At 37.5% G+C, this 122,091-nt stretch overlaps 3 protein-coding genes and 3 pseudogenes across 10 annotated transcripts; 2 read left to right on the forward strand and 4 right to left on the reverse strand.

Annotated features, from left to right (window-relative positions):
• Positions 1 to 684: 684 nt before the first annotated feature.
• LOC118703139 lies at positions 685 to 1,593 on the forward strand (annotated as a pseudogene).
• A 6,686-nt stretch (positions 1,594 to 8,279) lies between these two features.
• On the reverse strand, positions 8,280 to 34,747 carry CDO1 (cysteine dioxygenase type 1). The gene is given in 9 exon segments (XM_045571854.1): positions 8,280 to 9,210; positions 10,088 to 10,257; positions 15,821 to 15,975; positions 17,445 to 17,522; positions 20,610 to 20,689; positions 20,691 to 20,794; positions 20,797 to 20,816; positions 21,067 to 21,346; positions 34,729 to 34,747. Coding segments are annotated over 8 exon segments (807 nt in total). The 5' UTR covers positions 21,237 to 21,346; positions 34,729 to 34,747; the 3' UTR covers positions 8,280 to 9,180.
• On the reverse strand, positions 28,496 to 38,810 carry ATG12 (autophagy related 12). 3 transcript variants are annotated; one of them, XM_036411212.2, is made up of 5 exons: positions 38,646 to 38,802; positions 38,349 to 38,513; positions 33,686 to 33,822; positions 29,994 to 30,056; positions 28,496 to 28,838 (listed from the first exon to the last, which is right to left on the reverse strand). In XM_036411212.2, exons 2-5 carry the CDS (start codon positions 38,509 to 38,511, stop codon positions 28,779 to 28,781), a joined length of 423 nt encoding a protein of 140 aa, XP_036267105.1. In that variant the 5' UTR covers positions 38,512 to 38,513; positions 38,646 to 38,802; the 3' UTR covers positions 28,496 to 28,778. The 3 variants fall into 3 exon arrangements, with proteins under 3 accessions (XP_036267105.1, XP_036267104.1, XP_036267106.1); XM_036411211.2 differs by having other exon boundaries at positions 38,349 to 38,806; XM_036411213.2 differs by lacking the exon at positions 29,994 to 30,056 and having other exon boundaries at positions 38,349 to 38,810.
• A 68-nt stretch (positions 38,811 to 38,878) lies between these two features.
• AP3S1 (adaptor related protein complex 3 subunit sigma 1) lies at positions 38,879 to 89,099 on the forward strand. 6 transcript variants are annotated; one of them, XR_004983176.2, is made up of 8 exons: positions 38,882 to 39,077; positions 58,601 to 58,692; positions 61,944 to 62,055; positions 77,200 to 77,271; positions 78,957 to 79,064; positions 82,677 to 82,717; positions 87,104 to 87,151; positions 88,472 to 88,597. XR_004983176.2 is itself a non-coding variant. In XM_036411205.2 (7 exons), the coding sequence occupies exons 1-7, from the start codon at positions 39,009 to 39,011 to the stop codon at positions 88,598 to 88,600; spliced, it is 630 nt and encodes a 209-aa protein (XP_036267098.1). In that variant the 5' UTR covers positions 38,881 to 39,008; the 3' UTR covers positions 88,601 to 89,099. The 6 variants fall into 6 exon arrangements, 5 of the variants coding, with proteins under 5 accessions (XP_036267102.1, XP_036267098.1, XP_036267101.1 ...); XM_036411205.2 differs by lacking the exon at positions 82,677 to 82,717 and having other exon boundaries at positions 38,881 to 39,077; positions 88,472 to 89,099; XM_036411208.2 differs by lacking the exon at positions 87,104 to 87,151 and having other exon boundaries at positions 88,472 to 88,651.
• Positions 65,202 to 65,490, reverse strand: LOC118703889 (annotated as a pseudogene).
• A 17,326-nt stretch (positions 89,100 to 106,425) lies between the features above and the next one.
• Positions 106,426 to 106,545, reverse strand: LOC118704009 (annotated as a pseudogene).
• Positions 106,546 to 122,091: the final 15,546 nt, after the last annotated feature.

Consider the following 122,091-nt stretch of genomic DNA (forward strand, 5'->3'; position numbering starts at 1 on the left):
TCTTTGATTCATTTCTTTAAAAAATATTTTATTGATTATTCACAGAGAGAAAGGGAGAGGGATAGAGAGTTAGAAACATCGATGAGAGAGAAACATCAACCAGCTGCCTCCTGCACACCTCCTACTGGGGATGTGCCCACAACCAAGGTACATGCCCTTGACCAGAATCAAACCTGGGACCCTTCAGACCACAGGCCAATGCTCTCTCCACTGAGCCAAACCAGTCAGGGCTGATTCATTTCTTTACTCATTAATTTAACAAATATCTATTGAACTATTAAGTTTCTATGTAGTAGAAATCTATTGATTTTGTCTGCCTGGCATCTAGTCTGCCTCTCCCCATTTCTTCTCATAAGAGAATTGTGATTTTCCTTGGTGACCCTACCCCTCACACCAACCCATCTGACGTGGTAGGCTGTTTTCACTCCTGACTCCAGAGACAAACACGTGACTTGGGTCAGGGCAAAGATCATACCCTGTTGGCCATAGTGAATGCATCAGGGATGGGAATGTGATACAACCAGAGCCCTTATTGCCAAATTCCTAACTTCTATGAAAATACTGTGAAGATATAGCCCCTAATTGTACCGAAATTGAAATTAAAGTTGTAAGCCTGAAGATATTGGGAGTCATCTTAACACCACAAGGGTAGACTTTAGAGTCAAGAAAGGTAGAGATAGCTGCCTCTAGGTTCTGAGAAGATGGCGAAGGTGTCAGAGCTTTACGATGTCATTTGGGAAGAAATGCAAGATAAAATGAGAAGATGGAGAGATGAAAACTCAAAAAATAGTGGGCAAATTGTGGAGGTTGGAGAGGGATTAATTAATGAAAATGCTTCTAAGGTTGGAGATGATATTTGGATCATATATGAACAGGTCACGATTGCAGCTCTAGACTATGGTCAGATGACTTGGCATTTTGTCTTCAGGAATTGAGAAGACAGTTCCCTAGCAGTCACAGAGTCAAGCAACTAACTGGCATGAGATCTGAAGCCATGGAAAGATATGATGCAATATAGCTAGATGATCAAATTCTACATGAAGATCCAACTAACACTGCTTCAAGAAAGCGTAAGATTGCCATTCGAAAAGCCCAGGGAAAAAATGTGGAGGCCATTTGGGAACTGAATGAATATCTGAAACTATTTGTTGGAGACCAAGAAGCCTGGCATGAACTTGCAGAACTTTACATCAATGAACATGACATGACTTTTGTTTAGCAGCTTTTTGTATAGAGGAGCTTATGATGATTAATCCACACAACCACTTATACTGCCAGCAATATGCTGAAGTTAAATATATCCAAGGTGGACTTGAAAACCTTGAACTTTCAAGAAAGTATTTTGTAGAGGCATTGAAACTGAACAACAGAAATATGAGAGCTTTGTTTGGACTTTACATATCAGCAAGTCATATTGCTTCTAATCCAAAAGCAAGTGCAAAAACAAAAAAGGACAACATGAAACATGCTAGTTGGACAGCTAGTCAAATAAACAGAGCTTATCAGTTTGCAGGTAGAAGTAAGAAGGAAACCAAGTGCTCTCTTAAGGCAGTTGAAGACATGTCAGAAACACTGCAAATTACCCAGACTTAATGTTTCAAAAACTCTCTCACGTTACATTTCACAACTGCACAATTAAACCTATTGGCTTGTGATTTTTGTATTAAATGCCCAGTGCTATTTATATGCTAATTTTCTATTGAAGCAATTGTAAAAGATATGTTTATATAAACCTAAAAATGCCTTTCGTTGCTAAGCAGAAGGATCAGAAAGGTCCATAGAATAAGGACTTTCTTATTGATTGGACATCATTCTGTTAATATCACACTGCTTTTAAGCCATAATCTGATGTAGAAATAACCTCATTAAATACACCATGATGATTTATTAAAAAAAAAAAAGAAGAAGAAAAGAAAGAAAGAAAGAAAGAAAGAAAGAAAGAAAGAAAGAAAGAAAGAAAGAAAAAGAAAAGGTGGAGAGCAAGACAGAATCCTAAAAAAAATGTTTGAACTCCTCAAGCCACCCTTGCCTAAGAATCTCTTGAACTTTATAGTTCTATGAACTTGTTTTGGTCAAGTTAGTTTGAGTCACACTTTGTACTTGCAATTGAGTGAATCCTAATCAAAATAATAGGGAACTGGTGCCATGGGGTATAACTATGAACATAGTCCCTAAGTTTATAACCTGTGCGCTGTCAAATAAAAGCACAGGCCAGACCCAAGCTCTGCTATGACATAATAATTAATTGGATTCACTAAGGAAAAAGACTCTTCACTATTCCATTCAGCCTAAGTACTTCTTGAGGATTTTTTAAACTATGAAGTCAGGAACCAAATGACGTATTTCAAATAGAAAAGCCATAGAGGTACCATTGCATTAGTAACATTGCTGACATTCTGTTCCTGCTTAATAAATTTTTTTTTTCCTCTTTTGCCTAAGGTACAATGTGTCCTGGGCAACATCTATTTGGGTTTTTCCATTACCTACTTGTGTGTTCTAGGGTAAAATATTTCATCCACATGTGCCTAAATGTTCTCATCTCTGAAATGAGGCAGGGAGAAATAATATCCCTATCTTACCTCAAAGGATTTCTCTGAGGTGACAATAATATATATCGATATATACAAAAGTGACTTAAAAATTCAGGAGTCCAATAAGAATTTAAAAAATAAAAAATGTAAATTTAAATAGACCAGGCAAATCTTGTCTTTATTTTGAATTGGTTGAATAGCCTTAGATAAAATGGCATGCTGGCAAATGTTTGACAACAGACTCCCCGGGGAAAGAGAATTACCCTGATCTATAGCAATGACGGATTTCCACAGTGTAAGCCCTCGCAATAGAGCCAATTTTAACCTGCCAACCAGCTTGCAAAATTCCTGAACATCACCTCCCATGGGGTTGTATGAGCCTGCACTAACACAACGTTGCTCAGGTATGTTGGTTTACCTTAATCTTACCTGCCTCCGTTTCTTCACTTATCGAAAGGCTTGTTTGACTAAAGGCTCCCTCAAGTACATTTCATCTTCATGATTCCAAAATAGATTACTTTATATTTATTAGGTAGATGAATCCTGCATAAACTCATGATTATTCTACAGTTTTCGTACTTACTGAAAAGCACATCACAGTGATCTATTTTTGTAATGGCACTTCTTGCTATGATATGCCTACGAGGGCTCTTAGCATTGAAGGCTAATCAATCTTCAGTTTCATTAGATTATACTGGTAATACAGGTTCTATAATATTTCTACCCGTTATGTGCAAGGAATTTTTCTGATTGTGCTTCTAGGTAACATTATGCATATCACTCTAGTATGTAGATATAAGTATTTTAAGTAGACGAGCATTTCCTTGAGCTTATATATGGATATCTCTCAGACTGATCCAGGTTTAAATCAGTGCTCAGAACCATATCCAGTAGATCTCTATGTCTCAAAGCTTCTTTATGTCTCTGTGAGTTATTAAGAAAAATAAACAAGATTTTAAAAAAGCAACCTTTGAGGCATGTTTTAAACCTTTAAGCAACATTTTGTTGTCTATCACATCTTCAGCCACTAGCTCAGTGATGAAAACAAAAACAGGAACGCATAACTTTTCTACTGAGCACGGGCAGAACTGCAAAGTGACCACGACTACATCAATAGTTTCCTCACAAACACATTGGCTTTCCCTAGGCTTTCTTGCTAGCAATAACTAATCTCCGTGAGCACTAAGCTTCTGACAGCGCTGGAGTGGGGCTCACACGAACACACTTAGCTGATGAACAGAGTGGAAATGGTTGAATTTGAATAGTGATGACATCAGGTGATAGATTCTGCACACAGGGTTATTCTTCAGCCAGGGTGGCTTGCCATGACCTTCTCCCATTACCTCATTTCCTGGGGCTTAGTTATCTTGGTTTCATAATAAAGAAATGATCAACTGACATTTGTGAAATGACATTATGTATGTGGTTATTCATTGCAGAATTGTTTGCTGTTGGGAAAGGTTGGAAATCACATCAAAGTCCATCAGTAGAGGACTGACGAACTAAACTATGGTACGTTCATACTGTGCAGCCAGCGGTACAAAAGAATGCAAAAACTGTATTCTGCTATGGAAAGGTCTCCGTATAAGCATGGAGTTTAGGATGCTACACTTTGTAGAAACAATGGGAAAGATAAACGAGGAAACACAAGAAACTGGTAATACAGGTTTCCTCTAGAGAGGGGAACTGAGAGCCGGAGGAGAGGAAACTTTTCACCAGATGCCTTCTTACCTATTCCATTTTCTATGCTAGGTCTTACCTATTCCAACACACTCCACCCACATGTCATAGGTACACTTTCTCCCACATGTACCTTTTTTAAGGAAATAACCTTTTTATGGTGGGAAAAATATATATAACATATTTATCATTTTAACCATTCATAAATGTACAATCTGGTGTATCAAATACATTCACAATGCTGTGGGCCCATTATAACTATCTATACCCAAATTATTTTAATCATCTCCAAAAGAAACTCTGCAGCCATTAAACAAAAACTCCTGCCCCTGCCCCAGTCAGTAATCACTTTCTGTCTACTTTTTGTCTCTGTGAATCGGACTATTCTAGGTACCTCGTATAAGTGGAATCATATAATATTTGTCCTCTGTATCTGCCTTATTTCGCTATTCCACATAACACTTTTTTAAAAAGCATCTACCAAGTGGATAAATAATATTATGAAACATTTTTTCCCCCTGAAATGCTTTTAGAAAGACAGAAAACAGATCTTGTGCAATGTGTGGACGTGCCTTGGACAAAGTAGCAATGGTCTCTGGCTTTTCCTAGAAACCCTGTTGTAACATTTAAAAGATTAACTAGTTGCCCAGCTTGTTAATGTCATTTCCTATTTCAGAAAATGAAGTGAAGCCGAAACCAGTTTGGCTCAGTGGTAGAGAGTCAGTCTGCAGACTGAAAGGTCCCAGGTTCGATTCCGGTCAAGGGCATGTACATTGGTTGCGGGCACATCCCCGGTTGGGGGTGTGCAGGAGGCAGCTGGTCGATGTTTCTCTCTCATCGACGTTTCTAACTCTCTATCTCTCTCCCTTCCTCTCTGAAAAAAATGAATAAAATATATATTTTTTTAAAAAAAGGAAGAAAAGAAAATGAAGTGAAATCCTTAAATGAGGCCCCTAAAGGATTTCAGAGGGTCCAGAAATCTCTTCTGAAACTGTATGCATATTTGTTGTATGCTAGTCTTTTGGAGAGACGTTCTTTAGCATTCAGAGATTGTTAGTCAGGAAAAAAATGGCCAAATACCATTGCTAAATGGAATAATTAATGCTGCACCTCCCTATGAAATACACATAAAAGCCCAAATCATCAACTAGTTTGTCTACGTATATGATTAATGGACCCACACCAAACAATAAGCCTCTGACGTAGGCCACAGAAGAAATGAGTCTTTGACTGAAAAATCTAAGTATAGAATTCCTATACTTAATAAAAATAACATGGCACACAATTTGGTAGTATGTAGAAGAGAACATATCATCAAGGATTTGTTAATACAACTGTTATATAAGGATACTGAGGGTTTTTTCATTCATTTCATAAATATCCATTGAATACCCACTTTGTGTCAAATATGGTCTCAGTGCTCAGAATATAGCAGTAAATGAAACACTTGCATTCTACTAGCAGAATGTGAAAAACGAAATGATAAGTTTTCAGGTAACTATCAGTGTGTCAGTGAAATTGGATGAAGATAGCCTGGAGGTTTTATGTTCAGGTAGAGTGGTTGGGAAATCCCTTTCTGGGGAGATGGCATCTGAGCTGACATCTAAAGAGCAAGCAGAACCAGCCATGGAAAGAGCTTGGAGAAGGGCATGCCAGGCAGAGGGAACAGAAGTGTTGAAGCTTGAGCTATAAGTAAAATGTGAGGTCCTGAGTGCTAACGGCTCACCACCACCCTTCACTGTTTCCTCACACGGGGATCATTCCTACTAGCCTAGACTCAACTCTTTATCCTCCTCTTTTACATCCAATAACCTCCTACAACAAGTGTGATTCTAGCCCTCAATGCTCCTTCTCCCTCCCTTTGAGCCCTTGATGGCTCCACTGCCTTGCCCTACATGTGCCTACATTTCATCAACCCAAACATGTGCTGAGCTCCTCAAGGAGAAGGATGCCTGCTTCTCTGTGAACACTGTTGTGGGCAGCAAAGAACAGGGCCAGTTGTGAGGTCAAGGCGGGCAGGACAGCCAGGACCACCAGTGCAGCCATTGAGGTTGAGCTCACAGGCACAAGGATCCTCAAGTCAGATTTGGCCATTACTTGTCACACATAAGGTGCAATATATGAAACATTTAAATATACCTCACATACAAAACATATACATATACCATAATATCCTTGTTTAAAAATAGGAAACAAAAATTGGAAGTGGCCTAGGTTACTCTTATTGTACTTTGAAAGGTTTGAGTATAAAGAGAATGAGTTTTAAAGGAAGGTGGCTTGGAATCAAATTCTAGGTCTGTGATTTCTTGGCTGGATAACTTTGGGCAGGCTTTTAAACTATGTTGAACAGGTGTAAGTATGGGGAATAATTGTGTTCAGGAAGGATTATGTAATTAAGCCTTACCCACACTGAATTTAAATGATGAGATATAATTTAGATATTTGGAATTTCAGTTGATGTTGTGATGGGATGAGACTTTGGGGACTTAGGGATGGGTGAGCCTACTTTGCATGTGGGACAGGCATGGCTCATTTGGAGCAAGCGGGCAAATAGTGGTAGGCAGGGTGACCTCTCAGAGGTCCTCATCTGAATCCCCAGAACCTAGGGCTACATGACAAAAGAGACTTTACAGATAGATTATGTCCTAAGGATATAACCTAGAGATGGAGATGTTACTAATCACTTGAGTCCTTCAACGTACAAGAGAAAGAGAATAGGTCAGAGTGCTAAGAGAGAGGAAAACTAAGGCTGCCATGGCTGGCTTTGAAGATGGAGGAAAAGGTTACCAAGCCACAGCAATATCTAGAAGGAAAATACAGTAAAATAGATCCTATCTATTGAGAACTTACAGAAATAAACAGCCCTACTGATGTCTTGATTTTAGTGCAGTAAAGCTGCTTGACTTCTGAGATATGAACTGTAGGAAAATAAAATTTGGATTCCTTTAAGCCACTAAGTTTACGATGATGCTATAACAGCAGTAGAAAATCATTATAGTACCTAATTTATAAGGAGGTTTGTTTTATTAGAAAAAAATATGTAAAGAGGTAAACAATTCCGAGATGTTATAAATGCAACCAATGACCTATGTAGAACTATCTTCAAAGGACGTTTTCCAGTTTCTAGAGATAATAAAATTCCAAGTTTATGATAGATAGTCCTAAGAAAATTGCCTAAAGTAGGGGTAGCAGACTCAAATACATATGTGGGCTTTGCTGGTAGCATACATAAGGGAAATAGGCAAGTTGGATGCTGCTGCAGATTGGAATAGTGGCCCCACTTAAGGGACATACCTTAGCCTAGCTGACTGATGGCAAAGCAAATGCAATGCAGGTCATTTGATGATTCTGAGATACATCAAATTTTCAAGGAGCAGAAATCCATATGTTCTTCTGCTATGAAATCCCCAGTGTTTGCATATTGGAAAACAATTCACATTTAATCAGACAAGCATATCTTATTACAGGTTTGGTCCCAGACTACCAATATAAAGCAAATTGTAATCTTTTTGCCAGTGGAGGGCCTTGCATTCAATTTGTAAAAGATGCAACATCTGTGTGGTGCAATAAAGCAAAGTACAATAAAACGAGGTATGCCTTTATAGACCCTGCACACAATTTTTAGGCAAAATTCTGGTTAGGTCTACGTTTAGTCCCGCAGGTTAGTATCGCTAGCCAATTAGTGAACACGTGTAAAGCCCAAAAAAGAAAGCTACTTTTTGTTTGTTTATTATCACCCAGGAGAGAGACAGAGAGACACACATCAATGTGAGAGAGACATGTCCATTGGTTGCCTTCCACATGCACATTGACAAAGTCAGGGATCCAGCCTACAACCAAAGTTCACGCCCTTGACCAGTAATTGCACTTGAGACCCTTCAGTTTGAGGGCTGGCGCTCTATCCACTAAGCCAAACAGGCTAGGGCAAGGTAAGCTATTTTTTAATGCATATTTGTGGGCCCTCTCATAGTTTTACATCATAAAATCATACTTTGCACTGCTTTTGGTAGTTTACCCAAATCTAAGAAACTATAAATTTTATGAAATTAAACAGAAGATAACTTCAAATGTATTCAAATCCAGTTTTATTAGAATTTGAGACTGGTACAAAGTCTTTCACTATGGCCACTGGACATACCAGACATGAGTTTATGTTTTTGGTTTGTTGTGGGTTTGAATACATCTACTTTTCTAAATCCTTTGCCCTTCATTTCATTACCAAATGTCAAAGTACTTTAAGTTTCTCTATCTACAAAACCCCATTGTTTATAGAACAGGAATTTGTAAAATATGATTGTAAAAATAAAATCCACAGATTCCAAAAATTCTCTTCAAATATTAAGAACATACAAAGTATACTAAAGACATCTACATTTAGTTATCCAAGTCACAAGGCAGGCATTTGATGTCTATAGTTTTTATATATTGCTAATTATAGTTCAGAGACCAGAGTGCTCCCAAAAGCTATAAAACCCTTCACTGACGTTCCCAGTCTGGTTCCAATAGATTTAGAACAGGGGTGGGAAACGTTGGTCAGCAGGCCGTGTAAAGCCTGCAAAATCATTTGGTCTAGCCCTGCCAAGGCAGTAGAGCTGAATTAATTAAATGTTTGACCAAATATAAAGGTCTAATTTTTAAATTGATATTTGTATGGCCAGAGAATGATGTTATAAATATCCAAATGGCCCTTGGCAGAAAAAAGGTTCCCACCCCTGATTTAAAGAATAAGACCAGGAGAGTACTTGATTTGGCCTTTAAAAATCACAAGCCTTTTTTTTTTTTTTTTTTTCTTTAGTGAGATTTTTCTTCTATAGTTGCTTAGGGCACTATTTGCTTCCTTCATGCCTTATAATTAGCATCTGCCTTACAGGAGACCTAAGTATTGGCTTTGTAAAGTGAACAGCAAATGGTGAGAAGCCTTCCCATTGAAGGCAAAACTTTGCACAGCTCGTAGAGGGCTGGGTGCTCTTTAGTTGTTCTCCAGTGATCCTGTAGTTGCCTGTAAGAAGGAGGAAAAAAAAGAAAGCTGTGTAAGAATCTTCATTCCAGACATTTCAGCTTGTTCTAAGTAGTCCTGCTTTCTTATCAGTGTATGGAAACTCAGCTATGCAATGGAGCCCTATTGTTTTGTTCCTGTCTTAAGAGTAGCTCTTGGGAATCAGAATGCTGAAAACAAAGCAGGGCGATCACTTGAGGAAATTATGCTCTGGCTTTTCTCAAAGGCTGCACTTCTGTAAGATTCATGAGAATTATTTTCAATCTTTACATTCCTCTAAATAGCCCACTTATTTCACCAGAGGTAAAAGACTGCCACAACATATTACCATTGGTTGCCTTACTATTTTTAGGTGGAAGCACCTGTTCCTCAAGGGGAACATGCTAGTCTACAGTCGTTTATTTGTGGTCTGAATAGCAGCACTACTGAAAGAAAAAGTAATTTGGCAATCAAAATAGGCATGTTTCTTTATTTGCGTAATTGAATAAGGTCTCAAACTTTGGAAAGGTTAACTCTGCAAATTATTTGTGTTGTCCTAGCAAATTAGACAGATTAATAATAAGTCACAGCTGAAGTTATATCAAATATATTGCACTCTTATTTCTCTAATAAATGAAAAAATTTTCTTTGGAAATGAGCATACTCTGGAACTTAGTAAATCTTTGCATCTAATTTAGATTTATTTATAAATTGAAAACATAGTCTCCAAAGTTAATGAATTAGTTTATAAGGAGCATTTCCCCTAAGTTAAAGTTCATTTAATCTTTGAGAATACTTAAAATATTTAAGAAATATCTAGAACAAAAAAAGAAAAGCAATTAATACAGTGTAATCTTACCAACCCACGAAACACTAAATTAAGGAGAGAAATTATACTTACAAATGGGGTCCTGATTCCAAATTTGCTATAGAATGTCATGGTGACTTTGTTTTTGTATCCTGTTCTTTGATCAAAGGCGTGGCATGTATCAAAAGGTGGGCTGTACAAGTGAAGGCTCACGGCAGGTTCCGTATGGCTAATATTTTCTACTCGATGTAAGCCAATGGAATCTAAACAACAACCAAGAAGAACAGATGAAGAGTTTTAGAGGATTGCTGTAAGTAAAAATTTTGTCAATCACCTAAGATTATAAATCAATTGGGTACATTAGGAATGGAATTTCTTGTTAAAGATAATAAGACACATGCACTCTCTTATTTCCTGTAAACATCCTACAATGTCAGTAAAAGACTAAAAAAGGCATAAAAAAACATAGAAAAAGAGAAAACATTGCCGAAACCGGTTTGGCTCAGTGGATAGAGAGAGCGTCAGCCTGCGGACTGAAGGGTCCAGATTTGATTCCGGTCAAGGGCAGGTACCTTGGTTGCGGGCACATCCCCAGTAAGGGGCGTGCAAGAGGCAGCTGATCGATGACTCTCCTCATCTATGTTTCTAACTCTCTATTTATCTCCCTTCTTCTCTGTAAAAAATCAATAAAATATATTTTTTTTTTAAAAAGAAAGAGAAAACATTAACAAAAATTTAAAAGCTTGAATGTTGACTCTTGAACAACATGGGCATTAGGAGTGCCAACTCCCACATCCTATAGTCAAAAATCCACATTTAACTTTTGACTCTCTCAAAACTTAAGTTGTCCCCAAGTATCAAGGGGGAATTGGTTCCAGGCCCCCGTATGATTATGAAAATCTGAGGATGCTCTAGTCCCCCACTCCCTTTTATAAAATAGCATTCATCAAAGCATACAATCAGCCCTCCACATCCGTGGACCCCCAACCTCGAATTGAAAACATTACAGGTATTTATTTATTTTTTTTAAATCTGGGTATACATGGACCCGTTCAGTTAAAACCTGAGTTGTTTGTCATTAACTATAGATGAAAAAGCTTTGCAGGAGAAAGAAAGCTAAATATTCATTCATACATGGAGATAGCCAAGAAATAAAGTGATTTATATTGTGAAACTCCCTCTCCCCGCCCAAACAGCTCAGGAATTGGGAGCATGGGTATTTCTGAATATGGGGAAGTAGATGGGACTAAAAATACAAGAACTGGTTAAAAGGCTATTTCAGTTTAGAGACTCAATCCCTTTTACCACTTCTCCCTCTCCTTCCTTTTGGTAGAAGTCTGAGATCTGGTCTCTAGAAAGAATATAATAGATCAGGACCGGTGAAAAAGAGGTGACCAAAGTGAAAGTTTACATATTGAATGAGAAGAGTCCCCCTTTCTTCACCACATAGCTGCCCGAACGCTTCCAGATAGGAGTTTTCTTCTTCAGGAAGGAGATGGGAAGCAGTTTCCAGGGAATCTGATTGGCTCAAGAACAAAGAACAACTGCCACTGGTTGTTCATCCAGAAAAAAAGCTCTGCCAGATTATCCTAGAATGAAGTCCAGTGTTTAGAACTACCAGCTGGTATTTTTTGCCCCTGTTTTTAAATATTAGCACACAGCCAAGGTCGCTAGACATTTGAGCAAGTTCTCTAGTATGAAACACAGAGGCAAGAGCAACCTAAAAAGAGCAGCTAGAGACAAACACAATTCAAGAGAAGGCTTAAAAAACAAATGTATCATTAATATCCTTAGAGAGATAAGACAAAATACTATTTTAAAAAAAATACAACAACAGAGACTAAAAGGAGCTTTTAGAAATAAAAACCTGAATAGGAAGATTGGAAGAAAAACTAAGGAAGCGGAGGAAGACTAAAGAACAAAATAACACAGATAGAAAATAGGAAAGAAAGTAAATCAAGAGGAAGTTTAAGAGCTGAGTAATGAGAATTTCATAAATAGAGAAAAAGAAATGAAGTCAAAGAAATAACTAGACAATATTTACTTGAATAGAGGGACATGAATTTCCAGATTGAAAGAACCCACTGAGTACTCAGCACAATAAATGAAAATCATGCAACTTGGTATAAATCACTATAAATTGGAGACAGAGAAAATATAACAAAAGACATCTCAGAAGTTTCTAAAAAGGAAAATTAGGTTTCGTAGAAAGATTCAATAATCAGAATGTCAGTAGATTTTTCAACAAGAAGACTGAAAGCGTTAGCTAAGTATCACAGTTGGTTGGAGTGCTGTTCTGATATGCCAATGTTGCAGGTTCAATCCCTAGGTCAGGGTACAGACAAGAATCAACCAATGAATGCATAAAAAAGTAGAACAACAAATCAATGTTTTTCTCATTCTCTCAAATCAATAATAATTCTTTTAAGACAAAAAACTAAACAATAAGGCTTTACCTCCATTGTTCTGAGAAAATGTGATCGTCAGGTCAGAATTCCATATCCAGATAAATTAGCAATCACATTGCAAGGGTTGAATATAGAGATTTTAGATATATAAGGTCTCAAAAAATTCCTTTCCAGAACCCTTTCTCATAGAGCAACTGGAGGACATGCTCCACTAAAACAAAGGCCTGGAACTGGGCAAAAGTGAGATCAGAAAACAAGGGGATTAGCCAAAGAAGGTGGCAAAGGAAAAGCCTGGATGATGTGAGGGAACCCTAGGATGACAGTGAAGCTCTGGCCTTGAGATCAACCAATCCACATTGAAGCTGGTCAAAAGGCCCTGGAGGAGATGTCTCAAAGAAGATTAAAATAAAGAAATAATGAAACAATATGTGATTGAAAAAAATATGCTGAGTAAAAATTTATAGTTAGGAGGGGATTTGAGGATTAGTCAAGGAAGGAATTCAGTGTAAATTAGTGTAGCTACTGTAGGCGCCCAATTTGGCCTTATGCTTTATGATCTAGCTCCATGAAGTTGCATGATAAAGAACAAAGACTAGAAGCAAAAGACTTAGGTTCTACTCCCTGAAACAACTCACAACTTCTAGAACCCCCGGTTTTCCTCATTTCTAAAAATGGGGCCTGATTCTCAGATCCGTAAACTCTTTAATTCTAAAGCTTACTTCGTTCATAAGATACTGGCTGAAGCACAATCTTGAACAAAAGTTCAATATTCTTAAGAACGGACTGTCCCTACACAAATTATTTGTTTCTCCAATTGCAAATACATACACCATTCGATGCATGCTGGACAATCTGTAAGCAAAGGCCCTACAAAAACTAGTTGCCTGTCCGTTAAGAGAAGTTCCTGAGAATCATGTCTGATCCCAATTGTTAAGAATTCCAGCATTATTATTTTTGTCTTTGCCTCCCTTTCTTTGCCCCCATAGTGTACCCTCTGTCACAGTAATTCTGCACTTGGGGATACTTATGGATGCCACTTTGATCCTGGCCATGTCCATCTTTTTTCTATGACAATAGGTAACTTGGTCTGCTTGCCCCAATTCTCCCTTTCCTCCCCACTGTGTTGCACACTGCTACCATATTGATCAAGATATTCCCAAGTAAAATTCTGCACACCAAATCAAGCTCTTATTTGAAGCTGGCCTTGTAGGCCTGGGACCTGATCTCACTCCACTCTTCCACTACTCCCATCCAAGCCCATTCTTCCTTCTTCCCTCCAGGCAGACCATTCCTGACAAGTTTTTTTTGTTTGTTTGTTTGGTTTTTTTGCAGTGACTATGCCTTCACTCATGCTCTTCCCTGTACTTAAAACATCCTTCCCACTGATCAGTATCCATCTGTACTCTTCCTGCACTGGTAAAAATAAAAGGTTGTAAATATGTGATTTTTAATCATATGAGTCATTAGTCTACAGAAATATTTAGCTTATTCCACCCAATATTTTACCAACTGGCAAATTTTGTCCCATAAACATCTATGGAAAAAGAAGTCAGGATGATCTCGCTGGAGCTGGGTGCCTGTTGCTCCCCTGTGGCTTGTACACACCAGTCCCCAAGCCTGATTCCCAGCCTGTAGCATGCACTTACCATATCTGTTTGGCTCCTATGCTCTTTGCATTGTAGACTCTTTACCTATTCTTCAAGACCTTTCTAGGTTCACACAGAGTCTGTGACTTGCTAAAAGTAAGTCTCCTGAAAGGCTTTTTGCTTTTCTGTGAGTTATATAGGCAACAAACTTGTTCTTGAAAATCTGGTGTGCCTCATATATTATATAGCAACCCTCAAGAGTTTCCTGCTATCTAAGAAACTAACACCTTGTGTTCTGTGAATGAGAAGAAAAACTTCCCATACAGTAGTCCCCTTTATCTGTAATTTCACTTTCTGCAGTTTCAGTTACTTGCAGTCAACCATGGTCTGAATATATTAAATGGAAAATTCTAAAAATAAACAATTCATAAGTTTTAAATTATATGTTGTTCTGAGTAGTGTGGTAAAAATATCCTGCTCCATCCCACCCAGATGTGAATTATCCCTTTGTCCAACCAGCTGTACAGGCTCCAGAGTACAGAGTCACTTAGTAGCTATCTTAGTTATCAGATACACACACACACATGCCACATTTACATAACTTTTACTACAGTATATTGCTGTAATTGTTCTACTTTATCATTAATCATTGCTTTTACTCTTACTGTGCCTTATTTATAAATTAAACTTAATCCCAGGTATGCATGTACAGGGAAAAAACATAGTATATATAGGGTTCAGTACTAACTACAGTTTCAGGTATCCACTGGGGGTGGGGGAGGGGTGTCTTAGAAAGTTCACCCCTCAGATAACGGGGACCCACTTTGTAATCTGATCTTTCTAAGTGTACTCTGAAAAGAATGATCAGATTTAAGTCAGTACCAAGGCCAATGTCTGTCTTTAAACAAGATCCTGGTTTGCCAGAAAAATCTCTACAATACCTTATTATATGTAAGTGAAATAGCATCCAATAAGAGTATGGCCTTGGGAATCAAATTGCTTAGGTTAGAATCCTGGCTGCCACTTAAAAGTTGAGTAATGTGGACAAGTTATTTAACCTTCCTGTGTGTTGGAACTTCATCTGTAAATGGGAATAAATGATCTCATATAAGCATAACAAAGCTTTCTGGAAAGTTATTATCCCCTTTAAGAATACAGATGTTAATCACCACCTCCCCTAAAAAGCATTTGGTTTTCCATATCACAGTTAGGGGAAAGAATGAATTCTTAGTGAGAGATCTATAAATCACTGCTGAATAATGAGCTTTGCAAAGTTTCCCTTGAGAATATGCTTTTAAGTATATGCATTTTATAAAAATAAGGACTAGCTAGCATTCATAACTACTTCTAGAACATTGCTTTACATTTTCTTTTTTTAAATGTTTTTTATTCATTGATTTTAGAGAGACAGAGGAAGGGGAGGGGACGGAGAAGAAGAGAAAGACAGACAGAGAGAGAGAGAGAGAGAGAGAGAAAGAGAGAGAGAGAGAGAGAGAGAGAGACATCAATTTGTTGTTATATTTATTTATTCCCACCTTCATTAGAAGACTCTACATACATAAATTCATATCAGTTCTAACTGTCCTAAGATTTGGCATGCAAATGACATTTCAGTCAGCACTAGTCTACAAGCATGTGTTTCCAATAAGTGATTCTAGTCCACATGCAAACCTTTAAAAAGCAAAACCCACTGCTCTCGGGTCATTTTCCAAGCATTTTAAATTAGTGACTTCAAGATCCAAGTTCTACTGCACATGTGTAAGTAACCAATATTTCCGATGGGAGTTAAAGGTTTTTCCCACTTGCCCTTAGAAAAAGCTATTGGATGTTACCGTTGATGTAGGCACACTGGTTTTCCCTCAAGATTCTTTCAGACTTCTTGATCATCTCATTGGATTTTTTGTCAGGCCAGTCAAATAATGTCTCCTTTAGATTTCCCTGCAGCATCTTCAGAAAGCAGTGGGAGTTGGTGTGGTCATGGATACTGCTATATAGACACAAAAGGACAAGTGAACTCAGTAGAGGCTCCAGTACCCAGACGTGCAGTAACAGTCAGCCCAGAGCTGAAAGCTGCACATTCCCAAGACAAAATCCATTTCAGCTGAATTTTGAAATGTCATCAATTTATAATTCAATATTGTACACTATAGAGAAAAATGTCTTCAATATCAATGTATATAAAAGCAACAGTTTTCATCCATATCCCCTATTTAAGAACAGTTAATTTTTTCAAACCCTGTTAGAATACTACTTTTGTAAGAGAAACACAAAACCAGCAATCTTTTATCTTCTTCAAGATACAGCTTTTAATAACTCAGTTAAGCTGCACTAAAACTTGGTTAAAAAACTGCACTGGAGAACTTTTAGGAAGGACAAAAAATAATCATCTATAATCATTGCATCACACTGAGAAGATCACTTGACATTTAATAATTTTTCCCAGGTTTTCTCTTTTTTATCCTTCCTTTGGGGGACAAAAGGTATACGTATCTATTGCCACCATCCTAAACCTATACTGTAATATACACATAATGTTAACATTCTGTAGATTTAGACTGCCCTACCTGTGATTACATCCCAATATTTGTGGAGGAAATGAAGCAGATTTGATTTGGGAAAATGATATATTCATACAAGCTTATAGTAAATAGTATTTAAGTTTATTAAGTAAGATGAGCTTTAGGGTTGATTAAAATATATATATATATATATATATCTGTACCATAGGAAGAACTTGTTTCCTAAAATTCACAGAGCCTAGTCTTATTCTTTATATGTAATCTACTTTGAAAAAATATTGAATAAGGGAAAATTGCTCCATTCTACATGAGTGAATAAATGTATTCTATAAACCTAATTTTCCAAAACTTTATAAATTCCTGTTTCCTTTCTCCCATCAAAAATGGGTCTGGATTATTGTCTCACCATTCTCAAAAGACTGAGAAGGATCTGTTTAAAGAGATACTAATACTCAATTGGTAATAATGCTGGCAAATATTTAAACGAAGAACAATTAAGGAACCAAATTTCAAAGAATTGGTATTAGTTTAATTGCCTTACTCACTATATAAAGAAAAACTTGAAGTGAAAAGAAATTGTCCCAATTTGTGTATTGCTTTTCTAGCTCCAAATCTGGACATTTAGGTCTTTAGTCCCAAAATTATTTACACACTTCAAACTACAAAAGTCAAGTTTTAGCACAATCACATAAAAGTTTGGAGAGAGAATAAGTTAAACTGGTTACCACCTACTCATTTTGGGGGCTGGTTTTGATATTCATGGTGTATGCCTAAACCCTTTAGGCTAATTCCCATGAGATTTGTTATTAGGCTTAGGGGACAAATAATTATAAAATGAGATTTGTTAGTTCTCTCAAGACTTGTGGCCAGCCTGGCACTGTACGCTGCATATTCTGGAATAGACACGGTAATAAAAATCTGTGAATAGTTGTATTACCTGCCATGTCCTTCACCCCAACATAGAATCATCAGATTAAATTTTCCATTTCCTTGATCCACAAGATTTCGGGTGTACCTGAAAGGAATATATTCAGAAGTTTGAATTTGGTTGATGAAACAAGCACTGGTAAAAATAAGTGTGTCACAAAGTATCATTCATTTACAGATGCTACTATTTTTACCTCTAAGCAAGTATATATGTGGTTTTCTTTCTTTTTTTAAAAATGTATTTTTATTGATTTCAGAGAGGAAGGGAGAGGGAGAGAGAGAGACAGAAACATCAATGAGAGATTGGCTGCTGCCTGCATGTCCCCAACTGGGGACAGAGCCCGAAACCCGGGCATGTGCCCTGATTGGGAATGGAACCATAACCTCCAGGTTCATAGGTAAACACTCAACCATGAGCAACGCCAGACAGGCTGAATGTGGTTTTTTTTAATCCAGCACAGATCAAAAATATTTTTCCCAGTTCATTTTGGACATTTTTATATTTTGAATCACTGTATTTACAGCTGCTCAGTTTTAATTAATGTCATGGAAAAGTTAACAGGAAATGAAGTAAATTTCTTTATTCTCCATGTGACTGCCTGAGATTGAAAAAAAGTTTCTCACAGAAGGTAATTGCAAAGTTCGTTAGTGACCTAGGCAAGAATGTTGCTATTGTATTGTCATGTGTTTTCTTTGGGGTAGATAAACCTGAATTTGAGAAACAAGGTTTTATTAAATAGCTGTTCTAGAATTCTCCTTAAGTTTTACTGTAGCCCAGATACAAACCACATTCAAAAGTACCCTTAATGAAAAGTCTTCCACAAACGGTGTGTGTGTGTGGGGGGGGGGGGGGGGGGAAGGGGCTGGGAAGCGGGGAGTTGTTCTAAGCATTAGAATGTAGGACACTATATTAAGAAGGTAACACTCTAAACCTTTTACAATGATGAAAAGACAGTAATAAGCAAAATAATAGTAATAATAATAATAAATAAATAAATCCTGATCCAAAAACAACCCACAACCACACCATCAGAAAATAAAACTCAACTTTAAAGTTTCTATTGGTCCAAGAGGTACTGAGGATGTCATCTAATTAGCAAAGCTTTATGACATTCATTTAGACCATCACTTTTAAGGAAAGCAATCTCTACCCCATTTCTGGGGCAGGGTTTGTTCATACAGTTGGTCATCTGTTCACTTAAGTCCTACCTGGCCCATCCTCCCCCAACAGAAGGCCAGCTACTGGCAGAGCAGGATTAGTAAAGGGAGGTGATTAGTAGATGCTCTTTAGATTTCAGCCATCATCATTTATGACCTGGCAAGGGGCTGTGCCTTTAGTTCACAGTAAACCTGGTTCCTGTACCAGGATCCTACTTCTCCCTCCACGGGTCTCAGGGTCATCACTCTGGTTTCTCCGGGGCTTCCAACAGAGAATACACTGTCTGGTGTGCACTGGAACACTCTCTGTCTTGGTTCTTCTGCTTTGGCTTTCCCAAGGTCAGAGATCAGAATTCCTCAGTGTTTGGACATGCACAGGCAGAAAATACTATCGAATTGATGATTTCTGCTCTCCCTTCTCCCTTCCTCTCTCCTCCCCCGAACACCTACCCACCCACCTACTATCTAAGTGAGCTGTATCTCAGATACCTGTGGAATAATCAATCCAAGCAGATGCATTTCAAATGGTTTGGAGCTTATCAATCGCTATAAATCAAGGCCCCTGGAAATATCCTTGTTCTAAAGTAGGGGTGTCGAACTCAATCAGAGAAGGAGCCAAAATCTAAAATCCAGCCTAAATCGCGGGCCGAATGGTTTACTGAACAGTCATAAACTGTCATTGTGATGGAAACGCAGCGGAGTGCAGTGATGACAGCGCGGTGTGGGCCACATTGCAAGGCCTGGTGGGACGGATTTGGCCCGCGGGCCTTGTGTTTGACACATGTGTTCTAAAGATTAAGCGCACTTACAGCCTGGTTAATTAATTTCATTTGACCAAGAATATCTCTAGGCAGAACAAGAAAACCACTATTGTACACCATATGTCTGCAAAAGTTTAATAGTGGTTTAGAGAGTGGGCTCTGGAACAATAATGCTCATTTGGATCCTGGTACCACTTCTTGACATAAGTATGACCTTGCACAGGTAATCCAAACTTTTTATTGCTTATCATTTCTCACCTGTAAAATAGGGATAAGAATGGTACCAATCTCGTAGGGCTGTCGAGGTAAATGAGTTAACACACATGTAAAGTGACTGCAATAGCATCTGGCCCATAATAACCCCTCAATTACTTGGAGCTAATGGCAAAATTAAAAAAACTAGACTCTGCCCTGGCCAGTTTGGTTCAGTGGATAGGGCATCCGCCCTCAAACTGAAGTGTCCTGGGTTCAATTATGGTCAAGGACACAATGTTTCTGTCTCTCCCCTATCTTCCACTCTCTCTGAAAATAAATATATAAGTAAAAATATTGTAAATGGAAAAAATATCCTCAGGTGAGGATTAACAACAAAAACAAAACAACAAAACACACTAGACTCTGGTAACTTTATTGGCAGCCACAGAAGAACTGAGTTGATAGGAACAAAAGAATTTCCTAGAGACATTGACGACAAAACTTTACTAAAAGCCATAAGTATGTTCTGTGAATCGACTAATAGAATCTGCTCCCAAGGAAAGCTTAGTCTTTCCTTATTCTTTTCTTTCAACTCTCCGCTTCAACCCAGCTAATCACAATGACTCAAGCGCTAGCTACCTCTCAGAAAAGAACCTCTCACTCTTCGGAGTGACTAAATTTCATTCGTGGCCTCAGAGGACCGACCGGTCGAGATTCATTTTTACTTCATCACCAAGCCACCTCTGCAGAGGACCGGGCCTCCCAGGGCATCTCACTCTAGCACAGCTGGGAAGCAGCGGTCTTCCATTTACATTCCAGATCCTCAGAACTGAGCATAAGAGAAAGCATACTGCTGGGGGAGGGGGCGTGGGGAGAAGCGAGAGTCAGTCCTTTAATTCGCGAATCAATAGTGTGTTTAAATAAAACCATAGTCTAGGAGCTTAAACTGGTTTGGGAGAGGGGTCACCACAAACTGAAAACGAGCAGTTGACAACTCCAAGGCGCGCGCGCGCACACACACACACACACACACACACACACACACACACACACACACACGCCTGTTGGCAGGTGCTTGCTTGCAGGCCACAGAGGGCGAAGTGATGGAGAGCCAGCGGCGGGGAATTGTGCCCCCACCGTTAGTTACCCTTTCCTCCTGGATGGCTGATGCAGGTCTCCCCGGGAGCATCAGCCTCCGTCAGTCCGGCCAGTCGGCTCCCCAGGGCTCTGCACCCGAGGCCGGGGCGGAAGGAGAGGCGGCTGGGAAGCTGAGAGGTGGACACGGGAGAAAAGGACGGAAACCTGGAGACAGGCGGCTGCCTCCCCTACGCAGAAGGGCGAGCCGGGCCGGCGGAGGAGGCCCGGGGGCGCTGGGCGCGATGGGGCCTGCACTCTCCCGAGGCAAAACCCTCCCACCCCCTCACCCTCCCCACCACGCCCGCCTCTCCGCAGACCCCGGCGGCGCACGGCCGGGCTCGGAGGCCCGCGATCCTCGGCGGGCAGGGCTGGAGCGCTCACCTGTACTGGTCGTACTTGGCGTACACGGACCACTCGGCGGGGTCGCTCTCGTAGGCTTCCATGACGGCCTGCACCTCCTCCACATTGACCTCCTCGCCGTCGAAGAGCTGGTGCAGGATGCGGATCAGGTCGTTTAGCGACCGGGGCTTCAGCACCTCGGTCTGCTCCATCCTTTGCAGAATCGGCGGCGCGCACGCCTTTCTCACGGCCGGGCTTCAGCGCAGGAGCTGAGCGAGCCTAGGAGCCGGGGACGAGGGACCCCAGCTGCCAGCCAGACAGCCACACACACACACACACAAACCCCAGACACTTGAAAGCCACAGCCCAAAGAATCCCTGGCCAAGATTATCAAGAGACACCCCCACGGGGTCGGTGTGGATCTGCGATCTCGTAGAACGTGCGGAGTACACAAATCGGGACCGAACCCGTACGCTGTAGCCTCCCGGGCCCTTTTTAAGCTCTCGGAGCCCGCGGGAATGTACCAATGGCCCTCGGAGGGCGGGGAGAGGCGGGGTGCGACCTGAGGAAGGTGGTGGCCACGGCGAGAGCGTCCGCCCTCCGAGCAATGCAGCCCTCCGGAGCCCTTCCCTCGCGGGCTGCGCGCAATCCCTCCCCCACGGTGACAGGCTCCTTTTGGCCTCCCATCCCCACCGCTTTCCACACGCGCCGCCGCTGCCGGCGTTCCCAGCGGCTCCTTTCGGCCACCGGGGTTTCACACCCTGGGATGCAGACCGCGGGTTCGGGCGAGAACGCCTGGGGGCAGATGCTGAAGAAGGCAGGGGGCCCTACCTGTCAGAGAGAGCCCAGGAACTATGAAGAGCTTGGGAAGGCTGAGGATGGATTCCACTTCCAAGATGGAGATCTGTTTTGAGCGATTGAAACTCTAGATAATAAGCTTCAGGCTAGGTGAAAATGAGTCTTCCTTTAACCATTAAAAAACACACCACCTTTTATTGAATTTACTGGCATGACATTGGATTTAGGTGTACAATTCTATAGTACATCATTTGTACTATTGCATTGTGTACTCAAAGTACATTTTGACAAAGGAGACTCGGCTGTCCAGCTAGATTAGCAAATAAATCGGTACTAGGCCAGATACCGTTTTAAAATCAAACATTACCTAAAAATTATTCAGTGTAAAGACCTGACGTTTCAATTCACGTGAAAGGAAATGCTGTGTGTGCGTGGTATTTTTCTTCTTCTCCCAAAGCAATAAAGGGTTATTCTAGACTATTTAAATACATTATTTCTAGAAGCAGTGCTTTGAGAACAAGGCAAATTAAGTATGAATGAAAATAAGAAAAACGTGAGGGACAGAAGAAATGCAAGTGTAGATTCCTTTTTTCTCATTAATGGACTCAGGAAATAATTTGGATTCAAGATTATTAATGGTCTAAACTTCTGGAAGACTAGTCTTTTTTCTTCTTTTAGACTTTTGCTTTAACGTATGTATATACAGGAGTGGGTAAAAGTAGGTTTACAGTTGTGAGTACACAGAAACTTATTATTATATTCATTGGCATTATTATTATAGAATGATTATTACTTATCTTTTAAGTAGTGATGGCTGGTAATTTAACCTATTTTTGCCCACCCCTGTATGTATGAGTGTATATATTATGTACAAATTGTGCTAACAATGTTCTTCGGAAGTACAAATGACAGCTCAATCACCATTGTTCAGAAAGGACTTTGGGTAGAAAGCCAACCTTTTGTGATGTGTTGCAACTAGAGGATCTAATAACTTAATACTTAGATCCAGAGGTAGTTCTACTGTACTCTGCATTGCTCAGGGCAATGATTTACACATTTTAAGACAGTCATTGACATGGGGTGGGTATCCAAAGGAGGGAACAGAAGAGAGGTCTGTACTGTGAATATACAGCTATCTATCTATTTTTAAAATCATGCACTACATGCCAAGCTCTGCTCACAAAACTAAGTCTCTGCTCTCAGAGGGTTTATGTTCTAATGGGGGTGGGGGGAGAGGGGACGGGTAGATACACCAAGAAATATTACATACAGTATACATGAAGTGGACACAAATACTGTAAACAGTTTACAATGGAGGAAAACTAAAGCAGGGGGAGGACAGTTGAGGGTGGTGTTATTTTAGAGAGGGCCTAGGGGAACACTCTGGATGATGATATTTGATCAAGGACTGAAAGATGTGAGACCCAGTTTTCTGAGGGAAGTTTCCAAGTAGAGGAAACAGTAAGTGCAAAAGCCCTAAGATGGGAGCAAGCGTAGTTTTTGAATAACACAGATGAACATGGATATGCATGGCAGTTTTTGCAGGTGGGGACTGATCACAAACGACCTTGCTAGGATTTCAGCTTTTGCTGATATGGGAGTGCATCTCAACATGCAGACATTGTACCATTTCACATCATCACAAGAAGGGTGAAAACTGTATTTTGAGACACCATTCACATATTTTATTACATCGTATTGTTATAATTGTTCTATTATTATTAAATCCTACTGTATCTAATTTATATGTATGCATAGGTACCTATGTATGGGAAACTTTTATCCTAAGTATGTATGTATAGGAAAAAACAATATCCATAGGGTTCAGTTCTATCCAGGGTTTTAGGAATCTAATGGAGGTCAGGAGTAAGGTGGAGACCATTCTACACAAATTAGCTTTATTATTGCTTTTCAAAGTTAAATTAAACTTTGAAAGTCACACTTAATTTCATTCAGTTTATAATGAATTACTAATTAGGTATGTGTAAGGCAAATCACAAAGTATTACATGTGTTGTTACCAAATAAAAAACCCCAAATCCCATTTTTAGGGACATTACAATCATGAAAGGGTGTGGGACACAATATTTATAAGGAAGTATACAGCAGTGCTGCAATAGTGTGTAGTGCACTGTAACTGTTCTAACAATAATTGCATGCTCTCTGTATGTTGTAGACCAGAGAGTACCTTCCCCTTGACTGATTCAGACAAGCTTTAAGGAAGCATTACAATATTAGGCAGAGGCAGGATATGACAGGGAAAGTCAGTGCACTTCCATAACTGAATTTTATGAGCAGATTAAACCAGTTAAGTGCTACGGCATCAAAATGGAAACCATCCCCCTACACCACAGTATTTTTAATTAAAAAAATAAATTTGCAATGAATATTATAAAAATAAATTGCAATTCAGGTAATATTTAGTATTTTCCACTGAAAATTCTCATTAAAAATGATTTTAAAGTTGGGCAGGGCTGCCACTTAGGAAAAAAAATTTTTTTTTTTTTTTATAGATCCAAGTGACTTGTGGGGAATGTCCAACATTTGTGTCTACAGATGTTTATGGCATACAATGGGTTAAGAAACAGAAAAGACAAGGCACATTCAGAGAATAGTGAATAATCCGAGTGTGGGTTGAATAATGATTAGGGAAATAGTACTTGTAAGACTAAACGTGCTGTACTGCTTTTTGAAGACTTTTCCTCCCATTATGTGGTCTGTAGCTGACTTACTTGGTGCCAGAAGCTTACCCAGTATAATTCTTGAAAAATGAAGCTGTCTGAAAGGTGATTGTCATACCCCTTCCCTTGAACAATGCACTTTTCCACTTTGGAAAAAAAAACTAATGCAACTAAACTGCCATACAATCGAAGGCATAGTCTGCTCTTTTCCGTTTGTTTTTTTTTTTTAATCTGCTTGGAGCAGATAATATTTAAGGTTCCTTCTAGAAATTCAGATTCAAAGAAGTATCCACTCTTAAAAAAAAAATATTTTTAGTCATTTCAGAGAGGGAGAGGGAGTGAAACACTGATGAGAGAGAATTATTGATCAGCTACTCCCTGCACATACCACGCTGGGGAAAGAGCCTGCAACCCATGTGGGTGCCCTGAGCAGGAATCGAACTGAGACCTCCTGGTTCAACCACTAAGCTACACCAGTTGGTCAGGTATCCAATCTTATTTTGATTACAGATATTCTTAGCTTACCTTATACCCTAAATATGAGGAACTCATGAAGTTCTTGGTGTAGATACCTTCAAAGACAGAAGCACAATATCCTAATAATTACATGCCCTCTGTATGTTGTAGACCATCTTTGCAGAGTAAGATAAAGCATGAAATTACTGACAGTGATTTTCTCATGAACATCAAAAACAAAATATAACCTGAGTATTCAGTCTCTCCTTCCCCCACCCCAAATTCAATTACAGTTAACAGTTTAAACCAGACATCTGCAAAATTATTTGTGAATTCCATCACCCAGTAACTTAGGGGATCCAGGCTTTCAAGCAAGCATTGAAAAGTTAGCACAGAATAATTAATTCTTTGGCTAAGGATTAAGAGATTATAGTGTAGCCGAGACAGGTTTGGCTCAGTGGATAGAGCTTCGGCCTGTGGACTGAAGGGTTCTGGGTTTGATTCCCGTCAAGGGCATGTACCTTGGTTGCGGGCACATCCCTGGTAGAGGGTGTGCAGGAGACAGCTGATCGATGATTCTCTCTCATCAATGTTTCTAACTCTCTATTCCTCTCTCTTCCTCTCTGTAAAAAATTAATAAAATATATTTAAAAAAAGAGATTATAGTGTAAATACGGTTTGTAATAGTGTAAAGCCCTGTACTATATTCTTTAAGGTTATTAGGGGGGAAAAACCAATGTGTATACATATTTAGCTAAACTTAGATTTAATTAATAAGTTCTTTAGATCAAAAAGGAACAATTAAATTGATGTCACAAATTCAAACTCAAATAGCTTTGATTATTGCAGTAACTATCCCATCACTTAAAACCTTAGTGGTAAATATTAAGTTAAACACATTTTTGCTATTTGTTATATACACACACACACACACACACACACACACACATATTCACATCCTTCAGTAACTATAAATTGATAAAGCTAGAGAACAGATCTTTCCCACATCCAACCTATTTGACTTAAAAATACACTTTCCAGCTTCCAACATATATATAAATTTCTTACCTAATCTTACAAAATAAATTTGTACAATTCAGCCTGTACTATTCCAGTGCTAACTATTAACTGTATTAATTTATCACATCGGAACACTGGTATCAGGGGACTTAAGAATTTATTCTTGGGCAGAAAATGAGAACTGAACAGCAATTTCATCACTATAAATGGAATTCTTCCTTAGTATAGCAGATCATTAATCATAAAGTACATTACTTTTGAAAACAAACACTTAAGAGAATTCTTGTACATACTTTAGATCCTGTTTGGACATTCCATTCAATTTATTGGAATGCTTTTTTAATGTTGTACTACAAACATAACAGAATTTTTAAAAAGTTAAATCTCATCTCTAATGGCATTTAAAAAAAGGTACTTGAAGTTATGGCATGAAATACATGTAAAACTAAGGCTTTTGTTCAGTTTTTCTTTGAGCATTTTCAAGTTGAAAAATATATTATAAAAACTCAAAGATGTTGCCACGTTCACTTGAGTGCTTTTGACACTGTAAAAGAGACAGAAGACCACCATAGCCATAAGCAGTGGGTCTCCAAAATCATCAAATGTAAGGACTGAAAGAGGTGCATGATTCATTTATCAAAAAATTTTTTTTTCACAATAAAACAATTAAATCTAAACCTTGCATATTCTCTAAAGCAATCTTTCAGTGGGTCAACATACATGCTCTCTTGGCTAGATGTTTGCTACAAACAGTTCTCCATTATCATCTGGCAAATGTGAAACCAAACTGCCTATTTTTGCCATCTGGGTGCCCTCTACTGGACTATGTAAGGTATAAAGCCAGCAAGTCAATGAGATTTTCTTTCATAATACGGGAGAAACAAGTGTATACGAGAAAAAGTATATCCCATACCTCAAACTGAACTTCCCAGAAGCAGCACAAAAATAATCTTTTAGTAAACTAAACTGACTTTTACAGTGCTAATTCTTTTTTTTTTAAAATATATTTTATTGATTTTTTACAGAGAGGGAGAGGGATAGAAAGCCAGAAACATTGATGAGAGTAACATCGATCAGCTGCCTCTTACACACACCCCTACTGGGGACGTGCCCGCAACTCAGGTACATGCCCTTGACTGGAATCAAACCCGGGACCCTGGAGTCCGCAGGCCGACGCTCTATCCATTGAGCCAAACTGGTTTGGGCTTACAGTGCTAATTCTACAAGTAAACAATTTCAGTCATTTTGAGAACTGATAAAAAGGGGTTTTGTTGATTCTGACAGGTGTGAGGTGATCTGTTGTTTTAATTTGCATCTCTCTGATGATTAATGGCATTTTTTCACACGTTTCTTGGCCATCTGTATGTCCACTCAGGAAAAGTGTCTGTTTAGGTGCTTTACCCATATTTTGAATTGGTTTGTCTTCCTTGTTAAGTCGTATGAGTTCATTACATATATTAACCCATCAGATGTATCATTGCCACATTTATTCTCCTATAGTGGGTTCCATTTTCATTTGTTGATGGTTCCTTTTGCTGTGCAGTTTTTTATTTTGATGTAGTCCCATTTGTTTATTTTCTCCTTTGTTTCCCCTGTCCTAGGAGATGTAGCAGCAAACATATTGCTACAAGAGATGTCTGAGATTCTGCTATGGTTTCTTCTAGAATTTTTATGGTTTCAAGACTTACATTTAAGTTTTTTAACCATTATGAGTTTGTTCTTGGGTATGGTGTAAGTTGGTGATCTGAGTTCATGTTTTCGCATATATCTGTCTAATTTTCCGAACACCACTTACTGAATAGACTGTTTTGACTCCACTATATGCTCTTGCCTCCTTTGTCAGCAAATGACAAGTGCTGGTGAGGATGTAGAGAAAAGGGAACACTTGTGCATGCTGGTGGGAATGAAGATGGTGCCGTCATTATGGAAAACAGTATGGAGTTTCCTCAAAAATAAAATATGAAACTGCCATTTGACCCAGTGATCCCATTTTTGGAATATACTCTAAGAAACCTAAAAATCCAATCAGAAAGAATATATGCACCCCTATGTTCACAGCAGCACAAGTTAGAATAGCTAAGATCTGGAAACAGCCCAACTGCCCATCATTAGATGAGAGGATAAAAAAAGATGTGGTACATTTACACCATGGCATACTACATAGCAGTAAAAAAAGAAGGATCTCTTACCCTTTGACACACCACAGAGGGACCTGGAGAGTATTATGCTAAGCAAAATAAATAAGAGAAAGACAAGCATCACATGATCTCATTCATATGTAGAATCTAGAGAACAAAATAAACTGGTGAACAAAATAGAAGCATGGAACAGTCAAATCTCAGAGGGCAGGTGGGGTGGGTATGGGTAGGAAGAGATTAACCAAGAATTTATATGCATAACCCATGGACATAGACAATAGTGTTGTGAAGGCCTGTGCAGCCAAAAAGTGGTCAATGGGGAAAAAGAAGGGACATCTGTAATATTTTTAATGAAGATAAGTTAAACAAACACACAACAAAGAGGCTTTATATACAATCTTAGTCTCCTTTTCAATATCCTGGAGGCGTATCTGGAGCAATAGTTGTAGTACTGAATATAATGTTAATATTTTACAATGATTTCTGTATTGATGCAAATCACATTTTTGTGAGTCAACTCTATGGATTTTTTAAATGCATAAACATGGGTCTTAGCAGATAACATGCTAAGATCATATCCACAAGTTTCTTGCCGTAAGTATCAAGAGCTGTGTCCTTTGTGAAGATTCATTTTTAGTTACCAAGATCTTTTTCTCTGTCGTTCATCCCCATGCCTGAGATTTGCAATAATGCAGGACCAGTTTACCATCACTGCCAAAACACTACAAAAAAGAAGAAAAAAAAAAACTTAATTTTTGCTATTCTTTGATGAAACTAAGAAAAAATGTTACATGTATCATAAATATCCTTATACATGTAGGTATAAATTATTTACAAAGCTATTTCTTTCAAAAGATGCAAGTTGCTATTGTAATACGTCAGTAATCATAATCTATATATGTGAGCCTAAGTGACCTTCCAACTGTTTACCTGGTAGCTATGATCTTCAATGACCACTGGGGGCAGATGCTCCAACCAGTAGAGGAGGGAGCTCAATTCCTCGCAAAATAGACCATGGGTTAGAGGTTGCTGCTGGGACACCGTCAGCCCTGATTCTGCTTCACCTGTATCTCGGACCCAGAGAGAAGGGAGGAGGGAGCCCGATTCCTGGAGGAATCAGCTGCGGGTTAGTTGCTGCTGGGCAATGTGGGCCCGGAATCTGCTTCACCCACACCCTGGACCCAGAGAGGAGGGAGTCTGATTCTGGGGTGTGTCACCCAAGAACTGCCCTCTCGGAATACTGGACCACTGCGGGGATGTTGGAGAGCTGGTTTCAGCTCAATCCTTGCAGGCCAGCCCAAGGGAACCCACTGGTGCAGAATCCATGAACCAGGCCTCTCCTGTTTAGTAAAACCTGTCCTTTAAACATCATAGGCCTGGATGGGCTTACATATTTTTATCTTGCCCTTTAGTCTGTATCTCTTAACTCTAATGGTATATACTGTTTTCTACTTATAGTATACACATTAGCGATAATTTTTGTCATCAAACTGTTAGGATGTTGAATGAAATCATTCTTATGTAGTCTTCTTTTAAATTTCTTGGAAGCAAATCTGGATTAGTAATTATATAAAAAATGTAAAAGAAACACATTAGACAAAAAGAAGGCTTTATTTCTGAACATCTTCTGTTTGTATTATTCATTCAAATACATCTTCTGTGTGATTTATTCATTCCTTAATTCTTTAATCACTGAGTAATTTATTGAGGTAGTAAATGTTCAAGGTGTTAGAGATATAACAGAAAACAAGAAAGTAATCTTTTTTCCTGACAGGCAATTAAGAATAGCATCTCTTAAAATAATGATGTGAATTAAAAATCATACTATTCACAGATGTGCATCTTTCATTAAAAAAAATAAAGCAGTTATATTTTACCTCATAGAGGGTTCCAACTTCCTGGTCAGGGGAAGGGGCAAATGACTGATTCACATAAATAAACTGCAAAAAAAAAAAAAAAAAAAAAAAAAAAAAGGTGATTAATTTTTAATGGTATCCTGATTATTTTGCGGTTCAATCAGCCAGCTCTTTCATATTCTTTGTCTTCAAAATTGAAGGAAGTTTCCTTAAACTCCTTTTCCAACTTCTCATAAAATTAGTCAACTAATGCGATCTTTATGAAGATTACATCCTCCATGAAGGAATAAAACCACATTTTTTGCTCCTAGAGCAGTGGTTCCTACTTATTAAAACGGAAAACTTTTATTTATTTATTTATTTATTTTTTAATATATTTTATTGATTTTGTACAGAGAGGAAGGGAGAGAGATAGTTAGAAACATCGATGAGAGAGAGTCATCGATCAGTTGCCTCTTGCACACCCCCTACTGGGGATATGCCCGCAACCAAGGTACATGCCCTTGACCGGAATGGAACCCGGGTCCCTTCAGTCCCCAAGCCGACGCTCTATCCATTGAGCTAAACCGGTCCCGGCTAAAACGGAAAACTTTTAAATAAAGTTTACAAATAGCTTTTGAAGGTTTACTTAAGCAATTACTAAAAGTATTACTTTTTCCAACTAGTACTCATTTTAATGACAGAATTTTTCCTAACAAAACTTCATACACAGTATAAAATCAGGAAATCTAATATTTGAGATAGTGTGAACATTTTTCTTGGGTAATAACACAGTTGATTTTTTTTTTTTTTTTTTTTTTTTTTACCTTTACCACCACTGAAAGTTGTAAAAGTGCTGAAATCCAGGCTGGGTGCCACTACTGTAAAGTCATTTATAACTAACTAAGATGGTAACATAATGAAACCTAATGCCCTTATAACCTTGTTCTTTAAAGGATTCATTGTTCAATGTTTCAGTTTAGTCTGTTTTCATTAAAACACTCTAATACATGTATCCTCTGCTTTTTGAAAGTTCATGTTATGAATGACCTACATCAGTACCTATTTTAACTGAGAAATCCTAAGAGGATTTTCACTTTTATTAAGAAAGCAAAAATAACGTTCAGCATGTTTTGCAGTGAGCCATTATAGAAATGGTGAGATGAGCATTAGAAACTACACTCTGCATCTTGGCATTAAGCCACCACAGCTTTGGATTGTGTCTGTAAGCATCTGTGTTTTATCTCAATTTTATACATCTGTTAGCAAGATGTGACTTAAAATATCAGAATGTCTAAGAGAGCTCATAAGGGTGTTATGCTTAGCATAAAACTGGATATAATTAAGGGTATTATGGTTTTGTAGGTTGAGGGGATCTTGGTATGCACAAAGTTTTTTTCACATAAATTAATGGTAACTGCTTCTTTGTTTTATGTCATTTTGACTTAGGAAAGGTTTCATAGGAATATAGTGGGGGAAAGCTGTACTTAAAAAATTTCCTGCAGATACAAAAGTTGTTTTTGTAGCTTTTGATAAGTTTCCTTTTAGAAAAAAAACATTTGCAGGTAACATTATCAATTTGCCTTTGTCTATAGTCTAATTCTAAGACTAAAATTTCCTGGACTTAATATAACCTTTGAAACCCAATAATATCAGAATAGTTGGTTGATGGACACTATTTGGGTCATCAACTGTAATAAAAATAAATAATGCCTACATTTCTCTCTTAAGTGATTCATGTGGTAATTAAAAACAGAGTCTCTACTGAAACAGATCCAAGTTTGAATTCTGGCTCTAAATACAAATACTTAAAAAAGCCAAAGCGACTGAACGACCGAACAACTGGTACTATGACATGCACTGACCAGGGGCAGATGCTCGATGCAGGAGCTTCTGAAGTCCCTTCTCTCCCCCAGCCTCCTGGCCCCAATGGATTCCGATTGCAGGCCAGGCTGAGGGACCCCATCCATTCACAAATTCGTGCACTGGGCTTCTAGTACAGATACAAGAATCTGTCTTTAGGTCCTGACAATTTAACTGTGAGTTAACATATATATTTTATTCTCCTGGTACATTTTAAATGAGAAGGCCTCCTGATGACAATTTTTAGTTCAGCAAACATTCACTATTTATTATGTGGTAGGAATTTTCTAAGGTGTGGAACTGTGAAGATTAATATGTCTCCCATTAATGAGTTTTCAATCTACTGGAGAGGCAGACACATGCAGATAAGACTATAGATGAGAAAAGTGCATCTGACAAGGTGTGTAGTACACAAGAGATGTCGCATTAGTTTAACCTAGCAAAAATATCAGGGAAAGACCTAAGAGATAAATGGGATTTAACTAGATGAAAGAATAGTTAGGACTTTGTAAGCAAAAGTAAGATTGTTTTAATGTTAAGGGGACAATAGAGTAAATGTACCAGAACTATAATAACTCATTGCAATTTATAACAGGAGTCAGGAACTAAAATTAAAAAAAAAAAAAAAAAAGGCAATTCAGTTAGCTTAAAATTCCATGGAAGTAACAATTTCAAAATGTAATCTTGCTAAATGCTAGAACTTAGGAAGATAAAGTTATCTTAGTTTTAAAGAATAATGATTTTGTTTTTAATCCTCACCAAGGATATTTTTACCATTGGTTTTTAGAGAGGGGGGGGGGGGGGCGGACATCGATGTGAGAGAGACATTGATTGGTTGCCTCCTGCACTGTCCCAGGGATAGAAACCTGCAGCCTAGGTACATGCCCCTGACTGGAAATCAAACCCAACATCCTTCGGTCCATGGGTGGATGCTCTAACCACTGAGCAACTCTATCTAGGCAAGGTCTTCTGCTCCTGAGGTTTTAGCTTCCATATGCATGTGAATGATGACACTTCTTACCCACCTCTGACATTTAATCAAATTCTATATGGCATTGTAATAACATAGATGCTTTTCTCACTCTGATCACAAAGGGAGATGTTAAGCTACAAAACTCAAATATTCCCATACTTTTTCTAAACACCTTCCTTTGGAGGATTCCCAGGCTCTATGCTATTCTTCCTCAAATTACTTCTAGTGATTCATCTATCTTATACTTACTTACTCTTGCAACTATATTCACTTTGTGAAAGGTAAAGCCAAACTGCTAGATCAGTATAAATACTGGCCAAGATGTGATTTGCCAATAAAGGTGTCTACTATATTAATTAACAGGCAATAATATTCCAAATACAAGTAGACATTTAAATTTCTATAGCTGAATACCAAGTTAAAATCCAGTGGCATTTAAAATATTCATCTTTTCAACTGCTTTAAAGTGTTAACATGTACTAATATGAAATAAGAATATCTCTTAGTTCTTCCATAACATATGTTAAGGACATATTGCTTACCTCAAGAGGAACGCAAAGGAAACAACATTAATATCAAAACAAATTATAAAACCTAAACATCTCTATGTTCTCTGACAGATCTTTCTGCGTGGACATTCAGTGGCTTTTTGAGTAAATCACCTCAGTGGTTAAAAAAAAAAAAAAAAATCAGTTCATATTGTAAACATAACTCTAAATTCATTTCACTCAAGTTCCCCAGAGAATCTTTCAATAAAGTACAGAAATTCCACCAATAAAAGAACATTACTGAAGTAAAAATATATAGCTCCATATGTATTTCTATATACAAGTTATTCATTATTGCCTAGTAACCATTAGAGATAATTGTAGGGAAATAGTCAGCACTGATTTCATACCAATTGTTCTGAAGCCACAAGTTTAAGAAACTTTTTGATGAAGTCAATGAGTCCTTGGATGGTTCGGGTTCGCTCTACAGCCCACTTCTTTGTTTTCATTATAGGGGTGTCTCCCACAGCCTTTAGCAGGATATCAACTGTAAAAGAAAAAAACCAAAAAAACAAAACAGACAATTACACAACATATAAATGAAAAGTTAAACCTTTAATCTGCACATAGTATATATACTGAAAATATTGGAGGTATGTCTAAGATATACAAATGTTAAGTTGTAAGATTCTTTTTTCATCATTCCTCCCCCATCCCCAATTTTACAGTCTCAGAAAGGACTCTCCATGAAATATATCTTTAAATTTCATTTTAATAATTAACAAAAATAGAAATAGTCAATAAATATGTAAAAATATATAAGAAGATGTCGCCGGGCCTGTGTAGCTCAGTGATTGAGCATCAACTCATGCACCAAAAGATCACTGGTTCAATTCCTGGTGAGGGCACATGCTGGGGTTGTGGGCTGATCCCCCAGTGGGGGCCTGTAGGAAGCAGTCAATGGATGTTTGATATTTCTCTTTCATTGATGTTTCTATCTCTCACTCCCTCTCCTCTGTTCTAAAATCAATAAAAATGTACACACACACACACACACACACACACACACACACACACTGTCATAGCTTTTTACAACCAACCAAATTAGCAAAGACTAGAATTATAATACTGTAGATGACACTACTGTTGGGAATTAAAAAATGGCACACCCTTTCTGGAGAACAATATGGTAATAGATTACCTAATACTTAAGATATGCTTTGGCCAAGACCGGTTTGGCTCAATGGATAGAGCGTTGGCCTGCAGACGGAAAGGTCCCAGGTTCGATTCCAGTCAGGGGCATGTACCTTGGTTGCGGATACATCCCCAGTGGGGCGTGTGCAGGAGGCAGCTGATGAATGATTCTCTCGCATGGATGTTTCTAACTCTCTCTTCCTCTCTGTAAAAAAAAAAAAAAAAAAAAAAAAAAAATATATATATATATATATATATATACACACACACACACACACACACACACACACACACACATATATATTAAAAAAAAGATATGCTTTGGTCCAATAATCCCATATAATGAGAGGAATATGCTAATTATCCATTATGCCCTGAGGCATAATGACCAACTGTATAACGACCAGATCACAGATTTGCAGGAGAGTGGGGTACTGCACTACAAGAAGGCAGCAGAGAGAGGGGTGGAGGGGGTGGGGGAGCTATAGGAGGGCGGCAGAGAGTGACGCATGGATTTGTGCACAGGGTTACTAGTACTAATAATAATGGCACTAGGAATCTAGTCTCATAAAATATGAGATGTAAAAAAACTCACTTAGAAGGATTTCACCTTTGTTGAAACATTTATTTTTATAGAAAAAAAAAAAGAAACTGGCAAATCTAAATATCCAACAACAGTATTTAGAGGGGATTGGTTGAATAAATGATATTATAGTCTATGATTGAATTTATATAATTCCGTATAGAATACACTCTGAAGTTCCCTGGGTTCCAAATCCTGGCTCTGCTACTTGCTAAGTATATATATCAGGATAAACTCTTTAATCTCTTTGTGTCACAGTTTTTCCTTTTGTAAAATGAAGACAATATCACCTACCTCATAAGGTTGTTTTGAGGATTAAATAGGTTAATACATGTAAAGCACTTAGAACAGTATTAGCTCTTAACTCATATTTATTGAACCTTAAGATTATAAATTTCCATTAAAGAAAACATTCTATAAAAGCATATTTAGCCAAAACCGGCGGACAAGGGTCCCAGGTTCGATTCTGGTCAAGGGCATGTACCTTGGTTGCAAGCACATCCCCAGTAGGGGGTAAGAGGCAGCTGATCGATGACTCTCATCGATGTTTCTAACTATCTCTCTCCCTTCCTCTCTGTAAAAAAATCAATAAAAAAGAATATATATATATATATATATATATATATTAAAAAAGCATATTTAGCAACGTGAAAAAGTTATCAAAATGTACTAATATAAAACAGCATGTATAATAAGACCTCAATTTCATTAAAACCATCACAAGCATATATTCATGTAAATGTGAAATGTGCCCCAAAATGCTATTTCTCAGTAGTGACATTATAGGTGATTATTATTTGTTTTTTACTGGTACTTTTTGTAACCACCAAGTTTTCTACAATAACATTTCTAATAAAGGAACATAATTATTAGGGAATAAACAGCAACTAGGGGCCAAAAAGTTTCAGTTAGAGAAATTAAAGGTTTCAATAATCCACAATACAAACACAAACTATGAATCTGCCTTCTGAAGTTACTATACTTAAAAAAAGGATGCGTGTGAACACACAATACAATATACAGATGGTGTAGTATAGAACTGTACACATGAAACCTGTATTATTTTATTAACCAATGTCACCCCAATATATTCAATAAAAAGGGGGAAAATTGATGTTTACCTACTAGTTCGTGGTTGGCAAACTGCGGCTAATGACTTTGCTGACCACTGACCTAGACTCTCGATTTTAATAATTACAGGCTGTTGTTCTTTGTGATTAAGCCCCGGGAAAGCAAACTAGTATACTGCTGCCCCCTAAAGTTAATTCTAATATATTACATGTCTCTTGTCCTAGTCTTCGGTGTTAAAAATTGGGATCCAATGGAGTCAGAGATCAATTTATTAAAGTTTACCCTTGGAATGAAGGCACCTGGAAAACAATGCACACTGTATCCTTCCTGAAAAAGTTTATCTTCCTTCCTCCACTTAATAACCTAGCTTTTTATTCAGAAAACAGAGATGAACTGAAAGATAAATGAGGGGATTTTGAGTAACACACCTTCTACGCTCCCCCCAATCTCCAGAGACTATCAATAACTCAGTTGCAACTGAGCATTTCAAAAAAGTGAAGGAGAAAATATTATGAGCTGTGCTACTGCAGGAAAAAAAAAAATTGGAAGGGCTAGGAGCTAGAGGATGCATTTGTTTAAATTATAACTACTTTTTCTTTTAATTTCTAAAGGTGATTTGCTTTACAGTTATCAACCCTAGCTATGCATTAGGAGCAACTGGGGGAACAGATTTAATTTACAAGAATATACAGGAGTCCGCATCAATTAAATCAGAGTTTTTGGAAGTAGGGTCTTGGCACAGGTATGTTCTAAAGCTCCCTGAGGTGGTCCTAATGTGAGGCCAGGACCAACCACCTCGGTTTGCTTTAACAATCTTTCTTCCCCTGTGGATTAAACCAGACGTGAAGCACATGTAATAGCTAAGCTTCTTTCATCAGAAGAGGTCTTCAAAAAAGGATGACAATTTCAGGGTAGAAATTCAATAGCTAGAAACTAAGTTTTATATATACCACCAGAGAGGCAAACTCAAACGCTCACAGCAGCCAGAAACAAAGAAATAATGAAAGACAACCCCAGGCTATCTCCCTGTTGCAGGTCATTAATCTTTAGCCACTGTTTTACAAAGCGATCTTCACGGAGGGAGTAGTACACTTTTGACTAAAACTGTTTGAGCTTCAAACAAGCCCTTTGAAAATCTATTTCTGCTTAAAATAAAATGGAAGAAAAAAGAAATGAAAATCTGTAAAACTCATGGAATTCTTCTCAAGAAAGATTCCAGTGGTTACCTATACAAATAATGAAAGGTTTGTTTCTCTAGTAGTGCATCATGTGGGAACAACAATAGATTTCCCCCAAAGGAAGAAGCAGTCTATCTTTAAAGGGGAACAGTGCTGGAAGAAACAATTATCTTCCAAAGGCAGAAGAAAAATGAAGTTCGATGGAGGCTGTGAGATTCACGGAGCAGAAAACGTGCCAATATATAGACTTAGACTGTCTGGCAAAAGGTGTCTGTGGCCCAGGGTCAACCTTTTTGAATTATAAGGTGCTGATTTGCTGCTTTTGTCATAAGCAACGCTACAGAGAATGCTCCAGGACAAGTAAATTTAGGAATTTCTGTATTTTTACAATGGCAAACGAATTCTCAAGCAACGACAGGGTAGATGACAGTTCAAACAATGGCGTGATTCACAAAGGTTCCAAAAGGGTTTGTGTGTTTTGTTTGTTTTTAGAAAGACGATGCCTGTGCCTTTAGTTTTTTTCCTTTGCCATTTTTCATTTTGGGTAAAATTTCCGTGTGTTTTTTTTGTTTTGTTCAAGAAATAAATTAAAAAAAAACAAAAACAAAGAAAAACCACCCCTGCGAACTAACTAGCTGGAAGGCATGAATTCTCATTCAGACTTGCCACCTACTATCCCTATCATCTTCAATCATTATTCAAGTAATTAGCTGCCAGGTTAAGTACCTGGAAAAATTCAATGAGCCCCCACTCTCGCTCCCGCCTTCAAAAAGTCTGAGGTCAGGCCAGCGGCCCGGCAGGTGCCGCCGGTGCCCTAAGCGCGGGGGCAGCCGAGGACCGCACCCCATGGCCAAGGTGCGTCCAGCTTTCTGGAAAGGCCCTCAACAGTACTGTCTTCAAAGCTGACCAGAACACTTCCCTTCCTAACTGGTCAAAAACCACGCCTGGCACGGGCCCTTCCTTCCTCTCTATTTTGCCATCCTTCGTGGGAAGCGATCTAAACAAACCTCCCCCCGCCTCTGCCCTGAAACCACTCTCAAAAATTACTTTTTTTCTTGGTGTCGCCGGCAGGTTCCTCTGTTCCCGGGGAAACCGCGGCGGAAGAAGGGGGCTCCGGCGTGGCTGTTCCCGGAGAGACGTCCGCAGGCCCTTCGCCGTCCGCCGCACCGGACGCGGGCAGCGGGAGCGCGGCCTCCGGCTCCTCTGCCATCTTGCACCCCGGGAGGCGAGGGAGGAAGTGGGGGGCTCCGCGTGCGGGGGGCGGGCTTTGCGCCAGGAAGTCGCTAGGCCAGCGACGGGCGAAAGGGGACCCAACTCTACAGTGAGCGCTGGGGTCGCCGGCTGCCTTCTATGGTCGAACCCGCCGTCGTAGAGCCCTGACCATTAACACCGCGGCTACTCTTTTTTCCACAGTCCACGCGCCTGGGGCAGGGAACGGGGGGTCAGCGCCGCCCCAGACCTCGGAGCGCGCAGGAGCCCCTCGGGCCAGTGGGCGTGGCCTGGAGTGTTTCCGCTTCCCTTCCGCGCCGGCCCCGCCCCGGCCCCGCCCCTCCCCACCCAGGCCCCGCCCCGCGGCTGGGGGGTGGGGCGCGCGCGTGCGCGGGAGGGGGCGGGTTGGGAAGGATCGCCGGCGAGATCCCGAGGCGAGGCTCGCGCGCCCGCCCCCGCCCCGGCCCCCAGCGCCCACCCGGTCCGCCCGGCTCAGCCATGATCAAGGCGATCCTCATCTTCAACAACCACGGGAAGCCGCGGCTCTCCAAGTTCTACCAGCCTTACGTGAGTCTCCCGCCGCCGATGCGGGCGAGGGGGAGTTGTGGGCTGCAGGCAGCGCCCTCAGGGCGACTCCCTCGGGCACGCGCGGCCCTTCGCGGGCCCTGGCTACCTCCACCTCCTGGGTTGTCAGCCTGCGGGTGGGTGTGAGCCGGCGCCCACCTCCCGCGCGCGCCCTTCCTCCGACGTGGCTCTGCCTAGGTGGCTCCTCCCGCCCGTCTGTTGCCGGAGTGGTTCCCGGCGGCGGGGGCGAGGCCCCGGGAGGCTTCCCGGTGCGGGTGCGGCCCCCCGCGGGTCCGGGCTGCAGCCCACCTGTGCCCGCCAGCCCACCTGCGCCCCTGCCCTCCTGACACCCGTGCCCGGGGCGAGCCTCCGAGGACGCCCGCGGAGCTGGCTGGTCTGCAGCCCCACCTCCCTGACTCCCAGCCCTTCCTGGTGGACCTCTCTCTCCCCGCTGGCAGATGGGCTCGTGTGTTTCTCCGAACCCTCCTCTCATCGCGCAGAACTTCGGCTTCCTGCGCTCTGACAACCGCACGCTTTGTGCAGCCTCTCTCTCTCTCTCTTTCCTGTGTGCTGTGATACGTGGTCCACTGCCTAGTTTCATGTGTCACTTTTATTAAAGAAAAAGATAAGAGGAACTAACACTTTTATCGGGCTTTTCTCCTAGTGGCTGTACATTGTTTGATTATTATTTAAATGAATTGTTATTGACGTTTGTGATTGACCAGCCAGAACTATGATTCTATATTTGAAAGTTAGGATTTCAGCTGCTGGTTTGGTAAGAGAATTTGCCCTAATTTGTAGTTTTTCTTCCACTTATGAAGAAGAGTAATATTTGCAAAACTCTTTTAGAAGTGTAAATATTGTTTTAAAAATGCAGGAGATCTTAAGGTAGGGAGGATAAGTCATTTAGTAACGATTTAAGTGAAGGTTCAGTGCGCCTTGTCTGAAGGCAAAATCCGCTGTTCGGCATTCATCGGTATGGTTTATGTGAAGATATACATATTGTGCAGAATTGGGGCTTTTTGTTTATAGCCAGAAATGAACCTTCAGTTAAATATTTAAATCGGGTCAAGGCTCACACTTGAATGTAGGTTAGTCCCAGATAGAAATCATTCCTGCCTGCCATTAAAAATTAAATGTGAAAATGTCACTTTGCCTAAAATGATAATGCAGTCTGTGGAGGTGTTAGTTGACGTGAGAAATCTTGAGCTTATTCCTTATTTCCTTAAGTAGTTTTGCTATTGCTAGCGATAAAGAATATTTTCTACTACTGTTTGGCTTGAGTAGAATGCAACTTAAATGCTAATGATTTATTTAAGAATTCTACATCATTCCTTAATCCAGGATAAAATTCTAGTTGATCCTTCTGGGTTTAAAAAAACATGCCATTAACTTGACAGTGTTACCCATTTGCCTAAAATATAATAATACTACACTTTATTGAAGAAACTTCTCTCAACCGTTTTGCTTGTGCTGTTCATTCGCAGTATAAAAAAGTATGTTCCAGTGATGAAAGATAACCCAAACATTTGTTTTTCCATGTCTACACTTAGTAACTAAGCAATATTAAAAATAGGTTTCATATCTAATCCACAATATCAGTGTAACCGTTCTTGCAGTTTTTAATTTAACCATCTACAGAAAAATGAATTTCATCTGGAAATGCAGGAATACCTCTTTCTCTTGTCTACCAATGGGAATAGAATATGTTTTACCTTTACCCAAGTTGGTAGCAGTGAAGGTTAATGTGGGAAGAGGAGGTTCTGGCAGCATGGCAGCTCTGGTGTCAGTTTTGGCCATTAGGTAAATGACAGGGTCATTTGTGGTCAGGGGGGTGAGAGGTGTACTAGTAAAAAGAAGAATCTAGTGATCACTGGTTCAATTCCTGGGCAGGGCACAAACCCAGGTTGCTGGCTGAATCCCCAGGAGATGGCGTGCAGGAGGCAGTCAATCGATGTTTCTCTCTTCCTTCTCTCTATAAAAATCAATAAACTGTTTAAAAAGAAAATAAATAGGTTGGGCAGGTAAGTTCTCACTAAGAAGATGACATATGGGGGAAGACTTGAAAGAGATAAGAAAGTCCGCTTACAGAGATATCTTGGGAAAGATCATTCCAAGCTGAAGAAGCAGGCGATGCAATGGCCCTAAGAAGGCAACATCTATTTGAAGAACATGCCCTAAATGTTAAGGAACACCAGGAAACCTGGCATGGCAAAAGCAGAATATGTACCAATAAGAGAAGAGTAGTTGGAAATGGGTGTATTTGTATAGGCAGTGGTTGGCAAACTCAGTCAACAGAGCCAAATATCAACAGTACAACGACTGAAATTTCTTTTGAGAGCCAAATTTTTTAAACCTAAACTTCTAACGCCACTTCTTCAAAATAGACTTTCCCAGGCTGTGGTATTTTGTGGAAGAGCCACACTCAAGGGGCCAAAGAGCCACATGTGGCTCACGAGCCGCATTTGCCAACCACAGGTATAGAGAGTCAGAGTTTATTCTATCCTCACTGCTTGAAATATTCTTTACTTCATTGCCAACTGTCTAGATTCGACCCTTTGTTCCAGGCCTAACTCATATATCACTTAACCATTCCCTGAAGCCTCTTTGTTCTTAGGATTTTACATTATATTTATTACAGTCTAATATTCTGTTTCTCAGCCTAGGATTCCTCTGGGGCATTCTATAGATTCCCTGAGGGAAAGTATCAGGTTTTAGATTTATTGTGTCACCCCCAGCAATCAATAGTAAGTCTTGAATATACTAGTAGAGACTTTCAATAAATCTTTGCTAAATGTTTCCTAGTTTGGGATAGAGTTTGGGTTATAAGTGACATCCTAAATTTCCTTCCAGTTCTTAAAATTTAGTCCTTCATTGATGAGAGGCTCTCAAAATCCATGCCTTTACGACAGCTGTTACGTGAACTGTTTCTGTTTTTAAGGTGAAAGAAATTTCTAAGAAGTGCACATCCAATAAGATTGACAGTTTGTGTTTAATTTATTAAGCAATATTTAGGGTGTGATGGTTTACAGTTTCATATCCTGATTGAATACTGAGATTTGAATTCAGTAATAATGGTTTTAACACCGAGCAATTTGAAAAGTGCTTAACCATTTGCTAATCTACTTCCTCTACTGCATTGGATTTTCATTCCTCACATTTCCTCTCATATAACAATTTATATGTTCATCTTTACCCTTTAATAGTGCAGATTTCCATTCCCAGTGTAGTAAATTTTTAGATTTGATTGTGCCTCCTATTTGATTGTGCTGCTATTATGTGTGAGGCACATGACGTCACATGCATATTTGACTAAACTGAAGTTTTTGATTCATTCTGCAAGAGTCAGACATTAAGAATTCCAGGGTAGACTCAGAATAAATTCTCTTTTGTTTTTGCCTTCTATATCCTTATAAGCTATGACTGTACAAGTTCAAATGTTTTTAGTCTTTTCATATTTGCCTGGCAATAGTTGTGTGTTACTATAAATGACTAATGAGACTAATATTTCTTAAAGCAGATATATTTTTACATAGCTATCAAACAAGAAAAAAAATAATTTGTTTATGATTCCTGTGTTATTAATGAAACATGGTATATCCTTCAGTGAATCACTTTAATAAAGTAAAAAATGTTTTCCTTTTATATGAATTATCTTTTTTTAAATATATTTTATTGATTTTTTTACAAAGAGGAAGGCTGAGGGAAAGAGAGTTAGAAACTTCAATGAGAGAGAAACATCAATCAGCTGTCTCCTGCACACACACACACACACACACACACCCCCCCCCAGGGATGTGCCTGCAACCAAAGTACATGCCCTTGACCAGAATTGAACCTGGGACCCCTGAGTCCGCAGGCCTACGCTCTGTCCACTGAGCCAAACCAGTTAGAGCTATATGAATTATCTTAATTGTTTCCACAGATGTAAATGATTGTATATGTAGCCCTGGCTGGGTGGCTCAGTTGGTTGGAGCGTCATCCAGTACACCAAAAGGTTGTTGGTTCAATTCCTGGTCAGGGCACATACCCAGGTTTCTGGTCTCTCCCTGTCTCCCCTTCCTTTCCCCCCTCCCCCTCCCCCTCTCCCCCTCCTCCCCCTCCTCCTCCTTCTCTCCCTCCCCCTCCCCCTCCCCTTCCCTCCCTTCCTCCCTCTTATTCTCTCTCAAATTAATAAAAACATATCCTTGGGTAAGGATTAAAAAAAAAAGATTGTATATGTTTGCATATGTATACTCATGGTCAAGCTTATATACACATACATAAGTAGAGATAGGAAAGTTTTCAAATGGTTACATATACAAGTTTCCTCAATTTTCATATAAACTGTATCTGATTATTCAGTTGTTCGGCAACCATATGCAGGTCCTAGAAGGAGCTCTAAGATTGTTCTTTTCATTTTTGAATTTTTTACATAACAGATATATAAAGTATTGAAAGTATGTATAACTTTTTTTCTTTTAAAAAGTTAAGAAACATGCATCCATATTTACTGATGTCTTTTTTAGTGACTGTTAAGACAATGTTTCAGATGGGATAGTTAAAATTATTATTATTTTTTTTTCTCTTGATATTTATTTTTTTTAAATATATTTTATTGATTTTGTACAGAAAGGTAGAGAGTCAGAAACATCGATGAGAGAGAGTCATTGATCAGCTGCCTCTTGCACACCCCTTACTGGGGATATGCTCGCAACCAAGGTACATGCCCCTGACCGGAATCGAACCCGGGACCCTTAAGTCCCCAAGCCAACGCTCTATCCATTGAGCCAAACCGGTCTCGGCTAAAATTATTTTTATGATCAAGATAGAATTGTCAGCAGTTCTAAGTATTAATTAAGGTGTTAACACATATTATATATTTTTATTGTAATTTTTAAAAATAGAAACGGATTTACAGATACAGAGGGGAGGGGATCGAGCCCGAAACCTGAGCATGTGCCCTGACCTTGAAACAAACTGGCCATCTTTGTATGGCCCAACCAGCTGAGCCACACTGGCCAAGGCAACACATATAATATTAACACATAGTACTGAGTTGTTTTATTAAGAAGATAATCCCAGCTTTCCGACCGACTGTTGCCGCCATCATGGACACAAGTCGTGTGCAGCCTATCAAGCTAGCCAGGGTTACCAAAGTGCTAGGCAGGACCGGCTCCCAGGGACAGTGCACGCAGGTCTGCGTGGAATTCATGGACGAAACGAGCCGCTCCATCTTCCGCGACGTGAAAGGCCCTGTGCGCTCATCCTATTGGAGTCCGAGCGAGAGGCCCGCCCCGAGGCTGCGCTGAACTTGTCTGGGTCCTGGCTAGCTGGTGAACCACATAGCCCATGGGGAAGATGCTCCACTGATGATAAAGTGTTTATAAATTAATAAATTAATAAATTAATAAAAATGAAAATAAATAAATAAAAAGACAGGGCCAGATCAGGACCGCATGCCAAATCATGCAGCCCCTTCAAATCTTTCAGTCTGATGACATTATCCCCAACACTCTCTACAAGAAAAGATATTTCTTTTTGAATCTTGTATTTTGCGCAATTGAACAGTGCCTCTGGCCTCTGCTCAATTATTTTCTTTCCCACCTAGTTATCTTAGGCTCTGGGAAGATATGAATAAAGGTAAAAGTGAGTGCTCCAATTCTCTGCAGCCTCTGTGCTGAGACCAATGATCAAGCTGGTTCCATTTTCTAAGACACTTGTAAACAATGCAAGTCAAGAGGAAAATAACTTATTTTTCTCAGACATCTCACATTTTTAATTAGAGGGATGCAAAGGTTATGTAAAACCCACTGAACCACTTCTATCAATATTATTAGATAGAAGCATTTCCATCTTTGCTGCCTTGGTTGAAATCTGGTGTAATTACAGGAACCAGTAGCGGTCAGTCATTGTTCTCTTTGCTGCCCGGGGGACAGGGCTTTTTGCCAGTCTGCCAGAACCATTGACCATTTTGATTCCTGTGTGTACTTAAGTGGGAAAAATTGCTAGTTCACCCCATCATATATATGTCTTCCTATTTCTTGTCATTAATGTATGTTAGTATGATGGTTTCAAATAATTTTTTGCAGAGGTAAAATATATATAACACAATTTACCATTTTAAGTGTACAGTCCTGTGGCAATAAGTACTTTTACATTGTGTACAATATCACCATAATCTATCTCCAGAACTTTTTCATCTTCCCCAATTGAAAATTTGAAGAGTATGTAGCTAAAGGAACTGTAGAACATTCCAGAGATTGTTCTCAGCTATTCTTTGTATTTCCTCAGACTGAATTGCCTCTTGTATTTTTATTCTAAAATACTCCAGTGTTTAAATTATCTGAGTCTTATTTAGGAATGAACTTCCTTCCTATTACAAAATGCAATATCCTCCACTATTATTCCTGAAAATATATCTAAAGGGAGACTTTTTTAGGAAAAGAGTGTAGCTATAAAACTTGCCCAGCTTTTTCTTTTTAAAGAATTACCTAATTTTATTGTATTCATCATTGTGCAACCATTACCATAATTTAAGTTTAGGACATTTTCATCAATCCAAATAAAACCTAGCCTGGCCCGTGTTGCTAAGTGGTTGAGCTTCAGCCTGTAAATCAGAAGGTCCCAGTTGGATTCCCATTCAGGGCACATGTCTGGGTTGCAAGTTCAATCCCCAGTAGGGGCCATTTAGGAGGCAGTGGTTCTCGTTATTGATGTTTCTGTCTCTCTCCCTCTCCTTTCTTCTTTGAAACCAATGAAAGTATATTAAAAATAAAAAATAACTAAACATAACACCTATTAACAGTCAATCTCCAACCTCCACTCCCCACAGCCACTGGCAGCCACTAATCTATTTTCTGTGCTTATAGATTTGCCTATTTCATGTAAATGGAATAATGAAATATGTAATCTTTTGTGACTGGCTTCTTAGCATGATACTTTCACGATTCATCCATGTTGTAGCATATACCAATACTTCATTTCTTTTTATGGCCAAATATTTCATTATATAAATATATCACATTTTGTTGTGGTTGTTTGCGTTGTTTCTGCCTTTTGGCTACTATGAATAATTCTGCTATGACATTTATGTGAACTCATATGAAATATTTTTGTGAACATATGTTTTTATTTCTCTTGGGTGTATATCTAGAAGTGCAATTGCTAGGCCATGTGGTTACTCTATGTTTAATTGAAGAACTGCTAGATTATTTTCCAAAGTGACTGTACTGTTTTATATTACCATCTGTCATGTATGAGAATTTCAATTTCCCCATATTCTCATTAATTCTTGCTATTGTCTTTTTTATTTTAGCCACCCTGTTGGATGTCAAGTAACATGTCGTGAATTTGATTTGTATTTTTTTAATGACAGGTGATGTTGAGCATCTTTTCAGTTGATTATTGGCTCTATGCATATCTTCTTTGAAGAAGTCTCTTCAAATCCTTTGTCTATTTTTAAGTTATGTTTTTATTGTTGAGTTGTAAGAGTTCTTTATGTATTTTGGATGCAAATCTCTTATCAGATATATGATTTGCAAATATTTTGTTCCCATTCTGTGGGTTGTTTTCACTCTCCTGTTGATATCTTTTGCAGCACAAAAGATTTTAAATTTTGATGTCATCTAATTTATCTCTTTTTTTTTTCTCTTTGCTTGTGCTTTTGGTGTTATATCTATGAAATCTTTGTCTTATCCAAGGTCATAAAGATTAATACATTTAGGTCTATGATCCATTTTGAGTTTTTGTATGGTAAGAGGTAGGGATCTAACTTCATTCTTTTGTATGTGGATATCCAGTTTTCCCAGCATCATTTGTTGAAAAGACTATTCTTTTCCCCATTGAATTGTCTTGGAACCTTGACTTCAACTTTTGGTATTTAAGGATAGCCCCATCCTGATCACCTGAAGTGAGGCCTACCCACATACACCAAGTCTCGAGCCAGACTTCCTACTTAGGAAAGCCCTGGCAAAAAAATCACATTTGTGGACTTTTCTTGATTCCTCATTGTTGGAGTGCTTTGAAGCTTAATCTTCAGACTTCTCTTCTTTTTAATACACAAAGAACTACCGTATTTTTCGGACCATAAGACGCACTTTTTTTCCCCCAGAAGTGGGGGGAAAAAGTCCCTGCGTCTTATGGTCCAAATATAGCCTACACATATACTTAAAAAAAAAAGTTTTTTTACTTGCCCGGCTCTGTGTGGTCTCTGTGTGCTTGCCTGGCTCTAAAATGGTTCTAAATGCTACTGTTTACTTTACAGGGTTGATTACATGTGTTTATGACTGTGATGTTGGGTTTTAATGCACATAAAATATTTTAGGACACTATTTGTTTCAGAATCTTTTTTTCTTCATTTCCCTTCTCTAAAAACTGGTGCGTCTTATGGTCCGGAGCGTCTTATGGTCCGAAAAATACGGTAATTATTTCCCAGGTGATTTTTGTTTTCCTAGTTTTAATCTTTTGCTCAAATTTTTCTTTAAGCCTCAAATATCATACAACTTTACTCTTGTCTATTCTTTGTATTTCTGAATTCTATCTTTTCTTTATGGACTTTCCTAAATATCTGTCACTTTTAAAGATGATAATCTTGCTGCTGAAAGTCTTTGTACCACTTTAGTTTTTTGTTTTTTTTTTGACTTTTTACAGAGGGGAAGAGAGAGGAGGGATAGAGTGTCAGAAACATCGATGAGAGAGGATCATCGATCAGCTGCCTCTTGCACACCCCCTACTGGGGATGTGCCCGCAACCAAGGTACATGCCCTTGCCCAGAATCAAACCCAGGACCTTTCAGTCCGTAGGCTGATGCTCTCTCCACTGAGCCAAACCGGTTTTGGCTGTACCCCTTTAGTTCTTATAACATTATTTGTACTATTCATATGTCAGGGATTGCCCTCTAATTTTGGAAGGCAGCTATGCTCACCACTATACCACCAACGCTGCCCTCTAATTTTGATAATAAAGACATCTATTTCTTTTTTGGAATATAAAAAAAGCAAAATATAGAACATTAAATAAAAGTTTAAAAAATAATTATATTGCCAAAATTTGGTTGGCTCAGCGGTAGAGCATCAGTCTGTGGACTGAAAGGTTCCAGGTTCGATTCTGGTCAGGGGCACGTACGTTGGTTGTGGGCACATCCCCGGTAGGGGGTGTGCAGGAGGCAGCTGGTCGATGTTTCTCTCTCATCGATGTTTCTAGCTCTCTATTTCTCTCCCTTCCTCTCTGTAAAAAATCAATAAAATATATTTTAAAAAATAGTTATATTCATGTTTTATGTTTTATATTAAGCTTTAAGAAAGGATCTGTTTCTTTTCATCTTGGTAATCCTTTATATTCTAAAAAAAATTATCCTCTGAGTCTACATGGGAGGGAGGGATAAGGATAATGATGTATTTACTGTTGGATTAAAAGGGAAGTTTTGATTCTGACATTGTCTTTTATGACATGCCGTAGAACAGCGTTTGACAATCTTTCAGACCTCACAGATCATCAGTGATCTGGTTGGCAACCACTGCTCCAAAAGTTTCCTTAAACTAGCAGTCGCCAACCTTTCGGACCTCACAGACCACCAGTGATCCGTGGACCACCAGTTGGTGACTGTTACAGTAGAGGTTTTGTGCATGGATTTGTGCACTAGTGGGGTCCTACATTCTGGCCTGTGGGGATTAGACTGAAACTGGCTCTCTGACATCCCCCAAGGGGTCCCAGATTGGGAGAGGGCAGTTCTCGGGTGATGTACCCCCAAATCGGGCTCCTTCCTCTCTGGTTCTGGGTGAGTCACCTGAGAACTGCTGCCGCCAAATCACCGCAGCTCAGCAACTCCTGCATTGAGTGTCTGCCCCCTACTGGTCAGTGTGTATCATAGCTACCGGTTGGAGTATTTGCCCCCTGGTGGTCATTGCTGGTCAGTCAGTCATTTAGGCTTTTATACTGGTCTGTCAGTCGCTTAGGCTTTTAAGGACAGGAAAGAAACATAGGAAAAGATAAAGCTTTATTAGTGGGTTACTGAATTTTTTAAATTTATTTTTCATTAATGCATTAAGAAGTATTTATAATATAGCCTTCTGTAACTCTAGTCTTCAGACTGATGTAATCTAGGAATTGTGACTAACTGAAATATATCTCTTTTGACTTCAGTTATGAAATCATGTTAGGAAATCTGATCACCCTGCCTTTTGATTCCCAGTTTTATAGCATTGCTCCATACCTTTTAGTTTCCAGTATTGCTATAAAAAAGCCTGTAATAATTCTGAGTAGTTATTCTTTGCATGTGATCTGTTTTTACTGTCCAGAATACATGTAAACTCTTGTTTGTAGTTTTTAAAGTTTCACAGACCCTTGCTATCAGTCAATTTTCATCAAATGTGTTGGGAACTTGATGGACCCTTTTGTTCTGAAAACTTCTCCTCCTTGCTTGAAAAATTTATCAGTTTTCAGTGTTCTTTTTTTTGAATCTTTTATTCAGCATTCCTCTGCTCTGTCCTTTTTTAATTCTTTCTCCTCTGTTTTCTATCTTTTTACCATTTGACCCTATTTTCTTAATGTTTTTCTCAACTTTATTTTTCAGTCTTTCTCATGAGTATTAAAATTTCTCCTTATATTTTTACTTTTCCTAAGCTCTTTTTGATCTCTGAATGTTACTGTTTTCTAACATGCCTTTCTTTTCTTGTTTCTTATTCTGATATTATGGTATATATTTTAAAATTTTTCTTCTCCCTACTTGGTTTGTTTCCTTTGAGTTGCTTCACTTCTCCCCCCTATTTTGTCCTTAGTTTTTATGTTAGGTGTCGAATATCCTTTGTTGTCTGCTCTTATCTAAGGCTAGGATAGTAAAAGCAAATTGGAAGCTCTGAATCCATGATTAGAAGTTGTCTATATGAGCTTTACTTGAGTTGATCAGGCAGTTTTAACTAGTGTAAGAATTGTAATTGGTGTAACAACAATCCCCCAAATCTTAGGGGTTTAACACAATAAAAGTTTATTTCTTACATCAAGTCCAGTATCGGTCATCCTGATCAGATAGAACCTTCCATGTGAGCATTTGTTTGTCATTTTTGAGAAAGGATCAAGAGAACTTCTGCATCTAGCCAACATGAAAGATTGTGCAGGAATTTTTGTGAATGAGGCTCATGTTTTTAACTGCATCATATTGTTTTTACTTCATTACCTGTGTGTGTGTGTGTGTGTGTGTATGTATGTAAACTCTTTGTAAGATAGCATAGATATTTGATAAGATAAAGAGATGTGGATCTCATCTTTTATTTTTTTAAAATTTTTCAATAAATCTTTATTGATCAGATTATTGCAATTGTTCCTCTTTTTCCCCTCATAACTCCCCTTCACCCAATTCCCACCCCACCCTCTGCCCTTATCCCTCCCACTGTTCTCATTCATAGGTCTATGATTTTTGTCCATTCTCTTCTCGCATTTCCCACACTCCTTTCCCCCCAAGAATTGTCAGTCCACTCCCTTTCTATGCTTCTGATTCTATTATATTCACCAGTTTATTCTGTTCATCAGATTTTTTATTCACTTGATTTTTAGATTCACTTATTGATAGATATGTATTTATTGTTCATAATTTTTATCTTTACCTTTTTTTCTTCTTCCTCTTCTTAAAGAATACCTTTCAGCATTTCATATAATGCTGGTTTAGCAGTGATGAACTCCTTTAGCTTTTTCTTATCTGTGAAGCTCTTTATCTGATCTTTAATTTTGAATTATAGCTTTGCTGGGTAGAGTAATCCGTGTTGTAGATTCTTGCTATTCATCACTTTGAATATTTCTTGCCAATCCCTCTGACCTGCATAGTTTCTGTTGAGGAATCAGCTGACAATCCTATGGGTACAGCCTTCTAGGTAACTGTTTTTCTCTTGCTGCTTTTAAGATTCTCTTTGTCTTTTGCCCTTGGCATTTTAATTATGATGGGTCTTGGTGTGGTCCTCTTTGGATTCCTTTTGTTCGGAGTTCTTTGCACTTCCTGGACTTGTATTTCTTATACTAAGTGGAAGTTTTCTGACATTATTTCTTCAAATAGTTTTTCAGTATCTTTGTCTCTCTCTTCTTATGGCACTCCCATAATTTGGATGTTGGTACACTTGAAGTTGTCCCAGAGGCTCCTTACACTATCTTCATATTTTTGGATTCTTTTTTCTTTTTCCAGTTGGGTGTTTTTTGCTTCTTTGTATTTCAAATCTTTGACTTGATTCTTGTGATTCTCTAGTCTGCTGTTGGATCTCTGTATATTATTTTTATTTCAGCCAGTGTATGCATAATTTCTAATTGGTCCTTTTTCATATCTTCGAGAGTCTAGCTAAATTTATCGGCAGTTTCTAGGAAATTCTTGAAAAACCTTATAACCGTGGTTTTGAACTTTATATCCAGTCGTTTGCTTTCCTCCATTTCTTTCATTTGTGACCTGTTTCTTTGTCTCTGCATTTTGGCTGCTTCCATGTGTTGATAGAGTGGCTTTGTGTGCTAGGTGTCCTATAGGTCCCAGTGGCTCAGCCTCCCCAGTTACCTGAGGTGGACACTCTTGGTGCACCCCTTTGTGGCCTGTGTGCATACTCTTGTTGTACTTAAGCCTTGATTGTTGTTGGTATTACTGGGAGGAATGGACCTCCAGGTCAATTGGCCATGAGGATCAGCTGTGTCTATGATGGGAGAACTTCTTTGCTCAGACACCCTTATGAGGCAAGACTTGCTTCAATGGGGCTCTGGTGTTTACTAAATCTGCCCCCTGAGTGTGTCCTTATGGATCTGAGGAGTTGCAATCTGGATGGTCCTACTCTGACCCCTGGGTACACTGGCTCTTGGATCTCCAAGGAGGTGCTAATTTAGCCTCTGCCTCTGACCACCCAGCAGGAGCTATGGGAGATCTGCAGATTCCTCTTCTTTGTTTGGGTTTTAAAGGTGCCCAGATGGAGAGCCAGCTGTGAAGCAATGCAAGCTACTGCTGGGCCTTGGGCCTTCTTTTGGATGTTCTGGGTCTCACTGACTCAGCTTGTTATATAAGTTTGTTATGTAAGTTTAGTTTTCAAAGGACCAGGTCATTCATATACAAAAGCATCTGTGAACAGCTCAGATGGGGTTGAGTCGCAGAGCAGAGCAAACAGCAATGGCTTCATGTCAGCCCTGCCCTAACAGGTCCCGGGTCTCAGTGTCCCTTGGTAATTGATGCAGGTACCTCTGAGAGAAAGCTGCCCTCAAGTTCTGCCCACTGCCAGACAGTCCAGTTTCTCCTCATATGAGTCTGGGTCCCCAGAGTCTTGCCCAAAACTGGAGTTCAGAGCAGTCGGAAGCTTTTGTCTCCCTCCTGCTTGAAAAAGACAACCATATACTCAGTTGCCAGCCCTCTCAGCACGCACCTCCGTACCTCTGCCTTTACTTCCACAGCTCCTCTGAGTCTCAGAGTGCTCTTCCTTCTAGTTGTTGAATTTCCACTCAGCCAGCTTCCTGTGGTTTTGGATGATGGCCATTTTGTCTTTTAGTTGTAGTTTTGATATTGTTGTGTGAGGCAGCAGTTCTGGTGTTTATCTATGCCACCATTTTGGTTTCTCACCATGGATTCTATCTTTTAGATTGCATATTAACTTATTCAGTATAATTTTATTGGTTACTCTAAGCCAACTAATTATTGAAAATTTCAGATTCAAAAAATATCTGGAGGAACTCAGAGTCTGGTAGAATTCAGATATGCACAAAGGAAATTTGAGCACTTTGTTATAAGCGTATAACAGAAATAGAAACAGTGAAGAAGGAACTAATTTTTCCTGAGAAAGTAAAAAAGGACTTCATAGAATTATCATGTTTCAGCTAAGTCTTAAAAGAATGTTGTTAGAGAATGGAGTGAGGAAGTAGGAAAATGTGAAGGGAGTAAATAGCGAGAACTTCAATATGGTTGGAGAAGATTGTATAGGGAAGAAGAAATAGATGAATTTCAAAACATAGATCTCAGTTAGATTTTGGAGGGTGTTTTATGGTATGGTAGGGAGTTTGGACTTTATTTTAGATCAAATGGAAACTGAAGAGCTTTAAGAAAGGAGGTAAAAGCCGAAACCCGTTTGACTCAGTGGTGGAGCGTCGGTCTGCAGACTGAAGGGTCCTGGGTTCGATTCCGGTCAAGGGCATGTACATTGGTTGCGGGCACATCCCCGGTGGGGGGTGTGCAAGAGGCAGCTGGTCGATGTTTCTCTCTGATGTTTCTAGCTCTCTATTTCTGTAAAAATATCAATAAAATATATATATATTTTTTTTAAAAAAGGAGGTAAAAATGTTTTTTTAGGAAGTAATTCTGGTGGCTTTTAGGATAGAGTAGAGAGAGGTGATAAAGTGAACATTTTGGTGGTTCTTACAGTATTCTGAGTAAGAATAAGAATCTGAGTTGAGAAATGTCTTTGACTATTTCTGAAATAGAATTAACAGGACTTGGAGACAGAATAGACATGTGAATTGAAAGGAAAGGAACCTTAAATATTTTTGCCTTGAGAGTCTGGTTAATGGTGCTGTTATTAAGTAAGATTAGGATATATTAAGAAAAATCGGTTTTAGAAAAAATGTAATGTTTTTAGTTTTCAAAATGTGGGTTTTAATATGACTTTATAGCTACAAGTGGAGATGTATAGTTGAAAGCTGGAAATACTATCTCAACTCAGAAAAAAATGTTACCTTCTTTTAGGTACTAGAGATATGGAACAATTAACGATTAGGGAGATAATAACATGGTTGAAACCACAGAGTAGAAAAGGTCATCCCAGGGCCACCATTTAGCTCTAGAGATGAAGACTAGAAGGAGGTGACAATGAAGCAAACATGATGAAGGAAAAGGGCAACTGTCTTATACAGTGCTCCCCCCTTTCAACTTTTTAATGAAATATTTAATAGGTATAAAAGAATATTGATATATTAAATATCTGTAAAATATTATAAGTAATGCCCTAATTACTATGCATTCACCACTTTTTTTCAATTACCAATATCTTTGAAATCTTCCTGAATTTCTCTTGTATTTCATCCTGTTTCCTCTCTATAACTACCATTTTGAATTTTAAAAATAATATTATATTTTTATTTTGCTACATATTTTTGTCTTTAAGTAATTTATTGTTTAGTCTTGCATGTTTTTGAACTAAAAATAAAATCATGATGTTTATCATCTTTGACTTAATTTAAAAACAAAATTTCTAAGATCACCATTGGCATCATATCTACTGTAGTCATTAATTTTCATTGCTGTGCAATTCCCTGCACAACTAAACCACAGTTTATACATTCTGGGATTAATATATGTTTATATTATAGCTTTCTTATTGATATAAACAGTGCTGCTATAAGCAGTCTTGCAAACATTTTTTTATAATTTCTCTAGGACATAACTAGGAGTTGAATAACATTGTCCTAGGGTACTTGCATGTTTAGCTTTACTATGCAATTTTGGTCTCTTTTCAGAAGTGGTACCAATTTATAGTTCTTCTAGTACTATATAAGTGCTTTGTTGTTATGCATTCTTGACAATACTTGATATTTTTGCACATATTTACATGTCTTCATCCATAGTATGGTTACTTGATGATGTGATTGTAGTTTAAATTAGCAGGTGATTCCCCTCTCTTCACCCCCTTTCTCTTTTGTTGCTGTGAGAATATGAGCATCTTACATACTTTATTCCTCATTCTGGTTTCCATTTTTCTTTTTAAATTACATTAATTGGGGACAACATTAGTTAATAGTATTATACAAGTTTCAAATGTACATTTTTATGATACATGATTTGTATATTGCACCCTGGCTCGGTAGCTTAGTTGGTCAGAGCATTATATTAATATGCCAAGGTTGCAGATCTGATCCCCAGTCAGGGCACATACAAGAATCCATTTTCTGATAAGATATAAAGTTGAGTAAGATGAATGGCCTCTTACCTCAATTTGCATTTAGTAAAGCTTACTTAATTAGAAGCTCCAGACTTTGTTCCATTAAAAAATAGATTAGCTATATGAATTATTTATAGCATCTCTATTTCAGTTTACTCATTTGTAAAACAGTGGGCTTTAACTATTTAATATCTAGTGTCCCTTTTACTAATATCTATAATTCCCTTGTCTAATTTTTTTTTGTTGGTCTTGAAACTTAGAAATAAGTAGTTACAATATATTGTAGTGGTTAACTATAAAACATTGACTTTTGTTTTGTTTTCCATAAGAAAATGTTGGGTTCTGTTTCTGTAAGATGTGATAATGTTAGTTCTTCAAGGAACTATCAGGTGAATTTCCCATCACTATCTTTCATTTTAAAAATTATATTTTATTGATAATTTTTTTTCAATTACAGTTGACATAAAATATTGTTAGCTTTATCTATATAACTTACAAAGTGATCACCCCAATAAATCTAGTACCCATCTGACATACATAGTTATTAACATCATTTATTATTATTATTACTATTTTAAATCCTCACCCTAGAATATGTTTTTTATTGACTGTTTTGTAACTAGCAATTTGGACTTCTGAATCTCTTCCCCTTTTTTTACCCATTCTTCCAACCTCCCTCCATCTGATAGCCATCAAAATGTTCTCTCTATCTATGATTTTGTTTATGTTTCATGTGTTCATTTATTTATTTTTTTTTCATTTCACATATAAGTAAAATCATATGGTATTTGTCATTCTGTGTATGACTTATTTCATTTAGCAAAAAATGCTTTAGGTCCAGCCATATTGTTGCAAATGTCAAGAATTCACTTTTTATGGCTGAGTAATATTTCATTGTATATATGTACCCTTTTTTTCCATTCATCTATTGGTGGATACTTAAGTTGTTTCCATATCTTGGCTACTGTAAATAATGCTGCAGTGAGTATATGGATTCTTCTGTCCTTTTAAATTAGTGTTTTGAATTTCTTTGGATAAATACCAAGAAGTGAAATTGCTGGGTTTTTCTTTGTCTCTTGTTATAGCCTTTGTTTTAAAGTTTATTTTGTCTGGTATAAGTATTGCTACCTCAGCTGTTCATTTTTTTTTAATTTCCACTTTCAAAACATTTCTTTTTCCATCTCTTTATTTTCAGTCTCTGTGTGTCTTTCCATCTAAAGTGAGTCTCTTTAGACAATGTATGTAAGGGTCTTGGTTACTTATCCGTTCAGCTACCCTATGTCTTTGATTGGAGCATTTAATCCATTTACTTTTAAAGTAATTGTTGGTAGATATGTACTTGACATTTTATTATTCATAATTTTGATCTTTTTTTTCTTTCTTCTTAAAGACATCCCTTTAACATTCTTGTAATACTGGTTTGGTAGTGATGAATTTCTTCAGCTTTTTCTTGTTTGGGAAGCATTTTATCTCTCCTTTGATTCTAAATGATAGATTTGCTGGATAGAGTAATATTGGTTGTAGTCCCTTGCTTTTCATCACTTTGAATACATTATGCTTATCCTTTCTGGCCTGAAATGTTTCTGTTAGGAAATCAGCTGGCAGTTTTATAGGTAGGTAACAATCTGTCTTTCTTTTGTTGCTATTTAGAGTCTCTCTTTGTCTTTAACCTTTGGCATCATAATTTTAATTATGATATCTTGGCATCGGCCTCTTTGGGTTCATCTTCTTTAGGACTCTGTGCTTCCCGGGCTTATATGTTTATTTTCTTTGCCAGGTTATGGAAGTTTCCGGTCATTCGTTCTTCAGATAGGTTTTCAATCCCTGGCTATCTCTTCTCCTCCTGGTACTCCCTTTGATGTGAATGATGGTGTGCTTGAAATTGTCCTTGAGGCCCCTGAAACAATACTTGTTTTTTGTTTTGTTTTGTTTTGTTTTTTGTTTCTTTCTGCTGTACTGATTAGGTGTTTTCTCCTATCTTATTTTCCAAATTGCTGATTCAATTCTTTGATTCATCTAATATATTGTTGATTTTCTCTAATGTATTCTTCATCTCAGTTATTATATTCTTCATTTCTGACTATTCTTTTTTATGTTTTCTTTCTCCATTTTTATGTTTCTTGTCTCTTGGTTGATCTCACTGAGATAATTGAGCATACTTATAACCAGTGGTTTGAACTCTGTATCTGGTAGATTGTTTGTCTCAATTTTGTTTAGTTCTTTTTCTGTAGTTGTGTTCTGTTCTTTCATTTGGGACATGTTTCTTTATTCCCATGTGCTGGTTTCTGTGTATTAGGTAGAGCTGCCATCTTTCTTGGTCTTGATAGAATGGCCTGATGGACTGTCATGAGGGGCCCAGTGAGCCAGTCATGTTGGTTGTGTGTTCCTCTTGTTGTAGTTGAGCCTTGATTACTGTTGACACATCAATAGGAGAGGTTGACCCTCTGGATGATTGGTTGAGAGGACTGGCTCTAACCACCATGGAGGAGCTGTTGTGCAGGGGTTGGCCCTATAGAGCCGGATTTGCTGTAGGGTTCTGACACCTGCAAAGTCTGCACTTTGAGTGTGTCCCAACCTTTGTTGGGAGGGACTCTGGTGCATGTCAAAGTTAGCTGTTGCCTTTGCCCTATCTGGGCTATTTGGTATGTGCTGCAAAGTGATGTACAGATAGTTGCCCCTTGACTGAATTTGGAGGTGCCTTGGAGAGCCTAAGGTGACTGAGGCTGACTACCAGTATTGTCAGGCTTGGGGCTGCTTTGCAAGAGATACGGGGCACAGTAAGGACAGATACTGCTTCTTTGGAGTTTGTGGACCTTTAAGAGATTTTAGGAAAGTCTGAAGCATGAGCCAAGATAGACTGTATAGAAAAGCACTGGAAGTGGCTTGGGTGTACTTGCAAGTTGGGTGAGATGGAGTCTCGGAATCATCAGGGTTGGGTTAACTGTGTTTGCTAGGTGGATGGAGGTTAAGATAACAGCACCCACCTGCAAGTGCAGGACGGGTTGAGGGAGGGATCAACAAAAGAACAGTGTTCTCTGCCAGCACTTCTGTCTGGGCAAAAGCTGCCCCTCTAGCCCTCATCCTGAAGCCAAATAAATCAGTTCTGCTCCATATGTTCCTGGAACCTTTTGAGCTGCCTCCCCAGAGCGAGTGAATCTGTCAGCAAGTAAGTCTGTGTGCCAGCCCTTTAAGACAAATGCTTGGAACTCCAGCAACCCTCCATCTCACTCAGCCACAGTCCCTCTGGTTTTTATTGTCAGAAGATACCGGGATTTCTCTTCCCAACCCTGGAATCCTGGTCTGGGTAGCCTAGTATGGGGCTAGGACTCCTTGCTACTTAGGAGGCACCTAAGCAGCCAAGAGATGCCTCTCAATTTTTAGCCACCACATGTGGGTGTTGGACCAGCCCATTCAGCATCTTCATTGTCCACCCCCCTTTACTGTACGTGACTTCTTCAGTATATCTTAGTATATCTATTCAGCTAGTCTTCAGGAGTTTCTCAATGATAGTTTTCTTATAGTAGTTTCTTTGTAATTTTGATGTCGTCGTGGGAGGAGGTGAGCACAGCATTTTCCACTCCACCATCTTAACCAGAAACCTATTTTTTTAAATTTTAAATGCTGTTAAACCTACAAATCCAATCCTAACATATATAAATTATTCTTTCTCAGAGTGAAGATACACAACAGCAAATCATCAGGGAGACATTCCATTTGGTATCTAAGAGAGATGAAAATGTTTGTAATTTCTTAGAAGGAGGATTGTAAGTAAAGCATTTCATACACAATTCTAATCTTTGTATGTTTAGAGTATATACTGTTTAATCTGTTTATGGTAAAAGTTTTAAAATTTTAATTAATTTGATCAGGTGAATTAATTGCCATCTATTATATGTTAGCTATAAATCTAACTTAAAATTTTTTTTAGCCTGACTGGCATGGCTCAGTGATTGAGTGTCAACCTATGAACCAGGAGATCATGGTTGAATTCCTAGTTTGCGGGCTTAGTCCTTCATGTGGGGTATGCAGGAGGCAGCTGATCAGTGATTTTCTCTCATCATTGATGTTTTTTTCTCTCTGTCTCTGAAATCAACAAAAATATATTTAAAAAAAATAATTTTTTAAAGATATACAATATTTTTTGTTTTTTTTAAGAATTTCATAAAAGTATTTTATATAAGGCAATATATTCATATGGTGAAAATTTGAACATTATAAGAAAGTATAAAATGTAAAATGTAAATCAAAAGCCAGTTTCTCTCTCTCTCTATGAATTTTAGTCCTCCTTCCCAATATCTTGTGTGTCTTTCTAGAAAATTAATTTTGTATTGACTATCGTATAAAAGTGTGATCTTAAGATCAAACAATTATGCTAGTTTGCATATTTCTTGTTTTCACTTAGTAATTTGAAAAGCTTTGCCATATAAACACATCTAGAGCAACTTTATTCTTTGTAATGACTACAAGGCTATTCCTTAGAGTGAATAGATCTGTTCACTAAGTTTTAGATTACATACTTTATTTTATTATTACATACAAGACTGAAGTCTTCTTTTCAAATCTATGTCTATATGTGTGCTGTGTGTATGTACAGGCATTTCTGTATATAAATTAGAATTCAGCTAATATATTTTTCTATTTTAAATGAAAAATAAGAATTACTTATATTTTGTAGTGTTATGAATAATCAGTTAGTCAGAGAAGCCTACACTTTTTTATTTTAAGGTATATAATGCATATTATGAAAAATATATGCATTTTTTTATCTGAACATTTTACCTCATAGAAAGTTTATCTGAAATCACTCTTAACTGAACTTTTTACCTCATTAAAAGTTTACTTTCACTTCATAAAAGATTATATCATGCTCCACTTAAATTTATAAATATTTGTAAGTTTTGCTATTAACTTAAGGCTATCAATTTAATAGTTGAGACAGGTACACCTGGTTTCTGTTTTTACATTTTAATTGTATTTTCTTATTTCTCTAACACCTTTATAATTTAATGTCTTTGCCTTCACTGTTACTTTCTATCATATCAGTCTCTTAAACTCTTATCTCATTAGAAACTTACCACCCACCATAGTACACTGCATGTGGTAGACATGCAAAAACCTAATTAATCTAATCAGGCACTGTTTTAACTATAAATTATGGCTTTACTTTGTGATTATTCTTTTCCTACCTTATAAAAAATAGATATCAAATATTGCATCAGAGATAAGAATACACATCTGGTCTAGTCCTAGTTTTGTCACTAATATGCTGGTTTTTTTGGTCAGGTAACAAAATCTTCTACCTCAGTTTTTATCTGGTATTTGGACTAAGAAGATTTCCTGTGGTTTTATATGGTGTATTGCATTCCATATAAGAATTTGTATCAGTATTGTACTGTAGTTTAAAGATTAAATTATATTTTTAAAGGTAAATATATACTTGCCATATTAATATCTTTGCTTTCTTTTAATAACATAGCTTTTTTAACCACATTAATAGCCATTTAATAATGCCAAAAGTTTGGTCTCCTCTTAATCTGCTGCTTATTCTCTTTTTGTGTCTTTCACGGAACAATTGCAATAATAACCTATAAAAATAATCTTAGAGAATCTTTAAAGTGTACATATTTTCTAACTGAATCTTTTCTATAAACATATCTAGCATAGTTAAAAAATTTTTGTCAAAGAGACATAAGGTAGAGAAATTGTTTCTATAGAACTTATAATTTCAGTATTACTTTTATCTACCGATTTTATTTTATTTTTTTGTTAATCCCCATCCCAAGGATATTTTTCCATTGAATTTTTAGAGAGAGTGGAAGGGAGAGGGAGAAATAAGAGAGAGAAACATCGATGTGGGACAGTCAGGTCTATTGGTTGCCTGACCAGGACCAGGGATCGAGCCTGCAACTGAGGTATCCACCCTTGACCAAAATTGAACCCATGACCCTTCAGTTCACGGGCTGATTTCTCTATCCACTGAGCCTAACCAGCTAGAGCTTCAGTGTTACTTTTACTAAGTAAGTAATCTGTGCCATTTCCCCTTTTTTGAGTGTTAAGTTAGCTTTAATTACATTTAGTCTTGATTTTATGTTAGCATTAGAAGGTCTTTTGAGAAGATGAAAAAACTAATTCATAGTGAACTTTACTATGATAGCTAAACTATATTTAGAAAAATGTAAGATGTTTGAAAAGATTATTTTTTAAATGGTATAATTCTAACAAATATACATAAAGACATTTGATTAAAGAATTGAGTTTTTGTTGTTTTGTATTTATATTTCAAAACAAAATGTGTTTTTGGTGATTCTATTGGGAAATCTGTCCAACTTAAGTAGAAATGTCTTTTTTTTTTTTTTTTTTCCTCCTCTCATTTCTAATCAGTCTTAAGCTTGTGGCTTATGTAATTAAATTTAGTAAGCACTTTCAAATGCTCTGTCATCTGATTTCTGCCCTCTTTCTGACCTCATTGCTAACTAATCTTTCTTTGTCTAAAGACCATCTTTCTCTTCCCTGAACATCCATACTTTGTTCTTGATGAAATGGCCTTTTTATTAGTTGTTACCCCTGCCTGAAATGCTCTTCTCTAAATTCTGTCATTGCTGCCTCAGGATTATTAGATCTTGGCCTAAATATTATCTAATCTGAAGTAATGAATCCATAAATATGGTAGCATCCTATTTTGATTCTCTGTGTGGTGCTTTCTACTCTGATAATGTTTGTTTATTGCTCCTTATCCATTATCAGTGTCTGACACATAGTATATACTCAGTAGATAGTTTAGTGAATGAATGAATTAAAATGACGCAGCAGCATCTTTTACTTGACATTTTTTAAGAAAACAAACACCTTAATTTACTCAGTCTCTGATACAAGTTCACTTGAAAGCTATGCCAGTAAATGTTACCTTTTATTTTTTATAAAATGTTTTTAAGTAAATTATCAGTTTGCTTGATGTAATGAAAATGTTTTTCATTTTGTTCTTATACTTTTCCAATTGTTTTGTTTTGTCATTTAGATTAATTGGAGGATCTGACAACAAACTAATTTATAGACATTATGCAACGTTATATTTTGTCTTCTGTGTGGATTCTTCAGAAAGTGAACTTGGCATTTTAGATCTAATTCAAGTAAGTTAACATTTGCCTCTATCTTAAATAACAATTTTGCCATTTACATTTTTTAAAATGTGTATGTTGCAAATTTTCTAAAATGATGTCTCTTTTGGTAAGAAATGAAGCATTCCACAGTAGTATTGGGTGGATAAAAGAGGGAGGAAGGATATAAAAACACGTAGACTAACTTAATCTAATTAAGACTAATCAAAACTAATTTCATCATGCTCCTTTTTTCTTGTTCATGTAAGTCACCATAAGAAGCCCAAGAGTCATAAGTCTCTTACCATGTGTATCCAGATTTGACCTCAAAATTCACTCCTCTATGTCTCCTGAAAATCTTTTTTAATGTCCCTGGAGCTAAAGGTCAGTCATCAGGAAATTCCTCTTTATTTTTAACATCCTCTGTAACATTGCCTCTCATGCTTTCTGTATAACATTGATCCTGGAGGTCTTCCCTTGCTTCGCTTCTCATTGCTTTTTCCAGATCATTATCTCTTCTAAAACATCTCCACACTTTATCTCATGTTATTAAACTATACCACCTTCTATCCATCCTGTTGCAGTAATCTTTCATTCCCACCTTCCATTCATTGAAGATTCTATGAAAAACTTTCAAGGATTTGAGATTTTACCCTACTTGTAAACTAACAAGTTAACTATCACAGTTTCATGGATGTTGGCAGAAGAGGAGAGGTTTTCTGGGCCAGAAACAAAGGACTTTATTACTAACAGCAAGAGCAGTAGCCAAAGTAAAAGCATTTGCTTACACTGGGTCCTCAAGTCCCAATTTCCAAAGTGTGATTTGAAAAGAGCCATGTGATACTTGCATACACAGTAGATTGAATGATAGCAGAGGAACCACAAGCTTAGGGAACTTGAATCTTTGATAGTGGACACTAAGGATGTCTGCCCTTGAAGTGGAGGAAGATAATATTTTCTAAGGGTAAACCTACCCTTTGCTTTGGAGAAATACTCTCTATTTTCTAAGGCTGTTTGCTACACAAGCTTGCTTGAAAAGATAGTCCACAATAAAGACAGTAACTCTGCTTACATTATATACAGACATGGGAGACTCATGAAGAATTATTCAGTGCCTTCACTTCAATACTGCTTGTGATTTCAATGTTCATGTGGATAATTATTTCAGTACATTAGTGTCTTCAAACATTGGAATTCCTCTTTTCCAATAAATTTTGCCCTCCACCCTACCTTACTACTTACTTCTTGACCTTGTCTTTATTCAAACTTTAATTCCTCCATCATTTCAACTTAACAGTTTGCACTCTCTGCCACCTATTATCTTTCATATCACAATTTCTATTACTCATACAAATCTTTGAGCCTGTTGGAATCTTAAGTCTTTTAAACCTATTTTATTTTCACTGTCTCTGATCCTCCTTACCCAGCTTAAAGTCTATACATTTGAACATACATAGAGAGGAAAAAAACATAACCATACTCACTGGCTTTATTTTAAATTCATAATCCCTAACCTCCAAGAGTCCTTAATGCTATCCAGTCCATTCATTGTTCCATATTTTAGGTAACTACTGATACATTCTCCTTTCTCCTTAAACCTCTAGCACTTCTACCATCTTGCTTTCTAGTTCACTGACAAAATGGAAGCAATCAGAGGAGAACATCTGTGTCCATGTGCTCTATTCTCTCTTCTTTGAGAAGTGAACTCACTATATTCCTAGCTAAGGCTAATTCACCCATTTATATACTAGTTTTCTCCTCATTGCTGTAACAATTCTCCCTCTTCTGTGTCATTTTTCCTCTCTTTTATGTATTTCTTGATCTGTGATTTTTTAAAATTACGAAGCCTTTTGATCACATAATTCACAATTTTGTGTTGCTAATCTATTCTCTACTTTAATCCTTCTAGAAAGTTGTCAAAAGCACCATTACTAGTCACAAATATATACAGTAATTTTATAGTTGTTTTTGAATAACTGTTCAACACAATCTTGAATTATAACTTAGACTTAAAGAATTCACAGGCAATGTTTTCTACTATATATTGTCATGCTGAATTTTTTTTTAATGTTAATCCTCACCTGAGGATATTTTTCCATTGACTTTTTTTTTTTCTTTTTAGAGACAGTGGAAGGGAAGGGGAGAGACAAAGAGAAAGAAACATCTATGTGAAAGAGATATATCAATTGGTTGCCTCCTGCACATGCCCTCCCCAAGAGGAGGATCAAGCCTGGATCTGAGGTACATGCCCTTGACTGGATTTGGACCAGGGACCCTCAGTCTGAGGGTTGACACTCTTTCCATTTAGCCAAACTGGCTAAGGCTCATGCTGAATTTTAAAAGCATCTGACCCTATAGATTAGGGGTGTCGAACTCAATCAGAGAAGGGGCCAAAATCTAAAATCCAGCCTAAATCGCGGGCCAAATGGTTTACTGAACAGTCATAAACTGTCATTGTGATGGAAACGCAGCGGAGTGCAGTGATGACAGCGCGGTGCGGGCCACATTGCAAGGCCTGGCGGGACGGATTTGGCCCGTGGGCCTTGTGTTTGACACATGTGCTATAGATCATCTATAAAATGTGAGAAGTGTTGTGTTCTTTATTTGATATTATACATAAACCACACTGAAATGTCTTTTATTAAATAAAAGGAAACTAGATGAAGACAACAGTTTAGATAGGAAATTTTAATTGAATTGGCATAGTTAGGACCAAAATGATAAAGTGGACACTGCCAGCTCATCTTAAGACCTTGCGAATAAGCACAACTTGAAATACAAGTGAGTCTTGCTGGTCTAAGAAATAGTAAAGGGATTTCCTCAGTATTTAAACATATTAATACACCAGTTATATAAACCGAGGTATAAAACCAATCTATAGGGTTTAGGATGGCATTTACCATCTCTGTGAAAAGTTAAACATTATGAATCAGGCCAATCATTTTTTAGAAGGGGAAAACAATGATAGCACTTGCTGAACTGAAATTACCATTGAAGTTCAAAATGCTGATTACATTAATTTAACCACAAGCCAATCTTATTTAAATCAGAACTGCCCAAAAGAAATGTTTTACTAGCTGTTCATGATCTGAATTCTGGTGTATGAGATCAACTTAAATATGGTACAAATAAAAAATGTCATAAAACATTGTAAAAAGGCAGTGGCCACCTATTACTCGTTAGTAGCATTTTTTAGGATAAGCTACCAAGCCTGCCCTTTCTGCACTCCTCTTAATGCCAGCGAAGATCATTTTTTGTTCCGGGGATATACTTCTATTCTCCAAATATTCCATCTCTCCCCAGGTGATGCCTTTGTTCTTTTGGCAGAAAATCCAGGGATCCGACCTTTCTTTCACCCATATAGACCATGGAGATTTGGCCCCGTCTTGTGCTTGCCTCCCTTTCCCATAGTATGGCACCAGGCACACTTTTGAACAAAATCTTCTTGCCCTTCTCAACATCATTCATTTTTAAATTGCTCTTTGGTCTCATGTTATACAGAGGTTCCCACTCACAAGCCAGACACCCTGCTTTCTAACTCCAAAGACATGCTCCACCTGTGTCTAGGTATCCATATTGGTGCAACTGAACTTGCTCCCATTTTTTTTTCTTTCTATTTTTAGATTATTCCCACTAGCCCCTAATATTTTTTCCCATCTTAAAAAAAAAAAAAAAAGTCCTCTATCTACTTTCTTCTCCAGCCACTGCCTCATTTCTCCCAAACCCCTTATAGCAAAAACACTTTTAAGATGTCTGTATAAAATGTCTATTTTTTTATTTTTATTTTTGTCTGGAACACACTTTAAGCAGGTTTTCAGCTCTATAGTTGCTGATCAGTCTTATCAGACCTTTATTTGATTAAGATTGTTGATCACTCTCTTCTTCATAACATTTTTCTTCTCTTGGCTTGTAGGACACCTTACTTGCCTGGTTTTCATCCTATGTCTGTAGTTGCTTTATTTTGGTTTTATGACCTCTCCCATCTCTTTGGAAAATCCTGTTGGATATACAGAATATAACCACTTACTACACTCTGTATTGCCACTACATTGATCCAAGCCACCACTAGCTCTTCCTGGATTATAACAGTAGTTTCCTGACTGGTCTTCTACTGTCTTTTCCTTTTGGTCTTATCTTAGTAAAACAGCTAAAGTGATACTATTGAAATATGTCACATCTTACACTCTTCCATTCTGAATTCTTCAATGGCTTTTCTTCTTACTCTGAGTAAAGGAAAAGCCAAATTTCTTACAAATGACCCATTAAGCCCCACATAATTAGACTCCCCTCCTCATACCCTGCTACTTATCTTATTTTGTCTTCTTTCCTTTTTCTCTACCCACACTGATCTCCTTGCTCTTCCTCAAACATACTGGAATGCTTCTACATCAGAGCATTTGTGCTTGCTGATCTTTCTACCTAGATTGTTCTTCCTTTTGATATTTCCATTGTTGGCTCCATTCTTTCAGGTCTTGACCCAGATGTTGCCTTCTCTATGTATTCTATAGCTCTTTGCTTTAATATTTTCTAACCCCCTTTCTGATGTATTATTTTCCTTAGTACCTACCACTATTTAGTATACTATATATTTGACTGACTTTATCTTGTTTATTGTCATTTATTTTTATAAGAATATAAGCTCTGTGATGGTCAGAGCTTGTGTGTTTATCCCTAGTGTGTACAGAGGTCCAGGCATATAGTAGACCCTCAATAGGTAATTGTTGAATAAATGCATGTAATATTTAATGCTTAATATATACAATTTTTTGTAAAATAAGTGTCAGCAAAGCCCAAAAGTTAGTTAGGAGAAAAGTTAGTTAGAAAGATAAAATATAGTGGTTGCTATGTAAAATATTAACTAACAGTAAAAAAAAGTAGTTGCTACAAATAATTTTATTGAGTTAAGATTATCATGAAGGAATACTCATGCCTGAGTCACTTTAAAAACATTGAGTGAACAAAGATGGAAAGAAGTAGCTTATTGTTTCTGCTTCTTTCATGAAAACAGCTATTCAGAACTTATTTAAAACTGATTTTCTTGCTTTATCCAACCTCTAGTTTTGAGAAAGGCAAAGTGATATGTAAAAAGTGTGGAAAATTATAAACCAAGTGAGTTTAGGTCAAAATCTCTTGGTTTGCATGTTCTTTAGAAAGCAGATTGAGAAAACTTACTAAACATCAACATATAATTACTAAATATATGTTTAGTTATGGTATTTTTAATATTAAAAATGACCATTCAAATGATCATGGAAGCATATTTTTATGCAAAGATTTCATGCTTCTAAGACATGCATGCTATCCCAGATTTGATTTTATATCTTATATAAAATCTGAGAAAGGCATTGAATTGAATTGAAATTGTATAATCAGCTTCTGTTTTCTCTTATTCCTTTTTTAATTCTTTATAAGTTGGGGGGAAAGGTGATCTTATTTGTATCTGATGTGTACTATTTTAGTGTGATATTGATTGCCAAATAATAAATTCAGAATTGATAGCTAGCTTTTTTTAGAGTCCTTTCTGTTGTGGCATATCTTCATTGGGAATGTTAAAATATTTACAGAGTGAGAATAGAAGCTCGTTAAATATTAATGTTGGTTGTTTGAGTTATTTATAAGCAGTCATATTGTCCTCAATTAATTTGTGATGCCAAGCTGATAATGGAGGCATAAAAATTCACTTGATGATTCCAAATTCTGTCATTGTTTTCTGGACTCCATGTAGCAATTAAATCACCATCAGTCTTGTTCAGTTGTAGTTTAGAAATAATTGATAACTTTTCTATAGATATAGAAAGATACGTTTTGGCTATGTTAGAATAAACAAGCAAACTAGAGCTCCAAGTATAGCATTTGTTACTACTATGGTACCAAGTGTGTTAGACTAGTTTTTGTGAAATTATTTTAGTTATGGCTGCTAATACTAATTTAGTATGAGATTGACATATCATTTAATCTTTATAGACCCTAAGTTTTTTTTTGTTTTGTTTTTTTACCTGTAAACTATGCCTGTTTCAATTTGCTGTCTACAGACCTCATGAGATTGTTTGAAAGATCAGTGAATAAAAGCAAGCTAATAGTGGTTAAAATCATTCAGACTCCACTTTGTACTGGTATATAATTTTGGACAAGTTGTTTAACCTCTTTGACCATATTTTTTTTTAATTTGCAAAATGGGGGTAATGATAATACCAGCTCATAGAATAGGTACAGGTATAAAAAAGATATTGTATCCCTGGCTAGTGTGGTTCATTTGGTAGTAGTGTCATCCTGTACATCGAATCTCAGGTTTGATTCCCAGTCAGGGCACATATCTAGGTTGTGGGTTCAATCCCTGGATCCCATCGGCATGCATGCAGTAGGCAAGTGATCAGTGTTTCTCTCATCGATGTTTCTTTCTCCTTTTCTCTTTCTCTGTCTCTATCTCCTTTCTCTAAAAATTAAAGAACATGTCTTCAGGTGAGGATTTAAAAAATGATATTATACATGAAGCTTGTGGATAAATGACTGACATAATTGTCAGTCATTTTTAGCCAACATCATTAAAGCATATATTTTTAAGGAAGGCATATAAAGTAGAATTATTAATAGTATACAAATTGAATTGGATAAGAATTTTCCTTTTATCTTTTTCACTTTTATAAGAATTTGTGAATCTTTTTATTCTATATGTGTGTGATGGCTTTGGATAAAGTCTACATGATCATAAAATTATATGATAAGAAATAGACTTAGTTTGTAAGCCAAGAATACTGAGGTGAAGAAAGATCACCTAATCTTTCCAGTATAGCATAGGAAATTATGCCCAGGTAGGTGCTACCTAACATAGAATGGTGCCCATGGAGGCCTTGCCCCACCCCACATCATTATTCTGTAGGCTTAAAAGCACTCTTGTCAGTGAGATGACACATATACACTAATTAAGCTTTAGGCTGTATAGGTTTAGTTGCCACCTGTTTTTAAGTGTAAACTGGGAAACTCAGCTGACTAGCATTTGGAGGTTGCATCTTTCTTATTGGGCCATTGTGGTGCAGGGTTGGGCTGAATATAACCCTGATCCCATGGGAAGGTGAGTTCTGGTGCAGTTCCTCCTGCTGGAGAAAGAGGGAGCCCTGGTCTAGTTGGTTTATTTTCCAGGTAAACCAGAATGAGTGCCCAAGATCATTTTAGGAAAATTCTGCCAGAGTTTTAAAACTTTTCATTTTCAGTAAGATTTGTCTCATATATATGTGGGAAATAAAACAATATTTCTGTAAACAATTGAATTAGAGACTGTTAGACTAATTCAGCATTTTGAAGATTTTTTTTCTTATCTTTTTTTTTCTTGTTGAGAAGTCTAATTTTCAATAATTAGAAATGTAAAATTTACATTTTCAATTATCAGTATTTACATTGCTACTTCTTCATGATAAATCCTGGAATCAAATTGATGATACTTCTTGCTATTGTAATTTACATGTTTTGTTGACATCTCAACAGTTCTCTTGGGAGGCATCATAGTGTGAAATTGGTGTTTGGAGTCAGATGGTATGGATTTGACTGTTGGCTCTGTCATCTAACAGTTAAATGACTTTGAGCAAATTACTTAACCTTATCCATTCTGAATATTCTTATCTGGAGGGGCTGATATTCATACCTACCTTTCCAGCATTGTAAGAATTAGAGCTTATATATATATGAAGCTGACGGCATAGAGCCTAGAATGTAGTAGACGTTGTTATAATTCACTTCATAGTGGTGAAGGAAGTATTTTGGAACTCAGGTACTTAACGTCAGAATTTTGGAGCTGGAAGCAACTTAAAATTTAATTGTTCCCCTTCAAAATATGCTTGAGAGAGAGGAAACAACTGAGCTTATAGTGTTTCTCTTTAAGGTGAATTCTTTACTTCCTACTGTAGAATGGTAGGTTTGGGGGAAGGAATTGGACGTAGAGCAGGAGAGTTCCCTTTGAGCTTGGTTCCTCAAGTTTTTTGGTTCCTTAAATATTTTTTTTTAGAAATTAATTCAGACTTACAAAAGAATGGCAAATATAATACAAATAATTCGTACCTATTCTATCTTCATCATGATTCCCCAAATTTAACATTGTCCATATAATCAAAGCACAGTGATCAAAATCAGGAAGTTAACACCGATACAATACTTCTGTCTAACCTGAAGACATTGTACAAAATTTGCCAATTGTTTCATTAATATGATTTTTTTTTTCATTCAGACTTCAATTCAGGTTATATATTGCATTTAATTTTCATGTCTCCTTTACTTTGCAGAAGTTCTTCAATTTTTGTCTTTTATTCATGTTTTTCATGTCTTGATTCTTTGAATGGTACTGGCCAGTTATTTTTAGAATATTCCTCAGTTTGGATTTGTTTGGTATTTCTTTCTTTTTTTTTTTTTTTTTTAAATATATTTTATTGATTTTGTACAGAGAGGAAGGGAGGGAGATAGAGAGTTAGAAACATTGATGAGAGAGAGTCATCGATCAGCTGCCTCTTGCACACCCCTTACTGGGGATATGCCCGCAACCAAGGTACATGCCCTTGACCGGAATTGAACCCGGGACCTTTCAGTCCCCAAGCCGACGTTCTATCCACTGAGCCAAACCGGTTTCGGCTGTTTGGTATCTCTTAATAATTAAATCAGGTTACGTATTTTTGGCAAGAATACTACAGAATCGATGTTACTTCCTTTTTAATGCATCATATCAGGAGGTACACTATATCATTTTTGTCCTATTGTGATATTTATTCTGATTTCTTGCATAAATTAGTACCTGTAGGTTTACTGTAAATTTTCATTTTTTCCTTCATGCTTAAAAGTATTTTTTAGGGAGTAATTTAGAGACCACATAAATACTCTTTTACTAATCATATTTTTTATCATTAATTTTAACATCTATTGATAACTCTTGCCCCCCAAAATTATTATTATATTGATAGTATTTGCCAAATAGTGATTTTCCTATCATGCCTTATGTACTTATTAGTTGTAATTGTATAGTGGAAAACTTTCTAAGATTTTTGTTCACTTTATTTTGTTTGAAATCAGTGCTCAAAACATCAAGTGTACCATGTTTAATTATAGGTAGACTATCTTTCAAGACCATATATCATTTTTAAAGTCAACTTTTGCTTGGAAGTTTAAATATAGTTCTAATAATTTATATTAATATATGTTTTCCTAATGTTTTCATGATTGGCTTTTGTGCAGAAAAAGAAATAATGAGGCTACTTTCATTTTTAAAATTAACATTTGATGTATTAGCCTTACAAACTCAAAACCCCACTTCTTCCTTAAACTTCTGGGAAGTCTTAATGCAGGGGCTACAATGTAATTTCCTGTAGTACGAGCAGTTTTTGTTTTGCACAATTCTAGGTTAATGTGGGTGGTGAAAATATGGGAACTTAAACATTTGCTTTTTACGCTTATGTATTTTCCAAATAATTACTTTTTACTACATTAAAAACAAAGTGCTGTTTTTTATTGTTGTTGAAAGGATTATTCCTAGTAAATAAGAATGTTGGTTCTGCAGTGAGACTTTCTGAATTTAATAAATACTTTACTACATAACTGTGTTAGTAGTTAACTTTTTGCTTTAGATTACTCTTCAGAAATAGTTGTTAATAAAAGTACCTGCCTTATGGGATTACTCTGCAGGGTTAAATAAAATAATCTACTTAAAGCACTTGGAACAGTAACACTGCCATAATAGTATAGACTGAATAAATGCTAGTTTATCATAACTAACCTTTTCTAAGAGAAATAATCATACAAAAAGAATCATTGATATAATCTTTCAGAATTATTATGTCATGAATATAAAATACAGGTAGTCCCTTCATCAACTCTTAATTCTTTCATATTGAAATTGAAAATTTAGCCCTTGCTGGTGTGGCTCAGTTGGTTGGAGCGTTGCCCTATACACCAAAAAGTTGTAGGTTCAGTTCTGGTCAGGACAGATACCTAGGTTGAGGATTTGATCTCTGGTCGGGGTGCATACGAGAAGGCAACTGGTTGAAGTTTCTAACATCAATGTTTCTCTCTCTCTCTCTCTTAGTAAATGCACAATAAATGTCTCTATTTTTACTAGGATTGTAATCACTGGCACATTAGTGTCCAAGTCAGGTTTAGTGAAAATTCAGTCTAGAATCCAGTCATACCTTTAAGGTTATGAATATTATTCAGTGGTATACATTGGAGTGTGTACCTAGGCTATATTCATATTTTTTTTAAAGGTACTTGATCAGATTTTTAAGTTCAGTCTCTCTTCCATAGCATTATTGGTATATTTTTAGTGGTATATTTTATTCTTGGTTTGAGTGAAACCAATTATCTCTCTAGAATGTTTTTCTGCTAAGAAAATAATTTTTTAGACCATTTGCCATTCTATTAGTATTCTTAAGTTTATTCTTATTATTCTTGGGCTTAAGACTTTTTCTATCTTACAACTTGTTAGTTTTACATTTATGTACTTCATTTAATATTATAGCTTAGAAACAGTTGGATAAAGTCCTCCTGAAATTTAGCAGAAGTCCCCAAACTCAAAAAGAAATTGTATATAGTATTATAGTACTAGCTAATGTATATGGAGTCCTTTTTTTGGTGAGACACTGTTCATACTTGTACCCTTACATTTAATCACTAAAACAACTCTGGGATGGGTGCCATGAATATGCCCTAATGAAGAAACTGAGACTTAGAGTTTATTTTTTTAAAATTAGGTATTATTAAAAAGAAGGAAAATTTAAAACATAAGTAAAATATTAAATTTTAAATTTAAATATTAAATTTAAAACATTAGTAAAATAAAAATAATTTTTCTTCCACCAGTCTTTGAATTCCTTGAGGCCATAGATTAATGAATAGCTATTTAGTAGATAATTGTTATATTGAAATTAACTTTAAACTTTATATTACTTAAAAAATGAAACACAAGAGGGTGCTATTTACTATTTACTACTAATGTTTTGCATTTAAAAAAATATTTCTCCTTGTGAAATATAGTGCAGTTGCAACTTTATACTTTATTATTATTTTTTGGTTCTGGCTAAACCCCATTAATTTATTTTCTTTCTTTTTTTTCACTTCAGTTTATAGATTATTAGTTTTATATTAGTTTTGTCCATGTTACAGATTGGCAGTGTGTATCTATTTGGGGGGCACTCAGTTTCTAACTATATTAAGTAATTTTGCTAAATGGGAAGGTTTTTTAAAAATCATTATTGTTGAAAGTATTACATATGTTCCCTTTTTTCTCCTACTGACCCCTTTATTGCTTGCTACCCAATACCTCCACCATTCTACTTGTTATGCATATTGGAAAGTTTTTTAAAGAGGGTCTTTGATTTTTTTTAAAAGCCAAATTTAACATTTAGTACATTAAGTCTTTGGAATTGTTTTCCAAAATTAAGAACATATAATTATGACATTTTACTGACGAGCAGTTATAGCAAGAAACCTGCTGTTTAGAATTTACTCTTTGTCCCATTGGACCACCTATGAATAGGGTAACCATACATTTCACTATGGTTTGAACAGTCCTGCTTATATTTCTTGTTGCTTTATTATGACAACATTGCATCTATTATTATAACACTAGAGGCCCAGTGCATGAAATTCATGCACTCAGGTGGGGTCCCCCCACCCTGGCCTGTGCCCTTTCACAATGTAGGAGCCCCTCAATCAATCACCCAAAAATGTAGGCCCTGCCCACCCATATGGGGCTCCTCGATGTATTGCCCCAAAAAGGTAGTTCAGAGCCGGTGGTCCCACCTCTGCACTTCATGGGTCCGTGGGACCCCCAGGCCTGGCTGCATGGAGTGGCTGCCAGACCCCATCTCCACACCGCACACGCAGCATCAAATCCCCACCTACCCATGTGCGCCTGCTGCGCACACAGCCTCCTGGTGATGGATTGTGGGATTGTGATGGTGTGAGGGCATCATGGCATGAGTGCATGATGACCACCTAGGCTGTTATTAGTATAGATAACTAAAGGCCCTGTGCACGAAACTCGTGAATAGGTGCAGTCCCTATGCCTGCCCAGTGATGGAAGCACAAGCATCTGGAGTGGAAGGGCAAGTTTCAGATGACCTCTGGGCCCTGGGAAGCAACTGAGCCCCACTCACACCTGCCTTAGCCTGGTACCACCCACTCATCTGCTTCACTATCCACTGCAATCCCACTCTGGTTGGGGCCTTTCAGTGCCAGCAGTGCCTCTATTGCCACTCACTGCCAGCACCGCATTGCTGACCGCCGCCATGTCTGCACCATCCCCTGGTAGTCAGACATGTCATAGTCAGTGGTTGAACTCCCGGTCTCCTGGTTGAACTCCCAAATGACCACCCAATTTGTGGGTTCAATTTGCATATTAGGCTTTTATTATATACTAGCGGCCTGATGCATGAAATTCATGCATGGAGGGCAGTTCCTCAGTCCTACCTGCACCCTCTCCAATCTGGGACCCCTTGGGGGATGTCCCACTGACATCCCTTTCACAATCTGGATGACTGGCTCCTAACCACTCTCCTGCCTGCCTGCCTAATTGCCCCTATCCCTTCTGTCTTTGAGCCTGATCGCCCCTACCTTGCCCGTCTCCCAGCCTGATCACTCCTACCTTGCTCCCCGCCGCCGGCCTGATTGCCCCTACCTTGCCCCGCTGCCTACCTGATCACCCCTAACATCTATGCCTGCCTGCCTGATCGCCCCTAACTGCCTCTGCCTGCCTGCCTGATCACCCCCAATTGCCCTCCCTTGCCGGCCTGATTGCCCCTAAGTGCCTCTACTTCAGCCCCCACCACCATGGCTTTGTCTGGAAGGAAGTTAGACATCTGGAAGATGGCCAGTTGACCCAGTCTAATTAGCATATTACCTTTTTATTAGTATAGGTAGAGTATATAGGATAGGATTGCTTAAAAGGGCGGGGGGGACTTTTTTCAATAGAAGGAGATGCTCTTGGCAGACAAAAACATATAATCCCTATATCTGGACTGATAGCCAGCCATATGCACTGTACACCAAACCAATCATTAAAAAATAGAATCACTTTCTTACACCTTACACCAAACAGTTGTTGCCCTGAAAACCCCTCCTCAGCCCCCACCTTATGTTCTGATTTCACAGTTCACGCAGAGTAGGTTTTGATTGGTCGGTTTCTATGCCAGTCAACATCAAAAGCTCTGCCTCCTAGGCAGCCATTGGCTTCTCACAATTCACCCAGATTTAGTTTTGATTGGTTGAGTTATTATGCCTATCAGCGTCAAAAGCCCGCCTTCTAGGCAGCCATTAGCTCCTCACAATTCACCCAGATTTGGTTTTGATTGGTCGAGTTATTATGCCTATCAGCGTCAAAAGCCCGCCTTCTAGGCAGCCATTAGCTCCTCACAATTCACCCAGATTTGGTTCTGATTGGTCGGTTTCTATGCTAGCATCTCCAGGCCTATCTCTGGGTATGATCGTAGAGGTGGGGCTGATCAGCAGCTGCCCCAGGCTGCTGGCCTCTGGGGCAGAGAGAGACAGACAGACAGACAGACAGACTTGGCTGCTGGTGAGGCCAGGCCCGGAGAGAGAAGCAGGATAACCTTTCCTGCTTCTCTCTCCAGGCCTCACCAGCAGCCCTGCCACTGCTGATCAGCCTCTCCTCTCTCCGAGAGGTCAGCAGTTCAGCCCACACTCCTGCTGTGTATGCAGTCTGGCATTTGATGGAGCCTCTGTTCGTTGTAGATATTACTACCCTGGCTCTTTATATAGAGAGAGGAAAATAATTAATGGTTGCTCTTTTTTACTCTTAATACTCCCCGCCCCTCAATGTGGATGATAAATTGAATACTCTGTCTGTGAAAGCTACCATTCAGAAAGGTGGTGGGAATAGAAATACAAATAGGTAGAATTTTAGAGATTGTTTATATCAGAGGTCCCAAGGCCATCTGAATGATTTACTAGGCTTCACGGGACTCAGAAGTTGCTGTGTTCATGGTGACGGTTGTTGTGAAAGGATACAGAATGAAATCATAAAGACACCGGAGGGAAAGTCTGATGGAACAGAGTGCAAGCTTCCAGGTGTCCCTCCCCCTGGAGGCACACAGATGTGCTCAGTTCCCCCAGAAGTGATATGTGATGATATGTGCAAAGTGTTCTGAAGCTCATCTTAGCCTGAGTGTCCAGAATTTTTATTGGGTGTCAGTCATATAGGTAGATAGCACCTCTATGACTGACCTTGATTGCTTAGGTTCCTGAAACCTCAGAGAAAAAGAGATGTTTGCCATAAATCACATTGGTAGCATAAACTGCTCATACTGGTACATTAAATACTCTTGTCAGACAAAACTTTCCAAGCTCTCACTTCCCAGGAGCTAGCTGAGGGCTAGTCTGAAATCGGACCATTTTGCGGAATGTGTAGGGTTTCAGCAAGCCCTGTTGGCTGAGTTAATTCTTTCTCATATAAGATCATAGAAGGTATTCAAGCCAGAGTTTGAACCCAGGAAGTCTGATTCCAGAGACTACTCTTTCCATGAGTAATTTTTAGTGATCTTTATACTGATTTGCTAATTGGAAATTACTGGCTACATTAGATATGATAGCGACTTGGACTGTGCCCATCTATCCTGATAAAATACTTCTTTTTTTTAAAAAAAAAAAAAAGTCTTTATTTATTTTTAGAGAGAGGAAGGGAGGGGGAGAGAGAGAGACTTCAATGTGATGGAGAAGTATCAATTGGTTGCCTCCTGCACACACCCTAAATGGAGATTGAATCCGCAACATGGGCATGTGCCCTGTCTGGGAATCGAAACAGTCGCATGGGACAATGCTCAACCAACTGAGCCACACCAGCCAAGGCCTGATAAAATACTAATACACTTTCTTTTTCCTCACACAAGGATGGGGAGCTTGATTTGAGTATTTTTCAGTGCTTTTGTAGGTAAAAGGCGCTAAGAATTTCTAGTTCTTATTTTCAGCAAGGTTTGTTTTATATATTAATGTATTGAACAGTAGTTTACATGAAGAATAGTTTATAATTACTCCTTTTGCACTTAATATAATTTTTAATTAAAAAAGACACGTAATAACAGATTTATAAAAGTTTTTGTCACAAGATTGTCTGCCTTATAGGTAATAGATTTGAATGAACGCACATAGTTCTCAAAAGCTCTTAACTTTTTCTGTTTTCTGTTTTCTTAGGTATTTGTGGAAACATTAGACAAGTGTTTTGAAAATGTCTGTGAATTGGATTTAATTTTCCATGTAGACAAGGTACTACTCCTATGTTGTCAAATCTTCTAAGCTTTTTACCTGAGGGGGGAAAAATGTTAATTTTTAGTTGCCAAAGTAAAAATGGATTTAGTGAATACTGTTTTTATTCTCTGCTTAGGATTGTATGAATGGAGAAAATTACATTTAAATTGGATTTTTAAGGATTAGTAAATATTTTCACAGATAGAAAAGGAGAGGTGGTTCTATAGGCATAGATATAAAATATAATAGACACTTCTTGTGAGGGGGGATTGTTATTGATCAAGAGGCCTAATTTTTTTTTCTTTTATTCTTACTGATTTCAGAGAGAAAGGGAGAGAGATAGAAACATTAATGATGAGAGAGAAGCATTGATTGGCTGCCTCCTGCACACCCCACACTGGGAATCGAACTAGTGACCTCTTGGTCCCTGGGTCAACGCTCAACCATTGAGCCACACCCAGCTGGACAAGAGGCCTAATTTTGAAGTGCCTTTAGTGCCAGGGATTTTAGACTTTGTTCTGAATCAATTTAACCTTTTTAAAAAAAAAATATATTTTATTAATTTTTTACAGAGAGGAAGAGAGAGGGATAGAGAGTTAGAAACATCAATGAGAGACAATCATCAATCAGCTGCCTCTTGCACACCCCCTACTGGGGATGTGCCCGCAACCAAGGTACATGCCCTTGACCAGAATCAAAGCCAGGACCTTTCAGTCCGCAGGCCGACGCTGTATCCACTGAGCCAAACGGTTTTGGCTCAATTTAATCTTTTAAATAAGCTTTTATTGGTATCATTGTTGCTTTGTACATTTTGGGGGCAAGACTATTTTTTAAGTTGTATTGCTAGGTGAAAGATTAAGGACAGAGGAATCAATTTAGGAATCTGTTGCAGTAGTCCAGAAAGAAATGAAATAAGGCAGTATAGTAAGGATGAAGAAAGTAGAGTAAGACCCTGCTAGCCTGTTAAAAGCTGGAGGTGAGAGAGGGGGAGAATGACTGAGTTTTCTAATCAGTTATTATTGGGTATTGGTAATACAGAATTTAGAAGAGATTCCATTTTTACTATATATAGGTTTTTTTTTTCTGTATTAAGTTCATATAATTTAACATTGCTTTGAATTATTAAGCCATTTAATGAAATAGTCTGAAAATAAGTGGCTTAAAGTTTTAGCAAGAAAAGTGATTTTAAAAAATTACCTGCGGCTTGATCGGTGTGGCTCAGTTGAGCGTTGACTTGTGAACCAAGAGGCCGCAGTTCATTTACTGGTCAGAGAACATGCCCAGGTTGTGAGGTATACAGGAGACAGCTGATCGATGATTCTCTCTCATCATTGATGTTTCTATCTCTTGCTTCCTCACTCTTAAGAATATCATTAGGTAGCTAATATTTATTGATTATTTACTTTGTTTTGGGTACTTCCATGGATGACCTCTTTTAATTTTTCAGCAATCTATGAAGGAGATACTATTATTATCTCTGTTTTATAGCCCATTAAAATAAGACTTAAAGAGGTTATTTATAACTACCTAAAGCTTCACAGTAGTGATGAAAGTGGGTTGTAAGCCTTATTCCAAATTATTTTATTATACAGCTCATACTTATAAAGTAGACTCAGTAGTAATTAAACCAAAAACTGCTGGAATTATGAAATGTTTTTGTAGTGAATTTTATTTATGGGTGTCTATTATCTTTTTCCCTTTAGGTTCACAATATTCTTGCAGAAATGGTGATGGGGGGAATGGTATTGGAGACCAACATGAATGAGATTGTTACACAAATTGATGCACAAAATAAACTGGAGAAATCTGAGGTAAGAACGGAAAGTGCTCTAATTAATGAAGGTGGTAAACACGGTCATAAATTATGCATGATTTGCAGCTTTCACTGTTTGTCCTTTAGTAGCACCTTCTAGGTACAATTGATATGCTTATTCAGTTTTTAAATGGAATATCCATATTTTAGTATGCCAAATGTTCTGTGGCTACTATCCACCAAATAGTTGTGTGTCCTTCTTTTAGCCATAGTCATACTAGCCTTGGGTGATTAACACAATTCCAAATTCTTACTGCTTAAAAAAGAAATTATTTACTTGAAAATGGATTAAATATTTGCTTTATAAAACATTCGTCAGTAATTATCAAAGATATCTTAGAACTTGTATTTTAAAGATATATAAATTTAGCATTATAAAACTATTTCTGGAAGAGGGGAGAAGAGGCAATGGAATTTTCATGAGGAAATAATAAGTTATAATAGGTCACATGTGTCAAACACAAGGCCCGCGGGCCAAATCCGTCCCGCCAGGCCTTGCAATGTGGCCCACACCACGCTGTCATCACTGCACTCCGCTGCGTTTCCATCACAATGACAGTTTATGACTGTTCAGTAAACCATTCGGCCCGCGATTTAGGCTGGATTTTAGATTTTGGCCCCTTCTCTGATTGAGTTCGACACCCCTATAATAGGTGCTTAGCAAGCCTAAGTACATATTGAAAAAGGAAATTCAGTGCCTTAATCTTTTAATTCTGGATCCTTCCCAAAGGTCACTGACCAGTTTGCTAAGTCATATATTTTATTTGTTGATAAATATATTCATGGCTTTTATTGCATTCTCTAAGAGAAAGATTTGGTTAGTTATACAGTGCTAACTTTGTGCTGTTAGATTGGGTGAATGGGGACCAACCAGGACTTTAGCATTGTATAAAACCCTACTTTAGAATTTAGTGACTCCTCCTTCATGTACTAGGCTGAATATTAGTGACAGGTGCTATAGCTGAGCCACATAAGTTCACATTATTTTGGTTATTTATTGTAGCTGAAGTTTAGATACATAACATTTTAGTATCTCATTCAGTGCTATGCTTGTTTAAGGATACTCTTACCTTTGGTATTTATAGTCATAACTCAGATTAGGAAAATATATTTTATAATTATTAGTACAAATTCAGATGTTTGATTGGTATAAAGTACTATAAAAGCAGCAAGATACTAAAATATGTTAGAATTAATTTACAACAGGTGAGTTCTGAAGAATTATTATTTTGCTGGTACTTTAAATGATCAGTTTAATACAAATAAATACTATGCTCATTAGAACTGAATAAAACACAGGATGATGGATAAATACGAAGCTTGAGGGTACGAAGCTAGAAAAAGTTGCAAGTGAAAAAAACATTTTCCAATGTTTATTTAAAATTTCTTCTCATCTCAATTTATCATCCCTATTGGTTTTCCAAAGGAGAGACTTATAATAGTGAAGAACTTAAAATTATGGTTCTTTTAAGTAACTGTGTATTTGGTGTGTTCTATAGCCAATTTTTCAAGTATTGGTTTTTGAAAGGGGAAAATATAAACTGGATTAAACTAGGACAAGGAAAACAATTCAGAATACTATTTAGTGTGGTTGATTTGCAATATATAATATATAGTAAAATATTTACTATAAACTCTAAGCTGTAGTTTTTTTAAAGTCTTAAAATGATAATTTGAAAATTTCTTTTTACACTCAATCTGGTTTATTGGCTCATTATACATGTACACCAAATATATATGGAAACATAAATATTTCAACGTACAAATTTACATGGAACTCACAAATCACCCCCTTGTCTTTCATCCAGCACCCAAACTTGTACCCTATCCCGGCTCACTCTGGGATGAAGTTCACAGGGGGCTGGCACTAGAGGGTAGGAATCTGGAGGAGGGAGAGGTCCTGCTCCCCTCTCTTCACAGGTACCTCCAAAAGGTCCTGCTCTTCTCAGGGCAGAAGGCTAAATACCTCCACTCCCTCTCTGCCGCAACTCAAATCCCAAACGTCTTCTCTAATCCATCTCGCCAATTTATATAATTTATTAAACTTCACTTTACAAAATGATGGTTATATATTTTAAATTCCAAGAGACAGACAGTGACACAATCCATTAATCACTCTAAAATGAATTGATGTGGTAATTTGTCAATTTTGTGTAATCGTCTGTAAAAATATATAGACTTCTTGTCTAGAATTTTCACATTGAAAATTTCCAGGTATTTAAATTCTTTTTTCCATTGGTGGTATCCTTTTTCTTTCTCTTCTCTTTTTCCTTAGTGTGATGTATATAATATTAACAAAAGTCATAAAAGACCTATAACTGCATAATGGACATTTGTTTTTTGATTATTCAGTAATATTTTGTTAAGCAATTTTTTAATTTGTAAAATGCAGAATTTACATTTTTGATAGAAAGTTATAAGAATACTATAAATACTATTTTAAGTTGTTCTGAATATTAGTGAATACTCCCATTTTCATTCACTAATAATCTTTTAATATATAGTTAGTTATCTGCTACCAGATTAGTTTTTCTTTTTCTTCTTTACAAGAAAGTATATTTTAAATCTGATTGGGGATAAACCCCTACATATATTTAGTAAGTGTTTTTCTATATGTGATGTCTGCGTCAAAATAAGGTTATTTAGTCCTGATCATATTTTAAGAAATTGGGTTGAAAAATAATGTTGACTTTTTGTAATTTTTCAGTAATTTTAATATATTTTAAGTATGTTTGGAAGTCTACCAGCTTTATTCTAAACACACTGAAATATCAGAAATTTTCATGTGAGTTCTATTTCCAGGTTACTTAAATTGGTTATATCTATCACATGTGACTGCAGAAAAACCCAAAATTACTAATTTAATTAAGATTTATTATGCAAGCAAAACTTATCATGAAAGGCTTAACTAAAAATCCAGAGTATCATAATTGATGACAAGATCTGGTTATCTTATTTTTAATGTTAATTTAAATGATATTTAGAATAGCATTTATCTTTTAAAAATCAGCCTGGGTTTAATTAGACACAGCTCTTAAAATATAACATAAATCTATCTAGGTCCCTTTACTTTGTTAGATTTTGAAGATTTTATTATTTTGGGTTAATGGTAGTATCAATCAAAAGTGAACCAGTTTAATTCCCAATACCTAGACAGGTAGGAGCAAAGATCACCCAGATCTTTAACTCTTTGTACGCCATAAGCTTTTATAGATGCAAACCGTGGACCTTTTTAATTATATTCAAAATATCATGGCAGTTAACTGTTTAAAGAGAGAAGAAACAAAGATATGCTTTCAGTGTATTTTCAGCTATCCTGCTTTGATAGAAAAATGGTTTGCTTGTAACATTGGGATCCTGTGAAAGGAGGGTTAAGCTGGGAAGTTGGTGGGGTTTGGGGAAAATCTAAAAGGTACCCAGAAAGCTGCCTAGGAATGAGACTCCCTGTGGGTGAGGAGGATGGGTCGGGGAGACTTGTTAGTTTTTATGTATTTCATGTTATTTTTAAGATGAAAAATGACTCTGAATTTAGTTACTACTTTTTTAAAGTTAGTCCTCTTTTTTTCGAACATCCTGATCTTTCTAGCTCTTCCCATTCTTCTCTTTACAGACCTTTATCTTTCAATCTCCCAGACAGGACAGGTAGACAAGGTATTGCCGACTTTGAGAAAAATGTACTTTAACAAAAGGGAAAGCAAAATGATGTCAAAGGCAATTAATTATGTAGGCCAGACTCAAAAATTCTTTGTGTTAATGAACCCATATAGTCCCTGTAGCCTATTTTTCATTCTAGTTTCTCCTTGTAGTTTCTTCATCTTTTATTGGACTTAGTGTATTTTTCTAGTATATCATCAATGTCATCTTTGTTCTGTTTTGTCTGCCTGCATTGTGAAAGGAAAGGTTAAGTTTTTTGTTCTTATTTTTAAACATTGTCATTTAACTGACAAATTATATTTTGTAAAAATTACTATTTTGTCTGTTAAATTTAGAATTTATTTTTAGCATCATGTGGCAGAACCAATCTTACTTTAATACTCACAGATTTTCCCCCCTCATCTTTCTAAATTAGGATTCTAACATAAAATTGCCTACTAGGTTTTGGAAATTGTGAATTTAAAACCCAAAACCTGAGCCTTCAAAGTTTTGCATACAAAGTAGGAAGCAGTGAAGGCTTAGAACAGTGACTGTTAAGTAGTACTGCAGTTCCAAAGTCTTATCAGAATTGCTTTAACTAGTTTTGACAAATAGATGCATATTAAAAGTAGCCAATAAAAAACAAGATCAGAAATTATTAAAATTGAATTAAATTTTTAAAAATTTGTTTTAAAAAATGGAATTAAATATATTTACTAAAATAAAATGGATTTCAATTGTAGGAACCTTCTGACATCCAAACATGTCATAATAGGACAAAAAAAATATTATAAATTTTGAGTATTTTTATGAAGCATATTAGAAAATATTATAAATATTTTTAATAGACTCCTAGTTTTACAAAACTAAATTTTCTCTAGTATTTTTCTGAAAAAAAATTTTTTACACCATAAGTTAACTGTTTGAATTACTTTTTAAACATTTCTCTGTAACAACTTTTTGTACAAAACTATTTCAGGAAAGATGAAAATGTTTATTGGACCCCATTTAAAAACTTCAAAATAAAAATCTTTATTGAGCCCTATGGAGAAAAAAAAATCTATCAACTTAACAAGTTAGATTACCTACCTTGAATTTAGGAAAATGTCATTGAGAATGTGGCATAGCTATTTAGCCGCTAAATTATTGCTTTGAGAAGCAGCATCAGGTAGGTGATTTCCTAAGATCTTATCCCAGGATTATAAAGCTATATCATGAAGCTGGGGGTACCACATTTGGTCCCTAGATCCATATTACTTTATCCTTACAATAGAAAGTAAATAAATCATTCATTGATCCAAATCACTGCCAATTTCTGTGTTCTAGTTTTTAATTTATGTTAAACTGCTATTTTCTAACAAAAAACCATCAACCACTTGGGTCTTTTAACTTCCATACCTAGAACTAGTAATTAGCTTTTTACTTTTTTAAATCAAGTTTCTATTTTTAAAGAGTATAGAATAAAAAAGGGGGATTAAGTAACAGATGTTGGGAAGTCTAACTGTGAGTTGGTTCTGCCCCTCTGTGTTGACATGCAGTTATTCTGTTCTACAAAATTACAGTGGGGACCCCTGAGGTCAAAACTAGTTAATTAAATCCATGAATGGCATTAGTCTACTATATTATTTTCACACAGGCACTTTCTGTGCTAGAAATTAAACTATAAATGAAGATTATATAAAATATTCTAATGTTGATAAAATTTTAAAGAAAATACTATATTCTTACTAGAGGATTGTCATCAGTATTTCTCATCTCTTTGTTTATAATTGCAGTATTAAAGCACTGCCTTTTAAAGCAAAGAGCAAGCCTCTTATAAGTTCCCAGATTAAAAATTATTTTACCAAACATTCAGAAATTAAAATATTGGCATTTTGTATTTCATTCAAAACATGTTTAAAAATCTGCCATTACTTTGTTAATGATTTTTACTCTAAAACCATTTAATATTGTGTTTATTAATGTTGATGTTCTTTCACTTTGCTGTTAGGTCAAAATTTTGAATGTGCATATACCAACTTCCAGCAGGAAGGGTGGGTAAAGGTCTTAGTATGTACAAATTATTCCAACTACCATCTTCTTCTATATTTCAGGCTTAAAAAATATTTTAAGATGGTAGGTCGGTAATTTATGTCTTAGATAAAATAAATATTTAGATTCTTTCCTTTTCCCTTCAAGAAACTTAATTGCTATTACATGAGGAAAAGGGAGCTTTCAGATTTTTTAAAACATATTTTAGTAATGCTGCTTTTTTAGTTTTGCTTGCACATATTTTGTTTATTTTTGGGTCTGGCAATTTAAAAACAAAATTTTAAAAAATCATATCCATCCATTATTATCTTTGTGATTCCAGTGCTTGAAATTTCCAAGAGTATGTCTGTATAAGTCTTCTATCTGTTTGGCCTCATTTTGGTATACTTGCAGACTTCATTTTGTTTTCTTTCTCTTAATTCTGTTAATTTATTTAATCTCATGGGAGAGAAAACATGATCATTCTTTTATATACTGTACTTCATTCCTTCATCTAATTCATATTCCTAACAGCTTTGGGTTCATATATTTGTTTTTGTTAGTGGAGTTGCTGCAGTTTACGTGCCATGGTGGTGCTCAAGTAAAATAACATAGATGGAAACAAGTTATTTCTCCAGTAGGATTTCATTCCTTTTTTTCCTGCTTGTGTCAACTATGTTATCCCAAATCTTTAAGAACTATGTTGTACTGTCATTTTACATTTTAAATTGTATAAATTACTAAGAATTCAGGTAAACTTCATTTCTATAAATTTGAGTGTAAGTTGTCTTGTTTCTTTGAATATATCTTTACTGAGAAGGAAACTAAGATGAAAATAATTACATTTCTGTGTTGGCAAATTGATTTTCTAATGGCAAATTACGATTTATTCTTTAATAAAACGTTTCAGACTTCACTTTCATGGAAGTCTGAAAATGAATTTCATTTTATAGCAGTTCAGTTAGGATGTTGACTACCTGGTAACATGAAGTGTTTTTTTTTTTTAAGCCCTAAGTTTTTGTATATAAACATTAACAGCTCATATAAACATCTACTTAATAATCAACAGTCCATCTTGTATTTTTCTGTAACATTTTATATTCTGTAGAATTTGTTTTCCTAAAATGTTTCTTTAATTAAAACTTAATTGACATATACATTACAATTTAAAAATTTTGTACCATTTAAATTCATGACATTCTACACAAGAGTATTGAACATGCTTGAGAAATAATTTGATTCTCTTAATCCATTTGCGTGTTCTGAGTAGTAACCATCCTTTGCATGTCTATGGCTTGCTGCTTATGTTTAAAAGAATTGTAATTTGTTGTACTTAGAAACTTCTTTTGGTTTTACATAATAAAAACTTGGCACATATATACTATTTAAATCTACTGCTCTATAGATTTTATATATTCTCATTAGTAGCCAACTGTTAACACCATCTTTTGTCACAAAGAAATTGCTTAATCTATTGAAACCTATGAGTCTGTATTTTTATTCTCATTTTCTTTGCTTAAGTTCAGTTTAGCATTTCATGGTATAGGGTATTATGGAAAAGAAGGATTCTTGACAATTATATTTAGTTTAATACTGAAAACAATTTATTTATAGTCTAAATCATAGCATCCAGTAAAAAAACACACATAATTACCTTTTCTCTTTTTCACAAAATCCTCTAATAATTTATACCTTTAAAAATATTTATATTTAAATATCTTAATCAATACTTTTCTGTAGCCTAGTCATCATTTGTACCCTTATAGAAATTTCAGAGTGAAAATAGTATCCCATTAGTTTGTTGTTTAGAAAAATTATAAAATTTATTCTACCTGGAAAAATGATACTAGTTCCAGGATATCGATGACTTTGTAAAATAGTTTTTGTTCCCTTGGCAGACAACATACTTCCTGTTAAAAGGAAGAGAACCTATAACATGGTAAAACTATTTGAACTTAATTATTCTTTGATTCTCTTGAAATGATCATCTTAAAGACCCTTTTCAAAAAAAAAAAAAAAAAAAAAAAAAGACCCTTTTTAATCTGATTTATGCTACCCTAAGTAATATTCATATATTTGTCTTGGGGGGCAACGGGAGAGAAGTAAGTTATAACAAAAACTGCATTACTTCAGGTAGGTATAAATGTAGAAGTCAATCAAATTTTTAATAATACATCAAAATAACTAATCCCTATTAAATTACAAAAACTGAAGTCCCAGCTCTATTAAGTCTTTAATTGGGTATGGAGTGTTTCGTCCATATCACCCTTATCATTGCTGTGTGAACCACATTTATAAATACTAGCTTACTGATTTTTCTATTATTTCCGATTCTGACTTGATAATCCATGGCTTTTATTTCATTGCTTAACAATGTTTGTATCCTTTATTCAGCAAATAGTTTACACTGGCCTATTTTGTATCAGTCAAGATTTTTCTCAGGTAACAGCTTTTAATATTTTTTTAGTTAACAAAAGAGGTAGGATTACATAAGAAAAATGACCTAAAGTTACAAAACAGGACTTTAAAACTAGTGGCTCTAATAACATGAACATTGTTTCTTATATAGGAGTGGGCTAAAGTAGGTTTAAAGTTGTAAGCAAAGCAGGGTTTATTCTTATATTATTATTTATTATTTTCCATGCAGACAACTGTAAACCTACTCTTGCTAACCCCTGTATATATGTAATGTAATCAAAGTTGAAGATTTGTTTGTGTTACTTAATCTTTGTGCAAGACAATGTATGCCAATGAGATGTTCATTGGCTTTATTATATAGCATGACTAAAAATTGATTAAATCAAATTGGTATATAAATTAATCCTTAAAAATATGAATTTCGTTAATGTAGCTACTTGAAAAAAATATGTGTTAATTTTTTATTTTTAAGCATATTTTTATTTCAAATTATAAATTTTCCTACTAAGATAAAAGCCAAATATTGTACAATAATGGTACTGAGAGTTTTAAATTTTATTTATAAATTTTAAATTTTATGTATGCTATCTTTTACATTTATGCTATTCTTTAAATTTGTATTTTGTAAACTAAACATATGTTGTTGAATCTACTTGATATGACAGAATATTTTTAATTGTTATATCTTTACTAATGCATCAAAGGTTGGAATGATCCTCTTGTTGCAGTTTCATTTTTAGGCAGACCTGTTCTGTTTGGATTTTTTTTTTTTAAATGTCCTAGAACTTTTTAAAAGTTTAGAATAGCCTCCATAAGTTAAAAACAATTTTAATTTTTTTATTGTTTTAAGGCATTAGCCCTAAGTAAAAAAAACTAAGCAAGCATGACCTATTGCTTTTAATTTTTATTTCACAGCATATATTGATAATAAATGTCATTTAGAAAGCAAAACCCCCAAATATATCATGATTGTTATGAGATGTTTAATAAAGAAATAATGTAAAATATTCTTCATGCTTATATCATATGTAATATCAAGATATTAGGTGGATATCTAGCTTTTAGTAATTTGAATATTATGTTAATATACAAGTGGTACAGTTTAATTTGTATTTAAATCTTTACATTATCATTGCATGTATTCACTGTATTTTTTAATGTGTCACTGTTTCCTCTTTATAGATTAGTATTTCAATGTAACCATCCCATATCAATTCAAACTTACCATCAAGTCTCTAAGCTTGTTACATGAAAATCTTTTATTATTGTTCTCCATTCTTAGTGTTTTTTGGTGAGCTACTCCTGAGTTGTACATCTTTTTCTTTTATTTGCTTCTGTATACAGGCTGGCTTAGCGGGAGCTCCAGCCCGTGCTGTTTCAGCTGTAAAGAATATGAATCTTCCTGAGATCCCAAGAAATATTAACATTGGTGACATCAGTATAAAAGTGCCAAACCTGCCCTCTTTTAAATAAAAAAAAAAATTTAAAAGGCCACTCCCAGGTAAAATTCAGGGGGAAAAGTCATCTAAGTTTACCATGCAGTTGTTTACCAAAAATACAGGAGGAGAGTCTTACATTTTGCTCTTGGATTTAAGTCAAGGTACTGTATAGAAGTTGTGTAAAATCAATATGGTGGTTCACTGTTGTTTTTCTTGTTCAGTGATTTTAAAGAAATTGAGTAGTTTCAGTGTGATTTTTTAAAAATTTCTTTTCTAAACTGCATTCCTATACCCACCTAAGGCATGCTTCTATGTATTGGCTACAACAGTATTTCAGAAAGTGTTTGAAACATTTCTTTAAATTATGTACAACCCAAAATGTTGGTGGTGTTTTGTATGGATCACAAGTATAGCATTCCTTAATTCTTCCTGTTATTTGTCATGACTGTTATTTAAAGAATCAAGTATGTATTGCATGAAAACATTTTGACCTTTTCCTCTTAGTTTAAATAAACTACAAAAAGGTAACTGGACTCTTAAAGCACCTTTCTGTTCGCCTGATATCTACTTTAGCAATATTTTTTATGACCTTCTTATTCAACAAAGTAAATAAAAGTGTATTATATCACTGTTAAGCAGCTGTTAATGACGATGTGTTAAATTCATACTTCTGTCTTTAATACAGTCAGACCTCAGTTCTCCAGCATCTCCCAACTCTAACAATTCAAATCTTGACCAAGTTCAGAGAAAAAATGTCTTGTTTGTCAAACAAAACTTCTATTCTCAACTGGATCACCCTTTCATGCGGACACCTGTATAATCAGTCACGTGTTTCTCAGGTGGCAAACAAAGGAGAGAATGTGCAAGTCTGAGTCAGTTTACCACTAAACCTCACATTGTTAACATCTCAGGAAACTGTGCTGTGAATATTTTTTGTTTTCTTTTGTTGCTGCTTATTATTATTGAATACAGTAAGCCTCCATGGGTCCTAAGGAGGTTAGTGATAGCAGCAAAGTGAAAAGGAAAGATGTGAGAACAACAAAAGAGCTTTAAAAAAGAAAATTGCAAGGTATGATAGAGATGTTTGGGTGTCTGATCTGGCTACTAAATATGGCATGGCAAAATCGATGATTAGCACAATTTTAAAATGCTAAGGGTATGAAAGTGCTCACAAAACAAAGCTAAAATGGAATCATTTGGGAGTCTGGAATGAATTAATGCAATTTACATTATTTCTAATTGGGGGGAGAGGAATGGTCGATTTTCAAACAAATCGCTTCTGGAATAGCCTTCTGGCATGAATTAAGTTCAAGAACTGCAGTTCCAATGTATTCCAAAACTCATTGAATTATTCTAAAGTTTAGTTATTTCACAATCAAAAGTAATGTATCTCATAACACATTGTCCAGGATGAGTTTTGGAATGGGATATGACAAATCTTTTTCTAAAAATTGTAGAATCCATTTTATACATAAAGGTTTAAATCTTGCATTTGATCTCTTCTTGCTCAGTTGAAAAATAATTTTAGCAAATAGTTTCTTTTGACCGCAAAACCCTTTTGAACTCCTTTTGATTGGCCCATCCCTAAGTCAAAGCTATACTATTTTCCTAAGTCCTAACACTCGTATTCTGATAATTGGCCCACATTTTCTTATTTGGTCTTACCTTGTGAACAATGGGTGGGGTTCCTTTTCCAATTAGACCAAGTTTTTCTACACTTCTTCCCTCCCCAAATGTCCTCTGAAACATTTCGTTAGATTTGTGGGATGTAAGCAAAGTCACTATTTTTTTCTAAATAAAATGAATCTGACTCTAAGCCTCTTCCTATTGAGGCAACAGGAGATTCAGTCAGTGATTATTTCCATCAATTCACAAATGTGTAAAAGTCTTAGAGGAAGGTTTTACAAAGCACATTCAGGGAGATCCCTGGTCTTCAGTCATTTGACAAATGTTTAAGTGCCTACTGTACCAGGTGAGTAAGTCCCTGTTCTCATGGATCTATACACTGTACCACACATAGGGCTGGGCAGTATTTCCTCCTTTCTCCTTTTTCTTTGTGTTTTCTTGAGGGGGTGGGAAGGGGAGGATTATGGGAAGATTAAGTTTTGTTTGTTAAGGTTGTGCCCAAATTAGGGAAGCCTCTGGGCAAGATCATACTTTAATCTAGAGAAACAATCAAAAGGGTTTTATTTCCATTATATTCTATGAAATACAATGCTCAAACAACCAATCAGTATTCCTCCTCTTCCCCTTCCTTTTTCCTTTAGTACTTACTGAGCATCAGCTATGTGCCAGGCTTGTTCTAGGTACTCGGATATAGCAGGGAACAAAATAGTTTATATTATAGCATAAATTTAAATGGCCACAAACGAACAAATATATAATATGCCAGGTGATGATAAGTACTGTGGAGATAAATTAAGCTGGAGAAAAGGGCATAGGGAGTAGCAAGGTAGAGAGTTGGGCTGTGACTGTGATGTATAGAGTGGGTAGAGGAAGGCATCACTGATGAAGTAATATTTGAATAAAAACCTGGAAGTAAGGAGGGAGTTGTGGAGATTTGTGAGGCAAGAATAGCCCAGACAGAGGAAATAGCATTGGCAAAGCCCAGATATGTAAGGGCATGGGCCTTCTACAAATCAAGGCTGATTTAGCTACTGCTTGTGTCAAATACAGGGTGGGACAAAAGTAGGTTTACAGTTGTTTGTATGGGTAAATTATCTTAACCAACTGCAAGGTCAGGGTGGCAGCCTCAGTTCCACAATTAATAAATAATAATACAAGAAAAAAAACTTTTGTATACTTACAACTCTAAACCTTCTCTTGCTCCACCTTGTATTTTATCTGCCAATAACAGAGATCAATGGTGAGGCCCTGATACAGTACCTTCCCTTGAGAAAACCAAGCAGCCACTTGATGGCAAGTAAGTTTGGACCCCTTCCATCTTAGAAAGGGTAATAAATTAATCCTCCTGGAACTGATACAATTTGGGTATGAGCTTTTCTTTCCCTGCTGCATAGCCACAGCCAACATCCCTATTCAAGCACCTGTCTGGGATCCTACATAGCATCACAAAGGACTTCATAGCAAAAGAGGTGCAGCAGTGAATTCAGAACAGAGAGGTCAAGTGATCTTGTCATTTGCTGCCCAGCTCGGAAGCTGCTGGACTGATAGAGCAATTTAATGGTATTTCAAAAAGGCACACATGATGGTAGATACCCTGTGAAGATGGGGAACATTCTCCAGGATGTAACGTATACCAACCTTTACAGAGTGTTCTGTTTCCAACAGATAGACTACCTGGGTCCAGGCACCAAGGGGTAGAGTAGGAGTACCCCACTTGCATCACTCCCAGTGACACACATAGGGGAGTTTGTGCTTCCTGTCATCACAACTCTAGGATTTATAGGTGTAGAGGTCTTGGTTCCCAGAAATGAAGTGCTTCCTGCAGGGGCACACCGTGAGCCATGTTAACCTTTAATGTACAGCTGCCCTCCAGTCATTGCAAGCTCCTCATATCAAAAAAAAAACAGTTGGCAAAGAAAAGAGTCTCCATCTTTTATTCCTTCATATCTTTAAGGTCTAACCCAAAAAGAGTCTTTCAGAGCTAAAAAAAAAAAAAAAAAAAAAAAAAAAAAAAAAAAAAAGCATGCTAAGTAGTTGGGAAATAGATATCATTAGGAACTTGCTGCTGGGCCTCCAGATGCTGATTTAACTCATTCAGACTCCAAAATCAGAAGTTAACATAGTGTATTGTGGGGAGGGGGGCAAAGGGAGAGGATCAAACTGAAGAATAACCTATTGTAAATGAAAAAGAGGTGAAGATGCCTTAAACTATTCATATAAGATCACAGATTTTGGAGGATATAATTTCTATATTAGAACTACAGGCCCGGTATATGAGATTTGTGCACTGCGGGGGGGAGAGGGGGGGAGGGAGGGGATACCCCCTTAGCCCCACCTGTGCCCTCTCTCAATCTGGAAGCCCTCAGGGGATGTCCAACTGACAGCTTAGGTCTGCTCCCCATGGCCTAAGCCGTCAGTTGGACATCCTTAGCACTAGCACAGAGGTGGGAGAGACTCCTGCCACTGCCACCATGCTTGCCAGCTATGAGCCCAGCTTCTGGCTGAGTGGTGAAGCACTGACCACCAGGAGGCAGCTCCTGTGTTGGGCTTCTGCCCCCTCATTGTTAGTGTACATCAGAGCAACTGATCATTCTACTGTTCAGTTAATTTGCATATTGGCCTTTTATTATATAGGATTACCTTCTGTAATAGATTTCTCCCTAAGAATTGATAGAAAGTGTTGTCAGATCATGTTGATGGATGTTTCTCCTTTCCCCTTTCTAAACCATTAGTCATCCAACCACAAACAAAAGTGCTTTATTGGGAGATGTGGGAGCCAACAACCTACACTAAGGTACCTGAGAGGACTCTAACTGTGCTTTCAAAAATAGACTAATACACCTGGTAAGGGCTGAGGGTCAGAGGGAGTTAGTGAGCCTGCCCCATACCTGCTCACCTCAGTAGGAGAAAAAACCTGGAGTGCTTGTCTGTTCAGATTCAAGCAATAGAGAATTTGTAGAAGTCTAGCCTATTTGAGGGAAGATTTCAGCACAACATCATAGTGGAAAAGATAAGAATTTGTGCACAGTGGAGAGAGAGACTGGCAGAGCCCTATACCAGTAGCACCACCCACCACCACCACCACGTGACAATGCATGGAGCTAAGCTGTCAAGTGTTGTGGAAAGCTGTGAGTGAAGGTCTAGCTAGCCATTTTGTGGAGTGTGGCTGGAGAAATCTGTTTCTCTCCAGCAGCACCCAGAATACTGAAGTGGAACCTTCATGACTTGAGGGACGGAGTAGAAAGGGAAGGAAACAGATAAGAATATCAAAGGGAATGGAATAAGTGGTTCCTAATGACTGCTTCAGGACTTAAGCAGGAAGTTCACCCATAAGTATCCCACTTAAGAATCTCCCCACTGGGTTAATGGGCTCCCACATCACCTGTGGTTGTTAAACTCACATCACTCTTGACGCTGTGGAGGATCTTTGTGAGTGTTTCCGAGTGCAGCAGTGAGATCAATTCTGAGGTGCTCAGAAAAATTCTGGTGGGCAAGGGAGAAATCAAGAACTGGAGCTATAGTGCCACCTTCCGGGAAACAAAAGAAAGGTTTCCAGCAGCCAGCCTAGTTATAAGAATGAAAAAAAAAAAAAAAATGTAAAAGCTTAAGAAGTCTGCCACAAGCCAAAACTGGCTTGGCTCAATGGATGGAGTTCAATTCCGGTCAAGGGCATGTACCTTGGTTGAGGGCACATTCCCAGTAGGGGGTGTGCAGGAGGTAGCTGATTGATGTTTCTAACTATCTCTCTCCCTTCCTCTCTGTAAAAAATCAAAAATTTAAATATATATATATCTGCCACAAGAAGCAGCAAGAGTGGGGCAGGCTACCCATTCAAAAGTGGAGGAAACCCCAAACATAGCAACACCAATGATCACTACCCGTGGGAAAACAACCCTAAAGATTTAAGGAGGTGTCTGCCACTTGAAATGGGAAAACAATGCAAAAATACAAGGAACATGTGAAATCAAAATATGTCACCCTCAAAAGATATACTTCTCCAACAACTGAGCTCAAAGCTGCAGAAGACTGCAACCTAGCTGATAAAGAATTTAGAATAGCTGTTTTGAAGAAATTTCAGTGAATTACAAAAAAACTCAGAAAGATAATATTAGGGGGAAAGTATATGAACAAATAAAATGAACTCTTTACTAAAGAGATAGAAATTATTTTTAAAAGAACCAAAGACTCTGAATTTGAAGTATTCATTGAGATGAATACTACAACAAAGAGCATCTAAAGTAAAATAGAACGATAGAAGATAAGTGACAGAGAATAGGAATTTAGAAATAACAAAAGTGAACAAAGAAAAAGAAAAATAAGAACAAAAAGGAGAACAAATAAAAGAAAGCCACAGTAATCTAAGGCTTAAACAAAAAGGAAAGTATTAGAATAACTGAGATTCCAGAAGGAGAAAAGAAAGAGAAGGGGACAAAGAGTTTATTTTTTTAATAATAACTGAAAACTTCCTAAACCTGGAGAAAGATTTTGACATCCAAGGTCATGAAGCTGATGAGTCACCAACTTCAAAAGGTAAGCTTAAACAGAGAAAAAGAAATAATGGAAATACAAAACAACCAGAAAGCAATTGATAAGATGGCAGTAATAAGTCCTTTCAAATCAGTAGTTACTCTAAATATAAATGGATTGAATTCACCAATCAAAGAGCACAAAGTGGCTGAGTAGATAAACAGACCCATTATATGCTTCCTACAAGAGGACTTTAGTTCTAAGGACAAACATAAGCTCAGAGTAAAGGGATGGAAAAGATATTTCATGCAAGTAAAAACAAAAAGAAAGTTGGGGTAGCCATACTTACATCAAACAAAATAGACTTTAATCCAAAAATGGTAACGAGAGACAATGAATGCCATTGTATAATGATAAAAGGGCTAATACACAAAGATATATAAGATACAATCATAAACATATATGTGCCTAATATCTAAATATATTAGGCAGATACTAGCAGATCTGAAGGGAGACAGAGACAATATAGTAATAGTAGGGGACTTCAGCCATGGATAGATAGATCATCCAGACATAAAGTCAACAGGGAAACATTGGAATTGAATCATACTTTAGATCAAATGAACTGAATAGACATGTATAGAACATTCCATCCAACTGCAGCAGAATACATGTTCTTCTAAAGTGCACACAAAATTCTCCAGAATAGATCATGTGATAGGACAAAAAAACAACAACAAAAACAAGCTTAGCAAATTTAAGAAGATTAAAATCATACCAAATATATTTTCTTACTAGAAAAAATATGAAACTAGAAATCAGTAATGAGGAAAGCTAGTAAATCTACAAATATGTGAAAACAACACTTTTGAACAACCAATGGGTCAAATAAGAAATAAGGAAAATAAAAAATATCTTGAAACAAAAGAAAATGGAAACACAACATAGCAAAATCTATGGAATGCTGCAAAAGCAGTTGTGAGAAAAGTTTAAAACAATAAGTGCAAACATTAAGAAGTTAGAAAGATCTAAAATAGTATATCTTTACATCTCAAGGAACTAGAAAAAAAATAAGCCCAAAGTTAGCATAAGGAAAGAAATAATATAGACTAGAGTGGAAATAAATGATATAGAAACCAGAAAAAAAACAAAAAAAAAAACAATAGAAAAGGTCAACAGAACTGAGCTGGCTTTTTAAAAATAAATAAATAAAATTGGTAAACCTTTAGCTAGAACCAAGAAAAAAGAAAGAAGACAAAAATGAAAGAGGAGACATTGCAACTGATATTACAAAAAACAAACAAATAAACAAAAACCACATAGGATCATAAGAGACTACTATGAACAAATACATAACAAATTAGACAATCAGATAAATACCAGAAACACAACTTACAAAGACTGAGGAATAAATAGAAAATAACAGCCAATAACAAGTAACAGGATTGAATCAGTTATCAAAACATCTCAACATAGGAAACCTCAGGACCAGGTGGTTTCACTGGTAAATTCTTAAAATATAATGAATAATGCAAGCCCTCAAATCTTCCAAAAAATTGAAGAGAAGGGAACATTTCTAAAGGCACTCTACAAGGCCAGCATTATCCTGATATCAAAACCAGATAAGGATATTACAAAGAAAGAACTATAGATCAATACTCCTGATAACTATGGGTGAAAAATTCTCAATAAAATATTAGCAAAGAATTCAATAACATATAAAAATATTATAAGCATGATGTGCTGGAGGGTGGGGGAATAGAAGATATGTTGCTTAAATGTGTAAACTTGCAACTTGTACATAAATAAGTCCTAGAGAACTAATGCACAGTATGGTAAGATGTAATAAAGGCATAATATGCTAATTAGACCAGACAGCTGAATGACCTTCCAGATGACCTTCTATCTGATCATTTCAGATAGAGCTGTGGTGGCAGGGCTGAGGCAGAGGTGCTTAGGGGTGATCAAGCAGGTAGGTGAGTGGTTAGGGACAATCAAGCAAGCAGGAGAGCAGTTAGGGGCATCAGGCAAGCAGGCAGAGGCTTAGGGGGCGATCAGGCAGGCAGGTGAGCAGTTAGGTGTGATCAGGCAGGCAGGCAAGCAGTCCTGGATTGCAAGAGGTATGTCTGAGGGGTCCCAGATTGTGAGAGGGTGCAGGCCGTGCTGAGGAACCCCCCCCCCCCCATGCACAAATTTCATGCACTGGGCCTCTAGTGATATTATAAACATCAAATTTGCTAAAAGACTGGATCTTAATTATTCCCCCCTCCAACAATGAAATGAGAATTATATTCTGTGACAGAATGCATACTACAATATTTAATGTATCAAATCAACATGTCATACACCTTAAATTTACACAGTGTTATATGTCAAATATATTTTAGTTAAAATAAAAAAGAGAATTGATATGACTGGAAAATGTAAATAGAAAAATGCATAGAACTCCTATTTCAATCGATACCTTAACCATTCCATTCACTTTGAGCCCATGATAAAATAAACCTATGGCAGGGCATGAAAGAATTCCATGCGTCGTGTGTTCTAGGATGATTATTTGCATGACCTCTAGAATCAAATCGCCTGATTCTAATCCTGGCTTGGTCCTTTGTTATGCCAAATAATCTCCTAATCCTTAGGTTTTTTAATGTATAAGTGGGAATACTAATGTTGCTTACCTCATAGAATTACTGTGAGGACTACATGAACTAATCCATGTAATGTGCTTAGCATAATGCCAAACACTAGGTCAGCACTTAATAAATGGTCACTTAAATAAAAGTATGTGTCTTTGATGTAGAGGGAAATACATACATACAAATACAGAAGACTGGTTAGCAAATAATGTATTTTACTTTAAAGGACTTGTTCTTTTTGGAACAGTGCCCTTCTGGAAACTTCATTTAGACCCCTTCCTTAATTATTCAAGTTCCTGAAGTCTGATTTCCTAGAACCTCTTCTCATTAGGAGTCCAACCTGCCCTGGGGTTGGGGTAGATATTGCAACACAGAAATTAAGATCAGAGTATTTTCCATAATAAAGCTCTCTTAGTTCCAGAAGGCAGGAATTCTAATTATTATGTTTAAAACCTTTTTTTGTAATGTAGCTTTCACTTCCTGGAGTTTATTTTTATAGGTGCTTTTCTGTTCCTGTGAAAGTAGGAGAGACAATAATACCCAAACTGTAAAACTATTCATTCTGGAATTAACAATACATGTGGTATTTTTCCCAAAGACCTCCCCCGAAACATGAAAGATAAAGTAGATTATTTCCACAGCCCACCCTTGGACACTCAGTCCCACCACTCGCTCTGTGTGTGTCACCGCCCACCCCTCCCCCAGTGAGCTGGCCCTGTGACTGTGGCCTGCGCCTCCCTCAGAGAGTTGCCCCAGTTCGCTTTAATTAGATATCATTTCCTAAACATCTGGTGTATTTTATATGAGTTATTTGTAGAAACAACAAAAGCTGGTTACTGACTATTCCTTCTTCCCTGAAGCTATTTTCTTGTGCCCTATAATGGAATACTTAGAATTAGGAACTGGTAAAATTATGTTTAGAGTGAAGAAAAACAAAACAAAACAAAAAAACCTCCTAAATGGCTTTATAGTGTAGAAGTCATTATCATTTCAGTTTTCAGTGGGCCAGTGCTATCTGTGTCCCACTCATAAGATTTTCGAATGTACCTTAAGTCTGACTGTAGTAAAATCCAACAACCCAAAGCAGCTCATTGCAGATAACTAGATGAGCTACGCACTTTGTAGTTCATCAGTTTTAAAACAAGTTGTATGTGTGTGGTTGTTTAGTTCCTTGAAGGCAGCAGCTTGGAATAAGCCACTATGTGTCAAGGAGATTCTTGCATGTTTCACGTTTCACCAATCACTGCTTTCTGATTCATTAATAAACTTTTTTAAATGCATCTGTCACCGAAACCGGTTTGGCTCAGTGGATAGAGCATCAGTCTGTGGACTGAAGGGTCCCAGGTTCAATTCTGGTCAAGGGCATGTACCTTGGTTGCGGGCACATCCCTGGTAGGGGGTGTGCAAGAGGCAGCTGATCGATGTTTCTCTCTGATCAATGTTTCTAGCTCTCTATCTCTCTCTCTCTTCCTCTCTGTAAAAAATCAATAAAAATATTTAAAAATAAATAATAAATAAATAAGTAAAATGCATCTGTCACTTATCACACACTGCTATGCTCTGAATATGTGTCACTCTAATTTTCGTATGTTGGAATCTAACCCCAAGGTAAAGTTATTAGGAGTTAGGGCCTTTGAGAGGTGATTGGTCATGAGCTAGAGGACAAATAAATGGTCTCAGTGCCACTATAAAAGAGGTTCCCTAGAGCTTGCTTGTCTCTTGCAACATATGATGATACAACAGGAAATCTGCAACCTGGAAGAGGACCCTCACTCGACCACACAGGCACCCTGATGTGGACTTCCGGCCTCCAGAACTATGAGAAATAAATGTCAGCTGTTTATAACCTACCCAGTCTGTGTATTTGTTATAGCAGCCCAAATGGACTAAAACACAATCTCATTCACAAGAGCCTGTGAATATTTTATGCTGGATAGAAAAGGCATAATTTTGGACCATATGACATCATAAAGGAGGACAAGCCTGCAGAAGGGCTCAAAGAGATGAATACAATCTGAACACAGCTGAGGAAGAGGCAACTGGAGCTTGGTTTCTCGACCTTGGCACTGTTGACATCTGGGGCTGGATAATTCATTGTTGTGGGGGATGCTCTGGGCATTGTAAAGTGATTAGCAGTAGCATCCTTAGCCTCTACCCACTGGATGTCAGTACTGGCCTATCGCCTAGTTGTAATAGCAAAAATATTAACAGTGGGGACAACTAGATAGTTGGTATGAGGGAACCCTTTGTGCTACTCTTTGAATTTTTCTGTAAATATAATACTTGTAAAATTTATAAATATTTAAAAGAACATTTTTAAAATCCCAAAAGCATGTATAGTATGATTTTCTTCCCTCCTCCTCTCCCTTCTTCCCTTTTTTCCTTTCTTCTTTCTTTCCACCCACCCATACATCCATCTGTTCTTCCATCAATTCTCTCTGTATATATATACATAGAGAGATGCCTGTAATGCTGTCCACAAAATTTTAAGAACTCTTGTATATGACTAGTGCAATTTGTGGTTATTTTCTAAACTGATTAAATTATTTTTAATAATTATATTCTTTCTATCAAAGTATTAAAGAGACTATGTTTTCTACATGAAGATGGAGAAAAAGTGCTAACCATCAAGATCTTTTAATCTTGATAATATTCTAGTTATGATAGGAACCAACATACTGTTTATTTTGTAGGGATTTGTGGGATAAAATTTGGTGCAAAAGAGGGCTTACTAAATTATCATAATCCATCAGTTATATTTATAATTGTATACAAAACAAACAAAAAAGATGTTCTCTTTTTTTTTTTTTCCTGTGGAAACTTCCACAAAATAAAAAGAGAAAAGGACCTTGATTTTTGTAATTTTGCTGTTAAGATATATAAGATCTTTTACAATTAGCCACTACAGCGGGGAGGAATGCTCGTGTTCTCACCTCAGCTCTTGAGAGCTGAGTTCACTTGTAGCCAATAAGTAAAGCGTGTCTAAGAGCACACAATGGATTGAAGCCATAGTAGAGCTCTGTCTAATGTGAGAGGTGGATCTGGGCAATACAAATAATTATTCTTTCAGAAGAATTCAGCCTAATCTCTCAATTTCTAATTTAATGTTAGTTGGAGGTTGGTTCTAAAACCTTATAATTTTTTAAAATATATCTTTATTGTTGAAAGTATTACACATGCCTCCTTTACTTCACTGCCCCCTTCCCCTTTACCCTAGCCCCTGAAACCTTATAATTTTAAAAAATCTTTATTGTTGAAAATCTTATACTTTTAACATTGGAAAAAATATCCAAAATCACTGAGTCTACTTCCCTCTTGTTACAGATGAAGAACAGAGAATCTGTGTGCTTGTGTGTGGTGTGTGTGTGTGTGTGTGTGTGTGTGTGTGTGTTAATTTTTATTTTTTTAAGAGAGGAAGGGAGAAGGGGAGAGAGATAGAAACATCAATGATGAGAGATAATCCTTGAGTGGCTGCCTCCTGCATGTTCCCCACTGGGGATCAAGCCCGCAACCCAGGCATGTGCCCTGACAGGGAATCAAGCAGGACCTCCAGGTTCATAAGTCAACACACAACCACTGAACCACATAGGTTGGGCCTGTGTGCTCAGTTATAAGAAAACCTGATAAACCCAATTCTGCTTACAAAACAAATATATTAGGAGTTGATTATTAAATTTACAAATTACCCAATATAGTATTCCATTAAATGTGCTCCCCAGATGTTTTAAAAGTATGATTCAACTTATAAAAGTAGAAGTCACACACAACCTTTAGGAATTTGGTAAGTGTGTATTCCTGGAATGTCTTCTGTGTGCAAGTAGAAATGGCCCCCATCTCTGCTGTGAAGTAATATGTGACCTTAAAGGAAACTTCATTTTTCTTGGAAACTGACATTTCTCTTTAAACATGTAAAACAGGTTCCAACAGTTTTCAGAAATGATCAGAGTCCAGTGACAAGCAACAAAACCCATGATCTGAGTCTCACTCCCATTTCCTGTTATCTTCATCTTCCTCCCCATTTGTCTTCCCATCATTGCTATTCTTTCTGTGTGCCAGGCCAAGAGCCCAAAAACATCTGACTAAATAAGTCAAGTGTTCACATATGTTGATTTCCAAAAAAGCCAACCAAAACAGAAATGAACTCAAAAGGAGAAAATATTAAAAATTCTTCTAAACAAGCCTTAGCTGGTTTGGCTTAGTGGATAGAGTGTCAGTCTGCAGACTGAAGGGTCCAGGGTTTGATTCCAGTCAAGGGCACATGCCTGGGTTGTGGGCTTGGTCCCCAGTGGGGGGCGTGCAGGAGGCACCTATCAATAATTCTCTCTCATCATTGATGTTTCTATCTCTCTCTCTCTCCCTCTCTATTCCTCTCTGAAACAAATAAAAATGTATTTTAAATAAATAAATAATAAAAAATAAAAATTCTTCTAAATCATTTATTTTTCAATGGGCCTCCATTTTGGATTTCTAGTATATGGTGGGTACATAATATTAATGCTTTAATTCATCCAGATTACTGGCTTATAGTTTTCAGGAAATTATACATTTTTGTCTTCTTAGAGGAGCATGTTAAAATTTTACTGGGGGAATGTTGAAGCCTAAGTGTCATCAACACACTGTTCTAAGGCTCCACCCTGAAGAAGGTATTTGGCTGTAGACAATTACAAGCTGTCAGAGTTCTTGGAGAATTTGTAAGACCTACAGACCAACTCTAAGACTAGGAATAAATTAAAAGGAAACATAATTGAATCCTTTATTTATATCAGAAAAGCAGTTGTGTGCAAATCAAGGTGATTATTTGTAAAGGGTTAGACGTTGGGGCAGAGATAATAAAAGTAAAACTTTACTTATACCACATCAGTGTTACCCCTGAGCAATGATGGCAACGGAAGGATCCAGACAGAGCCAACAGAAGATCGTGGAGAGTAAATTCAAATGCATGTAAAACACCTAGATCCATTTCTAAGTAATTGATGTTTAAAATTTGTTTCTAGTTCTTTCTGAAGCTCCTGTCTTCAGGATCACAGAATCTGCAGTGGCAGCATTTATCTTTTTGAGTGTGTCCAAGTTTAAGGTTTGAAGTAATCATGAAGAACATCTGACTAGGAGAAAAACAAAGTCCAATAAGAAAACAACTTGTGAAAAGGGGAGAAAAGTCAAGGTGAATTTAGGTTTCTCAAAAGGCTCTGTTTCTGACTAGAGGAAATAAAACATTTGCCAGTTGGCTTCATGGGATCCCAGGCTGGGCCCAGAGACAGGGGAACAGATGTTGGAGCTTCTTCCTGGATTGTGTGGCCAGATTATATCCCTTAGAATTCCCAGATGTAATTCTCTGAGAGATCAGAATTTGTCCATGTCCTCTCAGTTTTATGAACATTCTCATTCAGAGGTAATAATGCTAAGGCTGTGCTTTCTCCTAGGGTAAATGTGGCTAAAAAATTGCACCATATTCCTGGCAGGCCCTGTGTCCCAATATGTCCCTCGGTAAATTCCATCACTTCTGGGAAGACCTGTTGCTGCTTATGTTTCAGCCTTGCTTATTCCCTCCCTCTTCCTGTCAGTCAGTCCTGCTTCCCTTACCATGCAGAGAACCCCCCCCCCCCTCCTTCCTGCCCCCCCCCCCCCTCCCCGCCCTTGGCTTCTATTGGAAAGGGTCAGTGCACAGCTACCATTTACGGGTCTGGCCCACATCCACATGCTCTAAAGAAACTAGAAATCTTGACAGGCTTGAGGGAAGTTAGTGAAACACAAACTAACCACCCTAACATTTCACAACCAAGAAAGGGACTCACAGAAACCAACTGTAAAATGAATTAAAATGTCAAGATTGAGACTTAAAAAAAATTGCCAGAGAACATTGACACCATATGTGGAAAGCACAGGGATCTGTTCTAATTGTTTCGAAAGAGCTCACAGTCTGAGAGAGATGCTCACATCCAAATGTTCCGACCAACTTGCACACTGGAACAGGGAGAAGAGGAGCAGAGATGTGAATTGCCAGCCCAAGCATTTCGTAGCCATTCAGCTCACAGAATAGCTTCTGGACTGATACAAATCTTTAAGAAAAAAATATATGTATTTTTATTGATTTCGAAGAGGAAGGGAGAGGGAGAGATAGAAACATTGATGATGAGAGAATCATCAGTCAGCTGACTCCTGCATGCCCTTCACTAGGGATCAAGCCCTGAAACGGCACGTGTCCTGACTGGGGATTGAACCGTGGCCTCCTGGTTCATAGGCCAACATTCAACCACTGAGCACACTGGCCCTGCTAAGCTGGTTCTTAAAATAACAACTTATATGAAGAATATTGCACTTCATTAAGTTTCAATTGCTTATATAAGCTCTTTTAAGTGGCCTAATCTTTTTAAGTAGACTATAAATTGCAGGAGATCGGAAACTGAGCCTTAGACTCCTGTTTCCTCAGTCAGTGCCAAGGCCACTTAAGCAACAAGCAGTAAATGTAAGATACAGTTAGTCACGAAACTAAAAGAGCCCCAAATAAAAATATTCTCCAACCCCTAATTGAAGTAGGTACATTATTTACCTCTCCAGAAAAGAGTTCTCTCTCCCCTTCTTATACATTCCTGGAAATAAGAGGGCATTTTCAGTCAGGGACTTTAGTAATCCTTTAGACAAATAGTTTTCCTTCCAAGTTTAACAAGAGAAATTTTTCAAAAGATCTGTTTTGACTAGTATTTTATTCTCCACAACAAACAAGTTTGAAAATCTCTAATTATAGGCTAACACCCCACCCACCCACCCCCATTTTGAAATTAGATTTCTGCTGTTCTGAGAGTTTTGGATCTTATTGGGGAGCTCACAGATGTCTCTCTTTGGGAAGCAATGGACTGGATTCAAGTGGCCTCTTTCTCAGACCAGTGCTCTTGCTTGCACACCACTCTGACCCTACCCCCAATCCCTGACATTTAATTCAAATGCATCTGGTCCTCCTCTTGTTTTATTTCTCCTATCCAGTTGGAAAAGTCCTTTCAAAATATGGTCCCTATTCACTGAATCTTGAAAGAAGCTGTGGCTACAGAAAGAGAGAGCCTGTGGAGCCTAAAGTAAGGATACATCTAAGTGCAAACATCTGGACAGCTGTCTCAGGCCTCTGCCTCAGTGCAATGACAGTCTGAAGCTTTGACAAACTCTCTTGATCTCTTATTTCCTCTGAGCCACATGCTGAGTTATTTGGTGAATCATCTGTTTCTCTAATGTTGGAAACTGGTAGAAAGGAGACAGAGAGACGACATAAACAGTATAAGCCTTCCATAACTTTAGGCTGCCCTGGTAAGTTCTGCCCTCTGTCTCTTGAGTCCCAGCTCAAACCTACAGGGCTTATCACTTTTTGCCTGAGGAAAGCATCAGGCTCTAACCATCCCCAAGGCTCATGGTACCTGGAGGTGTTCTGGAGTGTTCTGGGAGTGTAACAAACTTGGGATCTAAAAGACTAATCCTGCTCTTTCTCACATGGGACTTTAGCCCTTTCCTAAGAGTAGCTACCCAAACGCCTCTGCCTTCAGATGGAATAGCTTTCACTGTCCTAAAGAGGTAGGAAATATACACTTAATCTCTAGCAGGTGATTCAGCTACATTATTCTACATTTATGTGCAACTCAACTGCTGAACTATGAGTGACACTTGAAAATAAATCCCTTTGCCAAAAGACTCCATTTGGTCCATCACATTGGTCTGTGAATAATCTATTTGGAATTGTAAGCCAAACTGCTTGATGTAATAGACTTCAGTTTTCATTTGGCCCAGTTCCACCATGGCCCTAAGGAATTCTTCATAAAGGAACATCTGAAAGTGCTCTTGTAGGTGTGTCAGAGGCCGGATGTTTGACTGAACAATGACAGCAATGTTTCTATATTGAATTCCAGATATCAGATGAAGGTTCAAGATATAGAAACGTTTTTTGCTCTCTCTGTTTTTGAGTTCCCCATCTTAAAAGAAGAAATACAAGAACACTTAATAGTTCCAGCATTCTGAGTTGGGGGTTAGGGAGTGACATAAATACTTCCCTGAATTTTCCATTTTTTGGTCATAGTGAAAGGCAAGTGATTAGGACAGGTTTGCATACATTGAAGCTCCAATTACAAGAGGAAATGGGGATTGGTCAAGATCAGAATCTAGATTTTTTCCCCCCCTTGATGGGAGTTTATGGGCAGCAACAGTCTTGAAGTCCTAGACCACCCACCCATTTGCTCATAACTAGCTATTTTGTTGAATGGGAAATTTTGATCTTGAGACATTTTTCCCTAGCCTAAGAAACAAATCAGCTAGGTTCTTCCAAGAACAGAGTTTCAGGCAGAAGTTTATGTGCTATAGCTTTATTAGAGAGTGTATTCCCAGGGAAAGAGCTGGGGAAGGACTGAGGTGGGAAAATAGGAGAGCCAACATGACAGTGTATTACCCACTCCACAGCTGGTGCCAAACAAAACTAATTGCTCAATCTCACAGGACTGTTTTCTAAGAGAAAGGCAAAATTTGTATTCTGCCTCCTATTTGTCAATGGGACAATAGCTGCCCACCCCCTTAACCCTCACATTCTGGTTGTGCAAGTGTTGACACAGTGGCATCATGCCCCATCAACATTAAACATTAAGGAAGTTGAGAATTGAGTTGAAAGAGGAAAAGCCCATCAGGTTGTTGGTATTCCATGGAGCTGGTCATAGGAGTGGAGGCTGGAAGGGACTGCTGACTCCAGGGTCTTCCCCAGCCCAAGACTGAGAGCAGGATTTGGCCTCGCACTCTAGGTGGCTCCAGCTTCTTCACTCCTTGACAATTCACATCTTTTTATCTTCTCACATCTTTTCCCTCCTCCCTAGTTTTGACTAATCCAGTGGTTGGCAAACGCATTAGGCAACAGAGCGGCATACGGCGGTTCGCCAGCCGCAGTTTGCCAACCACTGGACTAATCCATCAGTATGGTAGACCCTGATAGATACCGTGGAGAGCCCTCTTCAAGGAAAGATTTGCTGACCAGCAGTAGGAAATGCAACCAATAGACACCTCCAGCTGTCAGCTCCTTCTGCCTGAAGTCATGTCCATCTTGGGGCAGTCTAGATCTGGTGACTGAATGTGAGCTGGCCATTTTTTTTTTTTTTTTTTTTTTTTTCCCCCCCCGTGTCTGAAATTTCTATAACCTTGCTCTGGATGCAGCAGGGCAAGGCCTCAAACCGTTCCAAGATGTTCTTGCAAGCACTGTAGGAATGCACAGGGTCACCGCAGACCCAAGCACCATTTTTTTTTTTTTTTCAGGGATATCAAGTCCCAGGCAGTTATTTTGGGACAATGCCAAAGGACATTTTTCACTCCAGAGCTCCTCACTAGGCTGGCCTATATTGCAGTTTGACTTCTCCCTCTGCCAATCCTTCCCTGCCCCCCCCCACCACCACTTTCTGTCACATGTTAATAAATATCTTGTGCCCAAAACTTCATCTCAGGATCTACTTCTGGTGAACCCACCCTGCCACATTCAGCTTATAATATTTCATGCCCAGAATGTGTCAAGTTTGTATAATGAACTGAAAAGTTAGGCCATTTAAGAATCTACAACTTGGCTTCTACATTTCACCACTGACTCCCACTGGCCGAAAGGGAACTAGTCCTGAATCTCTTCCAGGAGCAGGGATGTCAGTGACAGCAGTGCATTTCTGATTCACATCTGTAACACCACATGAAGATTGTGGAGCCAGAGAACCCCTTGACAGAAACTTCTGCTACTAAGTGCACAAAGCAGTACCTTTGAAGCATTAACATACATGTGATGTTATATATTCAAAGATAAGGTCTATCCAAATAGATGTCCTGGCCATATAGGTACATTTATTTCAGTATTTAGTGGCTGTAGAATACCTGAGCCCTCAATTTTCCACTCTAGGCAGTTTACCACTGTCCTGGCTTCCATATTTATTAGACCAAGTGAGAGGCAGAAAGCCCCATATCCTTCTTTTTTGCCCCCTCGCTGCTCTTGCACGGTGGCTCCATTTAGCGTTACAGTGGTAGAAATTGAGATGTTGGGCAGTAGTGGAACATTTGTCCTGATGATCCATTATTCTGTTTGCTCACATTAAACACTGTGAGGTGGCATCACAGGGGGCATACCTTGTGCAGCATTATAGCCTACCTCCTTCTCTGACTGAAACTCACACAAAACATATAAGGCATGATTATGTGCTCTTGTACCTATACAGTCCCACACAACCTCCTTAGAAGGGTCATCCTCCCTTCCATCAAGTTGTACCTGAACCTTCTTTGTCAGTCTTCTCTCCCACCCAATAAAAATAATATATCCTTCTTTAAAGAAAAAATGGAAAAGGTAATTGAGAATTGAGCATCTGTTGGAACCATCTCTTCTCAATTTCCATGTTATTCAATTTAGAAATAGTGTAAATGGTGCAGAAACATTGACAGGAAACTCTGTTCCATATTATAGCTCAGGCCTAATGTGATGTATGCATTTCGGTATAGAAAATTCCTTCCAGGTCCTGCCCTAATTGTTTCTTTTTTTTTCAGTTTTTTTTTTTTTAATTTCAAGAAAAACAATTTAAATATAATAATGTTACATGCAATAAACATTAATATCTCAAGAAAAACAATATTAAGTATGATAATGTTACATTCAATAAACACCAATTATTCAAAAAAATTATCTTACATATATTATATGCAATAAGCATTAATATTTCAAGAATAAAAAATTTTAAATATAATAATATTACCAAAACTGTACTAACAGATGATATAAAAGTTGTAGGAAATATTAAAAGTCTGCAAATAACAGGATTACTTCTATTATATTCTAGATTCACACCCCTCCTCTGGCTTTATTTTTGTTCATCAGTTTATGTTGTTCATTATATTCCACAAATGAGTGAGATCATATGATATTTATCTTTCTCTGATTGGCTTATTTTGCTTAGCATGATGCTTTTATTTTTTTATTTTTTATATTTATTTATTTATTTTATTATTATTTTTTAAAATATATTTTATTGATTTTTGTACAGAGAGGAAGGGAGAGAGATAGAGAGTTATAAACATCGATGGGAGAGAGTCATCGATCAGCTGCCTCTTGCACACCCCCTACTGGGGATATAGCATGATGCTTTTAAAATCTATTTTGTCGGATATGAGTATTGCTACTCCAGTTTTTTGTGTTTTTGGTGTGTTTTTTTTCTATTTGCCTTGAAATTTTTTTCCATCCCTTCACTTTCATCCTGTGTGTGTCTTTCATTTTGAAGTGGGTATCTTGTAGATAGCATATAGTCAGGTCATGTTTTTTTTTATCCATCCAGCTACCCTACACCTTTTGATTGGGGCATTTAATTCATTTACATTTAGGGTTATTATTGAAAGGTACTTATTTATAGCCATTTTAATTCTGTATGGCTAGGTTTCTCTCTCTGTTTCTTCTTCTCAGCAATCCCTTTAGCATTTCTTGTAATGCTTGCTGACTTGGTGGAAATGAACTCCTTTAGCCTTTTTTTTTTTTTTTTTTTTTTTTTTTTTGGTCTGAGAAGTTCTTTGACCATCTATTTTGAATGATGTCCTTGTTGGATATAGTAATCTTGGTCTCATATCCTTGCTTTTCATTACCTTGAGCACTTTATGCCATTCTCTTCTGGTCTTTAGACTTTCTGAAGAAAAAAATAAATGTCAGCCTATGGAAACTCCTTTATAGGTAACAGTTTTGTTTTCTCTTGCTGCCTTTAAGATTCTCTCTTTGTCTTTAATTTTTAGCATTTTAATTATGATGTGTCTGGGTGTGGGTCTATTTGGGTTCTTCTTATTTGGTGTTCTCTGTGCCTCCGGAACTTGTGTGACTTTTTCCTTTACCAGGTTAGGGAAGTTTCTACCATTATTTCTTCAAATACCTTCTCTATTCCTTTCTGCCTCTTCTGACATGCCTAGTATTCTAATATTGTTATGTTTCACATTGTCCCACAGCTCCCTTAACCTGTCCTCCTGTTTTTTAATTGTTTTGTTGTTGTTGTTCTCTAATTGAGTGATATTTTCAACTCTATCTTCTAATTCACTGATTCGATACTCAGCTTCCCCTAATCTGCTTTGTATTCCTTCCAATGTGTTCCTCATTTGTGTTATGTCATTATTTATCTAAGACTGTTCTTTTTTCATACTTATATCTTTTTTCATACTTTTGAGCATTTTTAACATCATTACTCTGAACTCTGTTTCAGATAATTTCTTATCTCTGCTTCATTTATCTCTTCTTCTGTAGAATTTCCTAGTTCTTTCATTTGGGGGTTATTTCTTTGTTTCCTCATTTTGATTGTTTGGGTTTGTGACTATGTATTAGGTAGATCCTCTACACCTCTCAATCTCTAGTGCAGAACAGTGTTAATGGCTGTTTCTGACTAATTAAATCAGGCAAAGACTCAAGCCTTCAGAGACTACCTCAGTCTACAGACTAATAGGATTCTGAATTGAATTGCCTCCAGGCAATCATCCTCAGGTATGGCAAGAGTTGTTTTTTCAATAGGGTGGGGCAGTTGCTTCTGCCTGGAGGCTGATTGTTACCTTTAATCTCAAGTGGCCTCAGAGCTAGGTGTTTTGCAATAGGGTGTGCTGACTGTCTTCTCTCCAGGAAAGGCAAGGCAAATGTCTATATGGGAAAGATGTCCTCTGCTGAGTAAGGGTAAAATTCATCCCAGGAAACTTGGGGTGTCTGCCTTCTGAGCTCTATCCCCCAGTCCTGGGTTCTGCTCTCATAGCTCCAGTCTACTTCACTCTCCCTCTGCCAGAGCACAAGGTGGGTGGCTCCACAGGGAATTTTTGTGCATTGGTCCTTTAAGAGGGCCCTTTCAGCTGCCACTCCCTGGAAGACAGCATCCTACTGTTTTTCATAGCTAGATATTATGTGATTACCCTCCTCAATTTGGTGCTCTCGGCTGGGCAGCCCAGCTTCAGGGTTAGATTCCAGAGTTCTCAGTGGCACAACCTTCTCCCCACACCCTCCACCTCACACACAGCTGAGATATCTCTAGGGGACTTCAGTTGCTGTCTGTGGATGCCCAGCTAGCCCTTTTGTGCCTCTGCCCCTCCTACCAGTCTCTATGTGCACCGCCCTCCCTGAAACTATTGATTCACTTTTTGAAGTTGGGAATTATTGGGAAATTGTCAACTTAACTCAGAGAATTAACAAGAAACTTGGCCACAGAGACCCAAAGGAAGTCAAAGTATAGGCACAAATTAGTCAGGTGTTTATGGTAGAAACAATTGGGCTCACCAACTGTCCATTTACTTCTCTGCATTTCCTAGTCTTACTTGCAGTCAGATTAGGTCATATGACAAGTTACGCCCAATAGATGATGAGCAGAAGGAATATATGGCACTTCTGGGTTGAGGTAGCTAAGAGCTGATAGGTTTCCACCATAATATCTTTCTATTATTTCAGTAAACTAGAAGACCACAGCTTCCAAGTGGTAAAGCAATGAAATGGATAAACACCACTCATGCTACAATAGGCATCTTTTCTCTTCCTTGGTTTCTAGATTCTCCTTGGGCTTCCTGGTGTCCCTATTCTCCAGCCCCATTCCTTACATCCCATCTTTCCCTGGTAAAGAGGCTAGCAGTAGCAGTTGATGATATATGTGTGAATAATTTGAGATTTGGAAACAAACCAACCAAGGTAGAATTTGTCTATGAGACAATAATTTCATGTTCTCCTATGTTGCCGTGTCTCTGTGAGGCACATGATGTCACAGAGGATTCCCATAATGCCTTTTATATCATTACTTCCATAACTAGTCCTTAAACTAAAAATTATGTTATTTTAATTTTTCTCCAAGAGAATGCCCATTGAATCAGATTTCATACAGTATAAAGTCTTTGTAGTTAATGCTCTCCATTATCTACAATTGATAATAGAAAATATTTGTTTCAAAATTTTTAAGAATAATTTTTCTCTTTTTTCAAACTAAATTTTATTTTTTGATGTTTATTTACAACTGAGAAAATCCTTAAGTTCTTTCTAAATCAAGATAAAAATGGATGTATCATAAGGTGCTACATAATAATAGGTCTCACTTAATTTTTAATCCACTGATTATGAGAAATTCGCTTTCTATACTTTCTTAATTATATCCTAAACTGAGATTCTGCCATAGCCCAGCAGAAGTAGAGAACTTTCCCTGGGATATTTGAACAAATAGGAGCCTCCAGGCCCAGCCATGGATGTTTAGTTTTATATAAAATATGGGTCTAAGTTCTGGCTCTGTTTTCAACATTGAATTCCCTCATGGCTCCTAGTATGTTCTGGCTGCTACTGCCACTGCTAACTTCACAACGAGAACATCAGGATTCCAAGGACACTGTGTCTCCTGGATTTGTCAAGGGACCCTACCCTGGCTAGGCTCCCTGATGGCATCCATATCAGTCTTTGTCTTCTCTCATTCCACACCCAGCCCCATTTCCCAGCTGTTCATGTACTATGACTTGCCAGCTCCTTGTTATTATTATTCTGTGGGGCCTTTTCAGAATAAGGAGTGGGCCAGTTTACAATTTAAACCTTATGGGATTACATTTTCAAGTTGTGAACCTAAACCTTTTAGTGATTACTCTTGTCCAAATGCAGCTTCCTGCCCTCATGGAAAAAAAAGAAAAAAAGAAAAAAAAAAAAGAGTCTCCAAAGACATTTGGACATTTAGTAGCTATTGCAAAAGAATGTATTGTTGGTGAGTTAAGTGTAAAGGAACCAGAAACATATGGATTACATTTCCTTTTAAATGAGCATGGTCTCCAAAATGTATGAATTGGCAATATCCAGTTTAGAAATGGCCAATATTAAAGTATTTGAAAGGTAAGGTGGAAAACCAGGCCCACTTCCAGAACTTCCCCTCCCTAAGTAGCAAGGAGCTGCTATTATGGTTCTGCTGAGGCCACTCTGTGGCTGTGAGAACCGTCATGCAACGCAACTACTGGCATGGGCTAAGAAGAACATCATTGTTCAAAGGCATTATTGGGTGATGGCTCATCACTCAAATGAGTTTAACACTCATAAATATGTGGTTCATAAATGCAGGACATAACACTAATAGGGGTATTAAACATTTGAAGCCATTATAATATATCAGCCCAGCCTTTGTAAAAGAAAGAGCTGGTTTTAAATCCTAGCTAAGTGATCTTGAGCAAATAAATCCCTTTGCTATTCTGGGCCTGTGTCCTCCTCAGTGTAAGTGTTAAGTAAAACAATGTACATAAAGTGCTAAGTTCGGACCTTGAAAGATGTATTATTCTGCAGATTTATTTGATTCTCAAAAGAGGGGGAAGTGAGTTTTTGTCACTGTAGCAGAACAATGATTATAGCATATCTTGTGTATCAGACCAATCTGACATAAGTGTATGCTTCCAAGTTTTACACAATGTGTAGAGATTGGAATGATCTGATGTAACAACCACTTTTAGATCATCAGGTTGGGCTTATGATCTTCCTCTTCAGTTATCATCAATTATAGGTTTTCTTGGATTTTTTTTTTTTTTTTTTCACAAAAAAGACAAACCAGAAACAAGGAAGCCAAAAATGATACTGTTCCACAAAAACAAATATCTCTGAATAAGCAAGAACAGTTGTATAGAGGATGTAATATCACAAAAAGGCAACCAAAATGTCTGTGCAGAGTTGTAGGGGGACACAGATGAAGGGGTATGGGCTGATGATATGTACTGTCTTTGTATTTCAAACATCTGGTAGACTAGTGAAAGTTAAAATCTAAATTTGAAATTATTATAAGAATTATTGAGCAGCTCTTAAATGCAGGACAGTGAGCTAGTTAGGGTGGGGAATGCATACATTGAGATGAGCCAGCCAGGACCTGCAATCAACAGAAAGACTTCTAATTTAAGAAAGTCTTGTAATAAAAGCAGCATTACCAGTATATTATAAATAACCTGCCATCTAACTTTGTAAGGAAAATGAAAATTTTCCATCTATTCCTAAACCTGCATGAGTTGGCAGCCTTTTTGACTTTTGGTCCTGGTGTATTCCTCTGTCATTCTAAAACACGCCCAGGTGCCCAGAAAGAGGGACCTTAGTTAGCCCAGGAGCATTCTCACATCCTCTGTTTCTTGGTTACTTTAATGACCTGCATGGTTCTTTCACAGCCACTGCAGACTCGGGCATAACAGGCAATACAATATTTCTTTCTGCTACCCAACCAGGTTCCTCTTCCTGTCTTCGTTCTCTTTGTCATTATGCTACCCTATCCTTCTGACCCAAGTAGGTTGTCTTAGGACTATCTTGAATTCATTTCTCTATTTCATTTCCCATTATAGTAAATTGCCACATCCTGTTGACTTTTTTAAAAACACAGTTGTATTGCGATATAATTCACATACAACTTGCCTGTTTAAGGTGTACAATTCAATATTTTTTAGGATAGCCACAGATATGTGCAATCATCACCACAGCCAATTTTAGAACATTTTCATCACCTCAAAAAGAAACAGTTTCTTTCTAGCTATTATCCCTGTACCTCCCCCATCCCATCCTCTACCCTCTAGCCTAAGCAACCACTACTCTACTTTGTGTCTCTAATAGAGTTGCTTATTCTGGACTTCCATATGAATAAAATCATGCAACATGTGTTTTAGTTTTGTGTGAGTGATTGGCTTTTTTCAATTAACTTAATGCTTTTAAAGTTCATTCATGTCATAGCCTATGTCTTCTCCACTGAATGCCTTATACATTCTTTGGTATTGATTAAATTCCATTGTTCTGATAGCACTTAACCACATTCTGTCTTGTATTATCACTATTTATGTACATGCCTTAACTTCCTTAGCCCAGAATCCATAAAAGAGGTAAATAATAAATATTTCTGAATGGATAAATAAACATATAGTTGCATCTGTAGAAGACCAAATGAAATTTCCAATTTTTTAGCAGAGCAAATAGAGGGACCTCACCCTGGCAAAGATGGCAGCAGCTACCCTTTTCCCATGAACATATTACAATTTTTCTTTAAAAAGCTTGTATAATATTATGAAATACTAGTCCCCTTTCCAGTACTTTACACATAAACCTTTAATAGTGGATTGTGGTTTTGGTCACCAAGGTTATTTCAATTAATTTCAGTAGTTAGCAAATACTTGTGGCAAAATTTCTCCAAAGCTATCTCATTGGCCAGTGGAGCAAACCGTTTTTATGCCACAGTCTCTATGCTGGGATGGTTTCGCCTTAAAAAACTTAGACTCTCAATTCCAATAATTACAGGCTGTTGTTGTTCCTTGTGATTAAGCCCCTATTTTTATTATGGCCTAGAAGCTGAACCAGTTGCCTCTTTCCTTATAATGGTAAGATTATACCTGGAAAGAATTGGAAGAGAAACAGTTTCCCAAGTAATGACTATTTGATAAGAATAAGAATGGAGGGTGGGGAGCAGTCTAGCTGGGATGCACTAATATCAGACTGGTTGGCTGATCCTGGGTAGAATTAAGCAGGTGGCTCAGGCCAGCACAGATATGTCAGCAATAACCTCGTAATGTTCCCATAAAATGTATAGGTTGTTTAATTGAGTCTATTTTTAAAACTTTTATATATCGCCAGCTGCTACCATTCATTCTCCAGGCTTCAGTGGTCTAGGATTTCTGCCCCCTTCTTATACATGCCATAGAACACATTTACATTTTCATGTCCCCTATGATAATATGGAAGGCTTTAAGATGCCTCTAATGATTAACTGTGTGAATAACAACCAACTAGACCTCTGTAGAGATGGGAAAGTGGAGCTGGTCCTATAATGGAGACTAGAAAGAAAGGCTGAGGCAGACCATGGAATCAGAGAACCTCAAGGAAAGATGAGATGAGTTAAAGAACAAGAAGCATAACTAAAGAATTGAAGATATCAGGGAGTTTCCTTCATTTCAAAAAGTGAATTTATATATATAAAAGCCTGAGCGACCGGTTGATCAGTCGCTATGATGTGCACTGACCACCAGGGAGCAGATTGTCAACAAAGGAGCTGCTCCCTGGTGGTCAATGTGCTCCCACAGCCAACCTCTCACAGCCCCTCCTCCCAGCCAGCCATCCTTTCCTCCCCCCACCCCTCCTAGGGGCTCCACCTATGAATGAATTCATGCATCAGGCCTCTATTATATTCTATAAACTTAAAAAGATTATTTTTGTTTCATTTAAATGTTTTTCCCCAACATTAATATAAGCAGAGTAGTTCTTAAGAGAGGAATACTAATAATAGAAATATCATGGACTTTGGGACTTAAAAACCTGGATTTAAATCCCAGCTCTGCCACTTCTTAGCTCTGTGTTCTTGAGAAAATTGCCTTTGTTTATAGAATGGAGATTAAAAACAACTGCCTACAGGGCTATTACAAGGGGTAATGAGATGCATTTACATAAAGTACTTGCTTCAGTGAGTAGCACATAGTAACTGCTCGGCATATGTAGCTATATATGTTCTTCCACTACCACTGTGCTGACCTACATGATCACCAGCCTTTTCATGATAGATGATGTGAAGGTGACAGAGTAACTATGACTGAAGCAAAGAGAGATGGTAAAGGAAGTTAAAAAGATTAGCTAGTAAATGATTTCTATGATAAAGAACATTAAAAAAGGATATATTTTCTGTAATGAAAAGTATTTATGATACTGCAAAAGTATTTGAACATCTCTTATGTAAAACCAGAGGCCTGGTGCACAGAATTTGTGCACAGGTGGGGTCCCAATCCAGAGTGGGGGATTGGAGGGAGGAAGGGGGCAGGGATGTGATTGGCCCTCTGGGCGGGTGGTGGGATGCCCTTGCTAGCCCAGGATCTGGATCCATCTCACTGACATTTGCACTGGTTGTCGGGAGCCACCTGGCAGCTGCTTTTATATTGTTTCTTTCTTGCGGAGTGTCTAGGGAGGGGAAGCAGCTTCAGTGGCTGAGGCTGACTTCCAGGAGGCTGGCGGTGCTGTCAGGATTGTGCCAGCAGCATTTTCTATCGGTGCCTGGCCTGTTCTCTGGAGATTGAACCAGTAGGACTACTGAGGGAGAGAATGGCTGCTGGTGGGCTCGTGGGCTGCTGGGACAGGTCTCAGCTGAGTGGCTGTGGGAGTGTACTGACTATGCCAAGTCGCCTAATAGAAATCGTAAATAAAGTGATGAATTAGACATTCCTTATCTTTGCTGTCATGGAGTAGACAGTTCACTGATAAACAGGCTTCAAACAAGCCATCACAGGCCAGGAGATGAGTTAAGAGGCTTTTGCATTGCTCCAGGTCAGAGATGATGTTAGCCTGGTCTGAGGAGTATACAGGCACTGAAGAGAGAGAAAATTAAGGAGATGTTTTGGTGGTCAGTATGTGTCATAGTGACCAGTTATTCTGGTCGTTATGGTCACTTAGGCTTTTATATATATAAAATTGATGTGACTATACCTTTCAAACAGAATTACAGGCATATAAATGCATCAAATAAGTGGAGGCTGCCCAGTTTGTAGGTATATAATGACCTCAATACAGTTCCTACACTTTTAATTTTTGACAACTTAAGCTTATGTGAAAAATCAAGAAAGCCAACTGAGTCCCAGAAAGAAAAAGAATGAAGCAATGGTGAGTTTATATTATGCTGAAAATAAAAGGGGCAAAGTAAAATGAGCCTTATTATTTACACCAAAGGTCTTTAATAACCTTCAATATAAATCACCAATCACCCTTATAATATGAGTTATAAAGTCATTAGATAATCAGAAAACTGGTTACATAGTCATAGTAAAAAATCACAGGAAATCATAGACCTTTGATTTTATCTTGAAAGACAGACTTGATTTGGATTTGAATATTTAAATTATATGCAATCATTTTATCTTCCCCAGTTTGGAAATGATTTTGGCCTTAGTAACAACATTCTTAAAGCGGATTATATACTAGTAAAAATAATTTCCTTGGAAATAAATAGAGTTGGACATAGAGGAAGAAGAAGAACTCTTTAAAATTGCTTATCAAATTTGAAACTCTTTTCTTTACATTATAATTTATAATTTATCAGGCATTACCATAGAATGAGCTGTTTTACCTAAATAAGTTTTGCAGGCAGGAACAAAAATAATTTTTTTTAACTTTACTTATTGAGGAAATCTATTACATTCTCAGACGCATTAAGCAGGGTCAACAGAATATAATTAAACCTTGTTGACTTTTTTACCTGGATGACTCAGGTAAAAGATCTAGAAGGTAGAGATGTGGTGATACAATCGCAAAAGCACAGGATCAGGAGATTTAGATATACAATAACTAGCTAATTCTGTAAACTTGGACAAATCATTCATCTGGGTCTTGATTTTCTCACATTTCTAAGTAGGGTTGATTTCTAAGGTCTGTCTAGAATGAAATCCTTTACTTCTGAGATCAATTATGAGATTATGTTCTGAAGGTACATGTTTTAGCCAAATCCAAGTCCTTATTTTACTTGACCCATCAGCAGCATTTAACACAATTTATACTCTCTCCCTCAAAACACTTTCTCCTGTGGGTTCCAGGACTCTACTCTCATCTGGTTTTCCTCTTACTTTGCTGGCTTCTCCTTTTCTGTGTCGTTGGTTGAATCCTTTCTCTTCCCAAAGTCTAAATATTGGAGTGCACAGATATTTCCTACATTACTTTACCAAGTTCTATGCCCATAAAAAGATCACAACTGTTGATAATTCTTATATTTATATGTATAGCCCTAAGGTTTCCCCTGAATTCCAGACAAGCTACTCAGCATCTCCATTGGAGTATCTAACAGGCATTTCAAAATCAATGATTCAAACAGAACTCCAGATTTTCCTCCACACACCTAATTCTTACCAGGAATTCTAGATGCCAGTAAATGGCACTTCCTTTTATCCTGTTTCTCAGTCTTGGCTCTTCTCTTTCACTAACATTTTACATTCCTTCACTAGCAAATCCTCTTGACTCCACTTTCAAAATATATCCAAAATCCAACCATTTCTCAACACCTTTCAAATATTACCACCCTAGTCCAAGCTACCATCATCTGTTGACATGAGATGGTTTCCTAACTAGTCTCTATCAGCAGCAGACTAAGCCTTTCAAAATAAAATCTGACTATATCTTTCCCTGCTCACAACCTTCCAGTAGCTTCCTGTAGCAAACAGAAGAGGATTCAAAGTCCTTACCTGGCCTGGGAAGATCCTGTCCTGGCAGAACTCTGTTTCAACGTCCCTCACCTTTCTCTCCACTCCAGCCATACTCATTTCTTTGCTGTTTCATCAACTCTGTAAGGCATACTCCTTGCTCTTCCTCCTGCCTGGAATGCTGTCCCTTCAGATCTTTGCATGGTTTGCTTTCTCACTCGTTTAAATGTCACTTCTTCAGAGAGATCTCTAACCAGTCTGTCTAAAAGGACACTTGCACCATTCTCTTTCTTTACCTACTTCATATTTCTTTAAAACGTTTATTTTTACCCAGTGTTATTAATTTGTCTGTTTCTCTGACTAGACTGTCATCTTCATGAGGGCAGGGACCTGGCTCTTTTGTCCACTACTACATTTCCAGCAACTTTTATAGCGCCTGGCATTTAGTAGGAGAGCCACATACATTTGTTAAATGAATTATGAAGGTAATGGAGTGTTTGCATCTAACTTAATTTGTCTCAGGATGTTTGTGAGCATTATGTTTGATGGTTCTGCAATTTCCTTATTTCTCAGTGTTGCTAGCTTCTACTCCTACTCCCACCTTTCCATAATCTGCTGCTTCCCATGAACTGTGGTTATAACCCACAAAGAATTCTAGTGTTTTCAGGGGACAGGTAAATAAACTTGTTTGGACAGTGAGATTAATTTTATGTCTAATGCTGCATTAGTAAGTTCTGTCTGTGGCAATCTGGAAAAAAGAGACCTACATCGGAACCAACCAGTTGTATGATGGAGGGATTCACTTAGTTTCCTAGCCCCTCCTTTATCTTGACGATACCTTCATATAGCTTCTAAAGAGTAGAGTATATACGATTATGATATCTATTTCTATCACTATTGGGAAGATGTGTTTTTCCTTTCTTTTAGATTTTGTAGTGAGTAAAAGATGTGTTTGCTTGGAGTGATATGGTAATAGATGGGAATTCAGGAATCATGTTCATTAATTTTATAAAAAATTTATTTGGTAAAAACTATGCCAAGCAGCCTAATAGAAATTGTAAATAAAGTGATGAATTAGACAGTCCTTATCTTTGCTGTAATGAAGTACATAGTCCAATGATAAGACAGACTTCAAACAAGCCATCACAGGCCAGGAGACAAGTTAAGAGGCTTTTGCAATGCTCCAGGTCAGAGATGATGTTAGCCTGGTCTGGGGAGTTTACAGGCACTGAAGAGAGAGAAAGTTAGAGAGATGTTTTTGAGGCAAAACTGATAAAAGTTGGCAATTGATTGGATGTGAAGGATGCAGAGGCAGGGGATACCTGGGTAACTCCCCAAATTTAGTGACTGATTGGACGTGAGAAATGCGAAAGAGGGAGGAAACATGGCTATCTCCCACTTTCTGGGTTGAGCAATAGAGGGTGGGAATGGTGATGCCATTTCCCAAGACAGGAAATACTAGAAGAGGAGCAGATGTGGGTGTTATGCCCAGATCTCAAGATCCCCAAAGAACACCGGGGAGCAGAGTTCGAGTCAAGCTCAAACCTGGTCTCTCTGCTCCTACCGACTCAGCGGCAAGATGCAGAGAGCCCTGAGTTTCAAAAGTACAGCAATTTTATAAGGCTTGGGGTTGGGTGGTGGAGTGATGCTCGGACCACTGAGTTGGCTGATTCCGATTGGTTGGGTGAGGGCTAGGGTCCAGTTACATAGTGACAGGAGTGGTTAGCATACTTTTGGCCTTTGGTAATTACCCAATAGGTAATTGCATTCCTATTGGCTGATTTAGGGGTGGGCTGAGTAACTGACACATTCTGTGTATGTGTTTTTTTCTCAGAAAGCGGTCATGTCGGGGACATAGTTACACAGGACAGAGGACACAGTACAACATGGAGTCGGTCCTGTCCTGCCCTTTCAGGGGGGCAGAAGAAAGAATAAGTCTAGTTCAGGATCTCAGGATGACTATCCTGAGATCGTCAGCAAGCACGCCAAGGAGCAGATGAGCACAGAGGTTGAGACTGCAGGCACAAACGGAGGACCCCTGGACTTTCTGTGTGATATTTGGACCTATGACATCACAAAAGGAAGACAGCACAGAGTCAGAATAGGATAGGGACCTTAGGAATTCCTATATTGAATATCCAGGTAGCGGAGAACATTGAGCAAAGGTACCTGCAAAGATGGGCTAGAGAGAAATAAATTAAGGAGAGCTGGGTCCCAGAACTAACACAACAATCGCAGTGGGGTTCAGGATCTGAAGGAGGGGATGTAAAGTACAGCATAGGGAATATAGTCAATAGTATTATAATTACTATGTGTAGTGCGCAGGTGGGAACTGGAAATACAATATGAGGGAGAAAGAACACTTTTTGCAAAGTATATGATTGTCTAACCATTATCTATATACCTGAAACTAATACAAAGTAGTATTGAATGTAAATTGTAATTAAAATTTTTTTAAAGGAGTTTATCAAAGTTTAAGTCTAAAAAAAAAAAAAAAGAACAAAACAAAAAACAAATCCCATCCCAAGTCTCAGCATCCCATTCCTTTCCAGATAGTGCCCTTACCTTCACATTACAGACCTGGTGGGGTTGTGCGTTTAACTGGCATTGCAACTCTGGGCCCAATTTCAGCTATGTTAACTCGAAACTAGATAAAGGGTTTCTTTACGGTGACAGCAGAGATTTCTTTACTGTTCACTTAAATCTTGAGATGAGAGTTTAAAGCCTTAAAATAATCTTTTTTTTTTTTTTAAGGCTCTCTCCATGGCAGTCAGAAGATGCCATAATAATCCACAATCCTCATAATCACCATTATCACCATAATCACTAAATTTTACAGTCACTCCATCTCCCAATGCCTTGCTCTCTACCGGAAATCCATCCTATGCCACCAATGATGAGAGTTTGAGTAAGCACTGTTCCAGCAGATTGGATATTCTTGTGCTCTATAGATAAGTGAGCTGCCCAAGCCCACAGTCACATTTTGGGCATCTATTTCCTGGGACAATTATTGTATCAGGTCCTGACAAGTTATTGTATCAGGTCCCAACAGAAAACAGTTCACAGGATAAAGGGAAACAATAAGGAATTGTTATACACCTAGGAACTACCGGTAGCAATAATGAGAAATCAGTACCACTATGTAGAACTGAATGGAGCAAGAGGAAGAAGTTGTAGTAGGACCTGGAGAAAGCTGCGAAAGAGCCAGTCAACAGCAGCTGTGGCATAGACATGCTCAGCCCTTGACAGAATCTTAATGAGGTACAGACAGAGCAAGAGAGAAGAAATACCTCAACTTCTCTCTTTCTGCCTTTTGATCTTTTGACCATACCTCCCATTAATCAAACCCAACGTGACTCAGAGATCAGGAGAAGCTGGTTGATGCAGTTAGTAGAGGTCAACCTCTGAAAAAGGCAAAAATTGAAGTAGGTGATGGGGAACTGAGAACACTGCTACAGGAGAAAAAAAAGATCTTTATGAAATCTCTGTTGATCTTGGCATTTGCTACCCATGAATTTATCTTTGGCTACTGATGGAATGCTTCCAGGATATGTGAATTTTAAAAATGTTTTATTATTCTTGGGAAATGCATCTTAGTGAGGTAGTAATATAACCAGGAAGGGAAATGAAACTATCCAACTCTTACTGTTCAGGTCTCTGCCTAAACTCCAGACCTCTCCCTCTTTAG

The sequence above is a fragment of the Pipistrellus kuhlii genome, unplaced genomic scaffold (genome assembly GCF_014108245.1).
Source record: "Pipistrellus kuhlii isolate mPipKuh1 unplaced genomic scaffold, mPipKuh1.p scaffold_m20_p_4, whole genome shotgun sequence".
Taxonomy (NCBI): domain Eukaryota; kingdom Metazoa; phylum Chordata; class Mammalia; order Chiroptera; family Vespertilionidae; genus Pipistrellus; species Pipistrellus kuhlii.

What these genes read in the sequence shown, in the direction of transcription:
- ATG12 (XM_036411211.2), bottom strand. Translation starts at nt 38,511, where the DNA reads ATGGCAGAGGAGCCGGAGGCCGCGCTCCCGCTGCCCGCGTCCGGTGCG. An exon ending in CGGCGACACCAAGAAAAAAA is followed by an intron (nt 33,823 to 38,348) that starts GTAATTTTTGAG and finishes TTTCTTTTACAG; the next exon opens with TTGATATCCTGCTAAAGGCT. An exon ending in TTGTGGCTTCAGAACAATTG is followed by an intron (nt 30,057 to 33,685) that starts GTATGAAATCAG and finishes TTTTTTTTGCAG; the next exon opens with TTTATTTATGTGAATCAGTC.
- AP3S1 (XM_036411205.2), top strand. Translation starts at nt 39,009, where the DNA reads ATGATCAAGGCGATCCTCATCTTCAACAACCACGGGAAGCCGCGGCTC. An exon ending in TAATTTTCCATGTAGACAAG is followed by an intron (nt 77,272 to 78,956) that starts GTACTACTCCTA and finishes TTTTCCCTTTAG; the next exon opens with GTTCACAATATTCTTGCAGA. An exon ending in ATAAACTGGAGAAATCTGAG is followed by an intron (nt 79,065 to 87,103) that starts GTAAGAACGGAA and finishes TCCTTTATTCAG; the next exon opens with CAAATAGTTTACACTGGCCT.